The sequence below is a fragment of the Notolepis coatsorum genome, assembly GCF_963971535.1.
Source record: "Notolepis coatsorum genome assembly, chromosome: 18".
NCBI lineage: Eukaryota > Metazoa > Chordata > Actinopteri > Aulopiformes > Paralepididae > Notolepis > Notolepis coatsorum.
Genome location: NC_140182.1, coordinates 54,765,191 through 54,909,369, shown reverse-complemented (window position 1 = coordinate 54,909,369; position 144,179 = coordinate 54,765,191). Strand labels below are relative to the sequence as shown.

The following is a 144,179-nucleotide window of genomic DNA, read 5'->3' as shown; positions in this document are numbered from 1 at the left end:
GCACAGCTGCCAAAAGCTTTGATCAACTGCAACAATCACAGCTGACTTATCAACTTGATAAACTTAACGAATGGGAAGGAAAACTCTCCAATGGCAAGTCCAAAACATTCACCAAAATGTTATGCTTTTATTCTATATCGTTGGTAGAATGACATTGACAATGGCATAAGCTACTAACCCTAATGGCTGATATTCCATACATTTGCATGTATTCCATATACAGCCATAGAGCTGGGGGGATTCATTTGTCGCACTCTGTGTTTATCACCCATCATGATCATACATTGCTGCAACTGGCGGTGAGCTCTTGTCATAATAGTATCAATAGTATTGTGGCCGACCCCTACCACCCTGGTCACAATCTGTTTGAGACACTCCCCCCTGGCTACCTCTCTGCAGTGAGCCTCATCAACAAGGCTCGGGACCCCACTGACACCCCCCACCCCCCGTTACATTAACACACCCCACTGGACTATATAATTGTATAGGCTAGGCCAGAGCCGTTGAAGATAGAGTTCGGACACTCCCATAGGGTTTCATCGTTATCGTGTAATGTGGAAGGGGAGCGCCTCATGTGGCGGTCGTAGTTCCAAGCTCTGCGAGCAGGACAAGTTTCCAGCTTTGAACGCGATTACTTTTCATTGTTTACGAGGCACTCTTGCTGGTAAGTTTACTTTACTTTACTTACTTTGTACATTTTAACGCATTAGCAGACCACTCATGGATTTAGTCAATATTGGTATTTTATGTAGCAAGCTTTAGTTAATGTTTATCGTAAGTTAATAGCTTGTTAGATTCTAAATGCAGTTAGATAACGTTACCATACTGACTGATGTTGGCCTAACGTTATATTTACCAAATTATTTGCAGTTATTGGTGTTGTTAGTTTATCTTTGTTTATTAGATTTATTGTTAAAGTGAGCAACACGAGATAGACTGGTCTTCGTAAGGTTACATAATATAATATATTATATAATATATAGACAATAACACAGTGGATACAGACCTGTCTGGCTCTCCTCTCGTGGTCTTGACTCTAATGAGAGACGTGTCCCAGTCATTTGGAGTTGTGAGGTTGATTATTATTAGTAGTAATGTAGTTTGTATATTATTAGTAGATATGTAGGTTGTATATTATTAGTAGATATGTAGGTTGTATATTATTAGTAGAAAAATTGTACAGTCTCCTCCCCACCGTATGTATATTTCTCTCCCACCCACCCACCCCCTCCTAATGTACAGTCCCCTCCCCATCATATGTATATACTCTGTCAGGATCTATGGGTAACAGTACTGTATATTTGAATACCGTTTATGTCACAAATGTATCAGTACTAAATACCTGTATGTCCCTATGCCATAAATGTCATGCATGTTGTGTATGTCATAAATGTCAATATGAATTGAAAATGGGGGACCCTGATGTAAACAAGACAAACGTCTTTCTCTGGTCTGCATCCCCTTAACAATTGTGTGTATTGAGCCGTACTGTATTGTACCCATTCTGCAATCTGTTAAATAAAGTTTTCATTCATTCATTCCAGGAGCCATGCTGTTGTCTGGTAAGATGCCCACTTTGACAACCTAGGATGGCTTAGAGTAGACGACAGAGTACAGCAACTTGCAATGGGCCTGGTCTACAAGATACACTACACGACTAAGGTACCCATGTACATGTCAAAATACTTCCCAAAAGTCAGTGAATACCACGACCACAACACCAGAGGGAGCTCCACAAATCATGTTAAACCCAGATTCGGCTCAAACAAGGGAATAAACACGTTTTGCAATTATGCCACATCAATGTGGAACACCCTACCCAGTACCCACAGCTGTAAAGGAATGTGAATCACTACCCACTCTCAAAGAGCACCTACGAGAGAATGCAATTCGAAACTGGCCCCTGTAAATGTCCTAACGCAACCCCCTCCAATGTACAATAAATGTCCTATTAAACCCAATAATGCACGAGATACCAAAGTTAATTTGGGCACAATATGTGTGGTCATTGGCCACTGCATGAACATGTGCTGGAGGTTTTGGGCTGGTTCTCACAGTGGGACCCTTTCTCCTCTTGGGCTTAGGGCGATGCACATTATATGGTTGGAACAGCATCAGCCTTCAATTTTAGTTGGCCTTTTTGGTTTGCTGTGAATTGCTCTCCCTCAAAATGTGCCTGCAGAATCATTCCAGACTTTACCCCATAATTGTCAATCACAAATTCATTGTAGTCATGTACATATTACAGTAAAACACATTGAACCTGTTGTGGAATATTTTAAATGAGCCAAACAGTGAAACTGTAGAAATTCAGATGAGTCAAATTGTATCAAAATAGAATATAGTTTATGATCTGTTTTCTATGGCCATAGAAAGATTATGCACAGTTTACAAATTAAGATGACAAATTAATAACAGATAATGACAAGAAAGGTAAACAAAAATGAGGATATGGGTTTTGTCGTATCCGTCACAAGATTGATATGAAGACAACGAGAAAAAGAACAAGATGTGATTTACTTGGACATGTCATATCTAAGTCAAGCTGGCCTGACCTTTAAGTTGTTGTCTGAGCTGTATACTAGTTAAACTATATGAACTAGTCAACCTTTTTCTTCTCCTGTCTGTGTCTTTTGGGAAGCCAATAAGCCATACATCCGAATCCCTTTCTCGGACCGATTGGTGCATCCAAATGCTGCACAGCCAACCATGGTAAGATGTCGATCTATAAAAGTTAGATGCAAGCAAAATATACTAAAATACCAAGTTTCCCACAGCAGAAACTGGTGGGTGAACTCTAAACCCTCTAAAATATTGAAATCAAAGTTTTATTGTCACATACACAATTAGGGATGTCCCGATCACGTTTTTTTGCTCCCGATCCGATCCCAATCATGTGATTTTGAGTATCTACCGATACCGATCTTTACCGATCCGATCAAATTTTTTTTTTTTTTTTTTGTATTCAACAAACATGACCATGTTCACGTCTTAAACTCATACTGAAGCCTTAGTTTTGTTTTAAATTGCATATCATCATTCATTTATTTATTGTCACACAGAGCAGAAGAATTTTGCCAAAACAAACCAATAGTAACCAGCTGCAGAACGGCAGACCAGCCACACTCTCAGACCCAAACGCATTTCCTTTGATTTAATTATACATCAAATGATTTATGTCAAAAATTGCAATGCCTCGCTTGAATGAAGTTAACTTTTCACCTGAATAACGTCAACATTCAGGGTGAATGTAATGTGAGAAATTGGGATAAAAAAAATTTAATAAACTAATTTAATTTGGGTCTGAGAGTTTGGCTGGTATGCCGTTCTGCAGCTGGATACTATTGGTTTGTTTTGGCTAAATTCTTCTGCTCTGTGTGACAATAAATAAATGAATGATGATATGCAATTTAAAACCAAAACTAAGGCCTCAGTATGAGTTTAAGACGTGAACATGGTCATGTTTGTTGAATAAAAAAGAAAAAAAGAAAAAATTGCCGTTTTATAATTTTTTTTTGCCGATCCCGATCTTCGGAAAATCACGTGATCGGCCCCGATCCCGATCACGTGATCGGATCGGGACATCCCTATACACAATCATACACCTCTTGAAGCAGGATGCTTGCATGCTGTGGAATGGAAATGTTAGAGATGAGAAGAGATACAAGATGTGTGTTGTTGTAGAGTGCATGAGCAACTCCATAACTCTCTATCTCCCTGTTTTGTTTTCTAGGATAAATTACCACTATAATGACGTGTGTGCGTGTGTCCAGTCTGAGGTTTGTGAGCAGCAGTCATGACAGCAAGGCCCGAATCTAGCACTACCAACAACAGGAGTGGAAGACTGGACCTCTACCTGGACATATTATAGGCCTATAATAACAATAAAAAAAATTGTGGAATGCAATTTTTTCTACTGTTGACCAAACTTCTTTCTTGGCTTAATTGAGTAGTTTCTGTAAATTGATATTTAGATTCAACTGTATTGTCATTTGCACAGACTACAAGTACTAAAACAAGTACGAAAGACATTTAATCCAGTTTAGCATTGAACCAGAAGTGCAAAAGAAGCGGTGCAGTGCAGTGTAATTTTACTTGCACATTATGTATGATATATAAATAGAATAAACGGTAAAGGTAGGTATATGAGGGGGAGCTCCAGTAGCTCACCGCGTACCTCGAACGCTATTTCGGCATCAGGGACAACCGTGCGCGTCACGGATCTGGGGTAGCGAGTTCGACTCCCGGACAAGCCGTACTTTCTCAGAGTGTCTTTCCCCCCATCTATACCCCCATTCAACCTGTTTCTGTCGGTCATACTTGACCAGGAAAAAAAGCGATAAATGCGAAAAAGAACCAGCTGACTGGTCAAAGTTTAAAAAAAAAAAAAAAGTAGGTATATGAATGTGCTAATATATTAGGGGTGGGAATCACCAGTTTCATCACGATACGATACGATATCGATTCTTTGGACAACGATACGATATTATCCGATATCACACAGTCTGCCACGATACGATTCGATTCAGGTGCCTGCGATCGATATGAGACGATATTATATGCCCATTTAACACAATCAGTAACATTTAAATAAAAAAAAGGCAATGGAAATATCATTTGACATTTTTATTTTTGAGCTCTTCCAGACATTTAAATGAAAAACAATATTGTTTTTAATACAAATAGACCTCCTGTTCACTGTTTTTGGTTCGTTTTTCTTTTTTTTTCGATATTAATATCCTATTCACTGTCAGAGCTGTATTAAGGTGCAGTACCGGCCAGATCCTGTTAGTGGGGCTATCCCGAGAATGCACCCTCCTTCCCAATCCCCACTTCTCTCTGCCTATGGCTCTGGGTTAGCTTGTTAGCTTACGCTAACGTAACGTTATCTTCGATCTTTAACGCGACGTGGGCATAATGGAGTGGCGAGGATTGCAAAGCAGGTTAGATGCATTGGACCCGTTGCAGAATAAAACAGCAGGGACATGTTTTGGGTCACAGAATAGGCACACTAGTCTTGCTCTAGTGACGCTCTAGACGCTACTGCTGTGTGCTGTTGATGTTAAACGGAGTTTCACAACACTGGGCGCGGGGCGATGACGTCGCCGTCGCTTCAAAATAAGAGTATCGCAATATGAATCGATCTTTTTATGTTGCATCGATCCTATTTGATTATTGATAATAGATCGATATATCGATCTGGATCGATGTATTGTCCCACCCCTATAATATATACAGTATGAACATTATTAACAGAATGAACATTATGAAAAAAGTAGTATGAATACGCTAAGATATAGTGTGAACAGCGTTTAAGTTAGTCATGGATGTATTATAAGAGCTTTTATAATACATCAATGGTTACAGTATGAAATGTAAATGCTAAGAAATGCAGAGTAAACAGCTTGAGGTATGATATTCACTGCATTTCCATATTCACTTTGTGCATGTATGAATGTCTTATAGATAGCATTAAGATGTGTGTATTTATGACCATAGAAGCACAAGAAAAATATGAATGCATACATACTGTAAATGTTACAGTATGTAACGTTAGCCTATGCATTAATATTTTTTGTAACTTATCCTAGGTTATGGGACAGTCCATAGAAAAACTGACTAATGCTGTCTCTCTGCCACTTCCCTGAAATGCTATTATATATATTGAATATAAAGTGTCAACATATAACTGTAATGTGGGCTGATTATTTAATACAATTATGCTTGAGTGTTTAACAACTGCCGTGATATGTCTAATGTAAAAGAATAGTAATCAGTAGCTTTTCAGTTGTTTTTAAACGGTAAGGCTAACATATTGTGTTTCACAGAAACAAAATTAGACTCATCTGTACAGGATCCAGAGATTGAAATTGAAAACTACTCAATAGTCAGGAGGGATAGGAACCAGTATGGAGGTGGTGTCTGTGTGTATATACACAAGGATACCAAATACATCAACCGTACTGACCTTAACCATGATGAAATTGAAACTGTTTGGATTGAAATCTTATTAGACAGGGCGAAACCAGTACTAGTAGGCACAATCTATAGACCACCAGAACAGAGTGGCTTTTATGACACACTTGATGGGTGTTTAGCTGGGGTGAAGGGGGTAGAAAAAATTCTTATTGGGGACTGGAACACGGATATGCTGCGTAAAGCAGCACCCGTCTTCAAGGCCTTCAGTAGATTTTCTGATCTGCACGGTTTCAGCCAGCTAATCACCCAACCCACAAGGGTATGCGATTCGACACAAACCACCATTGACCTCATTTTGACCTCTGACAAGTCAATGATCTCCAATAAAGGGGTGATAGCATGCGGGTTAAGTGATCATTATATGATTTTCTGTACCCGCAAAAAGCTAAAACAGAAGGCCGGCTGTCACAAAACAGTCACATCTAGAGACCTCAAAACTTACTCTAGAGAGGCCTTTAACCTAGAACTGGGGAGCTTGGACTGGTCAGATGAACTCAGTGGTACACAGGTTGAAGAAACATGGCTTGGATTCAAAACCAAATTCACAGAAATACTCAACAACATAGCACCCATAAGAACCACCAGGGTTAAAAATCGCGCTGAGGCATGGATGCACACTGAAATACTGGCCGCTATGAAAACCAGAGACAAAAAATGCTCTGAACTTCATAAAAGTCAGACAAAGCTTTCCAAAAGCTCAAATAGTGAACTCCAAGCCCACGTGGTTGAACTAAAAATTCAAAGAAACAGACTAAGAAATGATGTAAACACCATGATCAGAACCGCAAAAAGAAATTTCATCAACGACAAAACTGAGGAAAACAAAAACAAACCCTGCAAACTTTGGAAATTACTCAATAATCAACTAGGCTGCAGTAAAAAACTTAAAACCAGATTCTCAAACATAAACATAAAGACGGACAACACGCTCATCACAGACAAGCTGGATGTAGCCAATTACTTAAACATCTTTTTCACAAACATAGCCACAACACTGGTAAACAAACTACCCTCCCACTCAGGGCATTATGGGGTAGAACACATAGTAGCATACTACAAAAACCTAGGGGTCCACAAAGACGACTTCAAACTTGAAATGGTAACAACCGATGAGGTACTCAAAAAATTGAGCGCCCTCCAACCTAACAAGGCCACTGGCCATGACAACATCCCCTCCAAATTCCTCAGAGACGCAGCAGCCGCCATCACCCCAGTCATCACACACATAATAAACCTCTCTATAAAACAGGGGCACGTCCCCAAGGACTTCAAAATTGCGAGAGTGACCCCTCTGCACAAAAAGGGCAGCAAATTAGACCCAGGCAACTACCGCCCTGTTTCTATTCTTACCTCCATCTCGAAAGTCATGGAGAAAATAGTCTACGAACAGGTCGAAAAGTACCTGGCGGAAAAAGATCTAATCTACGAATTCCAATCTGGCTTCAGAACGTCCCACTCCACTGACACATGCCTCCTCTATTTGAACGACCACATCAAACAAGAGGTGGACGCGGGCAAATACTGCGGCATGGTCATGCTGGACCTACAAAAGGCCTTTGACACTGTCAATCACTCCATTCTAATGGACAAGCTAAAAGCAATTGGTTTTGATAGCTTATCAGTGAGCTGGATGCAATCCTACCTGGAGGGGAGAGAACAGATGGTAGAGGTAAACGGTACTCTATCCCCCCCCTCACAGTGAGCTGTGGTGTTCCACAAGGAAGCATACTAGGACCGCTACTAGGGCTGCAACTAATGACTAATTTGGTAGTCGACTAATCTGCCGATTATTTTTTCGATTAGTCGACTAATCGAAAACCAATGTAAACAACAACAACAACAACAAACAAAAAAAAGGGATTTTTTTTATTTTTTTTTAATGACCTATCTTTGTGAAAGTGGCTTCTCAGCTCTGGTCCAGCTGAAGACAGAGCAGAGGAACAGATTGGACATTGAGCATGACCTCAGAGTTGCTTGTCTACCATCACCCCAGACTTTGAGACTCTTGTCAGGACCAAACAACAACATCATAACATGATGATCCCATAGCAAATTAAAATAATGACTCATGAAACATTTGAATTTGGATCTTTAAGCCACTTTAAATGAAAATGTATTTGAAGAACAATACAGCAATCACTCATAACAAGATAAATAAATTAAATAATACAAATTAAAGTGGAAGTGTACTTTAAATAACTTTTGTTTGCTGTGTGTGAGAGGAGTCTGTGTATGTGTGTGTGTCTTACTCTGATCGCTGTGTGAGTGAGAGGTGTGTACTGTGTAATTTGTGTGTGTGTCTTACTCTGATCGCTGTGTGAGTGAGAGGTGTGTACTGTGTAATTTGTGTATGTGTGTGTGTCTTACTCTGATCGCTGTGTGTGAGTGAGAGGAGTGTGAATGTGTGTGTGTCTTACTCTGATCGCTGTGTGTGAGAGAGAGGAGTGTGAATGTGTGTGTGTCTTACTCTGATCGCTGTGTGTGAGTGAGAGGAGTGTGTATGTGTGTGTGTCTTACTCTGATCGCTGTGTGTGAGTGAGGAGTGTGTATGTGTGTGTCTTACTCTGATCGCTGTGTGTGAGTGAGAGGAGTGCGTGTGTAATGTATTGTGTGTCTAGTCTGATCATCATCTCCTGCAGGGGAACAATGTTTTCAATGTCCAAAATTTGCTATGGGATCATCATGTTATGATGTTGTCTGGAACCCTGAGAAGCCACTCTCACAAAGATAGGTAGTGCACAAAAAAAAAAAAAAAAAAAAAAAAAATAATGTTTTTTTTTTTTTTTGACTAATCGACGCAACAATTTCTCGTCGACGATTTTTTATAATCGACATCGTCGATTATGTTGACTAATCGTTGCAGCCCTAACCGCTACTCTTCCTAATTTATGCAAATGACATGTCGTCAGCCTGTGACTGCAACTTTTTTTTTTTGATCAAATTTTTATTATTATTCACATGAAACAAGACAACACATTAACCACAATCACAATACATAGAACTTCACAAGAAAATAACAAAAACAATAATAATAATAATAATACAGACTAACAATTATACAGACAAGAGAAAAGAAAACAGAGTTCAACCTTCTAAATTTTAATTCCAAGGGGTACTATCTAATAAATGGTCTTTCCCAGTGTTCAGCCCTGATTCCCGGCCGTGTGACCCTATATTAATAAAACGTACATCTCCAATCCACCACAAGGACCATTTTTTGCGAACACGACCCGAAAACAGAGCAATGAACCTTCATGAAAAAACAAAAACCTGTAGAGGTGTTCCATAGACTCACAGAGACCGTGTAAAAGTGGCCAAACAGTGAAGAAATAGTTAAATAGTTAAATAGCTGCCCCCCCATAATATCCCCAGCTAAACTCAAGATGACAAGACAAAAGACAAGACAGACAAAAACATTTCCTCCTCCCCCTCCCAAGAGACCGCCGGACTCACCCGAACACGCACCCCAACCCCGCTCAGCCGCACACTGCGGTCTTTACCTTCTCAGCTGCTGCGAACCACAGGTCAATTCCAGCCTGCCCCACCCCAATCACCCGGGCTGTGGATATCTCAAGATAAATCACATCCAATAGAGTTAGGGACCAGTTAATCATTGTAAGTTTCTCAGGCTCCTTCCATCTCATTGCTATTAGCTTCTTCGCTGCTGTGACGCCCGCTAGTACAACCCTTTTCAGTTGTACGGACGCGGGTAGTGTCGTTATATCGTTCAGGAGTAGCGTAACAGCTGTGAATGGGATAGTTAAGCCACACAGATCTGAAAGTTTGTCCGTTATTGACCTCCAGAAGCGGGCCACTGGTGGGCAATCCCAATACATATGCATATAAGTGCCAGTGGCCTTTTGAGAGCACAAAGTACACCGAGAGTCGGTTATCAGTCCCATAGCATACAGCTTCCTAGGTGTAAGATAGGTCCTATGAATATAATTAAAATTAATTTGCTGGTGATTGGGGTTGCGGGAAGATAATGCCACATTTGCCCAAACATCATCCCAGTCAAACTCGGGGTCCAACTCCGGGATATCCACACGCCAGATTGTATCCAATGATAAATTTTTATACGTGGATTGAATTAAGAGCGTATAAAAGTCGGAGACAAACCCTCTGGATGTCGTCCTGTCCACTATGAGCCTGAGGAAGGGGTGTGGGTGCAAGGCTTGAGCCCACGGTACGCCATGCGCCCTCAGTGCTGACCTTAGTTGAAGGTAAAGAAAGAAGGACTCGCCGGGAAGATCATAAAATTCTCTTAAGTCCTGAAACGCACGGAGGCCGTTCTTATCATAAATATCCTCCAGAGTATGCACTCCCCTCCTTTGCCATTGAGGAATATTAACCGGCTTGTGTCCAACAAGTAATTGCTGGTTATTAAAAATTGGAGAGTCCAGGTGCCAAGGGCATTTAACCCCACACGACCTCTGTACATTACGCCACGTTTGGATCACGTGAGTTATGATCGGTCCATACCTCAGCCGGCATTTCGAAATAGAGACAGTGGAGTACACTACATCCTGCAATCTTAGCGGAGATACCGCCGCCGCTTCTAAGGAGCGCCACGATACAGCCTCTACAGGGTCTAGCCAGCACATCAGAGGTCTCAGTGAAAAGGACCAGAAATAAAGTTTAAAATCAGGGATTGCGAGGCCCCCATCTTGTTTTCTACGTTGAGTAGTAGCCCTTTTGATTCTCAGGCGTTTGTTATTCCAGATAAACTTAGATACCATCGATTGTACCTTGCGCCAGTGGTCTATTGGAGGGGGCAGGGGGAGCATTGAGCTAATAAAATTTATCCTAGGCAGGATGTTCATTTTGATTATGGAAGCCCGGGCTTGTAAGGAGTTAGGAAGGGACGACCACCTGTCTAGATCCTGGCGTATTTTATCATAAGTACCCGTGAAGTTGTACTTAGTAGTTTGGTTCAGCGTGGGGAATATCTCTATGCCCAAGTATTTAAAATGTTCTACTATGGGGATATCAGCTGGTAGTCGTACCGCCTTGGCCAGTTCATTAAGAGGTAGGCAGGCTGATTTGTTCCAGTTAATCTTAAAACCTGACAATTTACCAAAGTCGTCGATTATCCTCAATAATTTTGTGGCCGACCGGGAGGGGTCGTCCATGAAAATCAGCAGGTCATCCGCATAGAGAGCAATTTTGTGTGGAGTATTGTTGACCATTATGGGGACGATGTCCTCCGATTGCCTAATAAATTGGGCCAAAGGTTCGAGGGAAAGCGCGAACAGTCCCGGGCTCAGAGGGCAACCCTGTCTAGAAGATCTGGAGACTGGAAAGAGTGTGGAACAGTTTTTGCCTGTCAGTATCATCGCAGACGGCGAGGCATACAGGACTTTAATCATATGAATAAAACTCTTTCCAAGACCCATGACCTCAAGTACCTTCCACAGGTATGACCACTCAAGTCTGTCAAACGCCTTCATGGCATCCAAAGACAGAACTGTGGACGGAGTTGTATTGTCTTTACTGTTATCGATTACATGCAACAGCCTCCTAAGATTATCTGCAGCCAGACGCCCCGGGATAAAACCAGTTTGATCGCAGTGTACCAATACAGACATAAATCTCTGCAGGCGACGGGCCAGCACCTTGGCAAACACCTTTAAATCGGCCCCGAGAAGACTCAAGGGTCTATAGCTACCACAATCATTGGGATCTTTGTCCTTCTTGAGAAGTAAAGAAATCAACGCCATATTGACATCTCTTGAGAACTCCCCTTGTTCGATAGCGTAATTGATCATATCGAGCATCAATGGACCCAGTTGGTCCCAGAAAGCTAAATACACTTCGGGTGGAATACCATCCCAGCCTGGTGCCTTACCCCTCTGCATTTCAACAATCGCCTCCCTCAATTCTACGAGAGTAATCGGTCTCCCCAGTTCCTTGGCCTCTTCCTCAGAAATGTGGGGTATCTCAAGCCCGCCAATGAACGATTCAAATTTAGAGTCATCAAGATTACCCTCTGAGCTATATAACTGTGAGTAAAACTCTTTAAAAGTGTCATTGATCTTTTTCGAATCAGTAGTGACTGCACCCTGGCTCGTTCTAATCGAGGGGATATCCGAGAAATGATCATTTGAGCGTATTTTCATTGCCAATAGATGGCTAGGTCTGGAGCCGTGAAAATAGTAATTTTGTCTTGTCCTATGTATCAAGAACTCAGACTGTTGTTTAAGTATGGAGTTTATTTCTTTTTTGACTATCTTACGTTGTGTGTTTAGTCGTTCATTATAGTTAGTTTGCAAGGATGCGTATAGGTCCGCATATAATGATTCCAGTCCTTCTAGCTTTTTTGACCGGGATTTTCGCAAATTGGAGGCAAATAGTGTGACATGACCCCTGATAAATCCTTTCAATGCGTTCCACAGGACCCTGGGGTCTTCTACTGTGCCAACGTTGATCTGCAAAAATTCAGCTAGTTTACTCCTGAACTCAGAACAGAAGTCATCGTTCTTTAGCAAGGTCGAATTAAAACGCCATCTGGGAGCTCTTGCGGAGAGCCTGCCAAAGGTTGCCGTAAGGAAAATCCCCTTGTGGTCTGAGAGAGCCAAGGGAACCAATGAGACATCGAAACTATCAAACATATTAGGGGACGCGAATGCATAGTCAATTCGAGAGAAGCTTTTGTGTCTGGCTGACAGGTGAGAGTAATCTTTGAGGGTGGGGTTGCATAAGCGCCAAAGGTCTGTGAGCCCCGTGTCTTTGGCCCACATCCTAAGGGCCCTAGAAGCCCGTTTTTGGTCGCTCGTTTCAGAGGGCCCGGACCTATCCATCTCCGCATCCCAGCACGCATTAAAATCGCCACCCACAATGAGAGCGTATCCATTAAGTTCCAACATATTCTTCGTGATTGTATTATAGAACGCTGAATCAAATGTGTTAGGAGCATACAATGCTATTATAGCCATCTTCCTATGCAAGAATTCAACTTTTGCTATAGTAATCCTTCCCTCCGTGTCCGACCATACATCCAAGATTTTGATATCAAGGTTACGTCTTGTAACTATGACTACTCCTTTCGTCTTATCATCGGCTGAGGATGAGGAGATAACGTGATATTGCCGATTTGCCAGTCTTGACACGTCACCTACCAATAAATGCGTCTCGCTAAGGAGAGCAAGGTCAATATTTCTCCTCTTCAATAGCCAAAGGACACTGGCACGCTTGTGTGGGGCGTTAAGCCCTCCTGCGTTCCAAATTAAAATATTCAATTTAGCCATGGTCGAGCTTATATAAATGCGTTGAGAACATACCAGTGCAGCCAGGCTGAGTACAGAGGTGCTGATCCCGGCGGGCCCGGACGGTCAATCCCAGGAGTTCAGAGGAGGAACAATTACACACATTTAAGACAACAGTACATAAAACACATAAAAATACCACCCCAGCTACAGCCCCACCTCCTTCTACTCTAAACCCTACCCCACCCGTCCTATTATAAGGCCCCCTATACCCACTCTCCAATCCCCACCCTATGCCCCATCCACTGAGGATGGTCATCTTCCTATCACTTCCCACTAGAGACATGGATCAATAAGACGCTCCCCACTCCAACCCCCCTCTAAATAAACCCCTGAGTAAACCCCCACTAGTCCAATAAACACAAATAATAATAAAAATAAAATTCAATAAAGATATCGGTCGAAACCCACCTGAGCCCTGGCCCCAACATGAGACAACCATAATGGTAAAAATAGCCATTATTAAATAATAACTCCACATCAACCTGCAACCATCTATTTCGAATCTGCGCTTCAACGTCGCATTGTAATAGCCCAAAAGGGTATAGGAAAATTCAAAACAAAATTAAATTAAAGCATCCCAGCCGATAGTCTAAGGCCGGATCGGGTCACAGGTTAATTGTGCAAATTTGTGTGAACAATGTCAATTAAACAATGACAAAAAAAAAAAAAGGGAAGGAAGGGAAAAAAAATGTGTTATGGTCAAAGTGCACCCCTTTAGCTGTCCCTCTGATCAGGCACAACGGCTGAAATGACATAACCTATGTAAGAATAGAATTAAACACATTCATTAATTAATTAATTAATCCGGGGATGGTAATAGGCAACACCTGACACCACCTGTTATCATACATTGTTTCTAGGGATGTCCCGATCCGATCACGTGATCGGAATCGGCGTCGATCACGTGCTTTTCAGAGGATCGGGGATCGGGAAAAAATAATAATAAAAATCGGCAGTCAAAAAAAGAAAAATTTTATTCAACAAACATGACCATGTCCACGTCTTAAACTCATACGGAGGCCTTAGTTTTGGTTTTAAATTACATATAATATATCATCATTAATGTATTTATTGTCACACAGAGCAGAATAATTATCCACAACAAACACATTCCCCTTTAATTTTCACCGTTGCAACAAACATTCCCTTTAATTTAGACGCTACACGCTACACGCGACCACATTGAATTGATCACAACAACAACACGTCGCTCCCGAAACACGGTTAATATCCACTGACTTGAGCAGCTAGACTTAATGTCAGAGGTTTGGAACTAAGCATTTTAAAATATAAAGTCAAGCCAGTTGCAATGTTTGCAAGGAGGAGATTCCGCGTGGAGGAAAAACTCATGAAGCAGCAGGCTGGAGGCGAAGTTTTCAGACTAAGGATAACGTTACGTGACTGAGGATGATCGTCGCCGTTTCAGACCAGAATGGACCATTACGTAAGTCGAACACTGAATGTATACTAATGTGCAAACATATATTGAAACTTTTAATATTTCTCATATGAAGCAGAAGCACATTTCTCAGGGTGAATGTAATAACAAAAGCCTCCGCTCTCGCGCCCCGGACTATTATACTAGGCAACTATTATACTGGGCTTGTCTCGCTCTGCCAGTTTCTGACAAAAATGCGTCAAAATTGATTACTAATGTGAAAGATCGGATCGGAAACGATCGGATCGATAGATATTTAAAATCACATGCTCGGGATCGGATCGGAAGCAAAAAAAGGCGATCGGGACATCCCTAATTGTTTCAATAAAGATATCGGTCGGAGCAGTTAGTCCAAGGTAGGATCGAATCACAGTTAAATTGCTCATTCAAATGCCATTAAAACAGCGACAATAATTATTATATAATTACTCAGCATCAACCCTGTAACCATCTACCTTGGAGTCTGCATATTAATGTCGCAACGTTATAGCATAAATGGATCACGGAAAATTCAAAACAAAATTAAGGCAAACCAGCAGTTAGTCCAAGGTAGAATCGGATCACATTTAAATCGCGCATACAGATGACATAAAAACAGCGACAATAAGAAAGAAAAAAGAAAGGAAAAGAGGGGCATGGCTAAAGTGCAAGCCATATAACCATATAGCCATGAAGTGCAAGCCATACCCGACCCAACCTGTTATCTTATATTGTATATGCATATTCAACCGACCTTGGCTTCTACTATGGATCCCAAAGTCCAAAACAACCTGGATATAAAAATAAAAGCATACCAGAAGTTAGTTAGGGATTCGATCACTCTTGAATTGTGCAAACCAATGTCCCTTTGAACAGCAACAGCAACTAAAATACGTAACCATTAACGGGTTTCGAATGTCTCAGCGCAGACGATAGACGAAGCCCGCTTAGCTAGCCCGAGGCTAGCGCGTAAGCTAGTGATGAATCCGGATAGCACGTTAGCCTATTATGTACATTGTTCAGCTAGCTCGTTAGCTTCCAAAGAGGCGATACACAAGTACGACCATGAGGTCAGCTTTAGCAAGTAACAGAAGTCATTGGGAAGCACCGCCAGTTGGATGGGCATTGGGCAGTTAGCATGTCTGGGCATGACAGCAAGTATTTGTGAACAGTCGGCCTAATCAATGTATATAGGCCCAAACCGCCAAGTCACTCACCCGCCATAGATATCAAGCAACAGTCTCGGGTGTCTCCGCGAGATATTCCTTCGCTTTAGCCAACGACCAAAACAAACGCTGACCACCGACCTTCTCCAACACAGATAATTTCGCGGGAGCGAATAACGTGGGCCTCAGGCCTAGTTTCCATAGCTTAGTCAGGACCACCTTGTATTCGCCTCTCTGTGCTTGAACCTCCGGTGTAAAGTCCTCGAAAATGGCCACTCTGTGATCGCCAAGCCTCAGACTACCCCTTCTGGCACGAGCCGACCGCATGATGAGTTCCCTCTGCTGGAGTCTGTTCAGCTTGACTATGATGGGCCTCGGCTCTTTGTTCACGCCGGGAGAAAACCTGCCCGCTCTGTAGGCCGATTCGCAGATAGGAGGCAAAGGGAGGACGTCCGTCCCTAGTATCTTCTGCAGCAGTTCGGGCACGGTCTCAGAGAGACGGCCCTCACCGCTGGTCTCCGGTACTCCAACAATCCTGACGTTGTGGCGTCTATCCCGGGACTGCATCTCCTCCATTGCCGACTGTAGTTTGTTAACTTCAGCCTGCCTAGCCAGCAGGGCGGATTCGAGACCCGCCATCTTCTCACACTGTAATGATACCTCCGTCGTTAGCATGGCTATTTCGTTAGCATTAGCCGATGAGGCAGCGTGAATCGTCTCCATCTTGTCTGTCAGCGGGACTACCGCCAGCCGTATTTCCTCTGATATCTCACGACGGAGGCTGACACAGAAATCCGCCAACACTTTCTTCTGTGCTTCAGCGATGCGTGTCTCAGAGTACTGTATATTTGAATACCGCTTATGTCACAAATGTATCAGTACTAAATACCTATATGTCCCTATGCCATAAATGTCATGTATGTTGTGTATGTCATAAATGTCTATATGAATTGAAAATGGGGGACCCTGATGGAAACAAGACAAACGTCTTTCTCAGGTCTGCATCCCCTTAACAATTGTATGTATTGAGCCGTACTGTATTGTACCCATTCTGCAATCTGTTAAATAAAGTTTTCATTCATTCATTCATTCATTCAGCTATAGTAACGTTTCGAAATTATAGGTATTTAGTACTGATACATTTGTGACATAACGGTATTCAAATATACAGTACTGTTACCCCTAGATCCTGACAGAGTATATACATATGATGGGGAGGGGACTGTACATTAGGAGGGGGTGGGTGGGTGGGAGGGAAATATACATACGGCGGGGAGGGAATATATACATGCGGTGGTGAGGAGACTGTCTATTAGGAGGTGGTGGGGGTTTTGGGCATTTACGGTGGCCAGTTTCGAATTGCAGCCTCCCGTAGGTGCTCTTTAAGAGCGGTTTTGAATGTGGGCAGGGATTCACATTCCTTTACAGCTTTGGGTAGGGCGTTCCACATTGTTGTGGCATAATTGCGAAACGTGTTTAGTCCCTTGTTTGAGCCGAATCTGGGTTTAACATGATTTGTTGAGCTTCCTCTGGTGTAGTGGTTGTGGTATTCACTGACCTTTGGGAAGTATTTTGACATGTACATGGGCACCCCGGTCGTATAGTGTATCTTGTAGACCAGGCCCATTGCAAGTTGCTGTACTCTGTCGTCTACTCTAAGCCATCCTAGGTTGGCAAAGTGGGCAGGGGTGAGGTGGGTTCTGGGGTTCAGGTCAAGTAGTAGTCTGACCAGTTTGTTTTGTGATGTTTGTAATTTTGTTTTAAGCGCCTTTGAGGTGCTTTGGTACCATGAGGTGCACGCATAGTCATAGTACCCTTGAATGAGTGCTCCTGCCAGAGTCTTCAGGGTATTCTTGTTTACCAGAGAGGAGATCCGGTACAAGAATCTAGTTCGTTGGTTGACTTTTTTTTATTACATTGGATGCCATTTTGTCACAGGAAAGATTTGCCTCTAGGATGGAACCCAGGTAGGTAATTTCGTCTTTCCTTGTGACAATATTGTCACCCACTGTAACTGAGAATCCGTCGGTCTTGCTGAGTTTGTTATTTGAACCGAAGAGAATGGACTCTGTTTTGCCCATGTGTAATGATAGTTTGTTATCAGCGAGCCATATGCAGATTTTGCCTAGTTCCGTGCTGAGGGTTTTTTCAACCTGCAATTTGTTCTTGTCAGAGACCAGCAGGGCTGAGTCGTCCGCAGACAGGAACAAGTTGCAGTCACAGGCTGACGACATGTCATTTGCATAAATTAGGAAGAGTAGCGGTCCTAGTATGCTTCCGTGTCGCAACTCTATCTTCAACGGCTCTGGGCTAGGCTACAATCAAAACTCTTCATACTTGTACATACTTCACTGTTCATATTTGCACATTACTGCTCAATTGCACAGCCCTGCTAAATATTTCCATCCCACTGTATTGTTATTTGTAAATAATTGGTGTATATACTCTGCCACATCATGGCCATGCACAGTTGTACAGCCCTGGCCTAATCCTATTTTTCTATTCTATTGTGCTTCTATGTTAATTTAGTTTATATTCGATTTTATACCACCTTTTTATTTTTTATTCTACCGTAACTGTCTGTCCGTCAATGTCGCACCAAAACGACCAAATCAAATTCCTTGTATGTGAAAACTAGTTGGCAATAAAGACCTTTCTGATTCTGATCAAGTAACAGCAAGCAAACAGTATCAAACAGGAGGAAAGACTACACCACTAAGGTACCCATGTACATGTCAAAATACTTCCCAAAGGTCAGTGAATACCACGACCACAACACCAGAGGGAGCTCCACAAATCATGTTAAACCCAGATTTGGCTCAAACAAAGGACTAAACACGTTTCGCAATTATGCCACATCAATGTGGAACACCGTACTTACCCACAGCTGTAAAGGAATGTGAATCACTACACACCTTCAAAACTGTTCTCAAAGAACACCTACGGGAGGCTGCAATTAGAAACTGGACCCTGTAAATGTCCAAACCCAACCCCCTCCAATGTACAGCCCCCCCCCTACACACCCCACATACCCAACCTCCTCCAATGTACTGTTTCTTCCCCTCTCAAATGTATATAATGTACTCTCTTTTTAGAAACGATGTCTATTAATCAGAGTTTCCAACGCCAGGATCTATATGACAGGCGTTGAACTCTTAAACAGTACTGTAACTGTGGCCATTATATGGTTTCATCATTTATGTTATTTCAGTTTAAGTGTAATATTTGAGAATGTATTTATGTTTCATTTCTTATTTTCTTTATTATTTAATTTGCTACAATTTATAATATATTCATTTTGACGTCTGGTCATATGTGGTGTCCCGTTAGGCTGCTGTTGTGTTGTTACATTTGGGTCTGATTAAGACACCTGCGAGCAAGCGGCAGGGATGTTGGGAGACTGGGACTCATTAAAACACCTGCGAGCAAGCAGCAGGACAGAGACGAGTTGTACAGGCTCTCTAGATTCGAAGAGTGTACGACTATGTGTAGTGTACCACTAAGACTGTTACCAAGAACAGAAGAACAAGACCCCTTTGTTATGTAGCATGCAGCCAACGAGGTAATTAATGTTTGTTTGTATTTTGCTTTTCTGATGTATTGTTTTCATATCGTGTATATTATTGTTTGTGTTGACCTGACGCAACGTATATGTTTCTGTTTAAGTTTTCACGGTGGATTGGAGGACCAAGCCTTGAATAAACCCGTTGAAAGGAAACCACTTGTGTCTGCAGTGCTTGAAGGAGTTACAGTGAAAACTCGACTGTTCATCGATGCAAGTGGGCGATGAAGCAAGTCCAAGTTTAAGGCCGGCGTCCAGCGGACCTTCCCCGACAATTGTTTGCTGCGCTGCCGGCGCGCCGACATTAAAGGACAGATGAGTCACAAACAATACGCACTACACGCATAAACACAAGAAGTAAGAAGATGCACACAGTATAATGAGCAGCGTTTCAAGATAAAGCCATAAAGGACTTGGACATTATAAGTTAAGAGTGGTCAGGTCAAGAAGAGTGCTTTGTAAACGTTTCTATAATATATTTGACTGCGAATTCTAATTACTGTGGTGTGCGTGCAAAAACGTTTTGACTTATTTGCCTATATAATTTAACTGAAGCTAACCATTTGTACACACATTAAGGTGTCAACGTTAAAGTATAAATATGTTTTCTGATTGAACACCCATTTCTAATTTAAAGTGTGTTTTGGAAATTGTAACCTATAAAAAGCACGTATAATTTATAGGTGAAGGCTATTATTGGCATCTAATATTTATGTTCCTAAGCGTTCTGAAGCGCTTAATATATATGTGGAGGTTATTTTGAAAGCCAATTGAATTAAGCAATTTGATTTGCTCGGAGAGTACTGCATTTAATTCAAATTTGAGTACAAAACAGGCTAAAGGTTTAAAGGTGTATTTACTATTTTTTCTTTACAAATTTTGGTCAATTTAAAGTAGTGATTTACAATGACAGAGCCAATTAGGCCTGCAATTGAAGTAGGGGACAGTGTTAGGGATAGTGCAAATTCCCAAGACCGACCTGAAGAAGGTCAGGAAGAAGGTGCTGAAGCCCAGCAAGAGGTACCAAAACGATCTCAAAGAACCAGAACTCTAACAGAGAAGGGTAAAGCAGTGCAGGAGGATAAGATCAAAGCGCTTCAACAAAGATTGAATTACATTTACAATAAATGGAGGACACAAGTTAAATCTTCTAAAGGTCCGTTATCACAATCAACAGAACATTTGTCTAATGAGCTGCTTACTGATATCATTACAGATGTCACAGGTCTTTCTAATGATGTGCAGCATATTTATGATGAACTACGTGACATCTCAACTCCAGACCAGGACACGCGTCTAAGAGTGGATCTGTGTGCAGGGATTTCTGAGATAATTGTGTCCAGAGCCACATTTAGACTGGGGGGAAGTGTGTTAGAAGAAGGAGAGAAAGAGTGGCCAGAAGCAGGCTCTCTCTTTGACTCAAGCACCTATAAATCTGGTTCTGCCACTTCTTCCAGGAAAAGTGCTTATAAATCTGGTTCTGCCACTTCTTCCAGAAAAGGCACCTCAGTGCATTCAAGCAGTTCTTCTGTAAAGCGACGAGATGCTGTCGCTGATGCTGCTGCAAGCCAAGCTGTTCTGGAAGTGTTAAAAGAACAAGAAAAAGAACAATTGGAAATGCAGTGCCTAGAAGCAGAAGCTAAAAAGAAGATAGCTGAGCAAGAGGCAGCAGGCAGCAGGCATAAAGCGTCGTTTAGAGCGTCGTTTAGAACAAGAGGAAGAGGAAGCTAAAATTAAAGCTCAACTGGAAGAAGAACATGGAGCTATACAAAGGACTCTGGAGGAAAAGCGGAGAAAGATACAGCATTTGGAGGCAGTGAAAGGTCTTAATGCAGCACGAGCAAGAATCCTTGTGTACGATCAAGTGGAGGCCACAGAAGAAGAGCGGAAAGACGTACTAGAACATGAGAGGGTAGCAGACAACAAAGTGCCTGCTCCCACAAGTCCTCTGTCCCTGTATACGTCTCCCGTACCACAAGTTGTGACCACCTCCTCAAATGACAGTACAGCAGAGCTTGTTAAGATGCTGGCAGGTGCTTTAAGTGCCAACAGAATTCCAATTCCTGAACCTTCATCATTCAGTGGGGACCCATTGAAATACAATGACTGGAAACTTTCCTTTGAAATACTGATTGATCAGAAGAGCATTGAAGATAAGGAGAAGATATACTACCTCCGTAGGTATGTAAGTGGACAAGCTAAGAAAGCACTTGATGGCTATTTCTTACTCGGAACCAAATCTGCCTATGTTGCAGCATGGAAGACTTTGGAGGAGAGATATGGTAATCCATTTACAATAGCAAAAGCATACAGAGACAAGCTCCAAGCATGGCCCAAGATGGGATCTAAGGACAGCTTTGAGCTCAGAGAGTTTGCAGACTTTCTCAGGAGTTGTGAGGCTGCCATGGTCAACATCAAGGCATTGGACATTTTAAATGACTGTAATGAAAACAGGAAAATTCTTTTAAAGTTGCCTGATTGGCTAACAGCGAGATGGAACAGGATGGTTATCCAAGAAGAAGAAGAGCGTAACCAATTCCCCTCCTTCAGCCAATTTGTAAAGTTTCTGACAAGAGAAGCGAAAATTGCCTGCAACCCTGTTACATCACTACAGTCACTAAAACAAGGTGAGACTGAAAAACCAAAAAGCTCAAGATATCAAAGCTTTGAAGCAAAGGCACTGACCACATGTTCCAATGAAAAGACTGTCATCATAACATGCATTTTCTGTGAGAAGTACGGGCATACTTTGCATAAATGCAGGAAGTTCATGGAGATACCTGTTACAGACAGAATCAAATTTGTTCAAGCTGGAAAGCTATGCTTTGGTTGTCTCAAGTCTGGTCACTACTCAAAGAGCTGCAACAGTAGGAATGTGTGCGACGTGTGCCACAAGCAACATCCTACATGTCTGCATGAGGAGCGAGCCAAAGAAGGACAAAGACCACCACAAGCCAAGCTAAAGCTAAATGAAGAAAAGCCAAGTACAAGTCAACAATGGGACAAAGAAAGACCTCAATCAACACAATGCAAAGAAACAACCACAAACTCTACTTCACATAGAGTAATACTTCATGAAGCTAACACACAAACAACTGCAATAATTCCTGTGTGGCTTTCATCCACGACTCAACCAACACAAGAAGTCCTTGTTTACGCTCTGTTGGATTCTCAAAGCGACACAACCTTTGTTATAAGGGAAGTAGCAGAAGCGTTGGAAGCAACCAAAGTCAAGGTCAAAGTCAAGCTCTCTACTATGACCTCAAGAACCACAGCAGTAAGCTCTGAAAGAATAGACAACTTACAAATCCGTGGCTTTTACTCTGGTAAGAAGATATTGTTACCACCAGTCTATACTCGGGATTTCATTCCAGCCAACAGAACACACATACCAACAGATGGAACTGCAAAAGCGTGGTCCCATCTAGAGCACCTCCAAGGAAAGATTGCACCTATGCAGGACTGTAAAGTAGGTCTGCTCATTGGGTACGACTGCTCACAAGCCCTGCTTCCAAGGGAAGTTGTGTCTGGCGAAGAAAGTCAGCCTTATGCACAGCGTACAGACCTTGGATGGAGTATTGTTGGCCATGGGAATCCCTGCGTAGACTACGGCGACGACATCGGAATCAGCCATCGCATAGTATTGAGACGAGTAACAGCAGGTGTGAAACGTTCTGTTAATCTCAAAACTGAAGTACACTGTGTGAGCCGAACCCAAGTAAAAGAAATGACTCCCTCAGACATAAGAGTTCTTGAACCAGACTTCTCAGAAAGAACTGGAGAACATGACCCTGTGTCTCAAGAACATATCAAGTGCCTGTCGAAGGTGAGAGAGACCATCACGCAAAAGAACAATGGTCACTACGACATGCTGTTACCATTCAAAGAAAAGGAAAAGAAGAGAAAAGGAAAAAGAAAAAAGAAGGAAAAACGACCTGTCAGAGAACTCAAGGTGGGAGAAATTAAGGAAGATGATCCTGAACTCCACAAGGCTTTTGTGTGCAACACTAAAGCAAAGGAAAACAGATCATCATTGGATCGCCTACAGAGATTCTCGGAATGTGTCAAGTGTAGAAAGTACAGAAGATGTACTGAAGGACAAAGAGGGGGTGACTTACCACAAGATCGGAAGCAACTCCACCCTTCACTTACGCTGGCATAGACTGCGTTGGTCCGATCCATGTTAAAGAAGGAAGGAAGGATCTCAAAATATATGATCTCTTACTTACCTGTCTATGTTTAAGGGCCATACACAGGGTCAGATGGTAGGGTGAGAAATGAAATTGCTGGTGAGTGACACCACCGTTGACAAAAAGGGGAAACCTACAACTAAAAGAGTGTTCCTTGATAGACCTGTACAGAAGGTTGTAACGCTACTCGAAGCAGACTAATTTAATGTTTTGCCTAAAATTTATGTTAATAATGATATTTTTACATTTAGTCATTTAGCTGACTCTTTTATACAGGGCGACTTACAAGTTCTGTACAAGTCCCCAGGAGGGGCACAACTAGCAGCTGAATGACCACAAGAAATATTTAATTTAGAAGATAACCAAATTATGTTCAGAGAAATCCCACGTGTGTGCGATTTGGTGGGAGTGTAACTGTGGCCATTATATGGTTTCATCATTTATGTTATTTCAGTTTAAGTGTAATATTTGAGAATGTATTTATGTTTCATTTCTTATTTTCTTTATTATTTAATTTGCTACAATTTATAATATATTCATTTTGACGTCTGGTCATATGTGGTGTCCCGTTAGGCTGCTGTTGTGTTGTTACATTTGGGTCTGATTAAGACACCTGCGAGCAAGCGGCAGGGATGTTGGGAGACTGGGACTCATTAAAACACCTGCGAGCAAGCAGCAGGACAGAGACGAGTTGTACAGGCTCTCTAGATTCGAAGAGTGTACGACTATGTGTAGTGTACCACTAAGACTGTTACCAAGAACAGAAGAACAAGACCCCTTTGTTATGTAGCATGCAGCCAACGAGGTAATTAATGTTTGTTTGTATTTTGCTTTTCTGATGTATTGTTTTCATATCGTGTATATTATTGTTTGTGTTGACCTGACGCAACGTATATGTTTCTGTTTAAGTTTTCACGGTGGATTGGAGGACCAAGCCTTGAATAAACCCGTTGAAAGGAAACCACTTGTGTCTGCAGTGCTTGAAGGAGTTACAAGTACTGTATATTTGTAGATCTGGTATGTCATAATGCATAAATGTCTAGATGTAGCAGTACTGTCTATCTGTATGTCATGTATGTCATATTATGTCCTCCTGATGAATTGAAAATGGGGGACCCTGATGTAAACAAGACGAAAGTCTTTCTCTGGTCTGCATCCCCTTAACAATTGTGTGTATTGAGCCGTACTGTATTGTACCCATTCTGCAATCTGTAATACAATTTTCAATCAATCAATCAGACTCAATAATGTCTGACGTCGCTGCAGATGCTAGCAGTTACTGTAGCATCACAACGGAGACGTACCGTCAATCCAAATGGTCTGGTAATGTATTGCAGAATTGACAGATTTGCATTTGATTTAGGTATTAGCTAGATTATAGGGTCAAACCTGCTGTGTGTATCTTTAGGTCGGGTTTCAGGAAGATATCCAGCAATCTTTTTTGACGTTCGATCTCCCTCTTCGAATGGGATTCTTTCTCGTCGTGATCTTGAATCACTTTTTCAAAGACTCCGAATATCTCCCCAGCAGTTGCTGTCAGTCGCTCGAAAACAAAAGCCTTCAACTGTCCTATATTGGACATTTTCGAACGGTGAAAGCGAAGGCCAAAATGTTTGAAATGTACACACCGCGAAGCTCCAGCCGAACAAGCTACGGTAGTAAACAACGTGTTATTTTTTTTCCGTAGCCGCATTTTGCGGAGACGCTCTCTGATTGGCCGCTTCATGTGACATGTGCGCCCAATCGTGTGACGCCTGTTTCTTTCACCGGTTAAGCTTAGGTCCTCTTTCGAAGTTGGTTAAGGTTAGAGTTTGTCTTAGAGCAGGGCGATAGAACACTAGCCCTGATTCCAAACTCTAACCTTAACTTCGAAAGAGTCGCCTAAGCTTAACCAGTGATAAACTAGGATAGGTAGTTTGCAGGCTGTTAGACCCGGAAATGGGCAAAGACACAGCTCGCCATGCGATTGGGCGCACATGTCAGTGGCCAATCAGAGAGCGTCAGTCAGTGGCCAATCAGAGAGCGTCTCCGGAAAATGCGGCTACGGAAAAAAATAACGCGTCAACTAGTGTTCTTCCGGTTTTGCCAGATCTCGCGAGAGAAACAAGCAACAGGTCTTCTTCTTTTTTTACACTCCGGCAGACTAGATGCCCGTTGGCATATTGCTGCCTCTCACTGTTTGGGCTTAAGTACTGCACAGTGTTGTGCTTAGTAAGTTTTTCATAGAAACAATATTATGCTAGCTTCTATCACTTCAGAGAATAGTGCATGTCTCTTCTCTTCATACTCCAAACACCCTACAAGTTACTAATTACTAATCGTACTCCAAACACTCCACTAATTACTTGTTCTCTTCTATCATTCCCCCTCGACAGCTAACGGTAGAGGTAGAGGGGTATGGTGGGTGTGGATGGTAGGGTGTATTTTAGCTGATGTTAACCAGATGGGTAGGGTATAGCTGATGCTAACCAGATGGGTAGGCCTTTACCCACTTGAGCGGGTGTAGGCATCTCTCTGAGTTCCTTCTACTTGGTTACTGTAACTACAAAACTTGACTACAAAGAGGAACACCACATACAGGAACACCAAGTCCAGGTTATTGAACTATTCCTGACAAGGATTCAAGCAGGTTGGAGAGTAACAGTGTTTTTTTTTTTTTTTTTTACGTTTTATATTATTACAAAGCATATTTCAAGTCAATACAAATACAGGACATGGTACCAATGACAACAACACTCCCAAGGGGAAAATCACACAGCTTCACTCAGCTACAGTATAAAAGGTAAATTATATGGCAGAGACAGGTCTAATGGAGAGAACAATGTTGGGTCGCTTCTTTCACTTGGAACACACACCAACATTATGGGAAATGCGCTTACCGTCTTCTTCACAGTCAGAAGAGAAGATAGATATCAATGGCAATTTCCTCTCTGCACGTTCAGTAGAAAGCAAGCTAGCCTTGTGCTTTGAGCTGTTGAATGCCATTCAGCTCCATTGTATTGGAGTGACAGCAGATATATCCAAAACTAGGCCAATCACACAGATGTAGTTTATCCAGATGATGGCACCCCGGGTAATGGGGGAAATATGTTTTTATTTTTATTTTGGATGAACTGCCCCTTTAAAGCAGATGCTATATGTTTTCTTAATAGCTTGTTAATTGAGTACCTCTGACAAAGAACAAGGTTCGATTCCCGCTTAGGGACCAGGTTTCCGCTTTGCCAGGTACCCAGGTGGGGTATCTCCCGGGCCTTTCTGTGTGGAGTTTGCATGTTCTCCCTGTGCTCACAAGGGTTTCCCCTCCCGATAAGATAAACCCAATGGAAAAACATGCACAACAGATAACAAACGCTGTCACGTCCCTGATGAAGACAGACAGGAGCACTTGGATTGTTCCCCGGGGCGCAGCCCCACGCCGCAGCCCTTATCTGCTCCCGGCTGCCCTTGGGGGGAAGGACGACGGGATGGGTCAAGCGCAGAGACTCAATTTTATCGACAACCCAAAAAATTGCATGTGTGTGTTCCTGTGTGTGCCGCCCATCGAATGTGTGTGTCACTGCATGATAAATAAAGACTTCTTCAAAAGTCCAGTTTATATATTAGTCCATTTTAAGTTTTCAGAGGAACAATGTTTTCAAACTTTATTATCTAAAGATGGTACGTTAGAGTGTTGTGTTCATTCATAGTTAAAGACAATAGAGGTTGAGTAATTTCTTGTAATATGTCACATTCACACCAAGTCATTTAGATTAACTTCACAACTGTTCTTCTGCGCCAGGGTTCAATTGAGCATTACAAGTAATTTAATGTCTCACTGCATTTAACAATGCTTATGACCCTTGCCTATTTGTAATTGTATTTGGACATAAATAAATTATCCATGTGTGAAATCTGTACAGTCTTACTTACTTACTTAGGCCCATCGCTCCCAATGGAGCATAGGCCATCTACGACTTTTCTCCATCCAACACAGTTTTGGGCTGTCCTTTCTGCCTCCCCCCAGCTAGTTCCTCGTCTCTTGAGCTCCGCCACAGTGTCCCGCCTCCAGGTGTTCCTAGGTCGCCCTCTCTTCCGCTTCCCCTGGGGATTCCAAGTCAGGGCCTGGCGTGTAGTACTGGTTGTCGGTTTCCTCAAAGTGTGGCCTATCCATCCCCACTTTCGTCTCAGGATCTGCTTCTCTACTGGTTCCTGTCTTCCTTTCAGCCATAGTTCCTCATTCTTGATTTTGTTTGGCCACCGGATCCCAAAGATGCGTTTCAGACAGCTGTTTATAAAGGTCTGTATCTTCTGCTATGTTCCTTTCGTCATTCTCCAAGTCTCTGAACCGTAGAGAAGGGCGGATTTTACATTTGAATTGAAGAGCCGCACTTTGGTTGTCATGGCGATGTCCTTGGAGGACCAGATGTTCTTCAGAATGATGAAGGCTGCTCTGGCTTTGCCTACTCTTTGCCTAGTACAGTCTGCTTTGAATTTAAAGCTTCTGCAAGGATAAGATGACGTGTTTGGCCTTTTTGGCAATGGTAATTAACTGTAGCCTACTGCAGGTGTGGAGAGGAGAAATCTAAGAGAATTGATGTGGTATAACTTATAGTTGCAGCAAAGATATTTCTGGATGTTCTGAGAGTTACTGGAGATGACGTGCAAGGGTTGTTGAGAGAGGTTGTTGGTGCCTCTGAGTCACGATTAGTATGTTTAGAGAAAGGGTTGAGGGATAGGAAAGAACAAATTATGATCTTTTTGAGTGTTGTGGATCTATCATGTTTCCAGTAGAGGGCGCCGGTGGTAATTCAACATAATATGGATGCCAACCACCGTTAAACTCAACAGAAGAAGAAGGAAATTAAAAGCACATAATGACGTCAAATGCCCGCGCCAAGTACGCGAGTGTACCATTGTACAGGCTAGCTAGTCTCTTCTCTGGTTCAGCTTAGAACTCTCGTTCTTTGAAAATGTCGACATTACAGATGCTGAGAGCTTTAGTCAATAAGCGACTTATTGCAGCTGCTGATGAGATATTTGGAGTATTTGAAAACAGCATAACAGTTTATGAAGAAGAGATCGCTCGCCAGCGCCAGATGTTGGATGTTCTGAAGCTTGAGACGAAGAAACATGAAACAGGTTTGTCAATCTTAATGTTAGGTCAAGTGCTAGAGTGTGGACTCTAGGAAGAATTATACAAAATAACACAGAGGTACAAATATAAAACCCACTCTCTGTTCCAAATATATGACAATACATTTTACATTTCAACATTAAAATATACGTGTATGTGTTTTGTTTTAAAGTTCTGTATTATTTGATCAATGTCCGTTTTAATAATAAGTTATGAGATCATTAAAACAGTGACCGACCAGCAGAGCGTGCATTCCGGCTGGATTTCACTTTTTAGAGCGGTTTGCAAAACCTGGTGTGGTCAAATGTCTTCCAAGAGCAAACTGCACCAATGGATAAACTACTGGATTGGAGTGCATCGTTCTTGCCAAGACCCATCTCGACATCCACAAGTGTGTTGAGAAAGCAGACAATGAATATTGACTGAAATACAAGGTAAGAATCACTTTATTTCAATGTTATGACAGGATTTTTTTCAGATGTATTCACAACATAGATAGCTAAAAACGTCAAGTTCTGCTACATTTTGATATATAAATTGTTGTTGGTTGATCCAATCCCGTGATGCGCTCCGGGATTTTGTGGTGACACCAGGAAGCAAACGAGTGACTGCAGCCTCGCTGGAGTCGCTGCAGTAAACAGAAGCCGCAGCAGCTTGCGGTGGAGTGTGTAACGTTAGCTTGCTTCAGTCGGACTTTTACCTAAAGTTCTAAACTAATCACTGTCAAACAAAGCTGATAGTGCTAATAATAAGTAATGAGCACTTCTGCTTCTGCTCCGTGTGTGTGTGTGTGTGTGTGTGTGTGTGTGGAAGAGAGGAGAGATTGAAAACTTTATTAACAGATTGCAGAATGGGTAGAGAAGGAGGGGGATGATGTGAGATATCTGACAGATCATCCAATAACCTGATGTCATAATAAAGCTGTTTAATGCATTTTTAGACTGTTCTAATTTGGGCCAAACCACTGCACTGGTAAAAAAAAAAAAAAACATTGACATGCCTGATCGGTATTAATTTCAATTTCTTGCTAAGTACTGTTGTTCATGATGCTTTCTGTCTTCCATACATCAACTACAACATTGCTCCCAGCCAGGTTTATTTTGAAGGTGTTATAATAAGGAAAGGCTGATAACCATTTTTGCTTTCTATCGTGGTATACCTCAAAACCGGTGTACAGTTACATCCCTAGTGTGTGTGTGTGGGTGGTGTGTGTGTGTCATGTTTTGTTAACATCATGATCTGCTACTATTTATCCCTGACTATGCAATGCATACCAATGATGTTTGATTATAATATTGACCTTAAAAAAATATTATTACTAAAAAACAACAACAAAAAACAGCATGAGATCATGAAAGTTAATGGAATTTTCATATGTCCTTTTTCCACATTTGGAATTCAGGTTCTGGATTTCACCAGATTTGGCACATGCCTCAAATCAATGTCCCAACCACCAACATGCTGTCTGAGAGGAACTTCGCTGTTCTTGACCTTCTGGTGAGACAAAAGCCATCTGCCAGGACCATCTCACATGAGGCGATGGTTATGTGGCTGCATAACGGGACTATGCAATGGCTAGACAACCTGACTCCAAAGGAGAAGGAAGAGAAGATGGACATGGCCCGAAAATCCTCTGCCGAAGTGTTGAAGAGATACAATGCAAGAAAGGAAGGTATAAAAAGACAACATCAAGAAAATCTCCTAAAAAAACAGGAACAAAAAAGAGAGAGGGAGAGGCGGGACAAGACAAAGAAGGTTGAGATCACCAATAAGATAGCCAAATTGGGGGGTGTCTGGCGATCCGCCACAGACATGGATGTCAATCTTGCAGGTCTTGGAGGTGATAAGGAGAAAACACAAGCCTTAGTCACTCAGTTACAGTTTCACAAGACGGTCCTTAAAGCAGATGGGAGAAGGGAACTCTTCCAACAGACAGTGACCAGGCATGGGAAAGTTCACGTCTTCTCTGTGGAGGAGTTGACATCAAATCTGGCTGAAGTTTTGCATATCAACCAGTTGGAAACTGAGGAAGCAGAGGAAGAAAATGATCTGCAGCCGGCTCTAACTTATAGAACACACGAAGAAGCCATGGCAAGACTTGTTGAAGAGAAAAGGAAGTTGGCAGAGAAACTGAGTGCAGCAAGGAAGAAAAGACAGAAGGAAACACAGAAAGATAATATCACTGACTACCTAAAGCAACCTGAGAAGTTGGTGGGACAGAGGGTGCAACACAACTGCTGCGAAGAAAAGGATTCAGCCCCAGTGTGGTACGCTGGCACTGTGCTCCAGATTACCAAAAAAAGAGCAAACCCCCTGAACACACTATACAAAATAAAATACGATGTTGGTGATGAATGGGAATTCCCACTGCTACAAGACTTGCAAATTGGAGACCTTACAATTGAAAAATGAGAGATGAGATGATGAATTAAGTTTGGAGCTCATTCATTATTTTTAAGTAACTTGGTTTTATTATTAATATGAAATGCATTCTATGTGTTATGAATTTGTAATCATATTATTATTTACTCAACAGTAAACTGCTTTGACTATTTTATTTTGACTGTCTGGAATCAAATTTGTCATTTGACTGGTTTAGTCATAACATTTCAAACAAAGGGCTGTTCAAAACCATGGTAATTATTAATTAAATATTCTTTGTTGATTACTTTGGCTACCGTCTCCTTATTATGTTACATTGACCTGACATCGAGCCTGCTAATTGTCAATGGTAATGTAATATGTATATTATTTATATATATATTAGGGATGTTCGATATTGGCTTTTTTACCGATATACCGATATTGTCCAACTCTTAATTTCCGATACCAATATCAACCGATACATGCAGGGTCCCCCCCCCCCCCAAAAACACAACATTATGCATACTTTTCACAATAAATAAAATAAGAATTTGTTCTTACTTGCTTACTTGGGTAAATAAAGGTTAAATAAATGTAAAGATTTATTTATTTTTTATTTTTATTTTTTATAATTTTTTATTTTTATCGGCCGATAATATCGGACATCCCCAATATATATGTATATTATATATAGATTTATATAAATGGGCTTATCATAACTCAGTTCACATAGTTCACAATACTATGTTTCGCCTATTATATAAATCATTTTCATAATATGTATGGATTAAAATCACAATTATTTATGAATTCATCACATATTACTACAAATCATGTTCAGCACAAAGGGAGCAATGTTACTTATAACAATTTTAAGTGATTCGGGTAAATGGAGCGGTTAAAAGAGTTTTTAATATGATATTTGCATAAATTACACATACATTTGCATATTATTCATTGGATTAGCATAATCTTTTCAGATAAAAAAAAAATTCTTATGTCAAGCATTATAGTGTCTATCATCCCTGAAAATGTCATTACAATGTGACCAACCTATATTAAGCTATTAAGGAAAGTATGTCAAAAGTAGTGGTAAAACAGGTGCATTTGGTGCCATTACTGAACACAGGTGTCTCATTAACATATGCAGTGAGGTGCGTGACCTTTTTGACCCTGTCTTGGTTCACAAAGTGTTGTATCTCTGCAATGGTAGGGCCTATCTTCACGAAACAAAGTGTGTTGTGCTTCTTAGAGTCTGTTCTATAACATTGTATATCAATTGTACCAGCAGAAGCAATGTTTAAAATTGGTCCCTAACACCCTAGCCGCTAAGCATCCTCATTACACTTTACACCTGAAAGGGTTATGCATCCAGTTTACATCCAGTTTACATTATTTTACAATGTCTTGTAAATTGTCGCGTACTTAGAAAGTGAACTTTAGCAGTTGGTTTTGATAGCTTATCAGTGAGCTGGATGCAATCCTACCTGGAGGGGAGAGAACAGATGGTAGAGGTAAACGGTACTATAATATCCTACCCCCCCCCCCCCCCCTCACAGTGAGCTGTGGTGTTCCACAAGGAAGCATACTAGGACCGCTACTCTTCCTAATTTATGCAAATGACATGTCGTCAGCCTGTGAGTGCAACTTGTTCCCGTTTGCGGACGACTCAGCCCTGCTGGTCTCTGACGAGAACAAGTTACAGGTTGAAAAAACCCTCAGCTCGGAACTAGGCAAAATCTGCATATGGCTCGCTGATAACAAACTATCATTACACATGGGCAAAACAGAGTCCATTCTCTTCGGTTCAAATAACAAACTCAGCAAGACCGACGGCTTCTCAGTTACAGTGGGTGACAATATTGTCACAAGGAAAGAAGAAATTACCTACCTGGGTTCCATTCTAGAGGCAAATCTTTACTGTGACAAAATGGCATCCAATGTAATAAAAAAAAGTCAACCAACGAACTCTATTATTGTACCGGATCTCCTCACTGGTAAACAAGAATACCCTGAAGACTCTGGCAGGAGCACTCATTCAAGGGTACTACGACTATGCTTGCACCTCATGGTACCAAAGCACCTCAAAGGCGCTAAAAACAAAATTACAAACATCTCAAAACAAACTGGTCAGACTACTGCTTGACCTGACTCCTAGAACCCACCTCACCCCTGCCCACTTTGACAACCTAGGATGGCTTAGAGTAGACGACAGAGTACAGCAACTTGCAATGGGCCTGGTCTACAAGATACACTACACGACCAAGATACCCATGTACATGTCAAAATACTTCCCAAAGGTCAGTGAATACCACGATCACAACACCAGAGGGAGCTCCACAAATCATGTTAAACCCAGATTCGGCTCAAACAAGGGACTAAACACGTTTCGCAATTATGCCACATCAATGTGGAACGCCCTACCCAAAGCTGTAAAGGAATGTGAATCACTAGTCACTACCCACTTTCAAAACCACTCTCAAAGAACACCTACGGGAGACTGCAATTCGAAACTGGCCCCTGTAAATGTCCTAACCAACCCCCTCCAATGTACAGTAAATGACCAAGTATGGTTTTGTCAATATTCCAATGTACAGTTTTGCTTGTACAGTTGTACAGTGTCCCCCACCCACCCACCCACCCCTCCTACCCAACCCCCCACCCCACCCACCCAACCACCTCCAATGTACAGTCCCCCCCCCAACCCCACCTCACCTACCCAACCTCCTCCAATGTACAGTTTCTACGTCAAATGTATATACTCTCTTTTCTGGACTCTTTTTGTATCACAAATGGTACTGTATTTGCAAATCTGGTATGTCATAAATGTATAGATGTAGCAGTACTGTCTATCTGTATGTCGTGTATGTCATATATGTTATGATGAATTGAAAATGGGGGACCCTGATGTAAACAAGACGAAAGTCTTTCTCTGGTCTGCATCCCCTTAACAATTGTATGTATTGAGCTGTACTGTACTGTACCCATTCTGCAATCTGTTAATACAGTTTTCAATCAACAGATTGCAGAATGGGTACAATACAGTACAGCTCAAAACAAACCACTGATAAGTCGAGGATGAAGGCCAGAAAAAGACGTTTGTCTTGTTTACACACGGGTCCTCCATTTTCAATTTGTCAACTGAAACTGTAGTCCAGTTTCATAATGACTTGTTGATGTCGTTACTTCGTGATGAAGTGATGGGATAGGTAGGTCGCTTTAGTAAAAGAAAAAAAATTGTTTATTTGTAAGGCACAATGTATATGAATGAACATTGAGCATTTAGCAATAAAACATTGATGTATACACCCGAGGCTAATTTTCATCGGTAGTCCCCACATAAAACCACATAAGACAAAGTGCATACAGTACATCAAGTTCAAGTTTCAAGTTCAAGTTTCTTTAATAGTTGTCATACAGAAGTACAGAATACTTTTATACAAAATGCTTCTTACTGTTACGCTCCAGAGACTGTGCAAGACAAGATAAGTATGAAATAAAATAACATAGTATAGCATGTAAATTAGAAGTAAAAAAAAATGAGGTCACAGTGTTCAGTATAGACATATGCAGGGAGCGAAATTAACTTTTTGACTCACAGGCCAGTGGCGGGTAGATGGGAAGAGTCTACCCGCCAAGCATATTTATTACCTGCCAAAATTTGTTTGATTAAAAAAATATATATATATATTTTATATACAAATTTTTTTTTAAATAAAATATATATTATATAATCATACTTGTAGTTGTATTATCTGCGAGACATCGCCACCACGCAATAAGTCAAAATGCTTGCTATCTGCAAACAGCTCCACTGTCTGTGTGTATACTTGAGTAGCCTCCAGCTCCAGCAAGGATTCTCCGGCCCTGCAGCTAGACCCTATATTCAGCTAGACCCTACATTCAGCATGCAAGGATTCTCCGGCGATGCAGCTGGACCTATTTATAACGTTACCGTTCTTTTGTCAAATCCCATTCAACATGCCCTCAGCTAGAATACGCATTCAATCAATGTTATAAGACATTGATATCAGGAGCTATCTGTAGCTACTGCTAGCCCGGTAGATAACGTTAAGACAATTTAGTTTACTGGGACATATGGATCAACGTGAGCTAGCTAAGCTAGCTAACGAGGGACCGGAGGTATTATGCACTCGAGTAGACTATTGCTGGAGCATTTGTTGATATCAGCAGCTATCAGTAGCTAGCCAGCTAGATACCGTTAGACAATGCCTCGTCATGTATTAAACTAAAAGTGAATAGTTGACTGGGTCATTGTTTAAACAGTAACGTTAGACTCTTGGAGGTCCGATATAGACTAGAGCAGATGGAAGTAAACAAGCCAAATGATAGCTTCCGATTGGTCATTTGCTTTTTTTCTCATGAAACCAGTCACGTCACTCTACTGTGATTGGACCTAGTGCGATGTGGGACTTGTAGTTTTTTAACGATCTCGCGGCGGAGAAAAAAAAGACGAGCGGCTATAATCTGTACTCGCACGAGTATCGTTATGAAGTTATGAACTACACGTCTACACGCCACACGGCAGGCAGCCCTCTAAGTGTCATGCGCCAAAGGTAAAAACAGCCCGCCCCTGGCGGGCGGCGGGCTTTAGTTTCGGTCCCTGGACATATGTACAATGTTCGATGCAGAATAGACGTAACTGAGTTACCATATAATATACAATACTGTGCAGTGTACTAATACAATACTATATAGTGCAAGGCAGAAATGGGATGAGGTGCAATTTAGGTACAATTTACAGTGGGTGTACGAGTTGTAGTGCAAATCCTTTATCAATAAATATAAAGTGTGTTTGTGTGGTTTAAGTGAGTGTGGGTGTGTGTGCTGTGTGCATTTGATGGTTGTTGCATAGTGTTTATTGTTCGTTTAGCAGCCTGATGGCCTGGGGATAGAAGCTTCTTCTGAGTCTTTCTGTGCTCGCCTTAAGACTCCGGTATCGCTTGCCTGACCGCAGCAGTTCAAAGAGGCAGTTGTTCGGGTGGCTCGAGTCCTTAATAATTCTCTTAGCCTTCCCCCTGCACCGCTTGTTGTAAATGTTCTGGAGGGTGGGAAGCCCCCCTCCAATTGTGCGTTCGGCTGAACGTGTCACTCTTTGTAGTCTGCTACGGTCTTGTGCAGTGCTATTCCCAAACCAGGAGGTGATGTTGCCAGTCAGGATGCTCTCTATTGTACATGAGTAGAAGTTCCTAAGGATCTTCTGACTGACTTGGAACTTCCTTAGGCGCCTGAGGAAGTAGAGGCGTTGTCGTGCCTTCTTCACAACACTGTCAATGTGTGTGGTCCATGTCAAGTCCTCGGATATGTGGGCTCCGAGGTACTTGAAACTGTTCACTCTCTCAACCGGTGCCCCGTCGATGCTGAGGGGGCTGTAGTCCTTGACCCCCGACCTCCAGAAGTCCACAATCATCTCTTTTGTTTTGCTGATGTTCAGGGAGAGGCAGTTCTCCTGACACCACTGTGACAGATTATCTACCTCTTCCAGGTAGGCCCTCTCGTCGTTGGCAGAGATCAGGCCCACCACTACTGTGTCATCAGCAAATTTGATGATTGTGTTGTTGTTCCGCTGTGCCACGCAGTCATGTGTGTACAGGGAGTAGAGGAGGGGGCTCAGAACACAGCCCTGGGGGGCCCCTATGTTGAGCGTGATGGATGAGGACAGGAGGTGCAGTTGCCTGCTCTTACCACCTGGGGTCTGCCCGTCAGGAAGTCCAGGACCCACTGGCAGAGGTCATAGTTCAAGCCCAGGTCCCTGAGCTTGGCTATGAGTTTGGAGGAGACTATGGTATTGAATGCTGAGCTGTAGTCGATGAACAGCATTCTCACATAGTTCCCCTGCCTCTTGTCCAGGTGTGATGCTGCTGTGTGCAGCACATGGGCTATGGCGTCCTCCGTGGACCTGTTGGGGCGATATGCAAATTGCAGGGGGTCCAGGTTGATGGGGAGGGAGGAACAGATGTAGCCCTTCACTAGCTTCTCAAAGCACTTCATGGCTATGGAGGTGAGGGCTACAGGGCGGTAGTCGTTGAGGCAAGCGGGCGTAGATTTTTTGGGTACAGGGATGATGGTGGACTTCTTCAGACAGGTGGGGATGACAGCCTGTTCCAAGGACAGGTTGAAGATGTCAGTGAATACCGGGGCCAGTTGGTCGGCACAGACTTTTAGGACGCGGCCGGGGATGCCGTCCGGTCCTGCTGCCTTCCTGATATTGACTTTTTTAAAGATCCGTCTCACCTCATGCTCTGTTACCCTGAACACTGAGTCTCCATCAGCAGACCCCCCTCCCCCCCCATTGCCGTGGTTTGTAGGCTGGTGTTGTTATTCACAGCCTCAAACCTCGCATAGAAGGAATTGAGATCATTTGCTAAGGAGATGTCACTGTTCAGTTTGAGGGGGCCAAATAAAACCAAAATACATAAAACCAGAACAATACATAAAACCAGGAATCCATACGGTACAATTACAAAGTTAAAACACAAAGTAGAAATGACATGAGTAATACTTATCCTAAAATACGACTAGAGTGCTATCTAGGTGGGGCATATCCTAAAGTGCAAATGCTAAAGTGCGAGCTAAGCTAGGCCTATCCTAAAGTGCTCTATTTTTGTTTTGTTTTAAAGTGCATATTAGGCAGTGCCTGCCTATCAAAGTGCTCATTGCTATCATAAAGTGCTTATCGCCCCCCCCAAATGCCTGTTCGCAGGTCTGTAAAATAGGCCAATCCTAAATATGATTTTATATTGCATCACTGATTTAGTCATTTTGCCTAATCATATTAATGTCCTGTTGTGGAAATAAAAGTCGTCATAAACCCTTGGTAATGCATGAAATGAATATAGCTTTGGATACAGAGTCTTTCACAGTTAAAAGTGATTTATTATTATATTCTGCAGAATACAAATGGTGACAAGTCAAGGCAGAGCACATCAAATGCTCTACCCCGAGTTGCACACTTGAATGAACATTTTAATACAGTTTATATAGGGTAAAAGTGGGCATGGTAACATGATAGTGTTTGATCCAATCACATAGATGACAGCGGTGTCATCCAATCCAATACATGCACGTTAAGGAAGTCCCATCCAAGGGAAACAGTGGTGTAATGTTTACACAGGGCCAATACAAGGGGGGTACAAGTGTGCCATGTCATCTTGAGGTCATGATGACAAAGGCAGTGATAATAGTGGTATGATTCTGAGGGGCAGACAGGGTTTATAGAAATTACTTCGGGGCACATGATAATACAAAGGTGGGGGGTAGTCAGCAGTGTACGAGTTGGGGCCAGTCAGCTTGTGCAAACAATGGCTTGTTTGCACAAGCGAACCTTTGCACTAGGTTTTGGGACAGACGCAGAGTGTTTATGGTCTGAAATCAAATATATCTAATTGTGAATTTTGTACATTATAAATGAGATATCATACATAAATAATTTTCCCTCACAGTCCCTAGCATCTTTTGCTTGTATTTGGAGAATTTATATTGAAGGCTGAATACAATGAGAAAGATAGCGTATTGCTAACATTATCACAACACATAGCCTAATGATGCACAAACCACATGGTTAAAACAATCGTACATAACTACAGTTTTGCAGAATACTTCTATTCAGTGGGGACTCAGGCTGTTTGAAGGGCAGGGGCGGAAGGAAAAAAAGGGCACCACCACCTACTGCACAACATGGGACCCCATCAGCGAGCAAAAAGCTATGATGCATCTCATGTATGGTGAAATAGTCTTCATCCTTGATTAAGATTAACACATTGGGCGCCAGAGGTCGCTGTGGGCGTATGGCCGTGTGTGCCAGCACTGTAATGAATGGGGGTACATGCCTGTGTTTGCAGTGCTAAAACTATATTAAATATTATAGCTATGGATCTAATAATATAGTCGATTGTCATTGAGTTTCTTCCGGTCAAGATGCAAAAAACATATAATCTTTTCATCCATACATCCCTGTTTTATACCGTGGTGAATATGAGTATAGTTTTAGAGTAATTCTGTGTAATCCCAGGAAACGCGGCTAAACAGCGTTTCAGTGCATTTCACTAGAAATCGTGCCATTCCTCGCTTGGATCAACAATCAATCTGAAATCAACGCTAGATTATCGGTATTATGTTTCATCATGCATGCATGAAAGGGTGGGGGGGGGGGGGTGGGGTTCTATGCTTCGATCGTCACCAACGGAATATGTTACACAGTACATTACACACGCTCCGATCATGGGGAAGGAATTATAGGATCAACGCAAGATTGATAGCATATAGCCCTTACCTTGTCTATGATGTACTGCAGGGCTATTCAACTGGCGGCCCGCGGGCCAGATCCGGCCCGCGGGATGATTCTGACCGACCCGCCAAAGATTACATGATAATAAAAAAAAAAAAAAAAAAAAAAAAAAAAATTAAATATTTTTTATTATTATTTTTTTGTTTACTTTTTTTTTTCATGTCAACGTTAACACGCACAATTGAGCCAAAAGTCACTCAATTAATGACAGATTTCATTGATAAATTGAGGGAAAACTTTGCAAGTTGATTTGATGAATTTGACATGTCCAGATAATTGATGCATTTTGTGAGCAACCCATTTGCCAATGTAGCTGCTATTTCCACAAAAGGACAAGAGTTCCTTGCATCACTTCACATTGATGAAGGTCTCCTGCAACTTGAAATAATTGACATGCAAGCATCATCTGCTCTGAAGCAGGCACTTGAGAATGAATCCACCACAACATTTTGGATAAAGTGTATTCATGTCAAGACATTCCCCAAAATAAAAACGCTGGCAATATCTGTGCTAACAATGTTTGGCTCAACATACACCTGTGAATCCAGTTTCTCTCACATGAATGCCATTAAAACAAGCAACCGTGCCTCCTTGACAAATGAGCATTTGCATCACTGTTTGCGGGTAGCCCTCACTTCCTATGAACCCTCTTTCTCTGCCATTGCTCAGTCAAAGAAGTGCAATCGCTCTCATTAGATGTGTGTATGTAGGCTAGGCCTGTCTGCCCCCCACCCCCCTGATGTTTGAGAGTTAAGAGTCGACAATAAGTGCTAATAAGATGCTGTGATTTGCTGTTGTTGCACAGACATGAAGCACTTTTTCATAAGCTCAGCTGCACTATAAATGTGTTTTTTTGTTCAAGTGTTGATGTTAGAATGTTCATATGCACATCATGCACTTGTTTGTTTTTTATTTAATTTTTATATTGAAATGTTGAAGAGGAGATGTTGCAGTTGTTGCACATAAATGAAGCACTTTTTTTGAAAAGTATACTACTTTTGCAATGTAGTTAAAGGGGATCTTATAAATGGCCTTTTTCAGTGTTTAGCATTGTTTCCTAGCTATGTGGACTTATATTAATATGATCTATGTCTCTAATTCTCATATTGGCGCATTCTTCCAATTCTCCTCTCACAATATTCACCCTCACTGAACTGAGTCATCTGAAAATGTGCTGATTTGTGATGTCAGAGAGAAACTGCTGCATGATAATCAGCTGAGTTTCCACACAGTTCCCACAGTGGTTGGAGCCCAGGCTCAAAACGTGTTTTTGAGTACTTGATTAGAAATACAAAACAATGAATAAAAAAAAAAAATATTACAGAGGTGATACCATAAACCCACAGGAATTGTGTAAAAGTGCCCAAATAGTGAAAGAAATAGTAAAATAGTTCCCCTTTAAATAAAAGTTGTGAAAATGTGGTTGCGTGTTGTGTCAAGTGTACATATATTCATAGCACGGGGAGGCGCCGTGGCAGTCCGGCCCGTGGCCCCTTGGGTTTCTGACAATGTGGCCCCCTGAACAATTTAGTTGAATAGCCCTGATGTACTGCAAAAAGAATATTCCAATTATCTGATCGCCATTCCAAGTAATGATGTCGGCCGTGTTGCCAAGATAATCCACAAACGCATGAACCGGCGGTGCTCGAGTGTCCCCAATCCATGTGTTATAAACGCTTGTCCTGCCCGAGAAGGAAAACCCGGACCGGACATCTTAGACCGACGTACAGCCCAGCGTTTCCGTTAGCCGGTAATTACCGGTATTTGTCCGGCAAAATCTCCTGAAGTCCGACATATTTAATTTCTCCGGTCTTAATGTCCGGTGAAAATAATTCCCTGAGTCTAAGCACAATTTGATTATTTGAATTGTATTAAAATAGGCTAAAATTAAATAGCCTATGCGATGAACGAAACGATCATTACATTTGTTTCCTCGTTGCTTCTAATAATGACAACGACGTTGTCAGCGAGAGCTTTAAAAACGTAGGTCTCGGTTCGCTTCATCGGACCAAACGCGAACCAAATATAGGAAGTGATTATTATTACCACTGCTCGCAGCACTCACTGCAAAACAAGCACACTGCATCTAATCTCTCTATCTATCTATCTATCTATCTATCTATCTATCTCTCTCTCTCTCTCTATGTCTGTGCATCTTGGGAAGAAGGAAGAAAAAACGCGGCTTATTATTATTACCGAGGCGCGCGGCTTATTATATTATTAAAACGGCTACTTGTGGGCACTCATAAAAACACCGTGGTCTACAAGTTGTTTAGCGAGAGGATGGTGGTAGGTAATGTGCTTCAATAGAACAATGGATCAATGCCATGTCAAAACTCGGCTCCGCTGATCTGGGCTCCGCAGTACACACACAGACACACACACACGCGCGCGCGCACACACAGGATCGCAGCCACACACACATTTCCACTGTCCAATAGACAAGCGCCCTTTTCGACCGCGTGACATTGAGGTGGAGAGAGTAGTCACGCAAACCACGATAATGTTGCAGTCTCTCTGCTTTCTCAGTTCTTCGCTTGATATAATTAATACAAATGTCCAATATAACGGAATTCGTTAGCTCATAAAAATGTGATTATAACAGACTGCTGTTCAGTGTCGGACCGACTGCCACATACGCGGTCTATTTTATTTCAAGTCAGCAGCAGCACGGAGACGGAGTATCGAGGGACTTATTTTATTTGGAATATATTAATGACTGTATACGCAAAAGTAGCCTAGTTTTAAGTAATAATATTATAAATCTACATGCCTTGAGGATGACATGAGCCTGCCTATCAATTGTTTTAAAGCTCAATAAACTATGACCGGAATTAATCTCATTTGTCCGGTAGTTGAAATCTTGCAGGTCACGGAGACCGGCAACAATTTTTTCTAACGGAAACCCTGGTACAGCCCAAGCCAGAGGGTTTCCAATGATGTGCAATACCGGCCGCAAGGCATGAGGCTGCGGTATTCGACGTTTGCGATCTCAGACCCATTCCCAATGATAACATCAGGCTGGATGGATGGCTTATAAATGGAAATATCGAATAAAAGAAATAACGATGAAAACCCGACTTTTCTCGGGTTTGGCGCCCAACGTTCGGCGAGTTAACACGACTTATCTCGGGTCTAGCGTCCAATGTGTTAACATTAGATTAACATGTAGTCTAGGCAATCCAGATTAAAGTATAACCACACCTCTATGATAAAAACACACAGGGAACAATACACCTTTAAAATGTTTTCATATTTTCATGTTAACCTCTTAACTCATTCACTGCCAACAACGATTAAACTCATTATTGGCTGCGAATCGTTGACGAGTATACTTGTTATTTGCTTGTTATTTCTTTTCGATATTTCCATTCATTATCCATCCAGGAAGCCTGGTGTTATCATGGGGCTGAGTCTGAGATCGCTAAAGGGCAATACCGGCCGGATCCTACCAGGCGGCGGTATCGAGTACCATTTGAAACCTTGTGTATTGGGCTGTGTCACACGCTAAACGCTCCGGGCGCTCTTTTCTACTAACATGAACCTAGGGCTTCACCTGATCGCATTGAATCGTTTTTGGGACCCCCGATTCATTATGCTGTGGTGGGTTATGTCGTGGGCCAAATGGACATACGATCTACCAGATGGCAATCAAATAATTGGAATATACTTTTTGGAATCCCACCGGCCACAGGTAAGAGCAATTTAACGTCAATTTCAGCTTGAAAACATAGCCATCGCCCTGATCAGCGTATGTTGTTGTAATAACGAATGCCATTATTGACAATCAATTAATCAGAAACGACCCCCCCCCCCTTTTTATGCATTCATGATGGAACATAATACCAATCATATGCATTTGATTTTTTTTATTGTAGCGTGTGTAGGACGAAATGCCAATGGATAATACACATCGCAGGCTATTACTAGCCTCCCAGGAATTACCCTAGCTACCCTAGCTATAATATAGAATATAGTTATAGCCCTGCAAACAAGGTGACGGACTCCATTGGTTTAATGCGTGGCAGTGCATAGCCATATCCCGGAAACAGCGTGGCAGCCAATGAGTTAAGCATCGGGCAAAAATGGGACTATTTTTTTTCATTTTCTTTTGACGATTGCATACCCAAAGTAATTTGCGATTTATTATACTTTATACTTATAGCACATGTATGAGTCTGGTCTCTTTTGAAAGGTAACATTCTGAGGTTTCTTACACAATAAAGAAAAATCACATTGAGTGCTAATGAAATAGAATAGAGTAACAGAGGTTTGAACACACTCAAGTAAAAGTTTTGTAATGTGTATCAGTAAAGATTCAGCATGATTATCCAAAATGGCCGTCCACTGCCATTCATTTCGATGCTCTAATCAAAACAATGGATTTCTTTGTCTTCTTGTGTCACCTTCCCCCACTCTCAACAGTTTATGAAGAAGAGATTGCTCGTCAGCGCAAGATGTTGGATGTTCTGAAGCTTGAGACGAAGAAACACAAAACTGGTTTGTAAATCTTAATGCTAAGCATCCTCACTACATTTACACCAAAGGGTTATGCACTCATTTACACCCAGTTTATATAATTTTACAATGTCTTACCTAGGGCTGCAACTAATGACTATTTTGGTAGTAGACTAATCTGTCTTTATTTTTTCGATTAGTCGACTAATTGGAAAACAATTATATTATAATTTTTTTTTCACTACCTATCTTTGTGAAAGTGGCTTCTCAGCTCTGGTCCAGCTGAAGACAGAGCAGAGGAACAGATTGGACATTGAGCATGACCTCAGAGTTGCTTTGAGACTCTTGTCAGGACCAAACAACATCCCCAGTTATCCCATTAGTTCCCCCAAACTTACTGTCGGTCTGTTATGTTAAGCTAAGAAGTCTTCAGCTGGCTGGACCAGAGCTGAGAAGCCACTTTCACAAAGATAGGCAGTAAAATAAAAAAATAAAAAAATTATAATAATTTAAATTTTAAATTTTTTAATGACTAATCGACGCAACAATTCCTCGTTGACGATTTTTTTATAATCGACGGCGTCGATTATGTCGACTAATCGTTGCAGCCCTAGTCTTACCTGTAATGTCGCGTACTTAGAAAGTTCACTTTAGCAGGAGGAATCCACCATGAGCCCTTTCCAGTCTACTGTAGCCCTTTGTTTATGTTAATCCTCCCATTTTAGGACCAAAAGTAACTTACTGTGATAAATTAATATACAGTTAGAGGACCATGTAAACCTTGTTATACATTAGTCTATGAGGAAGTCATAGAGGAGCTCCTGTATATCAATAGTCCAGTTTCATAATGACTTCATGTCATTACTTTGTGATGCAGAGATGACTGAGGAGGAGAAAGACAATAATAATGCTTTTATAGGTAGGTTGCTTTAGTAAAGTAAAATAGGCCAATCCTAAAGATTATTTTATATGGCATCATTGATTTAGTCCTATAGGCTAATCATTCTGCCTAATCATATTAATGTCCCTAGCATCTTTTGCTTGTATTTGGAGCATTTATATTGAAGGCTGAATACAATGAGAAAGATAGTGTATGGCTAACATTATCACAACACATAGATAGCCTAATGATGCACAAACCACATGGTTAAAACAATCGTACATAACTATTACAGATTTGCAGAATACTTCTATTCAGTGGGGGCTGTTAGAAGGGCAGGGGCGAAAGGAAAAAAGGGTACCTACCTACTGCACAACATGGGACCCCATCAGCGAGCAAAAAACTATGATGCGTCATGTATGGTGAAATAGTCTTCATCCTTGTTTAAGATTAACATTAGATTAACATGTAGTCTAGGCAATCCAGATTAAAAGTATAACAACACCTCTATGATAAAAACACACGGGGAACAATACACCAAGGCACATATTGGTTTAAGCCGGTGTGTTTAGTTCAGCGCTGATTTCGGACCTGGGGAGGCTGACTGGGCACTTGGTGCAGGAGAAGCAGGGACAGATTTGTATGCGCTGGCTCTCAATTGCTGCAACGGAAGGGAGATGGTGGGTGGTGGAGTCATAGCAGAATTCTTCTTTTGGCCATCTGTTTATATATGTCAATGACCTCATTGTGATCAATTGGGATATCCCTCTCAATTGAAAGCAGCATAAGATAAGAGCCTTTTTTCCCCATATCGGTTTCTGAGCTGGGTTTTGATCAGCTTCAGTTTATCATTCTTCACCGATCGCCACAGTATGTTTTCAACAATGTGATTGGGAATGTGTATTTTAAACGTTATTGTTTCATCATTGGCAACGTTATATTTTGTCTTTTACTTTCAAATACAGTTAAACTAACTTACTCTAACCTAACCTAAAGGATACACTGGGGGGGGGGATAGGGACAGTGCAGATCGAGAAACATCAAAATGTTAGCTAGATTTAACCCATCGGCCCCTTGCCAAATAAAAAAATTGCTAATGGTCATATAATGTGTTTTGAATATAAGCAGGGTTTAACTAACTATTTGGCAACACCCCTAGACTGTCAGGCTAGGGCACCCACTTTGGGAAAACCTGCCCTAGTAAGCTGCATCACATTTTATCCACTAACAGAGCACTCATTAACTCATTCAGCGCCACGCTTAATTTACGAGATGGCGCTAGTGCGCCACCGCTCTAAGTCAATGGGGGGACTGAGATTTGCGAGTCCTTAAAATATATCTTTAAGTATAGCTATGGGTCTAATACACCCGTCGATTATCAGTTAGTTGCATCCAGTCAACATGTACAAAACGGATTGTTTTTTCATCTGTACATTTCCGTTTTATAGCCTTTTGAATATGAGTATAACTTTGGGTGCCTCCTCCAGGCGGTCAGGTGGCGTAGCGGAGATTGCGCTCGTCACCAATGCAAGAGGCTGCGGTCTCGACTCCTGGAGTCAGCATTGCTTGAGGCTTGGGCTGATCGTCACACTAACTCGTTTGGCTGGGTTAGGGGGAGGGCAAGTCATGGGTGGGAATCTGGCGTTGTGGACAGCGACGCCTACAGGTCAGGTCTGGGCACTTGCTCAGCGGAGGCAGGACTTGATGAAGGCAGCGTGCCCTCCCACGCGTTACACTTCACCAATGAGAGTCCTCGCTGCCAGGTGAAAAAAGAGTCACTGGCTGTCGCCGCGCGTGTCGGAGGAAGCGTGCGGATGACTTCAGGGTTCCCTTGTACCGACCAGTAGGAGAACATGCGCACAACAAACAGGTAGGGGAGGGGGGGAATTGGCACAACGACTAAATTGGGACGGGGAGAAAACAGAGAAAAATCGGAGAAAGAGAGGATAAAACAATTTAAAATAAAAAAAAAAATTAAAAGTAAATAAACTTTGGGTGCCTCTGAGTAATTCCAGAGAAAGACAGCGTTTTAGTGGAATACACTAAACCCGTTGTAATTTTTCGCCTGATTATCGTATCTTCCTGAAATCAACGCTAGATTATCAGTATTATCCTTCCTCGTGCATACATGAAAAGAGCATTGGGACCGCGGGGCTCCGCCACAGCCTCCTCAACACACACACAATAACAATAATAATAATAATAATGGATTGGATTTATATAGCGCTCTTCTCTGACTCAGAGCGCTTCACAGAGTTCATTATTCGTTCATACACAGTCGCTACACTATACACTACGGTGGTGGTAAGCTACAATTGCAGCCAGAGCTGCCCTGAGGCAGACTCACGGAAGCGTGGCGAATAATCATCGTCTACGGCCCCTCCGACCACCACCAACATTCATTCACATGCATACACATTCATACGAGGCAAGTAGGTTAAGTGTCTTGCCCAAGGACACAACGGCAATGGGATGGACATGGGCTTGAGCGGGATTCGAACCACCAACCATTCGATCATTGGACGCCCCGCTCTACCCCTGAGCCATAGCCGCCCACACAGCCACACACACACACACAGCCGCGATCGCGGTAGAAAGACATATCAGATCAACGATCAAATTTATATATAGTTTTCTTACCTTGTATCTGATGTAATGCAAAAGAAATAATCCAATTATCTCATCGCCATTTGAAGTACTGGGCGTGGAGGTCCGTGCCACGTTCAACAGCATTGCATATTGAGGGGGAGGGGGGAGCCTCGCAGATGCATCGGTGTATCTGCCTACCTCGTCTGAGTATTTAAACCACGCCCGCATGGCTTGGATTGTCCCAGAAAAGAAACTAGACCATTCCCAATGGGGTGCAATACCAACTGGAAGGCGTAGGCGGCGGTATTTGCCCTTTTGCGAGCTCAGACCCATTCCCAACGATAACATCAGGCTGGATGGATGAAAATGAATGGATATCTCTAATAAAAGAAATAACGATTAAAACCCGACTATACTCGGGTCTGGCGCTCAAGCGATGGCGAGTTAACCCGACTATCATCGTGACTGGCGCTGAATGAGTTAAGACACGTTATTTAATTTTCTTGCTATGTTGTTTTCCCATGTGAAGGGCACCAATAGGGCACATTTTCCCCACTCAAAAGGACACTTTAGCAAAAAAATTTCAACTGTGGGGGCACACAGTCAAGTTTAGACCATTGGAAGGGCACCAATGGGCATGTCCTCATTTTCATCACTCAAAAGGGCACTTTAGCGTGACGTTTTTCAATTGTGGGGGCACATGGTCAAGTTTAACCATTGGAGGGGCACCAATAGGGCACACAGCACACCCTCTAGTTTTCGCCACTCAAAAGGGCACTTTAGCGCAACATTTTTCAACCGTGGGGGCACCAGGGGGGGGGGGGCAATCACCCCTGAGTCCGCCAGTGCTTCTATAAATTTTTTAGGAGTTTAGCTGTAATAGTTGCTTGCTTGTAGTCTATTTTCAATAGTCTAACTCCCAGTGTATAAACACACCACAGGGTGGCCCTTAACACATTCCTTGCCAGCCATTGTACCCATCAAAGTACCCTCTCTGCCAGCGCTATAAGTCTATGGAGATGTTTACCTTCTTTGCAGGGCTATAACTTTTTAAATTGTATTGCTATATTGACATTACTATGGCCCATTCAACATCGATTGTCTATCGTTCAGGATGTGGGAATGTTATATTTTTTCATTCATACATTCATAGAAAAATACCTTCTAGGATATAAGTGTTTTTATCGTTTTCTACAGTAATTCGTAGAACGTGAGTTATAGGCCTAAACGCATATATAGTAGGGCTGCAACGATTAGTCGACATAATCGACGACGTCGATTATAAAAAATCGTCGACGAGAAATTGTTGCGTCGATTAGTCATAAAAAAAAAAACGTTATTTAATTTTTTTTTTTTTTTTTTTTTGTGCACTACCTATATTTGTGAGAGTGGCTTCTCAGGGTTCCAGACAACATCATAACATGATGATCCCATAGCAAATTTTGGACATTGAAAACATTGTTCCCCTGCAGGAGATGATGATCAGACTAGACACACAATACATTACACACGCACTCCTCTCACTCACACACAGCGATCAGAGTAAGACACACACACATACACACTCCTCTCACTCACACACAGCGATCAGAGTAAGACACACACATACACACTCCTCTCACTCACACACAGCGATCAGAGTAAGACACACACACACATACACACTCCTCTCACTCACACACAGCGATCAGAGTAAGACACACACACATTCACACTCCTCTCTCTCACACACAGCGATCAGAGTAAGACACACACACATTCACACTCCTCTCACTCACACACAGCGATCAGAGTAAGACACACACACATTCACACTCCTCTCACTCACACACAGCGATCAGAGTAAGACACACACACATTCACACTCCTCTCTCACACACAGCGATCAGAGTAAGACACACACACATACACACTCCTCTCACTCACACACAGCGATCAGAGTAAGACACACACACATTCACACTCCTCTCACTCACACACAGCGATCAGAGTAAGACACACACACATTCACACTCCTCTCTCTCACACACAGCGATCAGAGTAAGACACACACACATACACAAATTACACAGTACACACCTCTCACTCACACAGCGATCAGAGTAAGACCCACACACAAATTACACAGTACACACACTCCTCTCACTCACACAGCGATCAGAGTAAGACACACACACATACACACACACACGGACTCCTCTCACACACAGCAAACAAAAGTTATTTAAAGTACACTTCCACTTTAATTTGTATTATTTAATTTATTTATCTTGTTATGAGTGATTGCTGTATTGTTCTTCAAATACATTTTCATTTAAAGTGGCTTAAAGATCCAAATTCAAATGTTTCATGAGTCATTATTTTAATTTGCTATGGGATCATCATGTTATGATGTTGTTGTTTGGTCCTGACAAGAGTCTCAAAGTCTGGGGTGATGGTAGACAAGCAACTCTGAGGTCATGCTCAATGTCCAATCTGTTCCTCTGCTCTGTCTTCAGCTGGACCAGAGCTGAGAAGCCACTTTCACAAAGATAGGTAATAAAAAAAAAAAAAAAAAAATCATTTTTTTTTGTTTACATTGGTTTTCGATTAGTCGACTAATCGAAAAAATAATCGGCAGATTAGTCGACTACCAAATTAGTCATTAGTTGCAGCCCTAATATATAGATTATCGATTGGCGTTTCTTCCCTATACACACTATATTAAAATTTAAATGTATATGATCGGTATACGTTATGCTTCATCATGCGTGAAGGAAAGGGGGGGGGGGGGGTAGTTTATAATTTCCCGACCATCAGTAAATGCTTTATGTAGGTTGGGTGATATATTGATCAGATCGGTTTGCTCACAAGGAAACTCACTATCGGGTTGAAAATAACGTTATATTCCTCTTACCGTGGGTCAATGAGACTGGCGGTGAAAGATCCCAAGTACACGACGCCGATCGCCTAGGTCCATTTCCGGTTTGTACGTCGCAATAAACGCCGAAATCATATAGATTAAGTTTAGAAAGCGATCCATTATGTACATAATGTCTGTCGGGAGTCCTGCAACGAGATGTGACGGCCGGATGAGTTTCATCGACGCACATCGGCCACATCCTGTAGGCGAGTGTAACTCGTCCGACTATCCACCAGGCGGCCGTATTGAGCCGTCGTTGCCGTCACCTATAGGGTCCAGCTGCAGGGTGTATATATGAATTATGAATGCCATGGTGAAAAAATTTAATATTGATCTCAAAAACGCTGGACAGCGATATTGGCAGAATGCGCATGGTGGCCAATAACGCTGGACAGCGTTTTTGGCGGAGAAAGTGTTAACCAGGACGATTGTGTAACTATTGAAGCCTTTTGACGGACATTTACACTCTATGCAGCCTTCTCTGCTGTGAGGAGGAAATGCTAATCAACTCTCATCCTAGGTCTTTCCTGGCTCCTTCCTTCCAGTATAGAATTGTGCTTCCCAAAACTAATTGAAGAGGCAAACTGGCAGGAAGGTGTGACTTCGCCAAGAATCTAACAGTTCCTAGAAGAATCTAACCATCACTTCTAGATGCTTTTCAAGCACCGTTGCTGCTGAAAGACCTATGAGATTCAATTACCATTCCCTCAGGAGACAATTATGTACATGTTCCTCATAATGCTTCAATGGTTTGTACAGCAGAGGGTGTGATCACATTACAACACACTACATCATCACAATACACCACATCATCACACTACACTACATCACAATGTACTATATCATCACACTACACTACATCATCACACTACACTACATCTACTCTAATATTAAGCTGGGCTACAGAGCCAAAGCACTAGCCCATCTAGGTCAGTCAGACCACGTATCCCAGCTTTTAATTCCATCCTACACCCCCATTAGAAAGAGTGCCCCGGCCATACCAAAGATAGTTAAAACCTGGCCGGTAAGCGCCACCCTACAGCTGCAGGACTGTTTTGAGAACACCATCTGGGAGGTCTTTGAACATGAAGACCTGGAACTGTACACCTCATCAGTGCTGGGATATATCAAGCACTGCATAGACTCTGTCACCGTGGACAAACGTATCCGGGTCTATCCCAATACGAAGCCGTGGATGACAGGGGAGGTGCAGCATCTGCTCAGAGAGAGGGACACTGCCTTCAGGTCTGGTGATAAGGAGCTATACAGCACTGCCAGAGCCAACCTGAAGCGAGGTATCAAAAGGTCCAAGACCGACTACAAGGGGAAGATCGAGGACTGCTTCCAGAGCAACAACACCAGACAGGTATGGCAGGGGGTCCAACAGATGACCAACTACAAACCCAGCCACTCCTCAGCCAACGAGGGTGACCCTCAGCTGGCAGAGGAGCTGAACTCCTTCTTCGCACGATCTGAGGCGAGGCCGAAAAAAACATCCACACTGCACATCAACGCCACCCCCGAGGCGGTGCAGACAGAAGCAGCCTCACCTCACTCACCAGCCCTCAGCAGCATCATCCTCACGGAGCACGAGGTCAGACGCACACTGAAGGGAGTGAACCCTAGGAAAGCGGCGGGGCCGGACGGTGTCGTGGGACGGGTGCTTAAAGACTGCGCTGACCAGCTGACGGGGGTCTTCACTAAGATCTTCAACCAGTCCCTGTCCCAGGCCATTGTTCCACCCTGCCTGAAAACCTCTATAATTATACCGGTCCCAAAGAAGAACTCCATCAGTTGCCTGAACGACTACCGTCCAGTCGCACTCAACCTCCCTACCCATGAAGGTCTTTGAAAAGACACTCAAGCCCCACATCATCTCTAGCCTCCCACCCGGACTAGACCCCCACCAGTTTGCCTACAGAGCCAACAGGTCCACGGAGGACGCCATCGCCATGACTCTCCACTCTACCCTGTCCCATCTGGAGAGAGCGGGGGGCTACACACGGCTGCTCTTCGTGGACTTTAGCTCTGCATTTAACACCATCCTGCCCGACAGACTAGTGCCCAAACTCATGGACCTTGGACTAAACCATCCCCTCTGCCGGTGGTCTAAGGACTTCCTCTCTGACCGCCCCCAGAGGGTCAGAATAGGCCCCCACACCTCCACAGCCATCAGCCTCAGTACCGGATCCCCCCAGGGCAGTGCGGCTGCGCTCGGGCAGGCGTTTCAGCGTCATGCCCACCCGGACTAACAGACTGAAGTTTCGTTTTAATCCCAGGGCCATATGTGCACTAAACTCAGCTACATTTTAAAACAACAGTCTCCCTTGCACCCCCCCCCCCCCACACGCACACACATTAGGGATAGGGCAATTATCTTTTTACCCCCGTTTATATTAATGTTATTTATGCCCCACCCTGTTTTTATATTTAATACTGTGTTTAGGACTGTTTTTATATTTTTACTAGCACCTAGGGTTGCATTTTTAAATTTCGTTGTAACAACTGTAACAATGATAATAAAGATCTATTTTTCTATTCTATTCTATCATCACACTACACTACATCATCACAATACACTATCACACTACTACATCATCACAATACACCACATCATCACACTACATCACAATGTACTATACCATCACACTATACTACACTACATCATCACACTACACTACATCATCACACTACACTACACCATCACACGACTACACATCACAATACATTACATCATCACACCACAACATCACATTACACCACATCATCACACTACACTACATCATCACACTGCATGGCAAAATGGAAGATGTAATTATCATAATATTTATCATAGTAATATTGAAAATGTTGTCAAAACACTTCTACTCTGGTGTAACAGTATCTTTTTTGACAGATGGGACCATTGTCTGTTGGCTCCTTTGGATGTTCTTTGATTAACAACACCGCTGGCGCAAACATTAGTAAAGATAGAATAGCAAGGTAGAATCTGGTAGAATCTTGAATGCCGTCAAACAGCGACCTCTAGGCAAAAGAGCCCTGATTGGTACTGCAGTTTGTTACATTTACAATAATCGTGATTATAAAAAATTTGATAAAAAACAAAACAATAATCGTGATTATTTTGATTGATATTGAAATCATGACTATAGGGAGGTGTAGTGGTTACGTCATTGTTGTCCACCTTGCTTGAAATTGCAATGTATTTCCAATGGACACATTTGTAAATAGTCTCGTTTAGCACAAATGAACATTGGCATGGTGTACTTTTCTGTGTGTATTCATCCACAATATATAGCTCAACATGAAACAATTAATCGTTAAATAATTACGTTGAATTTTATTTCAACCAAAAATGCTTAAACAATAATGTTAGTGATAGAAGGGAACTCATTTTGTGCAAAAACGGAAAGCTTGCCAATGTTCATGAGGCAGAATTATTACAATTCCCAATGATAAATCCCTAAACGGGTGGACCGCGCGGGCGGTCCAAAGTGATGTCAGACTACACCTCCATTATTAACTCATTCAGCGCCGCAGGCCTAGAGCATATTTGTTCCTACTACGCCACAGGAATGCGTGGCGCTGTTTGCAGGGCTATATCTATATTCTATATTATAGCTATGGATACAATACTATGGCTCATTTGACATCAATTATCCATCATTCAATATGTGAAAAAGAGAAATTTTGGGTATAAAAAAAAAGGTTTCAAAGGGTGGGCGATACTGCCACCTACCTGGATGCGGCCTGTATTGCACTCTAGCGATCTCAGAGTGGTTCCCTATGGTAACCCCGAGGTCCGTGTGAGAGAAATTAATACAAATATTGAATAAAAGAAATAACGATGAAAACCTGACTATACTCTGGTCTGGCGCTGAACGGTTGGCGTGTTAACCCGACTTTCCTCGGTCTGGCGCTGATTGAGTTAAGCACAATTACTTATTGATTTGGGATTTGTTTTACCTTTCTTCTTGACCAAAGGCTGCCTTTCTGTCATCTTCTACAAGTTACCAAAAGACGTTTAAAAATAACTGGAGAAATACGCTGTGGCTCCCTCCTCCCTCTCAACATGAGCTGAAACTACTGTTTGGGCTTGGGGGGAGGGGCCGAGTGCACTGCTGTGTGAGAAGGGTGTGCTGCATTTACAGTACAAGACAATCGTTTTATCTCAATTATCTTGTTTTCATGATTGTGGGAAGCCAAAATCGTGATTGAAATTGACAGCCCTACCAAAGATCCATATAAATATGTATATTTGATTTAAATGTTCTATTAATTTTCTGCTTCCCTCTCTAGACACACATCAGGTCTTTGTCTGTAAAGAGGAGACTTCCTCTGAGCAGCAGGAGAGGAGCCCCAGTCCCAGTCTGGACCAGGAGGACCCAGAGCCTCCACTGAGGACGGAGGAACAGGAGGAACTCTTGACTGGTCAGGAGGGAGAGCAGCTTCAAGGGCTGGAGGAGGAGGAGGAGGCTGACATAGACTTTACATTCACTCTTGTCCCTGTGAAGAGTGAATGTTATGACGAAGAACAACCTCAGTCTTCACACCTTATTGAAACCCAAAGGGATGGAAATGGACCCCCTCTACCCAGCACCTCTACTGAACACATGAAAACAGAACCTGAAGGAGGGGGCTGTGATGTATCAGAACTGGACTGTAACTTTAAACCAACCAATAGTTTAGAACCAGCTGTTAGTGGCCAGATCCAGCTCTCTTCAGACTGTTCTGAGACGGATGACATTAGTGAGGCAGGGAAGGACAGTGGGGAACCTCAATCAGTTTTAAACACACTAAAATCAAAGAAGACATGGACATCTAAAGGACAAAGTCTGGCCATGGAATTACCCCGTGATCTGAAATCGTCAAACTCTCCCCCTGTTTGGTGTAAAGTGTGTGGGAAGTCATTTTCTACAACCTTTTCATTGTCCTGGCACGTTAAGGTTCATTCGGGTGCTTGTGGTTTGTGTGGAAAACATATGGGGCCCACAGAGAGCATTGAGACTCACTTTGAAACACATAGGACATGTGATTTCTGTGGTAAAAGATGCCTTTCTTTCGGGCATCTTGAAAGGCACATGACTGCTCACACTGGAGAGAAACGCTATAAATGCACAGTTTGTGGCAAAAGGTTTGGTCTCAACGGGACACTGAATAGACACATGAGAGTTCATACAGGAGAAAAACCATATAGTTGCACAATTTGTGGGAAAAGATTTAATCAGAAAGGAGCTATTAAGGTACACATGATAAGTCACACAGGGGAGAGACCGTACAGCTGCCAAGTTTGTAGCAAAAGTTTTAAAAGGAGTTGGACATTGGTACAACACATGAGGAGTCATACAGGGGACAAACCATACACTTCCCCAAGTATGTGGCAAACATTTTACACGGATTGTGACATCGGTGAGTCCTGTGATAAGTCATTGTGAGGGGAAACACGTTAGTTAGTGGGAGAGGATGTACCTGGAGGGTATATCTGCCAAAACATGAGAAGTCACACAGGGCAGTTAAATGTGCAGTTTGTGGAAGATAATTTACGTGACGGAAGTCTAAATGCATAGACAGAGAGAAAGCATATGATGCTAACATTGTCTAACAAACTTGATGTAGTGGTTATAAACTACACCTGTTTCTTTTTTACTTCAGAAAATTGCACTTGCCTTTTTTCCACCCTGAACTAAAAAGTTATCTCGCATGTAACTTGTGTTTGTTAGTTAGTTAGTTAGTTAGTTAGTTAACTAGTTTAAAATACTTGGATTAAATGATAAAGTGAAAGAAAGCAAATGGTAACATAAATGGGACGGTAACAGTATGAAGAGTATGAAGGGCTTGTCATTTACCCTACCGTGGCATAGTTTTTACTATACTTTAAAAGTTTTAAACGCTTCATCCATAATGTTATATTCCTAATTCTGGCCTCAAAATTTTACATAGCAGCATATAGATCATAACATTACATGTGTCCATTTTTTAAACATACTCGTTGTCTCTTAATAAAAATAAAAGTGTAATTTCCAAATGATGTTGTCAAACAAAAGACGATTGTCACGGAAACGGACCAGACAATATAGAAAGTACAGGGACACTTCCAATTATTTAGATGATCCAAATAGGGATGTGCAAAACATTTTCAATCTCCAGTGAGTGTAGTGAGTTTTGAACTGTGTGATATTCAGCTATTTTAACATTTTATATTCTAGAAAGAAACAAAGAACACTTGTCTTCCCTTGCAGTTAAACTTATTTTATTTTTCTGAAACGTTGCTGTCAACTGCAAATGTGGAGGACAGTGTGTGGCTTCTCTCTGAGTCTTTGTTGTTAGCTCATGCTCTTCTCTTACACACCTATCTACCTACACGCATGTGTGCAAAAGCTCCACTGTTTAATAGTCAAGACTATTGAGTATTGGATACAAATTGTCTATTTTGTTCCAAGACTAAATGAATGCAGATGACATCATGATTCAGAAAGACACTCAAACACAAAAACATGAGGAGTCACATTCAGTGATAAAACACAAACATGAGGAGTCACGCATTCAGTGATAAAACACAAACATGAGTCACACATTCAGTGATAAAACACAAACATGAGGAGTCACACATTCAGTTATAAAACACAAACATGAGGAGTCACACATTCAGTTATAAAACACAAACATGAGGAGTCACACATTCGGTTATAAAACACAAACATGAGGAGTCACATTCAGTTATAAAACAAACATTAGGAGTCACACATTCGGTTATAAAACACAAACATGAGTTCAAGTTTCTTTAATAGTTGTCATACAGAAGTACAGAATACTTTCATACAAAATGCTTCTTACTGTTACGCTCCAGAGACTGTGCTAGACAAGATAGTATCAAATAACATAGTATAGCATGTAATTTAGAAGAAGAAAATGAGGTCACAGTGTTCGGTATAGACATATGTACAATGTTCTGAGTTACCATATAATATACAATACTATGCAGTGTACTAATGTACAGTACTATCTAGTGCAAAGCAGAAATGGGATGAGGTACAATTTAGGTACAATTTACAGTAAGGTGTACGAGTTGTAGTGCAATCCTTCATCAATAAATATAAAGTGTGGGGAGTGGGTGCTACAGTGTGTTTGTTTAAAGTGGGTGTGTGCTATAAAGTGTGTGGAGTGGGTGCTACAGTGTGTTTGTTTAAAGTGAGTGTGTGCGTGTGGATGTGTGTGCTATGTGCGTTTGGTGGTTGTTGTGTAGTGTTCATTCATTGTTCGTTTAGCAGCCTGATGGCCTGGGGATAGAAGCTTCTTCTGAGTCTTTCTGTGCTCGCCTTGAGACTCCTCCGGAGTCTCAAGGCGTCACACATTCAGTTAGGAGTCACACATTCAGTTATAAAACACAAACATGAGGTGTCACACATTCAGTTATAAAACACAAACATGAGGCGTCACACATTCAGTTATAAAACACAAACATGAGGAGTCACATTCAGTTATAAAACAAACATTAGGAGTCACACATTCAGTTATAAAACACAATCATGAGGAGTCACACATTCAGTTATAAAACAAACATGAGGAGTCACACATTCAGTTATAAAACACAAACATGAGGAGTCACATTCAGTTATAAAACAAACATTAGGAGTCACACATTCAGTTATAAAACACAAACATGAGGAGTCACACATTCAGTTATCAAACAAACATGAGGAGTCACACATTCAGTTATAAAACACAAACATGAGGAGTCACATTCAGTGATGAAACACAAACATGAGGTACATAGCTCAATAAAAAAAAAAGTGAGCGCCTGATACTGAACAGGATTGCACCATCCCTAGACGAGAAGATCACCCCAGACCAAACAGGGTTCCGTCCAGGCAAATCGACAACCAGCCAACTCGTCAACCTCACTCAACACATTGAGGATGGATTTGAGAGAGGACAGATTACCGGTGCTGTTTTCGTGGACTTGTCTGCTGCCTACGACACAATCAACCACAGACGACTCCCATGTAAGTTCCTGGAGATCACAAAAGACTCAGACCTAACAGAGCTAATGGAAGCCATGCTCCAGAACTGCAGATTCTACGTTGAATTAGGCGGAACACGTAGGAGATGGCGCAACCGGAAGAAGGGCCTCCTATTCAGCGTGCTTGCCCCACTTCAGTACATCTATACAAACGAGCAACAACACCCTGTCTACCTCGGAGTCACACTCGACAGACGCCTTACATTCAAACCCCACATCATGAAGACAGGCAAAATTGAGCACCCGCAATAACATCCTGCGGAAACTCACCAACACCAGATGTGGTGCATGTCCCAAGACACTATGTGCCACAGCCCCTGCCCTAAGCTTCTCTACTGCAGAATATGCCAGCCCAGCGTGGGAAAGATACACCCATGCTAAGAAACTGGACCCCGCTCTTAACGAGACCTGCAGATGTATCACTGGGTGCCTGAAGCCCACTAACACCAACATCCTGGCAGGTATCGCTCCTCCAGACATCAGAAGAGTGGTAGCCAGCAGGACAGCGGTGCAGGCACTGATGAGAGGCACCCCCTACATGGCCATGTACCTGCCCCCAGTCGACTAAAATCACAGAGAAGTTTCATGACCAGCACTGCTCCACTGGAGACAACACCATCTGAAGCCCGCCTTAAATGTGGAAGGAAAAGCTGTCAAACCACCGACACAGCTTGACTATGCTCATCCCTCCTGTTGAAACCCTCCCACCAGGAGATAACAACTGGGCAAAATGGAAGTGCCTGAACCGACTCCGCTCAGGTGTTTGCTGTTCCAGGAAAGACCTAAGCAGATGTGGCCCAACACATGCGACTGTAGCACAGAACCCCAGACCATGGAGCACCTCCTTTGATGTCCTCTGTTAGGTGGACCCCTAATTTCAACTATTACTGTTAACATTCAAAGAGCAATAGCTAATAAACAAATATTAATAACAATTAACCCATTTCCTAATCATTGTGAAAATATGCCTTGTTATTATGAAATGGAAGATATCTTCCATCTGTGGTTTTGCCTCAGAATGTAGTATACAACTATTTCTAACTATATGGAGCAAAAACATCTCAGTGTTTTCTAAAAGGACATTTAACTAAGCTGTACCTGCATTTAACAGGTAACAGGCAATAGAGACTAGCATAGCTACCTCTTGAGTGATGGTCTGCTTGATATTTCATTAATTAATTAATTTGCTGCCTTTTCGATCGTCACCCTACTCAACCTATTCCAGTCTCGAGTTACAAGACGAAACATCCGATAATCGTCATTTGACAAGCCATTCGGACAAGTGACCACGTCCGGTTTGGCCGGGTCCTGAATGGACCAATCATCTCTGATGACGAAAATGATTGACCACCTTTGTAGCCAATGAAATTCGGGACTGTGTTGGATTTTTGACGTCTCCAGGGATGGTTAAATGAAATACAGAGACAAGAGATTGGCCTTAAATCAGCGTGCAAACCACCAGGTTCTCCACGGACATCCAGCAGCCTAAAACAGTGTCACACTGCGAATCAGATATTCTGAAATAATGCACAGGAGATAAAAGACAGCCGGAATACTCACGTTAAATGAATACAATACAGGTTTATTGGAAAAGAAAGAATATATATACAGTACGTCCATACGGACGGACTTTCAGTCTGTCAGAGTGCATATTCACAGGTCTGTCAGAGTGAAAGTGAAGACAAAGCAATATTGTAATGGCTTAACACAGTGAGATAGAGACGCCTCCGTCTCTGATTGGGTTGGCTTTATATGGTCATTTGGGGAGTCGGATGGGGTGGGCCCTTGCGGAGGGCTCGCTGCGGCCTTGGATGCAAGCGTTATCTGGCCTGCTCTGAATATAATGAATGGATATAGTGTTTTAACAGTTTTTGAGAGAAGGATAACATGACTTCATGGATCAACCCTGTTGTGGGGCCCCAGAGGATTAAGAATGTGAAATTACCCTTCACAGGACCCAGAGGTGTCCCACGCGAGGGCTGATTATTTGCAACAAGAAAAGACAAAGAAGAAGCCGGGGAAGTTCTTTGTTTTGACTAGCGCCTCGGAATCAATGGCAATGGACGGCCATTTTGGATAATCATGCCGAAGTACACACGTTACAAAAACCTTTGTAAAACACTCATCTTCTGTGGGATTGTTATCAACTTTGGATCTCTACTAGATAAGACTTCAGGCTATGGAACCATTATGATTTCCAGCTCCTACCTCTCAGCTGGAACTCGAAAACAGGCATCTGGCAACAAGTAAACAGAAATGTGAGTAAACTAAACTTTTACTTCAGTGTGTTCAAATCAAACCTCTGTAACTCTATTTCATTAGCACTCAGAGTGATTCTTCCTGTTGTGGAAGAAAGTTCAGAATGTTTCCTTTCAAAAGAATAAGTATAAAGTAAAGCTATACGTATAAAGTATAATATATTGCAAATTACTGTGGGTATGCAATCATCAGGTGTGTTATGCAAAACTAGCCTGATTTCTTTCTAAATAAAAGATCTCGACATACAATTTTGTCTGGAGGCTGAAAAAATTACATTTCTTTCTTACCACTGCTTCTCCTCTCTTGAGTGAAACCCCTGTGACCAACCCCTCCCCTCTCCCTGTCGACAAGAGATTCTGCTACATTTACATTTAGTAATTTAGCTGACATTTTTATCCAAAGCGACTTACAAATTGTGTACAAGTCAGCAAGAGGGGTACATCTCTGGCAGCTTAGGGTCAGTGACATTGTTCGTCAAATATTATCGAGCTTGAGTGTTACACTCTGAGTGCATAGTAGTATAGACATTTTAGCATGATAAATAGTAGTACAGTGTACATAATAGTAAAAAGACAGTAAGAAGGTTCGTTTTATTATTTTATTTATTTTAATTCCAGATATTGTTTGAAGAGGTGTGTTTTTACTTGACTAAGCTGACATGTGACCATTGTGATGGTGAAATATGCCTGTCTAAAAATATGCCAGTTCTAAGATAAACAAGTTCTGCATACAAATGCAGTTTTACATGCTTATGTCAATGAGAATAGCTTCACTATGCACTCAGTTACCTTCTTAATTGAGTGGTCTTTCTTTCTTCTATCATGTTATGTCATTCTGTGTTGCATCCTGATCCTACAGTATCAAGAAAATTCAGTATTTTCTAACAATGTCACATATTGTACCTACTTTGAAATAAAAATGGATGTGATTAGTATTGCGCAAGACAAGCAAACGCTGAGGCAGGGAGAGAGAGAGAGATGCAAATGAGAGTGAAATGTTCTGTGTGCATCTGTGTGTGCTGTGTGCATGTTGCGTGTGTGCGTCAAAGAGTTATCTTGAACTAACCAAGAACCTTCCAATTACCAGACGACCGCTCTACCTGCCACTGTCGCGGAACTGTGTGTGTGTGTGTGTGTGCGTGCACTAAAAGCAGATTTTCCTAATTCAGTGAAAACTCTGGGGACCTTAAGCGTGAGCCAACCACCAGAGTGAGTGTGATAAGGTCCAGAGTTCCAATCCAGCAATGAGGTGATGTAGGGTGGGAGATTACCAATAAAGGCTTCATACAGAGACAGATGCCAATGCAAGTCATGTCTCTCTGCCAGAGAGGACCTCCCAACCTTATCATATAGGATACAATAATGGGTACCATAACTGTCACCAGTGTTAAAGGAACACTCCAACATTTTGGGAAATTAGCTTATTTGCCATCTACCCTGGAGTTAGACAAGAAGATACATACCTTCTTCTTCTCTGTGCATGCAGTAGGAGTAGGAAGACGTGCACCGTTAGCCTAGCTTAGCATCAGTCACTGGAAGTAGGTTCCTCCATTAGCCTAGTTCCCAATGTCTTCCTACTCCTACTGCATGCACAGAGAAGAAAAAGGTATGCATCTTCTTGTCTAACTCCAGGGTTCCCAAAATGTTGGAGTTAAGATACATACCTTTTTCTTCTCTGTGCATGCAGTAGGAGTAGGAAGATGCACACCGTTAGCCTATAGCTTAGCATCAGTCACTGGAAGTAGGTTCCTCCATTAGCTTAGTTCCCAACATCTTCCTACTCCCACTGCATGCACAGAGAAGAAAAAGGTATGTATCTTCTTGTCTAACTCCAGGGTAGATGGCAAATAAGCTAATTTCCCAAAATGTTGGAGTGTTCCTTTAAATCTAATGGCAGAATGATGTACAGAGTCCAGAGGCTTCAGAGTGGGAAGCAGCAGTATGTCTATAAACTACATCTCCATAATTCAAAACAGGGGTCACCTTTTTCACCCCTTGGTGTGTTTGTTCAGCTTGCATTTCTGATAGTAGGCAGGCATTTGTAACAGCAGGCCTAGGCTACTGCCTCTAGGGCGCCCCACTGAGACTGGCAGTATGAGTAATATATTTACGCTTTGAGTCGGCAAAAGTCCAAAACAAACACTGCGACCGGGAGTCAAACCAACAATGATTGTGGTCATAGTGCTCTCACCACTAGACTAAGCCACCCACTATGATTATGGTTACAGTTAAGGTTAGTTTTAACGTTTGCTTAATGCTTATGGTTAAGATATGAAGTTTGGTTTAAGGTTAGGGTTCAACGGTTATGGTTAGTGTTGTTAGGTTAGGATTAAGGTTAGGGTTAGGGTTCAACGGTTATGGTTAGTTTAAGGTACAGTGTGGTTAGTTAAGGTTAGGGTTATGGTTCAACAGTTATGGCTAGTTTAAGATAACAGTGTGGTTGAGGTTAGGGTTTGGGCAAGGCTATCAGGAAAATGTATTTTGGTAGTCTTGATTCAAGCGCCCCAGCAGGGGAACTCTGAAAACGTTAAAAGTGTATTTATTTTCTTTAAAATAATGTACAATTATTACAGACATACGTACACATTGTAAATTGTTTATACAATACATAAATAATATAACCTTTTGCTAACATTATGTACCCTTTTTCCTGTGGTCGATTAGTACTTTATCTACATAATTTAAGTGAGATTGGGCTGACTGAGCGCACCTTTCTAGTTCTTTCTAGTCTGTATGGCCAGGTCAAATTAGTACCAGGCACAAATAAGTACAGAATGATGAACAAACTACATTTTTGTTGCGGTGAAAGTATTTTAATTTATTACAACTCTGCTACAAAAAGAAAAGTGTGAACAAAAGACACTTATAATGCATCTAAAATACATTGAGGAAACCCTTTAAAAGTCCGGGAGACTAACTGTAAATCTAGCTTGACTCTGGGACCCAGGCTTAAGGGTACACCTCACATGTGATGGAATGTTGAAAACTGAACATTCTAATGTAACGTAACAACGGTTACCGGGCCAATCGGAAAGCCGTGTTCTGAAATTCCAAGACGGAATTCCAAGAGAGCATTAAAAAAAGAGATAGCATGTCTACAACACCAGTTATTAAACATTATTAAAAAAGAAAAAACGCAATGGAATGGATCACTTCCCAGCATTGGCGGCCGCCGCTAAGCGCGCCAGACTCTGAGGCAGGGTGACTGTGGCGAAGTGGACTCTGTCCGCCTTCAGTCGCTGTCTGACGGTCTGACTCAGACCCAGCTGCATGTACTGCTGTTCTGCTGCGTCATACTGGGGCCACTGCACCACCAGCCCAGGACCATTAGGAGAGCTGAAAGGATGAATAGAATAGAATAGAAAATAACAAAACCCACAATACACATTGAAATCCATATAGAAAACAGCATATGTTAAAAGAATAATGAGCATCTGATGAATTGAAGAATTCAGTTTATTAAACAAACAAATTAATTCAAAAGACAGTTTATTGTATTTATTTGTATGTATTTATTTATGAATGCAGTGACCCATGCACAAAGTTTCATCTATGCAGCCTCCACCACCATGGTCGTACACAACAGAGACATGTTTACTGGATAATGATACAGATTTAAGCAGGTGATCAGTGATATGAAGGCTCACCCAGTCCGGGAGAAGTTGGCCCAGTATGACATCATGGTCTTACAAAGCTTCTCCTCCTCCACAGTGATGGTTCCTAATGAACAAGCATTTATTATTATTATATAACCACTGTCCAGTATTTATGGCAAGGCACAATATTAGTAAGAAAGTCAAGATTACTACTATTTTCTACTGTACTCTGCTATATCCTACCTTCTCTACTCGACCATACCCTACTCTACTCAGCCTGACTATGCTACTCTACTTTACTCAGCCTGACTCTATGCTACTCTACTCTACTCTACTATTCTCAGCCTGATTCTACGCTACTCTACTCTGCCTGCCTCTATGCTACTATACTCTACTCTACTCCAGGCACATGCACACATAGAGCCCAAAGGGTGCTCGAGCACCTGGCCTTTTGTGCCGCCAAATTTAAAAAAAATAAACTATAAAAAATCTTGTATTAAACAATACAGAATATACAGCACTTATTGCCTCCCCCCTGAACATTTATGGAGATGTATGGGCTTTTTAAGTCAGTGATAAAAGTGTCTTTCAAGGATAAGTGAGCTCCTGCACTGATTATTATAGTTCAATATTCAATATTTGATCACCAAAACCCCCCAAAAAGCATAAAAAGGGCCCCCAAAAATCTGGCTTGCGCGCTTCACATGCTCGCTTCACACGCGCACAGGACCAGTGCCCTTTTCAGCCTTTGAGCACCTGCCCCTCTAAAGTCTTGTGCACATCTCTACTCTACTCTACTCTACTCTACTCTACTCTACTCTACTCTACTCTACTCAATACTTTAATATGGTGATGGCGCGACCCAGGTCAGTCGCCGTCGGTTTTGCTCCGCGAAGATTGTGCATACTTTTAGTTATTATGTTTATTTTTAATACCTTTTTTATGAAAACGACACTGGCGGGGACGTCCTATGACCGCCAGTCACTTATGGACCTAAACTCCGGACTGAAAGAGGAGTTTAGCGACTCTTTATGCCAAGATTGGCCATCGGAGATCAGGCGGGACAAAGACAAAGGTGGCGGCGGGACAAGGAAGAAACACAGGGGAAGGAGAAGCGGAATCAGAATTAAGCTAAAAAGTTCTGCTTACCGACCGGCGATTCCATCCATTTTACTGGCAAATGTACGTTCGCTGGAAAATAAGATGGACGATCTTCGGGCGAGGGTTCGATTCCAGTGAGAGGTGAGGGACTGTAACATCATGTGCTTCACGGAGACATGGCTGAAACCAGCAACTCCGGATCACAGCGTCTCTCCTTCAGACTCCTTCTCCGTCTTCCGAGCGGACCGTACAGTAGCGTCCGGTAAGAGCACTGGAGGGGGGGGTCTGTCTCCTCACAAACAACGGCTGGGTAAGCCCAAAGGAGACAAAGATACTCTCCAGTTCATGCTCCCCGGACCTGGAACATCTGGCCATTCAATGTCGCCCGTTTCATCTCCCCCGAGAATTCACAGCCATTATCATGACGGCGGTGTACATCCCACCCCAAGCGAATACCGCCAGGGCCCTGGCGGAGCTACAGGGGCATCTAAACATCCACCAGATCAAACACCCGGACGCAGCCATGATCGTAGCCGGCGATTTCAACCAGGCGAATCTGAAGAAGGTGATGCCGAACTTCTTCCAGCACATCGCCTGCTCCACAAGGGGAGGAAATACGCTGGATCATTGCTACACCCTGTTCAGAGCCGGGTACAAGGCAGTACCGGCTCCGCCATTAGCGGGAGCTACAAGCAGATCGGATCACGACACCATTATGCTCATACCTGCTTACAGGCAGAGATCACGTGACACTGTCGTGTCACATGAGGTAAAGAAGTGGTCCGACCAATCAGAGACAGCACCTGATGACGTCGACTGGGGTATGTTTCAGACAAGCTCCAGTGGCGTCAGCGAGTTCGCGGATGTGGTTGTTAGCTTTATAGCAACACTAGCTGATAGCATTGTCCCCACAAAGAAGGTGCAGGTTTTCCCAAACCAGAAACCGTGGGTTGACAGTACTATCCGAGCGGCTCTGAAAACTCGCACCACTGCTTATAACCTGGGAAGAGAGTCAGGAAACATGGAGGAGTATAAGGCTACAGTCTATACTCTGTGCAAGGTTGTAAAGCTTGCTAAGAGGTCATACGCTGACAAGATGGAGGCACAAATGGCACAGAATGACACAAGAGGCTTATGGCGAGGGCTACGGACGATAACTGACTACAAAGTCAGCGCCCCCTCAATGGGGAGTGCAGACGCCTCTCTCGTGGACCAGCTCAACTACTTTTATGCTCGGTTTGGTGCAGACAGTGGCGATGCTAGCTCACCGGCTAACGACATCACTGACGCACCGGCCGTCGTGGAGGGGGGCATCCGCGGGGGGGCGGGGGGCACTCTCTCACTGATGCAACAGCATGTGAGAAGAGCATTTATGCGGGTGAACACCAGAAAGGCAGCTGGCCCAGATGGGATAACAGGACGTATACTTAAGTCCTGTGCTAACCAGCTAGCCCCAGTGTTCACCACCATATTTAATCTATCCCTGGCGGAGTCCGTGGTCCCTGCCTGTTTCAAGGTGTCAACTATAATCCCGGTACCAAAGAAATCCTCCCCAACAGGTCTTAATGACTACAGACCGGTGGCACTCACCTCTGTGGCCATGAAATGTTTTGAGAGGCTGGTTAAGGATTACATTTGTGCCTCCCTCCCCAGTGATATGGACCCTATGCAATTTGCATACAGGCCAAACAGGTCCACTGACGATGCGGTCTCCCAAGTACTGCACAGCACCCTCTCTCACCTAGACTGCCAGAAGGGGGGCTATGTGAGGCTGTTGTTCATTGACTATAGCTCAGCGTTCAACACCATAGTCCCCACCAGACTGGTGGACAAGCTGATCGAGCTGGGTCTGAGCTCCGCTCTGAGTGCCTGGATACTGGACTTTCTGAGTGAAAGGCCCCAGCCGGTCAGGGTGGGGGGTCAGACCGCCAACACCATCACCCTGAGTATCGGGTCCCCCCAGGGCTGTGTCCTGAGCCCCCTGCTGTATTCACTATACACACATGATTGTGTGGCCAAGTTCAGCTCCAACTCCATAGTGAAGTTTGCGGATGACACAGTGGTGGTGGGGCTGATCTCTGACAACGACGAGAAGGCCTACCGGGAGGAGGTTGAGGTACTGGAACGCTGGTGCCAGGACAACAGCCTGCTCCTGAACATTGGTAAAACCATGGAGCTGATCGTGGATTTTAGGAGAACACAGCAGGGGACACACACACCACTGAGGATAAACGGGGCTACCGTGGATAGGGTGAGCAGCTTCAAGTACCTGGGGGTCCACATCTCAGAGGATCTGACATGGACAACACACATAGACTCAGTCGTAAAGAAGGCGAAGCAGCGCCTCTACCACCTGAGACAGGAACGAATCCTCCCGAAGAAAAGCAGGGCTGTCTGGAGAAGATAAGATTGGTAGCGGTCCCCCCCCCCCATCCCAACACCCAATTCCCTCTCCCATGCAAGTGCTGGAGGGGTGCCAAAGTGACTGTCTCATTGCCAAAATCCCACCCCCTATGTAGTCAGAGTCAAGTCCGGAATTTCTCTCCTTTTTTCGTTCCTCTCCTTGACAAAAGCAAATATGTGATGTAATGATCTGTATATGTTTTGTTGTCTAAATAAATACCTACCTACCTAAGGAAGTTCAGAGTATCGGGGAAGATACTCCAGTCCTTCTACTCCGGAGCTGTAGAGAGCATCTTGACTGGAAACATCACTGCCTGGTATGGAAACAGCACGGCACAGGACAAGAAGGCCCTACAGAGAGTGGTGCGCTCAGCTGAGCGTACTACGGGTATTGCACTACCACCCCTGCAGGTCTTATATAACAAGAGGTGCAAATCCAGAGCCTGCAGAATAATGAAAGACCCTCACCACCCCAACAACAGCCTGTTCAAGCTACTGTGGTCAGGAAAACGCCTGCGAACACCAGCAACTATAGGACAGAGAGACTTCGGCTCAGCTTCTTCCCCCAGGCCATCAGAGTCTTGAACACTGAACTCTCCACACACAAGCACACATGAGCACACACACAACACACACACTGTATACGCTCACACACTAGCAGTCACTTTACCATGAACACACACACACATGCTGCACATGCTCACACTCATGGTCACTTTACACAATGAAAGGTCACTTTAAAAACAAGAATGGGAGTGGTTCTTGTATAGTAAATAGATGGATAGCAAGCTAGCATAAGGACACATAGTATAACTGTAGATTGTATAGTATAGCATTGTATAGTAGTGTACATAAGACCCAGTGCCTCATCCATAGCTAACAGTGTATTGCACTATCGCAGGACCTAGCATGTCTTAACATGCTTTTTGTAAACTTCATGTACATATACCGGATATGTCCTTATTCTTACTACTTGTATTATTGCACAAATGTCTTATTCTCATCCTATTGGATTCTTATTATTGTATTATTGCACAATCGTTGCGGGCAAGACCCCCCGCATTTCACTGTATACTTGTATGCCGTGACAAATACAACTCTTGACTTGACTTGACTCTACTCTACTCTACTCTACTCAGCCTGACTCTATGCTCTCAGCCTGACTCTACTCTACTCTACTCTACTCTACTCTACTCTACCCAGCCTGACTCTATGCTACTGTACTGTACTGTACTCCACTCTACTAAACAGTGAGGTTGACAGGATCATACCTGTAATCTTGATGTGTCCGTCCCAGAAGCAGCCTCCAAACACAAATCCAACGTCGTCAGCATGGTCTGCCTTCACAAAGCTGGGTCTGGTCAGCCTGTGTATCTCAGGACGGTGGGTGAACTCATACATGAACACTGGAGCACCAGCATCTAGAAGCGCCAAGGAGAGGATAGAAAAGAACATTACGCCACTAGCTCATTACCCAAAGTGAAGAGGTCAGTGTTTGTATTGAGGTTGTGCAAATTCCCAATTTATATGAGCGTTTCAACCTATATACTGTTAACAACATTATGTGTGCACTGAGAGCAAGTGGCAATTATTGTTAGTAACATAAAACAAGTAACATCAAAATAATGTAACATGTTATATTTATAAGGGAGTAACAAGTAAAATATCGAAAATACTTTTTTAAACATGAGTTTAATATAATGTAAAGAGTACATAACATGTTACTGTTCTAAGTATCAAGCCTGATGCTGCTTGTAAGGGCAAATAACAGACTAATACGGTATGTACAGTAGTTTATACAACGGCATGCAAATTTCTCGATTCTGATTGGCCATTCACACGTCTTTATTGACAACAATCCACGGTCCTGGGCTCAGGACCCGCCCACAACCAAATCACATAACCCTCCCCGGCTCACTCCGGGAGAAAACAGGATCGCGAACAACAAATGGTTATGTTGAAAGCACCATAACGACTAAATATGAAGCGATTCTGTCAAGGGGAATGTGTTAGTATTTTAAACAATGTTGGATGATGTAATTGATGGGTCTTGACTCAATCTAGAACAAAAGAAAAATCGCGGATTGATTGATAGATTAATTGATTGATTTAAATTTCTTCCTTCCTACTTTCCGACTGCAGCGTTCTCTCTCACACTGTCCGACGCTGGCGTACCCACAAACACACACATACACACACACACACACACACACACACATACACACACACACGCACACACACACTGTGACACACACACACACACACACACACACACACACACACACACGCACACACACACACACACACTCCTGTCTGCAACAGCGGGGGAGTCAGACTGAGAGAGAAGCAGCGCTGTTTTAAGTGAGCATGGTCTATTGAATTGATTGATTGGTTGATTGCTAATTTTATTACTGTACCCCTGGTTTCCAACTGGTTAAGTTTAGGCTAAAAGAAATAAATAAAAAAATAGGGCGAAGAAAACGTTTTTTTCCTATAGGGCAAAGAAAACGTTTTAATAAATTTTCAATCAATCATTCCAATAATACACAGTTGGATGTGTTAGTTGGTTGGATGCACTTCAAGCTGCTTCCACATGAGGCAACTTCTCTCAATCATTCCAATAATACACAGTTGGATGTGTTAGTTTGGTTGGATGCACTTCAAGCTGCTTCCACATGGAGTTGTGGGAACTACTTTTTCTGGCGGATGGTTTTTTCAATAAATCTTCGATTAATGTGTGTTTATTGTATAGAAATAAGGTTGGATGAATCTGGCAGTTGTATAAAAGCTTTACACCACGTGCAGTCGTGATTTGTGACCAATAAACCATGCCTAGGGGGGTCTAACGACCCTCGGCTGCGCCTCGGGCCTAACAACCACCCCTAGGCATGGTTTATTGGTCACAAACCACTCCTGCGTGTGATGTAATGCTTAAATAATGTCAGAGTATCTCTGATTTACAAAGGCTTATTCTTCCATGACGTCCCTCTTCCAGGCTATGAGGAACTGACCTCTGTGGTAATCGGCTACTTTGACAACAGGCAGAATCATCATCATGTCTCCCAGGATCTCTGTGAAAGCGTCTCTGATGTCTTCTGGGGTTCTGGCATCTTTCAGGTATTCATCTGCGATCAGTGGGTTAGCAGTATTTATCTGGGGGGGGGGGGGTATTTGAGAGTCATGATAACCCGATTAGCTAACAAACTCATCATCATCATCATCATCATTGTCATCATCATCGTCATAATCATCATCGCCATCATCATCATCATCATCATCATCATCATCATCATCATCATCATCATCATCATCATAACAACCACCACCACCACAATCATTATAATCATCATCATCAATCATCGATCAACAACAACAACAACAACAGTAACCACACTAACAGCTGTAGTGCAACACATGTCAGCTCACCCCAGCAGGGTAGAACAGGTTCATCACGGCCAGGACTGACTCTCTGCTCATCCCATTCTGCCATCCAGGAGGGGCAAAAGTCTAACGAAGAAGGACAAATTAAATCTTTCAGAATAAAGGATCTCTGTATAACTCCTCAAATCACTGCCACCAGTTGTAAAACATTATGATCTATGCTCCAGATGGTTTTACTTTCAGATTCATACAGGATAAAAATGATGAATTCCATTGGTAAATAATTATAAATAATAATAAAGTGTGGGACCTCCTCTCGTAAAACAAATCCAGTTCAAATTGGGCTTTTAAACATATGTTTACATTTTTGGCCATCAGCTATGCTAGCTAGTCCATATCTGCTTCTGTGCTAAGCTACGCTAGCTTACAGCCGGATAGCTTTTTACTGAACGCACAGAGAGGTAATTTAATTGGTATGGATCTTCTTGTCTGACTCTGGAGAAGACGGTAAGCACATAATGTTGCCATGTTGCTTTAAGACATGCCTCGCCTCTGAAACTACATGCACCCTCTGCCAGAACCTGTGTCATTCGGGTATAAAAACAAACAAACATGATATGGGTCCACAAAAGTCTCCTTGTTTATTTTCTATGGAGCAGTTCCAGACTTTCCATCTGACAACATCACAAGTTTGAGTCTTCCTTCTCTGGTTCATGGTTTTGGGAGAGAGAGTAGCTCATGTTCACAAATATTGATTGAACTATGAAAGGAGAAGTTACACACGCTTCAACCAAACCACATCAAAAGGAAATGTAGGCCTGTCTGGTGCTCTCAGAGTAGTAGGGCAATGTTGAATGCAGAAGAGACTTCAGAGCTCTGGAGCACACAGAGGCAATACACTTTATTCATGACTAACGCTTCGACGCACCTTGTCGTAAGTAAAGTGTATTGCCTTTAATCAGTGTGCTCCAGTGTTCTACTGGACTAAAGCTCTGAAGTCTCTCCTGGATGGATTGAACTATCCTAGACCATGGAAATAGCATATTGGAATTCTTAATTCGGGTGGTGTTCCCCTTGAACGTCAGGACTAGAGGTGAGAACTTGCTCACCTGAGGCAGGATCCATCCAAACTCGTGGTTGGTCACTCCGATCATGACTGGAACCTTCAGGACCTCCTTTCTCTTTAGAAGCTCCTCTGCGACATCCGTCAGGAATTCTCCGTCCACCACTCCTCCCAGATACACCCTCATCTGGACACACAGCAACGCTGCTCATTAACCCTTTTAGGTGTACCATCTCAGAGAAATTAACAGTCTAATGAAGATGTAACAACGGGGACACGGACATCGAAGGCTATGGACTTCTAGAATTCCAAGCACGGTCGTCCATGTCCATGTTTTCCATAGGGCCCCCAACCAATCAGATTTTCTTTAAACATAGATTTATTTTTTAAAACAGTGGCGTAGCCAGCCAGCAATCAATGTATCAAATGGGCTCCTCTATAAAAAATCTGCATGTTTCACAGCTACACTAACTGGGCTAGTTAGTGATTATGTTTAGTAGTGGCACGATGCTCAGCGACAGCGGGGAAGCCACAAGGAAAAACACTCAGTTTCAGTGGAATCTTTAGCTCTTTTGTAGACAGTCAAAGTGTTTTACAATGTAGAGTGGAAACTGCCTCCTCCACCACCAATGTGATAGCACTCAACTACGTGGGCTGCCATACACTGGCACCAGGCACACAACACACATACACAATGGCTGCCATACACTGGCACCAGGCACACAACACACATACACAATGGCTGCCATACACTGGCACCAGGCACACAACACACATACACAATGGCTGCCATACACTGGCACCAAGCACACAACACACATACACAATGGCTGCCATACACTAGCACCAGGCACACAACATGCATACACGATTCCCTGGGTTCTTTAGTCGGGACCTCGGTTTAACGACTCATCCGAGGGACTTTGTGGCTGGCCACGTGGCTAAAATCTCAGTGTGACTGCCAATTTTGCAGTGGAATTATGTAATTGGTCATAGGTTAGTCAGCCAATCAGAGGGCCCCCCATGAAGCGCCAATCATCAGCAAAATGTTGAAACGGCTGTACCTCTCTGGTGCGGATATCTGATTTCAGGTAAAACGACCCAAATCGTTTTTTTGCCTAGGGTCCTCAAAAGTCCAGAATTACACCTAAAAGGATTAAAGCTACTCCAAAGCTAGGAACAGTGGTAGCCTACGTATATGTTAGACTAAAAAGCAGGCTTGTGACTGGAAGGTTGCCGGTTCAAATCCTCTACCAATCTGAGAACATCTGTGTGGGATGTGTGGGAAGTGATATTTAAACTGTTTCTCAGCTGCTCCTGTGGAGCTGCTCAGTGACCAATGCTGACTTCCTGACACACCAATCCGTTTCAAGGTCCTTGACCTGGCATCCCTCCTACCTCTGGTCAATGGTCTCTAACTACACACCTTCAAGATCCCTACGCTCTGCATCTTCTGGCTGCCTGAGTCCTATTTCTATTCAGGCTCATTGAAGCCACTAAAAACACTTAAAGGGGAACTCCAACATTTTGGGAAATTAGCTTATTTAACATCTTCCCTGGAGTTAGACAATAAGATACATACCTTTTTTGTCTCTGTGCGTGCATTTTAGCTTTGGGAATAGACTCTCCGTTAGCATAGCTTAGCTTCATCACTGGAAGTGAGGCAGGACAGTAGCCTTACAGTGCCTTACAGTGTATTGCAAGGTCTGACATTGACCAAACTTGATATGCATGACCTTGGTGGGCTCTAGGTCAACTCCTGAAAAGGGGGTCAATGTCAGACTTTGCAATCAAAAGTTAGGGGGCTAATAACCCTTGCCATAATTTCAGTGCGCCCCCTAACTTTTGATTGCAAGGTCTGACATTGACCCCCTTTTCAGGAGTTGACCTAGAGCCCACCAAGGTCATGCATATCAAATTTGGTCAATGTCAGACCTTGCAATACACTGTAAGGCACTGTAAGGCTACTGTCCTGCCTCACTTCCAGTGATGAAGCTAAGCTATGCTAACGGAGCGTCTATTCCCAAAGCTAAAATGCACGCACAGAGACAAAAAAGGTATGTATCTTCTTGTCTAACTCCAGGGAAGATGTTAAATAAGCTAATTTCCCAAAATGTTGGAGTTCCCCTTTAAATCAATATCAGAATAAAAAAAATTAAGAAATAAATAGATATAAAAATAACTAACTAATAACTTACTTTTACTAATATGTATTTTGCTACTATGTCTATATTAATATCTACTATGCTAATATGCCTATACTACTACTTACTACTATGCTAATATGCATTAGCAATAGACAAAGACTTCCAATATGCCTATTACTATTATGCACTCAGAGTGTAGCACTCAAATTGGACACTGCTAGACAAACAATACCACTTACCCGTAGCCACCGGAGGTAGCTGCTGACTTGTACACAATTTGTAAGTCACTTTGGATAAAAGCGTCAGCTAAATGACTAAATGTAAATGTGTTTCAGGCCTTTGCTGAAAAAGAGACAGCATACTCAGTCCATCTTCCCTGTATACATTTTTTATTTATTTGTTTTCAAAGCTCACCATTGTCCATGTATTTTATGTATTGTATTGTATTGTATTGCACCAGATCCCATTAACCTACCTCTGAGCAGGTCCTGCATTACATTATAATGGAAACACCTTGACTGAGAATGGTCATAGTCTGCCATCTAGTGGCTAAAGGTGAAAGAACACCCTAATGAGGCTTCCCTTTCAAGCTTTTATAAAAAGCACATTGGTCTGAATGAGTAAACTCTACACTCTTGAATGAATGAAGTGGCTCTGATTAAATCCTCTCACAGTTGACTGGTTTGGAGTTTGAATGTTTATTCAGTTCCTGTGTCATGTATGCAAAACCTTTTTTCTTCAAAGTAACTGCAGGTGTCAGCTGTTATTTCCTTTAAATGTATTGGACACACACACACACACACACACACACACACACACACACACACACACACACACACACACACACACACACACACACACACACACAAACTTGTACCCATTTGTAACATTTACCTTCTTGGTAGCATTAACTAACTCCCCTTCAGTCCTCCCTCTGATGCACATGACCAGCTCCTCTGTGCTGCTGTGGCCACACTCAGTCAGGTTGGCCACAATCTGGAGGTAGAGAGTAGACACTATTATGTGTTCAAAAAAAGAGAAAGAAAGAAAGAAAGAAAGAAAGAAAGAAAGAAAGAAAGAAAGAAAGAAAGAAAGAAAGAAAGAAAGAAAGAAAGAAAGAAAGAAAGAAAGAAAGAAGCAGGGATTTAGTCATTTGGTTGGTAAGCAGTAAGTACCTTGGCTTGTACTGAAGGCTGGTTTGTTATATAGGTCCCGAGCATCGCCACTCCACTTTGGAAAATGGCTTTATGAAACAGTCCCTTGGCCTGTGGAGACAGGGTCTGTTGGACAGAAAAAGAGTAAGGATTATATTTCCAAGTCCTGCATGTACAGCATGCAGATGCTGTTGCATAACTGTGAATAATGAATAACAAATACAGGATGTTCCTGATGATAGTAATTCATAAATATCTGTTGGTCAGCACTCAGCACAGATGGTATCAACCCTGCTGGAGCCACAACACCGAAGCCTTGCAAGATTATACAAGTAGGGGTTAATAAAGACATAATTTTTTAACATTAAAGTGACAATGTGCTGTCTTTTAGACACTAGATGTCGCATCTACTGGGTGCTTACATAGGGATCAAACTAAGTTCAGATCAAACTGTCAAACAAGGCGTTGCAGATAAAATATGACTCAATATCTAGCAATTGTGTGTTTTATTTCCCGCATCAAATATTTTAGGTTAGATCCTATCCGCGCTTTGCCATTTACTTTTTGAAAACTAGAGCAGAGAACCACAGAATGCCCAACTAGCAGCACGTTTATCCGATCAGGTGCATTCCATGTGGGAAATGGGAAATAGGGGAGGATACATGCACACAACATGCACATAACACTCACATAACGTGCATGCAAGGCCATGTTTCACAAGACCATTTGAGTCTAGAGCCGCAAAGGTGAAGCACGTGTTGAATCACCGGTATTGAAATGGAAATAGAATCTTAATTTGCTTTGTACATGCTCATTGTACATGATTCATTAATAAAAGAGGTCAGAGTTGTGGCCGGGTTCTGGCCAAACCAGGAAGCTTTAGACAGGCAGCAAACAGGGATGAATTGAATCCCTTAATTAATAAAAACTTTAATCCACCACACAACATGCAGCTGCTAAAGGTTTACCCATTTCCAACAAGTTTAGTACACATGCTTTTCTTTTTCAAAAACAAAAGAGTGCTCTGGTTCAATCCCTGGCAGCGGTATGGTTTGGTCAGACGCTCCTGGTCGTTACATTAGCGACTCCTACTGGTTGGAGCCTACAGTTCACGCTGGGGGAGATAGCGTGAACCTCTGCACGCATTACACTCTCCCAGTGAAGCTCCTCGCTGTCAGGTGAAAATAAGTGGCTGGCGACTCCACATGTATTGGAGGCAACAAGTGGTAGTCTACACCCTCTCCAGACCGACAGAGGAGACATGGTAGTCTACACCCTCTCCAGACCGACAGAGGAGACATGGTAGTCTACACCATCCCCAGACCGACAGAGGAGACATATGGTCAAAAATAAATATAATAATAATAATGCCAAGTGATAGTAATCGGAAGTGTCGGAGGATGGTGGTTTTGTGTCAGAAATGGGAAACCCTGGGTGGCTGAGTGGCGCAGTGGGCAAGGCGCTCTTCCCACATTGGGTTAGCTAAGCAGTGTTGTGTTTACATTAGGGGAGTTCGTTAAGTTCTTTCATTTTAAAGTTGTTAATAAAGAACACTTTAGTGTTTCCGTATTTAGTGTCTTAATTGTTTTTTTTCACCAGAATGGATGCACTGATGCCTCCAGCAGACTCCCCAGCTATGGTGACTGACTGTGGGTCTCCTCCAAAGGCCTGGATGTTCTCCTGAACCCATCTCAGAGCTGCCAGCTGGTCCAGGAAGCCCCAGTTCCCCCGAGCCTGCTCATCTCCAGTGCTTTCAGAAAAGCAAACACAGTTTGAGTTGTGAAGTTGGAGTGTTTTAATGTTTTAGACTCATTGTTGTGGAATACATACTGGTTTCTTATTCTACACCGGTATTTTATGACAAGACTTGATCAAATAGTAGGCAGACCTGATCAAAACAAGTCTGTTTAGGACTTCTTTGCAAAGCCCATGTATTTGCAGTTGTGAAGTTAGAGTGTTAATGTGATACATCCCAATGAGTCAACCTCTACTGTCTTTAATTATGAATGAACACAACACTTTAACTCACCATCTTTAGATAACAAAGTACTCAACCTATACTGTCTTTAACTATGAATGAACACAACACTCTAACTTACCATCTTTAGATAACAATGTTTGAAAACTTTGTTCCTCTGAAAACTTAAAACAGACAGTATATGGTTCTTCGTCTGAGGTCCTCAATTATTGGTCAATACTTTTTGACCACTGATCTTTTCTCTTAAAACTATTATAACTATTATGCGCGATTTGACTCAAGACCTTAAAGGATTAGGCTAGTGTACTTTTATTTTCTTATGGTCAACATACATAGCCTACAAAAAGACCAAAACCCTATAAGGTGCTTTGAATCTAAAAACGAAGGTTATCCTATAACCCTAGTTATATGAGTAATAGCGAGCGCTCTGCTCTATATTGGAACATTCCCCATCACCTACTGTGATCTTTGAAAGCTTTCTGCCACTATGCACCTACACCTGTCCGGCCACGCCCACATCCACCCATGTATTTAAGCGAGGGGTGTGACCGTACTTCCGCTCTTCCCTAGTCTTGACCGTTATTCGGAAGACAAAATAGGGGCCCTCAGTGAGTGAGAGCAGAGCGCTCACTATTACTCATATAACTAGGGTTATAGGATAACCTTTGTTATATTTCGCAATAGCTCTGCGCTTTGCTCTATATTGGGACACAAGAGCGGAGCAAAGCGGAGAGCCCGACAAATGCACCCGCTGAGGTCCCCTACAACCATCAGAACACGGGGGGGAGGGTCCGGGCCCCCCCACCCCCTCGTAATGAGGGGTGGGGGGGGGAACAGGACACCGACTGTGCGAAAGGGGGGACAGCACCCAACAAATGCACAGGGTGAGCAGACCGCAGGACAGAAGGGCCCACGACTACCCGACCGCGCGCCCCGCACGCTACCAGGGAACGTACGTAAAAACAAAAGCCTGTGTTACCGCTTCCACACCTCGCGGGGCCCCAGGCCACTCAAGGCAGGCTTACCGCCGAGTCCAGGGGCCAGGACTCCCAAAAAGGGACCTGGTGAGGTCAATGAGGCCGTGGCATCGAGACCTCTCCAGGCGTTTACTGGTGACACCACCCTCTACAGCGCCAGCGTATCGGACAGGGCCTACACCAGGTGAAGGCCCTTCTCTGCCTGGCACGCCGCGAGGACCCCCTGAGGAAGAGGCTCTGAAAACTCCCGGAGGAGGAGGCTCTGTAAGGAGGTTCTCTTTCTGAGGAGGAGGCCCCGCTGAGGGGGGGGGGGGGGGGGGGGGGGGGGGGGCTCCGAAGAACTTCCTGAGGAGGCTCTGAAACTCCCTGAGGAGGAGGCTCCGAAGCTCTCTGAGGAGGCTTCCCCCCATAATCTCGTGGGGTCAGCTGGCATACCGGGGAGACAAACACTCCAAAAAGGAGGTTGATCCCTTAACCCAGGCCGACAGGTAACAAGAGCAGAGCTCGACCCCTCAACCCTCGCCTGGAGGACTGTGAACTACACAGGAGCGCCTAGAGGGGCTGACTGCTTCAAGGCCCTCGACCTGGCATACTGTGCGGCAAAGGGAACCGCTCCCGCCTACCTCCGGTCAATGGTCTCTAACTACACACCCTCAAGACCCCTACGCTCTGCATCTTCTGGCCGCCTCAGACCTACTCCTATCCAAGCTCAGGGAGGGTCATCAAAGAGACGTCGCCTATTCTCAGTCCTTGCCCCACAATGGTGGAATGAACTACCCACCCCAGTTAGGACAGCCGAAACCCGTCCAATCTTTCGCCGTCGACTAAAGACGCACTTCTTCAACCATTATCTGAAATAAAAAATTAATACATTTAAAAAAAATCTAACCCTAACCAACCTTACTGTCATGCACTTGTCCTAATAAACTAACCTACACTGTAGCATGCAACACTTTGATGAACATTGTTACTCAGCTGATAGAGTTGTGCCCTTCCTGATGACTTGTCGTACAGAACTTGTAAGTCGCTTTGGATAAAAGTGTCAGCTAAATGACTAAATGTGAATGTAAAGTAAATTACTGTAAAAACAGTACCCCGACGGCCCACCCGCCAAGCAGGGGGGAGGGGAGGGTGTTTGGCATGCCGTGCACAATGTCACAATCTCGTGGGGTCACGATCCTCGCGGGATCGGGGTCACGGACCCCGACTCCGCCAGTAAACTGACCTCGCCATGAACCCTGACCCGCCAATCTATTAATCCCGCAGGGTTGGGGTTCAGAGAAAGAGTTCGACACAATTGGCAGATGTCATAAAATATGTGGGGGCATACCCTCGAGGAGCCGGAGCCGGACCCGGGCTCTGTTAGAGAGTTGACTCCGCTATCCGCATGCCGGGGAGACAATCATCCCAACAGAAAAGGTTGCTCCCTTAACCTATTAAAAAACGGGAAACACAACTGCGCGTATACAGTATACAGGCTATATAATGCAGTTAAGGCATTTCAGGCTTAAGAAAGGGTTAACCCAGGTCAACAGGTAACAAGGGCAAGGCCCGACCTGTGCCTGGAGGACTAGGAACTACACAGGAGCGCTTAGAGGGGCTGAATGATAATAAGCAGCCCCCCGATGCCGAGCGGGGAGGGAGGGGTGAAATGAATGAGATAAAGAAAACTTCATCTAACAGTTTGCAGAGAAGGTACAATACAGTACGGTTCAACACACACAACTGTTAAGGGGAGGGGATGCAGATCAAATGAAGACGTTTGTCTTGTTTACATCGGGGTCCCCCATTTTCAACTCGTAGTGGCATTTTATGACACACAACATTCATGACATCAGCCCCTGTGGCGTCCGGCCCGCCCTGGCATTTTCACCCCGGAAAAGCTCAGGGCCCTTCGGGTTAACAGAACATATCTGTGACCCGGCTGCACAGGGTTGAACTGATCCGGTCCGGCGTGACCAGGATGAGTCCCGAGCCCTTTCACGCTGCCGCTCCTCTCCGATCGAAAAACACCACAGGGGGCACCACCAAGACGGTCTACATACGTGAACGCACAGCTCCCGGTGGCCCACCTAACGGGCGTGACCCCCCCCCCCCCCCCCCACCGTCGATGTTTGATCTACCCCGTCATTAGATGGTGAGCTGGCGCTCGGTAGAGAAAAAAACTCTTCCCGGCCGACCGCATAAGAAACGCTGTTTATGCCATTGGCCAGACCAGGGCGCGCTGGTCCGAAGGCTGTTTCAAATAAACACCTGAAAGGGCGGCTAGGTGGCGCAGTGGGCAAGGTGCTCGCCACCAACGCAGGAGACGCTGGGTTCGAGCCCAGCTCTCTGCGTTGCTACCAGCTTGGCTGGTCGTTCATACTAATACAATTGGCAGTATTAGGGGGTGGGAAGCTGGTGGGTGGGGATCGGACGTTGTGGACAGCGACTCCTACAGGTCAGTTGGTGCGCCTGCGCAGTAGAATCAGGAAGCGACAAGGGCAGCGTGTCCCTCCCACGCAGACCCTCGCCGCTGAGAGATCGCGCTGTGCAGGTGAAAAGATGCGACGGCTGCCTCCTCGAGTACTGGAGGGAGGGGACACGTGATACAAGGCTTCGTCCACATTGCAGCCGGCTTGTGGGAGGCATGGCCTAACAGCGTTCGAGACAGGGGAGGGTAGAATTGGACTATACGAAATTGGGGAAGGGAGAAAAATAGAAAAGTGGGGAGAAAAAGTAGATAAAAAAATAAAATAAACAACTGAAAAACACACCCGGGCCAGCGCTGATACCGGTCCCGTAAGACCAAGCGCTGATATTGATAGGCTCGTAAAACCCGAGAACCTGGCAAATTCTGACAAGAAACAACCCCCACAACGTTTATCCCCCTTGTCTGGGTAAAACAGGGGGGACCTGGTCCCGAAGCACGCACAGGGTTTATATACGGAGCCTGGGAAAAAAACATCCATCACAAATTCCGCTCACACAAGAGGGGAAGACGCCAGGTTTATCCCGGAGAGACCTCACATTTGACAACGTGAGTCGAGACCTGCCACGCAGACCTCAACTCATGGACATACTGTATCTCTAGGGCCAATAACAAAAAGGGAAAGCCTGTGACGTTAACAATGGCCGGGAACCCCAGCCCCACCTTCTAAGTTTGGTGTGGGCATGGGAATCCCCCCCCCCCCCCTCCTCCCGTGACGAGCAGGATACACAATGTAGAGGGAGCTGACGGGGAGGGACTCCGCCTTTAGTGAGAGAGAGGTACGCTCGTTTTGAGCCACGTCCTCCCCGTCCAGTCAGTATTTTAGAGGACATAACCATATCCAAAGGGGAGGGTTTATCCTCACCCCCCCTCAACCAACCCCACGTAAATACGAAGCATGCAAGAAGTGAAAACAGAGCGGCTACCAGCCGTGCGGCGTGTCATAAATGAAAGGCACATACAAGCGTATTCGCTTTATTGCATTGCACAACCAAAACACAACTGCTAACCATTAACCATGGGGGCAGACCGCGTCTGTTTAAAAGATGCGTCCACCGAAAACCCATGGCTCTGTTTCATAAGCGAAAAAATTCCATGTTTTTCACTTTATCACGTAAAGCGACATACTGGCGGGATGAAGAGACGTACAAAAGCCCTTGGCTACGTGCTAATGTTCATTGCTTTGCAAAGCTAACACAAATAGCAACACCACTCGCGGATTCCACTCGCTGGCTGTAGCCCTACGGCACCGTTGGTGGTTGGTCGCCGTGGAGCCGGGCCGGGGGAAGTGTTGCACGAGGACCGACCGCTGCTCCTCCATCTCTTTACAGACGACTGTCACCTCGTTGATGGTGGAGCCGAAGAGCCCAACGTCTGAGAGGGGAGCCAGGAGGAGGGGTAGTCTCCTTCGCTCGTCCAGCGATACCTGCTCCAGCCACAGGTGTCACTGAGTCAGGGTAGCCAGGGCGCGCATCTTCCCTGCAGCTATGGCCTGTAGCTGGGTTAGGTGCATGGCACCTAACTCTTGCGCGTGGAAGAAGTGATGCCATTTTCATTTTCAAAAAAGGACAGCAACACAAACTAAATCTAAACTAATATGATGACCTTTCGCTGCTTGAAGTGTGCTTGTAGCCACGGACTTCCGTGAGTGAAAGATAGGGAAGAGCGGAAGTACGGTCACACCCCTCGCTTAAATACATGGGCGGATGTGGGCGTAGCCGGACAGGTGTAGGTGCATAGTGGCAGAAAGCTTTCAAAGATCACAGTAGGTGATGGGGAATGTTCCAATATAGAGCAGAGCGCAGAGCTATTGCGAAATATAACATAAAAAGCGAACTTTTGAAGAGAACGACACATCTGCAAAGAATATATATCCAAACTATACCTAAAAAATCCCAGGATTCCAAGGCGGTACTGGATGATAACCACGACAATGTTTTCGTAAGCAGCCAATGGGGAGCCATCAAACTGAGAGGCCGCGCCCATGGTCAAGCCCCCTCCATGGATCCAGACCATCACCTTAGCAACAAGAGAACAGACAGACCTTGTGTTGACCTCTCACCTTTCAGAACACACTACGCTAATTACAAGACATAGACATAGAAATACAAGACAGGGTTAAAAAAATATACATCCAAAATGTAGTGATGGGCGAGATCCTAGATTTTGGATATTTTATGGTAATTTTATGTTGGAATTCATATGGTACTACCAAGCAAGGTCAATGTGTGTCACCAATGTGACCAATATCAATACAGATACTTTTCATTAATACAAGTTGCTATAGTTTCATAGAGGAGATATATTTTTCATAATTTATTAAGTGAATATGAACATTAATATGTTATTGTCTAGGCTACTCCATGAAATATTCATGATATTCTCTGTCCTTTTCTCTCTAGTCTCTAGTCACTATAGTCTCACATAGCCATACCTCTCTCCACACTAAGGGCTAGATCCACAAAGAATGGATTGCATGTAAACAAGACGAAAGTCTTTCTCTGGTCTGCATCCCCTTAACAATTGTGTGTATTGAGCCGTACTGTATTGTACCCATTCTGCAATCTGAATAACATTTTCAATCAATCAATCAATCAATCAATCAATCAATCAATCAATCAATCAATCAATCAATCAATCAATCAATCAATCAATCAATCAGATAAAACGTACGGTTATATCTATAACCATAGTTATATGAGTGTAGTGACGCTCTGCGTCTACTGGAATACATCCCTGTGTCAGTACTAGCACTGAATAAATCTCCACATGCACCTTTACACACCTATCCGCCTGGCCACACCCCCATCCGCTCCTCTACATAAGCAGGGGTGTGGCCATACTAACAGCTCCTTCCCAAGTCTTTCACCACAAAGGCGAAGACCACGGGGTCCTCAGTGAGTCCGACGCAGAGTGTCACTACACTCATATAACTATGGTTATAGATATAACCGTACGTTATAGGTCGTGTAGCTCCGCTCTGTGTCTACTGGAATACAGGAGCTGAGCAGAGCGGAAGCTCGACAAATGTACCCGCTGAGGCCCCCCACAACCATCAGAACCGGGGAGGACCCGAGCCCCCGGACCCCCTAGTGGAGGACGGGAGGGAATCGGATCCGACTGTGCGAAGAGGAGTTTAGCAACTCAAACGCACAGGGTGAGCAGACAGTGGGACTTACCTTCCACAGAAGAACCCACGACTACACAAACGCGCAACCCACATGCCACTAGGGAACGAACGGGAAGAAATAAAACTCCCGTTACAACCCCTAATATCACGGGGTCAAGGGCAAAAACCCAACCCCGTGGCACAGTGGAGGTTTCTCTATGACAACACGTGAAACACAAATTCACTCATAATTCATAATTATTATTAATTTACATATATATATATTTTTTTTTTAAATTATTATTTCTTTTTTATTAGAAATGTTTTCCTCTGTAAAAAAATGCCAGTGCATTTTTTCTTCTTCAAAAATGGCCAAAATTGACAGCTCTGAGCAGGCCTGCACTTCAGTAATGACTGCAGTATATATTCGTGCAGATGGCTGCACAGGTTGACCCAGGATTAAATAAATAATAAATAATAGCCAATCAAAATAGGCTATTAACGTCATCTAAGCACAGTCTGTGCAGTTAAACTCTTGCCATTGAATGGGGGATTGAATGATTGACAGCCCTTGACATCCAATACACGGAGGTTGAATATGATTGGCAGCCTTGAAAATCCAATCAGAGGTTGCTGCATTGCAGAGTCAAAACGGGTCCAGCTGCAGGTCCGTAGGTTAGGTTTAGCTGGGGCCAATCTCAAGTTTCTCAAGTTTCTTTATTAGTTGTCATACAGAAGTACAGAATACTTTTATACAAAATGTAACAGAAAGAAACATTTTGTATAAAAGTATTCTGTACTTCTGTATGACAACTAATAAAGAAACTTGAGAAACTTGAGATTGGCCCGAGCTAAACCTAACCTACGGAGCTGCAGCTGGACTGTTTTGACTGTGTGCAGCATTGAAAGAGCAAGGATAGTTTAGTAAGCTGTACAGCTGTAACACAGTAGGGCAGGCTAAATTAAACTTTGCGCCAACATTAGGACCGAAGTATAAACCAACAACTGAGCAACATGAAGAAGTGGACTTATGCATCTGGATCAGAAAAAAAGTTGTGGATGAAAAAGTAAGTAGGCTGTGGTTAGAAGTGGTGGAGAGAATAAAAGCTAGCCTATAATGGTAGTATCTGGTTAGGAGTGAGGGATAATGGAGGTACTATCCAAGAGGGGGTCCGGGAGGGGGGGGTTTGAGCTGGAGCATATGTGTGTAGGGTTTTAGAAAATAGGTATTAGGGGTATATTATATACTAACATTTATATAATTGTAACTTCGCTGGATATACACTGTATACGGTTAAAATGTTATTATTGACTATTTTTGTTTTATCCTGTTTCTGTACTTGCATATATTTTAACCACCTTTACTGAAAGTTTCATTATACATTGTGTGTTGAGTACTGACTTTTAATAAGTTTTGTTTTGCAATAATAAAAAAAAAAGAAAAAAAAAAAGAAAAAGTAAGTAGGCTACAGTGTTTGTAAAAGCTTGTATGCTAACAGTAGCTAGCCAGCTTAGCCTACATCACAATGATGATCACCAAGCTAACTTACTGTACACACTGTAGGGCTGGGCAATTAATCGAAACAGAATCGCGATATCGATTCATAGACCTATGCAATCTCATTTCTAAGTTATGATGATTTTTCTTTTATTAAATTTTTCTTCTTCTTTTTTTTTACTTTTTAAATGATTTTATCTGGGTTGAACATGATTTGTGGAACTCCTTCTGGTGTTGTGGTCGTGGTATTCACTGACCTTTGGGAAGTATTTCGACATGCACATGGGTATCTTAGTGGTGTAGTGTATCTTGTAGACCAGGCCCATTGCAAGTTGCTGTACTCTGTCGTCTACTCTAAGCCATCCTAGGTTGTCAAAGTGGGCAGGGGTGAGGTGGGTTTTAGGAGTAAGGTCAAGCAGTAGTCTGACCAGTTTGTTTTGTGATGTTTGTAATCTTGTTTTTAGTGCCTTTGAGGTGCTTTGGTACCATGAGGTGCAAGCATAGTCGTAGTACCCTTGAATGAGTGCTCCTGTTAGAGTCTTCAGTAAGAAGCATTTTGTATAAAAGTATTCTGTACTTCTATATGACAACTATTAAAGAAACTTGAAACTTCAAACTTCAAGGTATTCTTGATTACCAGAGAGGAGATCCGGTACAGGAATCTAGTTCGTTGGTTGACTTAGTTTTATTACATTGGATCCCATTTTGTCACAGGAAAGATTTGCCTCTATAGGATGGAACCCAGGTAGGTAATTTCATCTTTCCTCTTAAGATAAGATAAAATATTCCTTTATTGATCCCCTGGGGGAAATTCAGGCATCATAGCAGCATGGGGGAAGGGGGGGGGGTACAGGTAGTGAAAACAACACAAGCAGTGTAAACAAATAGGTCAATATAATTTACTATCTAACTAACTGAAATATATTTTCACAGTGTCACATAAGGTGCTGTATGCATAAGGTAGTGTTATAATTTACTATCTAACTAACTGAAATATACATTATTCATTATTCACAGTATCACAGTATCCACATAAGGTGCATTATGCATAAGGTAGTGTTATTGTCCTACTTGGGTTCCTATTAGTTCTAGGTCGATGTCTGGCAGCAGTCCCTGCCCACTGTTGTGGAGCCTGATGGCCACTGGTATGAAGGACTGTCCGAGGCGGTTAGTTGAGTGTCGGGGGGGTATGAGTCTGTGGCTTCCTTGTCACCTTCACCTAATATGTTTTGATCTGGTCAGGTGCACTGTCACCTAATATGTTTTGATCTGATCAGGTGCGTTGTCACCTAATATGTTTTGATCTGGTCAAGTGCGCTGTCACCTAATATGATTTCATCTGGTCAGGTGCGCTGTCACCTAATATGATTTCATCTGGTCAGGTGCGCTGTCACCTAATATGTTTTCATCTGGTCAGGTCCGCTGTCACCTAATGTTAATATGTTTTCATCTGTGACTGTGTCCACTGACCACTGACACACAGTGGGGGATGTTTTAAAAATATAATTTAATATATAATATAATATAATAATTTGTGCTTCACCTAAAAATTTGGTCAGCAGCCTCCACTGTCGTGGCAAGGCCGTAGCAGCGGAGCGTGAAGGAGGACCCAGACCCAGGAAGGGACTGGACCCCCCCAGAAAAGGGGGCCTGGAGAGGCCAACAAAGCCGCAGCATCGAGACCCCACCAGGCGGTCACTAGTGACACCACCCCCCACATCGCCAGCGTATTCGGACAGGGCCCATCCAAGAGCAGGCCCTTCCCCCCCAACAGCACGCCGCCCTGAAGCACTCAAAAGGCTACACCCACAGCGGGACCAGGCAGCGCACCGGGGAGACAACCCTCAAAGAGGTTGATCCCTCAATCCAGGCAACAGGCCACTCGACCTGAGCCAGGAGCACTGCGGATTAGACAGCACCCCGGCGGAAGGGGCGTACGCTGGTATGCCGTGCACCATGTCGCAGCCTCCACAAACCCCCCCCCCCGACCCTCTAGAGGGGCAGAGGCAGAGAAGGCTGACATGATTGGCAGACGTCATGAAAGGTGCGGGGGCACACTCACAGGCAGACAGGGCCAAGCCCGGTCTACCCAGAGAGTTGACTCCGCTACCAACACACCAGGGAACCAACCACCACCTTGGTTCTAACATGAGGCGGTTGTTCCTATAACCCCCCAAGAAAAAACTCCAAAACACAACTGCGGGTATACACTGGCTATACAGCAGTACAAGTGTTTCAGTTTTCAAGAAGGGGTTAACCCAGGCCAACAGGTTGACGAAAACAAATTCGGACCCGGGCCCGGCGGACCGGGATGTACACAGGGATGCCAGAGGAGTTCTACAAGAACCACCTCGACAGCCCCCTCCCAGCCCCACCAAGCAGGAGAAGAGAGGGGCGAAAAAGAATGGAGAAGGACCAGGCTCCTTCAGCACAGCGCAAGGTACAACACAACATGGACCAAGCAACAGTGAGGGATAACACGTAGTAACATAACCACGAACACCTCCATAACGTCAAACCCTGCAACGCCCGGGCAGACCCGGCATTTTCCCCCCGAAAAAGCACAAGTCCCTCAGGGTACCAGAACAGCAGATCTGCGCCCCGGCGGACAACGGGTTAACTGACCTGGTCCGGCGCGACCACAACCAGTCCCGTGCCCTAATCACGCCGCCATCCCCAGTCCCAGGAGGGGGGTAGGTACGCGTGTCGATCCAAAACATTATAGAGGGCGCCACCCAGACGGTCAGAACAAGGGCGTAAGACCCCTCTACCAATGCTTCGATCTATTCTGTTAACATCCCCCAGAGATGAATGAGAATTCGTCGAGACAAGCCTAGTACACTGGCGCTGGGAAGAGACAAACTCCATCCCAGTTGCCCCATAAAAACGCTGTTTCAATGATGAGCAACCAAGGCGTGCAAGCCCATGTATGGTTCCTATCAGAAGCACCCAGGGCCAGCACTACATACACGTCGAGACCCAAAACATATCAATGGAAATTCTAACAAGAACCCAGATACCGTTCCTCCAAGCCGCCTGGGAGAACGACAAGAAGCTGTTTTTTTTACAGAAAAAAATACGGACATGGGTCCCATATGACGCGGCTGAGGGAAAACAACACCCCGTCAACCTGCTCCATAAAAGAGGGGATGGGGAACCCCCAGAGAGACTTCCCACGTGAGCAATAAATTGAAAAGTTTATGTAACATTGAGCCACGTGACCAAAGGCTCAAGATACATATATACAGAGCACAGCAGAACTCTTGAGTTCCTATGCACCGCAACACAAACTTGACAACAACAGAGGTCCACACATGGAGCCTGTAAAGAACTCACGGAAGTCGGCAACCAATAGAAACGCGCCCAGTGACATACTCTATGGCGGGGGGAATCCCATGACTCAACCAACCATTACAGGCGAGGAGTCAGGGAACTTCCTACACCCCCCCCTCTCCCGTGCCGTGCTGACCAATCAGTGCGGCAGGGAAGCTGAACGATAGAAGGCCCAACCCCCTGACCAATCAGAAAAGAGGGAAGGAGGGGTTTATCAGTTCACCCCCACATGACCCCAGACCCCGGATACGAGAGTAAACAAGCCATTTAGCGATGATACCTATGTAGCCAGCATGCTAATGGGGCAGCGTATATCGTATCAGGATAAGCTAACCTAACGCATGCTAGTCACAGACGACAACTCGTCTCCGAACAGGGTTTGTTTATAAACAAGGCCGAAGGCTTATGTGTGAACACGACACCCGTGTTTCATGTTTCAAGAAAAAAACACAGAAGATTGAGAGAGGGTCTATAAGACCTTGGTACAAGCTACACACACAAGCACTTCTGTAGGCCAACACTCCAAAGCTGTGGACTCAATGCCATTGTTTACCAATGTAACAGAACACACACAACCCCCTCAGACAACGGTAAACATTTACCACTATAAGAAGAAACATATTTCTTCAGGATGAGGAAAGAAAAAGTCTTTAGACCGAGTGTTAGCTACAGGCCTTGCTAAGCACATATATATGTAGCGACCAGCTAATGACTAAAAGTCCTGCTCTCCTATCAACCCCACAACTAGGCGAGGGTTCTACACATCGTATCCCCAACATATACAGTGAATAAACACACAGTTTGTAACAAAAAATAGTCCCTCACCAGGAGGCGTCTATACTTTCCGCAACGGAGCTCGGTTTCCGGTTTCCTCTGATTGGCCGCGACCCCCACGTGACCCACACTAGCACGCCCCCCTTATCCACCGCTGCCGCTGCCACTACAGCTCGCCGCTGTGTTGACGCTCGCCTGTGTGTTGACGCGCGCGCGGCAGATGCTGCACTTAGCGCTGACTGAGAAAGTAAACATTACAGTTCTACTTTATAAAATGCTAATTGTAAATATGTTTAAGTCCACTCCACATTACAGTTGATGCGTGATGCTGCTGAGGCGGTCGTTTCTTGACTGGGGTTGCATAAGATTTACATTTAGTCAGCTAGCTGATAACTGCATAAGCAGCATATTAAGATGACTGCGTTTCTTGACTCAGAGTGGCGGGCGCGACAATAGCGTTTCTTGACTCAGGCGTCTATGCCAAATACAGCTGATAACTGCATAAGCAGCATATTAAGATGACGCAACAATATTATTAAACTGTAGGTGAGCTGTAGGGGCAGCGGCAGCGGTGGATAAGGGGGCGTGCTAGCGCGGGTCACGTGGGGGTCGCGGCCAATCAGAGGAACCCGGAAACCGAGCTCTGTTGCGGAAAGTATAGACTCCACCAGGAGGGACCCTTTATTAATGTAACAAAATCATATGTTTGGGGCGGGGAAGGGAACAGGGGTAAACAGGGGGAGAAAATCACTAGCGGCGCCTGCCGTGAACAGCCCGGTGTTTGCCCCCACGGGGAGCAGGCCCGGAGGGACGGTTCTGGGGTGCCTGGACACGATGATCCCTACCGTCACCTCCGGGCGTGGGTCGGCTGGCTGTGGCGGTCGAGGCACCCTCTCCGCTCCTGGCCTTCTTGGCCGAGGGCCCAGCAGCGACAGCGGTGGTGGCGACGGTCGCGGATCCCCGACGACGTGGCCTCCGTCGAACCTCACCGGCAGCGTCGGGTGGGGGAAAATGGGGCTGGAGCACAGCGCGCTCCTCCTCCATGTCCCTGCATGCAGCCGTCATCTGCTGCATGGCAGACCCGAACAGCCCAGCTTCGGAGAGGGGGGCCGTGAGCAGGGGAAGCCTCTTCCGCTCCGGCACCCGCGCCTGCTCCAGCCAAAGGTGGCGCTGGGTCAGAGTGGCCAGGGCGCGTACTTTCCCGGCGGCGATTGCCTGCAGCTGTACCAGGTGCAGGATGGCTCCAGCCGCCTGGGCGTGTAGGTACAGATGGTGATCGTCCAACACCGACCCGCCTGCCATCATCCCCGACATGAAGCGCGCCAGCTGCGCGATGTTGGATGTCGCAGCTAGGCTCTGTGTTGTGGCGATGAATGACTGGTCACACCACCTCAGGACAAAGAATAGATGCCATCGGGCTATCAAACCGAGGCACCCCTTCCTTCAATCCCTCGATCAAACCCACCACCCGCGTGACTGGCACGTAGGTGGGGGTAAGGCCGGTGATGGGGGAGATGACCTGTCCCTGACGTACGTAGGCCTCCATTGAGGGGAAGAATGGGCAGACAACGCCCGTCTCCCTCACAGGACGACGTTGCCAGAGATGACCTATCAAGTCATCAGGGACAGGTGCAGGCAATGGCTGCGGCAACGGCACGCCATTAGCGGCTGCGGCGGCCGCCATGAGCTCCGGGAACAAGGCACGAAATTCCCCATGTGCACCTTCCTCCATGCAGGTGTGGCGCCACCATCCGATGCGGTTGATAGCAGGGCATCCCGTCTCCGAGTCGGAGGTTCTAACCCAACACCGGAGGACGAGGGACCCCAAGGAGACATACCACCCCCTGCCACACCCTGAGGGGGAGAGTGATACGTCTCCACTGGGGCGTCAAACAAGAGCGCTTCCGCTCCCTCCATAAAATCCTCCGTATCCATCGGACAAGGAGACTGAGCAGAAGCACCCTCGTCTGGCTCCAGCAGCTCTCCAAAGCCAGGCCGTTCGCCCCTGCAGCTCACCATCTTACGACGGGAGCGAGCAGAGGCGAAGAGCTTGCGTCTCAGATCCTCTGCTACCAGAGGAGCCGTCGACCTATCGGCCGATCGCCCACTGGAGGGGGAACCAGAGCTGGAACTAGGCCATCTCACAGGAGACGGCCTTGGTTCAACAGCTCCTCGGAGAGGCAAACTCTCCACCGGACGCCGCTCAGGTGCGTCTGACTGCCACGACCGTGGAGTGAAAAAAAAAAAAAAAAAATGTATTGCTAATTAAAATTAAATAAATGTATTTATTATTTAAATGCCTATATATCATATTCGACGCAGACGGTAGGCTATATTATATAGCTCATTTTGTTATTAATCTTATTAAACTCACCTCCGGTTTTGGGGATATTAGCCTCCGGATTCTATATTGCCCCCTCCCTCTGGACAGTGTTTGATTGATTGATTGAAAAGTTTATTAACAGATTGCAGAATGGGTACAGTACAGTACAGCTCAATACATACAATTGTTAAGGGGATGCAGACCAGAGAAAGACTTTCGTCTTGTTTACATCAGGGTCCCCCATTTTCAATTCATCATAACATATATGACATACATGACATACAGATAGACAGTACTGCTACATCTATACATTTATGACATATCAGATTTGCAAATACAGTACTGTTTGTGATACAAAAGTGTCCAGAAAAGGAGTGTATATACATTTGGCATAGAAACTGTACATTGGTGGAGGTTGGTTGGGTGGGGTGGGGTTGGGTGGGTTGGGTGAGGGCTGTACATTGGAGGTGGGGGGGGGGGGGGGGGGTTGGGAAGGGGACACACACACATTTTACACTGTACATTGGAATATTGACAAAGCCTTACTTGGTCATTTACTGTACAACTAGGTTAGGACATTTGTAGGGGCCAGTTTCGAATTGCAGTCTCACGTAGGTGTTTTTTGAGAGTGTTTTTGAAGGTGGGTAGTGATTCACATTCCTTTACAGCTTTAGGTAGGGCGTTCCACATTGATGTGGCATAATTGCGAAACGTGTTTAGTCCCTTGTTTGAGCCGAATCTGGGTTTTACATGATTTGTGGAGCTCCCTCTGGTGTTGTGATCGTGGTATTCACTGACCTTTGGGAAGTATTTTGACATGTACATGGGTACCTTGGTCGCGTAGTGTATCTTGTAGACCAGGCCCATTGCAAGTTGCTGTACTCTGTCGTCTACTCTAAGCCATCCTAGGTTGTCAAAGTGGGCAGGGGTGAGGTGGGTTCTAGGAGTCAGGTCAAGTAGTAGTCTGACTAGCTTGTGTCCCGGCGATACTCCCCGTGTATTCTGTTATTATAACAAACCGACCCTCTGATTCAGTTCTCAATAATAGTCGGGCCAGACTTGCTGAAGAGACGCTCCTCTGAACAACTATGTGACGTCCCCCTCTCCTCCATGGGTGATGGTGAAGCGGTGGGGATGGGGATCATCTGAAACGGTGTTCTGCGAAATGCGCATGACCCACAATCGTTCACACTACAATAATATCCTGCCACCTTGCTGACGAACGTCTTGTTGAGTCTTGTTGTTGATATATCTTAAACAATATCTTAAACATATGTTTTTCATTGCACCTTTTGAACTGTATATGCATGTAAATATTTGCATGTAATTGGCTTTGCAGCCGAATGTATTTGTAGATGATAAAATGTCGGTACACCTGTTGGAATTCGGAGTGAACTATAGGGTGACGTCACCCAGCTGTCCAAACATATAGGCGATTCGCGCTACGGCAGCAGTTCTCAGCAGAGTAGTAGAATTTCGCAGAACACCGGCTCGGACAGGTGACAGGCAGCGCGACTCGAGTGAGCTGCTCAGCAGCCTCGGCTGGAGATGCATCCTGCTGCAGGACCACAGCATCGACACTCTCAGGACCGTGACACTTTGCGGACCCACACTCTCCAGTCCAGACCCTCGCTCCCATTGGCTGATTTGGGTCACGTGACCCAAATCAGCCAATGGGAGCGAGGGTCTGGAGAGTGTGGGTCCGCAAAGTGTCGCGGTCCTGAATCTGTCAGTGCTGTGGTCCTGCAGATGGATACTATTGCTCGGCTGCGAATGCATTGGTTTGTGACGTCGCCCGATTTTTTTTATTTTAAATATAAGAGGGTATTGGAACGAGGCATTAAATTAACAACATTTAAAACATTTTTTAAATAATAATCTTTGAAAGATACAAAATAAAAAATAAAAAAATATATATATTTTTTTTTTATCTTTGAATTGCAGGACATTGTTTTGTTGTTGCGGGACGCGGGACAAACGGCCCAATATCAGGACTGTCCCGCGAGTCGCGGGACAGGTGGTCACCCTAGTCTCGAGCTGAAAAAATTTGGGAACCCCGGCTACTCGACCACTCGTGCTCTTCGAAATGTGCGCTAGATTCCTAGACTAAAAAAGAAATCCACGGGCCACAGAGCCTTTGCCTACCGTGCTCCCTACCCATATCATTTATATAGTGCTTTTCTAGACACTCAAAGCACTTTACATTGTAGGGTGGAAATTGCCTCCTTCAGCACGACTGTGTAGCACCGAACCTTGGGCTATGCAGGCTCAATGGCTGCCATACACTGGCACCAGGCACACATCACACTACACAATGACTACCATACACTGGCACCAGGCACACATCACACTACACAATGACTACCATACACTGGCACCAGGCACACTTCACACTACACAATGACTACCATACACTGGCACACATCACACTACACAATGACTACCATACACTGGCACCAGGCACACATCACACTACACAATGACTACCATACACTGGCACCAGGCACACATCACACTACACAATGGCTACCATACACTGACACCACACATCACACTACACAATGACTACCATACACTGGCACCAGGCACACATCACACTACACAATGGTTGAAAGGCTCAGGAGACAGGGATTGATATCAGCCAATTAAGGGGAAGGGATGATTATGTGGCCTTGATGTCAGAGATCTGATTGGGAATTTGGCCAGGAATGTCGGGGATTGATTGATTGATTGATTGAACATTTTATTAACAGATTGCAGAATGGGTACAATACAGTACAGCTCAATACACACAATTGTTAAGGGGATGCAGACCAGAGAAAGACTTTCGTCTTGTTTACATCAGGGTCCCCCATTTTCAATTAATCATAACATATATACATGACATACAGATAGACAGTACTGCTTCATCTATACATTTATGACATACCAGATTTACAAATACAGTACTGTTTGTGATACAAAAAGTTAAAACAAAAAGAGAGTTGTTGACAGAAACTGGCTATGGGGCGACAATAATGTGGTCAAGAGGCATGGTTTCTATCTTTAGCCTTTGGCGTGGTTTATTTCATTCACATGGTAGGACAGCAGCACATGAGTCCTCCTCTCCGTGAGAGGTAGGTGGGGAAAAAGAGACAGAGGGGGAGGAGACATCTCTTTAAATACTCGCCACCTGGTGGTATCATGAGTGGCTCCGCCTAGAGCGCCCTCTAGTGGAAACAGTTATATATGCAGTTAGACAGTTACAAGCAATCCTACATAGAACCTCTAACTTTAACACTCCCACTTAGGGTGGCGGCTAGGTGGTGTAGTGGGCAAGGCACTCGCCACCAGTGTGGAGACGCTAGGATTCGCGTGTTCGAATCCAGCTCTCCACATTGTTTTCAGTTTAGCTGGTCGTCCGCAGTAATACACATTGGCCGTATTACGGGGAGGGAAAACTGAAGGGTGGGGATCGAACGTTGTGAACAAGCGACTCCTACAAGTCGGTTGGTGCGCCTGCGCAGTAGAATCAGGAAGTGTCGGGGGCAGCGTGAGCCTCCCACGCGTTACTCCTCGACACTGAGAGATCGAGCTGCGCAGGTGAAAAGATGCGACTGCTGTTACCTCAAGTACCGGAGGGGACTTGTGCTATGTATGACTTAGTCCACATTGCAGCCGGCTTGTGGGAGGCAAGAAACAGCGTTCGTGACAGGGGAGGGTTGAATTGGATGATACGAAATTGGGATGGGAGAAAATATAGAAAATGGGAGAAAAAGTGGATAAAAAAAAAACACTCCCACTTAGGGTTGTTTTAGCACACTGGATAACTTCTCCAAAAACATTTTACAAAGAAAATAATACAATCCAAAACATCAAAAAGAATATGGCAGTCAATATCTACACACCAAACATGACCTCTGCAAATCTCTTCAATTTCAATTCGGAAGCAGGTTTCGTCATAGCGTCTGCTACCATGTCGTCCGTTGGACAATAAATCAGTGTCATTCTTTCTTCTCTGATGACAGATCTGATGAAATGATATTTTATATCGACATGTTTACATCTCTGCCGGCACACAGGGTTTCTAGCAATCGCAATGGTTCCCTGGTTGTCCTCGTAAACAACAGTCTTCTTATATACATAGGTATCCATCCCTTCGAGCAGTTGTTCTAGATAAATACACTCCTGTATTGTCATAGCTAGAGCCATATATTCGGCTTCACAAGTTGATAGTGCCACTGTGGGCTCCTTCTTTGTTTTCCATGAAACCAGTGAACTGTCTGTGTTCAAACTCACACAATATCCTGTGGCACTTCTTCTATCTGTGGTGTCAGCTGCCCAGTCTGCATCACTGTAGGCTTTAAGTCCTAAACCCTCGCTGCTCTTTCTGAAACACAGCTGTTTATCTGCTGTACCTTTGAGATAACGAAAGACATGTTTTGCTGTAATCCAATGCTCCTCTGTGGGGTCAGCAAAATGCTGTGACAGTTTACTCACTACAAAACATAGGTCAGGGCGGGTACATGTTGTTAAATAAATGAGGCTACCCACAGCTTCTCTGTACATTTTTACATCTGTCAGTTTCTGAGCATCCTCCTGGTAGTCTAATATTTGATCACATGGTGTTTCCCTTGATCTACATTCTTGCAAGTCAAAACGTTTCAGGATCTTTTCCACATATCTCTTCTGGGATATTTGTACACAATTGGCAGACTGTTCAAAGTCCATGCCTAGAAAATGCTTTAACTTTCCAAGGTCTTTCATTTTGAATCTGGTGGAGAGCATACCTTTCACCTGTGCTAGGTTTCTAGTGTTGTCTGCTGCGATGATCAAATCATCCACCCAAATGACGATGATCACTTTTCCTGACTCTTTTGACTCCCTTGAGTAAACACAGGGGTCTACTGGGTTCTGTAGGAAGTGATCTTCAATGAGACATGTATGAAGCATCTCGTTCCAATTTCGCCCAGACTGTTTCAGGCCGTAAATGGATTTTTCCAGCTTACACACTACTGTAGCTTCTCTCCTTTCTTTTCGTAACCTTCAGGTTGTTCCATATATATCTCCCTATCTATGGGTGCGTGCAGATAGGCTGTCTTCACATCCATCTGATGTAAAATCAAATTGTCCTCAGCTGCTTTCTGCATCACTACCCTTATACTGGTCAGATTGGCTGTGGGGGAGAATGTTTCACCGTAGTCTATCCCCTCCCTCTGACTGTAACCTTTAGCTACAAACCTCGCTTTGTACTTGTCGTGGCCTTCAATACCCTCCTTGATTGAGTACACCCATTTCCCTCCCACTGTCTGTCTGCCCTCTGGTAACTTGGTTAGAGTAAAGGTGTGGTTGTCCTCTAGGGACTTCATCTCCTCATCCATTGCTCTCTCCCATTTACTTGATTCAGGGGACACTATGGCCTCTTTAAAGGTCTGAGGTACCCCACTGACTACCCTGTAGCAGTAATCAATGGTGGTAAGTGAACTGTCCTCCTCGTCACTTCCTCTCCGGGCATAGTCTGTCAGGTACTTTGGGTTGTGTTCCCTTGAGGGATACCTCCCACTGCTTGGGGCACTTGACGTCACCCTCGGGTGCTCCTCGTCATCGCCCTCCGGGGGTGGCTGTCTGCACGACCGTGCTAAGTACACTGGGCTGGGGTGTCTCTGTTTCTTCACACCTTACTCTGGAGTCCAGCTCTGGCTCCTCTGTCTGTGTCTCGCTCTTACATGTTGTCTTTGTGACAAACTTGACCAGCCTGTGTTTCTGCACTCCCCCTTTACCGGGATAATAAACCAGGAAAGCGGGGCTTCCCTTGTCGTGCCCTACAAAGAGTCCTTTTTCACATCTGGACTCGAGCTTTCCTCTGTTCTGCAGGTATGCATAACACACTGATCCAAATTTGTGCATTCTAGCTAGATTACACTTCTTTCCTGTCAGTGCTGTATACGGGGTGGTGCCAGTGTGCTTATTAAAGCACCTGTTTCTGGTGTAAGAGGCTTCTTGCACCGCATAGTGCCATAGACTCTTAGGTAAGTTACTGTCTACTAGCTTACACCTAACTATTTCGAAAAGAGTGCGCCATTCCCTCTCTGTCACTCCGTTCTGGTGTGGGGAATATGGACATGACGTCTCGTGTCTTATCTTGTTCCTCCTCAACAGTGATTGGAACTCTCTGTTTGTGAACTCGGTTCCGTTGTCGGACCTCAAGCATCTTACGTTACCATAAGGGGCTATGTCTGCCAGGAATTTTTCCGTGGCTTGCAGTGTGTCACTCTTTGCTTTGAGAAAGTAAACAAACACTGCCCTTGTGCACACATCTGTAAAAGACTGTACATATCTAAAGCCTCCTATGGACTAGTTTCTTACTGGACCGGCAAGATCTGTGTTAACTAGCGCAAGTGGTACCTTTACTTTTTCTGTGGGATTTCTGTTTCTCGATTGAGCAAACTTCCCCTTTATGCACACTACACATTCTTTGTCAGGTATACGCTTTTCACCTTCAATGTGTATGCCTTCTGTCACTGCTTGCAGTTTCAGTAAATCCTCGTAATTACAATGACCCATAATCTCATGCCATGTCTGAATATCGTGACTGACAGTCACTTTACACATATCATTGTCATCATTACACTTGTCGTTGTCATTACACTCTGTTTGCAGGTAATACATTCTCTGGTACACCTCTATGTTAAATCGCGTACCGTTGGGCTCTACAAGAACATTTTTACCTTCAATGAAGAACACTCTGGCACCGTTCGCAGTAGCAGCTATTACAGAGAATAGTCCTTGTGGGAACGATGGTACGTAGAGAGCGTTCTTTAACGTCACTGTACGCCGGCGCCCCCCGCTGTCCGTGAGGCATACCTGTGTGTCTCCTCTCTCTTTCGCCAACCCGTAGGTGCGCTTCCCGTCTGCCAGCTCCATGCTGTGTCTCTCCGGGCGGAAAGTGTTGTCAAAGTTCTTGAACCGACTCCTGTCGTTGATGACGTGGGACGACGCACCTGTGTCCACGATCAGTCCCTTCCTTTGGGCCTGCTGCAGCCGCGTTGGCCTAGTGACGTACGCTGTCTGTGCCCTTGGGGTGAAGCCCTCTCGTCCCGCTACTCTCCGGGTGCCGCCTCGATTCGTCTCACACCGACCATTGCCGCCATCTTGTCCATGCGCATATCGCGAGCCCTGGTTGCGTTTCTTCATGCACGCTCTGTGTGCCTCGTGGATCTGCAGAAGCCACACCAGACAGTCCTTGTGCAGTTACCTCTCCGATGGCCTTTGTCTCCGCATCGCCAACACGCCAGCTCCGTCGTGGTCCTGGTCCTCCATTCAGCACCCTCTCTCCCGCCTCTGCGGCGGCTGGGTGGGTATCTTCTGAGGCCTCGAAGTTTCTTAACTTGGCCTTGAACTGTCCCAGCGTCATGTCCGCTGAACCATGTGTTACCAGGAGTGTGAGCGGTTTGTACAGCTCCGGTAGTCCTCTCATCACCATCGCCATCATTAGCCCATCGCTTGGTGCTTCTCCTGCACTCCTCAATGGCGTCGTGATCTGCTCCGCTCTGTTGACGTATTCGGTCACAGTCTTGGTGTGCCCCTTCTTCAGGGCTGTTAGTGCTATGTAGAGGGCCACGACTCGGGGTCTTCCTCGCCCAATGTAATGCTCTCTCAACACCCCCAGGGTTTCTCGGCCTTTGTCTTTAGTGTCGCGGAATATCAGCCCCAAGCTTGTGTCGTCGAGCAGTGGCGCTAACTCACAGAACACGTCTGCGTTACGCTGGTCGTCCAGGGCTTGCTCTTCCGCCGTCAGTGGTCCCGTGGAGGCTGTCAAGATTGTCGCCTTCAGTCCTGCACCGTGCATGCGGCATAACATGCGCTCTTCCCAGAGCTTGTAGTCCTCTGCCTTTCCATTAAATGAGGGCCATTTGCTCCTTCCCATGGTCGCCACGAGTTCTAAGACGGGGTTCTCCCCCTCGCCTCCGTTGGGCTCAGCAGGCTCCGTCTCCCCCGGTGCCACCTCCCCGGGGCTCTACGCCCTGCTCTCCGGGCGGGTCCGCTTGCGCTCCAGCAGCCCGTTGGTGGGGTCGGTGCCCCGCTTCCTCTTGACGCGCAGGATCATCGTGTTGGATTCCATGTTGCTCTTTGATGGTGGCCGTAGCTTTAGCTCCTGTTGGCCTAGCGTCTAGCCACGCGGTACTCCCGGTGCTAACCTAGCCTATACTTTAGCTAAACTTGCTACCCTTATTATTTCGCCCTGGCGTGATCTGGGCCCATAACCTGTTGACAGAATCTGGCTATGGGGCGACAATAATGTGGTCAAGAGGTATGGTTTCTATATTTAGCCTTTGGCGTGGTTTATTTCATTCACATGGTAGGACAGCAGCACATGAGTCCTCCTCTCCGTTAGAGGTAGGTGGGGAAGAAGAGACATAGGGGGAGGAGACATCTCTTTAAATACTTGCCACCTGGTGGTATCATGAGTGGCTCCGCCTAGAGCGCCCTCTAGTGGAAACAGTTATATATGCAGTTAGACAGTTACAAGCAATCCTACATAGAACCTCTAACTTTAACAAGAGTATATACATTTGACGAAGAAACTGTACATTGGAGTAGGTGGGGGGGGGGGGGGGGGGACTGTACATTGGAGGTGGTTGGGTGGGTGGGGTGGGGGTAACTGTACATTGGATTATCGACGAAACCTTACTTGGTTCCAAGAAGAGGGTCTCGTGTATTACTGGGTTAGGACATTTACTGTACATTGGAGGGGGTTGGGTTAGGACATTTACAGGGGCCAGTTTCGAATTGCAGTCTCCCGTAGGTGCTCCTTGAGAGTGGTTTTAAAAGTGGGTAGTGATTCACATTCCTTTACAGCTGTGGGTAGGGCGTTCCACATTGATGTGGCATAATTGCGAAACGTGTTTAGTCCCTTGTTTGAGCCGAATCTGGGTTTAACATGATTTGTGGAGCTCCCTTTGGTGTTGTGGTCGTGGTATTCACTGACCTTTGGGAAGTATTTTGACATGTACATGGGTACCTTAGTCGTGTAGTGTATCTTGTAGACCAGGTCCATTGCAAGTTGCTGTACTCTGTCGTCTACTCTAAGCCATCCTAGGTTGTCAAAGTGGGCACGAGTGAGGTGGGTTCTAGGTGTAAGGTCAAGCAGTAGTCTGACCAGTTTGTTTTGTGATGTTTGTAATTTTGTTTTTAGAGCCTTTGAGGTGCTTTGGTACCATGAGGTGCAAGCATAGTCATAGTACCCTTGAATGAGTGCTCCTGCCAGAGTCTTCAGGGTATTCTTGTTTACCAGAGAGGAGATCCGGTACAAGAATCTAGTTCGTTGGTTGACTTTTTTTTATTACATTGGATGCCATTTTGTCACAAGAAAGATTTGCCTCTAGGATGGAACCTAGGTATGTAATTTCATCTTTCCTTGTGACAATATTGTCACCCACTGTAACTGACAAGCCGTCGGCTTTGCTGAGTTTGTTATTTGAACCAAAGAGAATGGACTCTGTTTTACCCAGGTGTAATGATAGTTTGTTGTCAGCGAGCCAGGTGCAGATTTTGCCTAGTTCCGAGCTGAGGGTTTTTTCAACCTGTAACTTGTTCTTGTCAGAGACCAGCAGGGCTGAGTCGTCCGCGAACAGGAACAAGTTGCAGTCACTCACAAGCTGACGACATGTCATTTGCATAAATTAGGAACAGTAGCGGTCCTAGTATGCTTCCTTGTGGAACACCACAGCTCACTGGGAGGGGGGGGATAGTGTACCGTTTACCTCCACCATCTGTTCTCTCCCCTCCAGGTAGGATTGCATCCAGCTCACTGATAGACTATCAAAACCAATTGCTTTTAGCTTGTCAATCAGAATGGAGTGATTGACAGTGTCGAAGGCCTTTTGTAGGTCCAGCATGACCATGCCGCAGTATTTGCGGCATTTGCGGCATCTTGTTTGATGTGGTCATTTAAATAGAGAATGCATGTGTCAGTGGAGTGGGATGTTCTGAAGCCAGATTGGAATTAGAAGATTAGGGGAATCCCCTACTCTTGTGATAGGTGCCCTAGGTTCTTTAACGACCAAATTCAGTTGGGACCTCATCTCAAGTACGGCACTCGTGACTTTACGGTGTCCCTACCACCATGACAGGGGCATTGTCACTGCCATGTCCAGAGGACAGATTGCTCCCTGCTGGACAACAACACCACTTTCCCACCACGGCCTTGACCGGGGCTCAAACCGGTAATCTTCCGATCATGAGACCGGAGCTCTACCCATGTAGCCACGCTGTCGGACATTGTACACTGTATTTTTCCTTTATATATTTTTTTATTTAATTTTATTGTCATTCTGAAGTAACAATAACTTACAGGCAGTCTGTCTCCTGGCACTGCCTCTGCTGGAGTGTACACATTCAGATACAGACAGTCCTCTGAGACGGCTGGTGGGGTGTACTCCATAGCCATGATCTGAGACACCTGCACCGCTATCGCTGGGTCCTGGATACACCTGGGTGATAGAACATGAAGGAGCGAGGTGGAGAGAGAGAGAGAGAGAGAGAGGGAGAGAGAGGGAGAGAGAGGGAGAGAGAGAGGGAGAGAGAGAGGGAGAGACCAAGACCACGGGGGAACATAATAGATTGCATGAAAAACTTTTTTAGTTTTCAGTCACTTGGAGATTTACATGTGTGATATTAAATGTCCAGGTAGGGAAATGAGGAAATATTCTGCAGCGGCATTGGAAAACACCAGAGAAGGAGCTTGCTTGAAAACGGATCAAAACTAACTTTTCATAATCGCGTGAACTCAATGGTGGCCAGTATTGGAAAGTAATTGCTTGACGCACTAACAAAACAAACAGTTCAAACAATGTAAGCCTTCTTGCTGACATTTGTATACAGGCCAAATACAGGAACAGTGTCTGTGTTTCCCCCAAAAGTAGGTACGTCCGCAAAAAAAGGCAAAGTACCCGGATGTGCCGGTCTGATGTATTGTGTGTATGAAAAACAAAATCAGCAATACTATAGCTTGTATTATTAGCTTTTACTACTGATTACTTGCCAGATTCATTCAGAAGCATGGTTGAAAGGAACGGCTTTCTGATCATAAGATTAATGATACAAACTTATTTAATACACTACTTGAAATAACATAAATCATGATTGTAGATGCTGATAATTACATTATTCAAACACCAGTCTGTAAATTGGAATACATTGTCAGTTTTACCCAAATAATTATATAAATGTAAAAACAAGACAAACGTCTTTCTCTGGTCTGCATCCCCTTAACAATTGTGTGTATTGAGCCGTACTGTATTGTACCCATTCTGTTAAATAAAGTTTTCATTCATTCATTCATTCATTCATTCATTCATTCATTCATTCATTCATTCATTCATTCATTCATTCATTCATTCATTCATTCATTCAGGCAAGGTAATCCCAAAGTAATCAAATGTAATCAGGTTTATGTTATTGTGTTGGAGTAATCCAATAGATTATGTTACTAATTACAATATTAAGCAGATAATCAATGATCTGTAAAGGAATCCATTTTAAAAGTAACTTTCCCTCCCGACCCTGACCCTACTCACATGGGAGGCTGCTGTGTGGCGTCTCTCTCCCCCTGCCAGGGCTCTGCAGGCTGGGGAGCTGCAAGCCGGAGGGGCCCCATGGGGGGCTGGGCGAAGGGAATGGCCAGGTACTGTCTCACCCTCCTCTCTGTGCCTTTCACAGACACCTGTTGCCCCTGGACCCGGCCATTCGTCAGGGAGACCACAAGGTCCGCCGCTCCAGCTGGAAACACAAGAGGTGACACACACACAGACACACACTGCCACTTTACAAACTCACTGCCACTTTACTGCCATTATTTTAGTTTATATTATTAGTTTACTTCCATATCTATCATCTCACTGCCACTTTACTGCCATTATTTATTATTTATACTTACTATGTACCACTGCTGCTAAAAGATTTGCACTCTTTTACTTCCTATATTTATTTCACTTATACATAAAAAAAAATTAGCTACTGTTTATATTGTATATAGTCCTGTATATTGTGTGTACATACATCGTGTCCCATATGTTACTTTATGTTTATAGTGTCCTATATGTTACTTTATGTTTATATTAGATATTTTTTTATATACATTACGAGAAGTGACAATAAAGCTGACTTTGACTTTGACTAATGTCCCAGAACAAGATGGGTTGTGTTCTCCTCATGATGACTCTGCTGGACCAGGGTTTCCGTTAGAAAAAATTGTTGCCGGTCTCCGTGACCTGCAAGATTTTAATCTACCGGACAAATGAGATTAATTCCGGTCATAGTTTATTGAGCTTTAAAACAATTGATAGGCAGGCTATATAAAGAATGTCATCCTCAAGGCATGTAGATTTATAATAGTATTACTTAAAACTAGGCTACTTTTGCGTATACAGTCATTAATATATTCCAAATAAAATAAGTCCCTCGATACTCCGTGCTGCTGCTGACTTGAAATAAAATAGACCGCGTATGTGGGCAGTCGGTCCGACACTAAACAGCAGTCTGTTATAATCACATTTTTATGAGCTAACGAATTCCGTTATATTGGACATTTGTATTAATTATATCAAGCGAAGAACTGAGAAAGCAGAGAGACGGCAACATTATCGTGGTTTGCGTGACGACTCTCCACCTCGCAACGACTTATTTGCAAAGAGTATGGCGCTGCAGAGCAGCTGATTCAGCTGTTATTGGCTCTTTTCTGGGAACCGCACAGCAGCGCCCCCCACCCAACATTGGCTGAAAATGGCTGAATTGGAGTACTGCTGGAATACTGCATTGTGCTGCTGTTGCTATGGCTCTGCAGCTTCACAAAAGTTCGCACACCCAGCACTAAGCTCTCGCTGACAACGTCGTTGTCATTATTAGAAGCAACGAGGAAACAAATGTAATGATCGTTTCGTTCATCGCATAGGCTATTTAATTTTAGCCTATTTTAATACAATTCAAATAATCAAATTGTGCTTAGACTCAGGGAATTATTTTCACCGGACATTAAGACCGGAGAGATGAAATATGTCGGACTTCAACAGATTTTGCCAGTCAAATACCGGTAATTACCGGCTAACGGAAACGCTGTGCTGGACGGCTCTCTGCCTCCACCTCGGCCATTCAAATATGTCAATGTCAGCTCGTCTGTATCGCAGGACTGAGACTGTGGGCCATCGGTCCACTATTTCAGAAGGAATTCTCCTCCCCTTCCGCTATTGGCAACATTATTTTTCAAGGGTATCGTCGCTGCATCCTGGGCTTAGTGCCGATCAGGATTATTGTGGCTTCCTGGTCATGAAAACTACTTTTTTGTGTGTGTGTGTGAGCACAGCGGTGTCTGTGTTTATTATTATTTCATGAAATTGGGAAAATATCTTCATCTTACATATATGTTCATTATGTCAAAAGCTTATGATTTGAAACACTCTAAAATAAAAGTTAGAGTGTTTAGAACCAACGGTGGACCTGGCGTCACTTTTCCTCTGCACCGCTCCCATGTTAAAAGGCATTTTTAATCTGCTCTCATTCGTTAAATTCTAGATAGAATTACCAAATGCAATGTATAATACACAACGTCAAGGCTCAGTGTAATTTTAAAAGGTGCTGTTACCGATGTAAAACACAAGGTGGCGCAATTCCTCTACAGCTCACTTTGCCAGCAACTAGGGAGAAGGGGGGCGGTGCTCATGCCAGCCAAAGTGACTGAAAGTGAACCATTTTGCTCCGGTGAGTGGGGGGGGGGGGTGAGCGAGCTTTCAACACAGAAGCACCATAACATCCACCTCTGCTCCACTCCCTCTGGTCTATCGCGTGTCACACGCTGAAATACGAGCCCCCCCGGCCCGCGTCGCTTCTATGAGGAAGTGTAATTCACGGAAGAGCTCTGGTAGTCGGCCGACCAGCGACCCGTGTTCAGAATTCTACCGGGAGATCGACTAATGCTCGCCCGCAGAATATTCTAATAATAATAAGCGCTTACTAACATTTAGCGTCTCCGCTATTTCTGACCGAATTAGTCAACCTTTCTTTTTTCTAATGGCAGATTCTTATTCAGAGGTATTTCGTCGAGTTTACATACGCTGTAATGTGGTATCAGAAATTTATAGAAATATGATAAATATGACTATTTATCCGTTTTTTTTTCAATAAAAACGGACGTGGTATCAAACTAACACATTTAAGTGGTTACAATTCCGAAATATATGTAATTTGTTACAGATATATTGAGATTAGGCTATTACTGTTAATCATGGGGGAAATAAAAAAAAATAGTAAACAGTTAAAGTTATATGGCTTTGATCCAAGGCCCATTTTTGTCAAAATCCTTCAAAATCCTTAGGAAGAAAAAGAAATAAAAACAAGTCAAGAGTGTTTTCTTCCCCTGTTGCAGGATGCTAATAGGTTCAGCCAGATCTCTCTCCCGTGCTGGCACAGCTCTGACATAGTTTGGAGAGAGGCATGGCTATACGTAAGACTCATGCACTGCTCATCGGGCACCACCCCTTACATATTGGCAACAGAGAATACATTGTGTAACCCAGGTTTCAGATTCATAACTATTTAAGCCATAGGAACATAAATAGTTAATGCCATTGAATAAGAACATAAATAGTTAAGGCTATTATGTAAGAACATAAGTAGTTAATATTATTGGGTACCAAGTCCTTTGAATTACAGCATTGCCCTTTAACGCGAGATAGATGTCACGACAGCCACGCCTTGCTTTACAGCAGGTGAGTCTTGCGCACGCGCAGATGAGATTACAGAAACCACGGAGAAAGACACGCAGTTGAATGCTGCTGGATAACGAGATGAAATAGCATGATAAAACCAGTTATCAAACAGTTATAAAAGATTCCCCCAGTTGCAAAACCGAAGAAGCGCTGCAGTAAAGTAGCTGTCGCCTGCGGTTTTGGTGAGTTTCAATCAATATTGTGCTATTCAATTGTTGAGTGTGCAGAATGGTTAGCTCCATGCTACAAGCTAATAACGTTAACGTAGTTTCATTCTGAGTCATACACGAACTGCCCCAAGCTCAATTTGGTTAAATGAAAACTAGGAAGGAACCATTCCAGAAGTAATTGTATTGATATGCTGTACAATAAGAACAAGGTCTATATACATTTTGAATGTTTTTGAGAGTTTAATATGAACGTGGGGAACGTTCCATATGCTAGCGCACTTTAGCCTAAATTAGCATGTGGCATATGATAATCCCACGTGCTGTGATAAGATAGCCTACTTTAGCTTAGCATAGCTAAAAGTAGCCTGATTGATTATTCATTCTGAAAGCAATGAAAAGAGGATGAAGCGATAAAAGATGGTAAATAGCTTTTATTTTCTGAATGCCTGCTAGACGCAGGCCAGGTTTTTCCAGCACCCCGTTCCACCCTGGCAGCAGTTCCAGACCACCCATCACCACGTGTGCCCACGCGGGGACGAGGCGGTGTGCCGGACGATACAAGATGGCGAGCCAACCCACTGAACCTCTGATATAGCTCAAGGCTAATGCCAGCCTGATTTGAATACCCCTGTTGCTCAACTCCTGTTACCTCAACAGTCCGGTAGGAATGAACTGATTGAACTTGAATTATAAGAACTTCCACGGATTGAACTGATTGAACGAGAATACAAGGACATTCCAAGGGCTTCGACCCGTTCACCTTTTGTTATTTTGATATTGTGTTTTGTATTTGATTTGATTTAATTTGGTATATGGGTACTGATATTTCTCCTATAAGAAGGGAGACTTAAAGGGTAAATACGCCCAGTAAGATACCTGAACTACTGATGTTCTCTTGTAAAGAGGACGAGTTAAAGGGTCAATGTACCCAATAAGATACTTGAATCCCATTGATGACATTGATTATAGTTGAATCACTGATGGTTCTCCTGTAAAGAAAGAAGGTTTGCATACAGAAGTTCTGTATGAACCGTAATTCATTATAGTTCATTGTAAAATAGCAACAGTAGTGTAATTATGGTCAAAACCCTATAAATAGCATTTGGAATAATAGATCTTTCTCTCAGAATGAATGCAGCATGGTTTATATAGCGTTATCGGAATATACGGGGTGTAGGCTACTGACTGACTGCGCTCCGCGTAGCTTGATTGATTGATTGATTGAAAAGTTTATTAACAGATTGCAGAATGGGTACAGTACAGTACAGCTCAGTACATACAATTGTTAAGGGGATGCAGACCAGAGAAAGACTTTCGTCTTGTTTACATCAGGGTCCCCCATTTTCAATTCATCATAAATCATAAAGCTCAACTCGTTATTATTTTGCGCACAGACCACAGAAACACGGGAACGTTTTGATTATATTTAAAAGGCTTTACGTTAAACGAAACAAGTGGAATTTCGAAGCTGTAAGCAGAATACAAGTCATATGAATATAGTGTTCTTCCCCCTTTTTACTGTATAAGAAAGAATAGAAAACGCATTGCAATGACACCAGATAGTGGACAGACTATGTATATGATGGGATTCAAGTTCGCGTTTTTGTTGATCATAGGCATGCTGTCAGAGTATGATATCTTAATCAAACATTCTAGAACATTTGTCGTCACAGATCATGTCCTAATAGAACATAGGCTATATGGATCGCGTGATATTGTGTGGACTGTTATTATTACTGTACCGGTACCACCCATTGTGACAACAGCCTTGTGAGTCCCGCACACAAACATGATGGAATTCAAGTTCATGTATTGAAAGGCAGGCTACATCATACATGCAGTGAGATTCATTGTTCTTGTATATGCTCTCGTATTATTGTTTATATAGGCTACCCAATACTGACATCAAAATAGATTGTAGTATGCCTCTAGAAATCATATGCAGCAGGTAGAAAATTGACGGGAGATCCATCGCGATTTGGAATAGAATTGAGGAGAACTTTAATCCCTGGGTATTAATCAAACAACACGGGAAAAGGCAGTCATATTCCAGCGCGGTATTTATTAGTGTTTGCGCTGCCCAGGCAGCAATGGTTAATAGATATCATATCCGACATCACCGTAAGTGTACACGTCTGTCAGCCTGTCTCATGACACGCTTCCCTCGGCTTAGTCCATTTTTCCACATTTCATGGGTGTATTCCATTACCGTATATGGTTAATCGGGGCGTTTCTGGTATGCAAATACGTGAAAGTGTGCACGAGCCTCGGCGCAGAGCCAAGGTGGGATTCATCATGACAGGTGTGCGTAGAGCCTGCGTACGCACGTGTGATGAATCCCGACTTCCCTGTGCGTACACTGGTTCTACATTCTGTGCTTACGTGTGGAAATAGAACATGTTCTACGCACACATTGATGAATGAGGGCCCTGGAGCTGACGGGTTGGACCAAGAGTTCCTCAATGTAGGCCGGAGCGAGACCATCCTGTAGGTCAGGGGTGGGCAACTTTGTATATGGTGAGAGCCACTAAATTTCCACACTCAATCTGGGGGGCCGCATTGTTTATCGGCAGTCCCACCAGTAGTATCCCATCACTCAAATAGCCCATAATAGTCACAGATGTGATAAATAAGGCATATAAACTATTATAATTTGTTGTAACTTTGTTTTTATTCCATTTCAAACGCATTTAGTAATGCTTATTTTCAACTTTATGAATTTATAAATACAGCTGAAGTATTGCTGTGTAACCCAAATATATACAAAAATGACAAATTATAATTAAGGCTTCTATTAAAATAAATGTATGAACTTACATTGCGTATTACAGCAGTTGAAAACACTGTGGATGAATATACACTGAAAGTTGATGAGAACAAGAATGCTCTTCATGGAGAAATCATGGAGCTAGCGAGGGAGATGCAACAGGGGGACAAAGAGCTTTTGCAGAAGATACATGACAACGAAGAGAAATCAATGGAGAGGCTGCTCGATTCCGAACGTCACTATCGTAGATTTAATATCCGTATTGTGGGATTGGATGAATCAGTCAGATGCACAGACGACACATTTCCAGCAGTGTTAGCTGAAATTCTGGGTAAATAAATCCTCCCCACAGTACCGTTAGTGGATCATTGTAACAGAATCGGTACCCGGGACCCCAGCGGCAACAAGGTGAGAGTTATCATTGCTACTCTGCGTAAAATAGAAATAGGAGACACGATCATCAGAGAGGCACGTAAGCAATGGGGGAAACTGAAATATAAAGAAAACAGTGTCGTTCTACGAAGATTTGTGCATGGAGGCTATAATCCGACGAGCCCCTGACAAGGAAGTGATGCAGAGGCTCTATAAGAAAAAACTCCAGCCCAGCCTACGCTACCCAGCGTTTCTTTCCATTGTGGGGGAAAATGGGAAAAGAATCGGGATAAGCTCGCCTGAAGACGCCGAAGATTACATGAAGGAAACACAACATGATACCGGCCCCTCGGGGCCGGGCGCATCATCGGCCTGTCTCAGATGACAAGCTTATTCATCTCTTTTTCTTATTTTTTTATTTTTATTTGGATGACTTTGCCATGGCTCAGACTTCAAAAGCGGCAGCAAATAAGCCTGTTGACAACATTGAGGTACAAATAGTTTAATACGAAACGATAGGCACTATATTTATAGATTTCTGGTTTTTGTGCAGGCAATATTCTGACGTTGACATTTTGGAACACTATGGAACATTCTGGATTCTTCTTTCGATCGTTCAGTGTCATACTGGAATATACTGGAATACACTGGAATGACATAACTCTTGGGTAGGAAGAATAATCTGGAACATAACATCAGTTTATACAAGTCATGATCGGTGGCTAACTTTCTAGAATACACTGTACTCCTACAATGAAGGCCTGTGAACAATAACATTCGGTATGTATATGCACATGAACCAGATATGGAAGTTCAATAAACCCTCATAACGGTTTAATGCCCACACTTGTCGGGGGACGAACTGCATACAAGGATTTAAAAACCAAATTTTCATCTAAAGGTATAAGCTTGACAAAGTTATTTTAATATTTTAAGCAATTGCTCCATTACTTTAGGGATTTACATAATTTTGTTCTAAAAATCTCTTTTATTTTTTTCTCTTTTCTTTTTCTCTTTTTTTCTGTAAGGTTCCAACATATAAGTGTTAGTAGAAGGTTCAAATAAATATGCCAATTGAGGTATATTTTTCATTTTATTTGTATTACATTAAAGGGAAGGCGCTAGACCACGAGTGACATTCTATTAAATTAGAATGAACGTTTTAGATCCTATGGCAATTAGCATAGGAAAGTTAAGGTTAAAAAGCTCACTTTGGGCTAACTGGTGGTGTAAGGGAGGGAGTTATACGCAAAGGTTGTGTCTAAGGAACACAGCCCTGTACGACTCTCTGAGGGAGGGGGATTTAGGGGTTTATTTGTATATATGTATGTTTTTAAGCTCGGCTCTCAACGGGACCTCAATAGTTGGATGTATATCCATTGTGAATTCGCACTCCAGAAGCATTACCAACAATTACACAACAACATGTATAGATTATGGCTAGTTTGAATATAATGATCTGGAATACTGGGGGAATAAATAATCAACATAAACGCAAAAGCGTGCTCACACTGATGAAAAACAAATTGGTTGACGTGGCTCTTCTAAGCGAAATGCACATTTTAGTGGAAGACAAAGCTACGTTAGCGGACAACATATATCATAACATTAGTCACTCTTCCTTTGGAACGAGATCCCGTGGAGTTGCTATAGTCGTGAAACGGAAGCTGAATATTGAATTGAAGGAAGTATGGTCTGATACAGATGGTCGGATAACCATAGCTAAAATTGTATACAGGAATAGGAAAATAGCATTGGTAGCGGTATATGCCCCAAATTTGTATGAAGCTAACTTCTACGCTACACTTACCAGAACAATGTTAAACCTTCCTGAATACTCATTTATAATTGGCGCGGATTTTAATGCCATTTGGGATCCTGGGATGGATAAATCTTATCCCACTTTTTCCAACGACCAGAAAAATTCATCTAATGTGTTAAAGGATTGGTCTAAGAATACAGGTGTAAATGATCTATGGTGATCACTCAACCCTACGACCCGAAAGTACTCTTGTCGATCTGCAAGACATAACACACTTTCCAGAATAGATTATGTTTTTGCATCCCCGAGACTATTTGATAACTATGACGTGGAAATGGTACCCAATGCAGATCAGATCACTGTTATTTACTCCTAAAAGGATCATTTGGTATACTGTCATCCCGAGCCCCAATATGGCGATTTAACTCGATATTGCTGAAAAACAAGGAATTCATTACACAATTCAAAGAAGCTCTTTCTGTATTCCTACTGGAGAATGCGAAATCGGTACAGGACCCCAGAATATTATGGATGTCGGTAAAGGGATTGATCAAGGATTTTACCGGGTACTTTTCCTCCAAAATACGCAAGAATCGTTGCTCAAAACTGGCAGAGCTTGAAACGCTTTACTCTACGTTATTTTCCTCTTTACAATACAACTACTCGGTTCGACTGGAAACTCAAATTAATGTGTTAAAAAAAGAGATTAATGCCATTTATAAACAACAATCTGAAGTTCAAATACGTAGCACAAGACAACAGCATTACTTTCATGGTTCTAAACCAAGTCACCTACTAGCTATGCAGTTAAGAGTCAACGCAAAATTTGCAGATATAACTACCATTAAGGCACAGCAAGGACTTGTTACAGACCCTAAAAAAATCAACGAGACATTCAAAGAGTTCTACTCCAACTTGTATAAATCAGAAACGGCCTTCGATCAAAACAAAATGGACACATATCTTAATCAAATTAACCTTCCTAAACTATCAGAGGATGACGCTAAACAGTTAGAAACACCCATCACACTAGATGAACTTAGGGAGGCCATATCTGAAATGCAAAGTGGTAGGGCTCCTGGAAGAGACGGTATCCCACCAGAAATGTACCTCTCATGTTGGGATGTAATTAGACCCCTATTACTTAATATGATTTTATATTCAATCAAGGAGGGGAACTTCCATAAGAACGACAATATTGCACTCATAACAGTCCTCCTTAAAAAAGACAAAGACCCCACCGATATAGACCCTTAAGCCTCCTCGGAACCGATATCAAGCTGTACTCCAAGGCATTAGCCATCAGACTTCAAAAGCATATGACGTCTTTAGTTCATCCTGATCAGACTGGCTTCATAAGAGGCCGCTTGATCACGGATAATATAAGACGGTTACTACATGTGCTAGATGCCAGCAAGGATGACACCACACCTAAGGCGATGCTGTCCCTGGATGCGATGAAAGCCTTTGATAGGTTGGAATGGTCTTATCTATGGGCAGTATTAGAAAGGATGGGGTTAGGAAAAGGATTCATTGATATGATTAAAGTATTATACAAAGACCCATCGGCCATGATTACAACAGGTATAATCACCTCCGAAATCTTTCCGGTATCATGCTCTTCTAGACAGGGTTGCCCTCTTAGCCCCGGACTATTCGCTTTATCATTAGAGCCTTTATGGCATGACATTCACCCTCCCCCACAGTGGGTCAATAATGGTTCTGTCTTTAATGAGACAATTGTGGTCTCTCCTGTTGGCGCACAATAGAAGGAATGTCAACTTCAATGTTTGTGCATGGTGCGTGGCATGACCACTGCACCCCTGATTATTAGTGACCCACAATAGATGGAAATTATGTTAGCGAACTTACCTGATGTATAATGGAGTGCAGCATTGGACACTCAACGCCACTCTGCCTTAGAAGCCCGGCGAATCCTGTGTGTTTTCCTTTCATTGCGAGTGCTCCATCGGTAACAACAGCGGACAGTTTATCAATCAGTTTAATATTGCTGCACGGCACTTTCAACAGCGTTGAATATGTCCACACTAGGGCTGACTCCTATTAGTCAAATAGTCGACTAATCGATCGAAAGGAGCCATAGTCGACTGCCAACTCTTCTTAGACGAATACAAAAAAATTCAAAATAAAAATCATAACTTTTTTTTCTTTTTTTTTTTTAAATAAATATTGGCCTGGGGCCTCATGGAGCGTCGGTGAGGGCCGCATGCGGCCCGCGGGCCGCCAGTTGTAGGTGCCCCTCCCCACTGTAGGTGAATAGCATGGTTTTGAATTTGATTCTCTTCCTCACTGGGAGCCAATGGAGAGAAACAAGGACTGGGGAGATGTGGTCCCTCATTCTGGTGCCTGAGACCAGCCTGGCAGCAGCATTATGAACACGCTGGAGGAGAAAGATGGTTTTGTCTGGAAGACCAGAGTAGAGGGAATTGCAGTAGTCGAGTCGTGAGAAAATGAGCATGATGATGACTTTATGAAGGTCGTTGGGGGAGAGGAAGGACTTGATTTTTTAAATGATGCGCAGTTGGAAAGAAACAGAACTGTACCACTGATCTTACTTGCTGGTTGAAATTGAGATCTGAGTCAAATAAGACCCCAAGGTTTCTCACATTGGGTTTCACCAAGGAGGAGAGGCTTCCTATGTTTCTGGAGCTCTGAGTGACTGAGGTGGGGGTGCCAAACAGAATGATCTCCCCCTTGCTCTCATTTAACTGCAGGTGGTTTTGTGACATCCACTCCTTTATGTTGCCTAGGCAGGTCTTCAGGCGGTCTAGGCCGGTGGAGTCAGCTAAGTGGTATATCTGGGTATCATCGGCGTAGCAGTGGAAGGAGATGTTGTGCCGAGTGATGATTTGACTGAGGGGGAGCATGTAAAGATTGAAGAGTATGGGTGCCAGGATTGAACCCTGTGGGAACCCGCAGGTGAGGTTGGCTTGCTGGGAGTGTGAGGAGGTTTTTCTTGCGGAGCCCAATAGCAAACACAGGAGGAGAGAGAATGGAGCGGTTTAGGGTGTTTTAATCGTTCTCCCCAAGCAGACAGAAATTACATCCAGAAATGTACAACAGACAGGAATGAATGTTCTTGGGGTTAGTACAGGTGCACTCCTTGTGCAGTATGGGAGAATGTTCTTTAGGACAGGTGCACTCCTTGTGCAGTACGGGAGAATGTTCTTTTAGGACAGGTGCACTCCTTGTGCAGTACGGGAGAAGGTAGACACCGGCTGTGTCGGGGGTGAGAGCAGGAACTCCTTCGTCAAGCTCCAGGGGTCCAGACGGGCTCGCTGGAACGGAGGTCCTTGGGCACAAGAGAAGGAAGGTTAGAACAGGGAATAATAATACGAGAGTGTCTAGCAGGTCTTCGGACTGAGGCGTCGTACCTAGGTAGGCAGTTTAACACTGCGACGAGGGACGACAGGATCCGTCAGGTGATATAGCGGCTGCTGATGAGGGAATCCCTCACAGCCGCGCTGATTGATGCTCGTCTGGCAGCGTGGGAACGCTGTAGCAGGAAGCTGCCCATATATGGGCGCGGCAGGATGCGGACAGAGGAAGGCCCGAGCCCCGACCATGACAGGGAGGAGAAGTTGGCTAGACTCACCGAGTAGGTTCTATTGTTTAGGTAGGATCTGAACCAGGAGAGGGCGGTGTTGGTGATGCCAACCCCCTGTTGGAGGAGGTCAGTGAGGATGGAGTGGTCCACTGTATCAAATGCTGCACTCAGGTCTAGAAGGACCAGTAGTACTTCCCGAAGGTAAGTAAAATACACATTTAAATGCTGGAAATCGTCTGTGCTCCTTTCATTTTGTGTTCCTTGTGCTATAGTATCTTCAGTAGCAGTCAGTAAAGTAGCTGACAGTATTTACTGTGGCCATTTAACTTGGTGAGTTGGGAGGGAGGGAGGTTAGCATGGGCGGAGTTTATGGGGGTGCAGGGGGTGCATTGCACCCCCTGGTGGCCGGGGGTGAAATTGCTTTAAAAAAAAAGAAAAAAAAATCAAGATTATTTTTATTTTAATAAAATTATAATAATTGTGAGAAACAAATCTGAATTATATTATGTTTTGTTTTACAATACATTCATTTTATAGTAGTAATCATGTCACATTATAAGGCAAACCTTCTGTAGTGTGGCAGTGAAAGGGTTAACGCGCGGCCAAGCACCAAGCAGCAGCAGCAGAATGCCCCGCGCGATAGATTGTAATGCTTGTACAAAGCCACTTATTCTGAGATGATAATTAATGTATCTGGATAACCAATGCACGGATTTTGTCGAGGCAGGTAGCGTTATTTCGGGAAAATTGATATCTATAGTCTGGTATATTTTTCGTCCACGAAAAATGGAGGCTGTAATAATTATTATTGCTCGAGACCGAGAGTCTATATGAATAATAATAATTAGAGCCTCCATTTTTCAAGTCAGTTAAAAATGATCCCCCGTAGTGCTGTGTGTGTGAGTGTGTGTGTGTGCTGCTGTACTACCTAAATAAAATAAAAAATTAGGGGTTAGGGCATTGTAAAAACGCTAAAATAATAAAATAAAGGTCAAAAAAATCGCGTGCGCGCCGCGCGTGCGCGCGGGTATCGATCGCCTAGCAGTCGCACCCCCTGGCGTCAAGTTCAAACTCCGCCTATGGAGGTTAGGTGTACATACACTAGAGAGTTCTAATATTACTATATTGACCTACACACATACACACCCCCTGGACCCCCACCACAGGGGCTTAAACCCTAAACCCATATCTTTAAAGGAACACACCAACATTATGGGAAATAAGGAGGTGTGGTGATTACGTCATTGTTGTTTCCGGCCGGTCCACCTCGCTTGAAATTGCAATGTATTTCCAATGGACACATTTCTAAATCGTCTTGTTTAAAACAAATAAAGCATGAACATTGGCATGGTGTACGTTTCTGTGCAGGGACGGGGGGCCCCCTTTTTATGCTTTTTGGGGGGTTTTGGTGATCAAATATTGAATATTGAACTATAATAATCAGTGCAGGAGCTCACTTATCCTTGAAAGACACTTTTATCACTGACTTAAAAGGCCCATACATCTCCATAAATGTTCAGGGGGGAGGGAATAAGTGCCCCTACAGACCCCAAGAAGTGCTGTATATTCTGTATTGTTTAATATAAATGCATTTTTTATTCCAATCCCGATTTGTATTTGAGATTCCCAAATCCCATCGGACTTGACTTCTTTGTGTCCGTTTTCTGGGTATTTTTTGTCATAAAAAGGGAGTTAGTATCAAACAAACGGGAAGATAAGTGATTAAAATTCGAAAATATTTTTTATTTATTTTTTTACTATCTTTTTTTCCCCTCCTCTTTTTCCGATTTTTCTCCCATCCCACTGTTAGTCGTTATGCCAATTCCCAACTCCCTTCCTGGTTGTTGCGCACCCCCCCTACTGTTGGTCCGGGAGGCCGGAGACTATCACATGCTATCCTCCGACACATGCGCAGCCAGCCGGCAGCCAGCCTGGCAGCTCAGATTCTCACTGGGAGAGTGTAACGTGTGGAAGGTCACACTACCTCCCTCCAGATCCTTCCTTCGCTGAGCAGGCGCCCCGACCGAACTGTAGGAGTATTTTTCTGTTTACAACGCCCAGGACGCGTGTATGCTTTCCGCAACGCAGTTGTGTTTCCGCGTTGCTCTGATTGGCCGAGCGCGCGCATGCGCATGAGCCGCTACAAGCCCCTCAGCCAGGCAGGAGTACTAAGCTCCGTTTAACGCAATTTATACAAATGGAAGTATTGATTTCGCCGTAACGAATCATTAAAAAAATATACCGTTAACTGGAATATGTTGTTTCTTTACACATATGTTGGATTATGTAATTGGTTTGTCATGACAAACCAATAAGAAATCGCGAATTAACCGGTGGCTACAACAACAGTGCACAGTAATGTTAATATAATTACATGCATCATTGTTTACAATGAACAGTGGGGCTAATCGAAAGGACTGGACACGGACAAGTTAACTTGCGAAATCAATACTTCCATTTGTATAAATTGCGTTAAGCGGAGCTTAGTACTCCTGCCTGGCTGAGGGGCTTGTCGTGGCTCATGCGCATGCGCGCGCTCGGCCAATCAGAGCAACGCGGAAACACAACTGCGTTGCGGAAAGCATACACGCGCCCAGGACCCACCCATCAGCTTTCCCACCCTCTAATACTGCCAATTGTATTAGTACGGATGACTAGCCAAACTGAAAACAATGTGGAGAGCTGGGATCGAACACGCGAACCCAGCGTCTCCAGCATTGGTGGTGAGTGCCTTGCCCACTGCACCACCTGGCCGCCCTTTTATAGATATCTTGAGGTTAGGCTCTTAGTTTTAATCCTGAAAAGATTTTATATATTTTTTATATTAAAAAAAAATTTGTTGACCTTGAACTTGACGCAACACTTTCCTGCTTAGTATTATAACTGTGCTAACTTGTTAAGGGGGCATAACAATAATGTTAGTGATAGAAGGGAACTCATTTTGTGCAAAAATGGAAAGTTTGCCAATGTTCATGAGGCAGAATTATTACAATAGCCGATAATACATTTTCCCAATGATAAATCCCTATACGGGTGGACCGCGCGGGAAACTAAAGTGACGTCAGACGTCAGCTGCAAGCTACTGTAGCCTAGCTTAGTACAAATTAATGGAAGTGGATAGGCTACAGACCAGTTAGCTTAGCCGTTGGCCAAAAACACCTCTCCCGGAGTTTTAAGCTAGGCTAGTGGTCCATATCCACTTCCAGTCATTTGTGCGAAGCTAGGCTAGCTTGCATACAGTATATGGTTAATGTTTCCCATTTATCTCTGCTAGATCACATTTATAAATAAAAGTGCTATTCGTTTTCTGTGATAAATGATGCCTGTAAAAAAAGAAAAACATTATAATGAAGACATGAATGGAATAAATCATGCTCATGCTGAAACATTTGAAAAATGAATCAAGGTGGAGGCAGACAGTGAAGGTACATAGTGAAACTTCTACCATAATTGACTTGTTTTCACCTACAATTTCCACACTTCAGGGCCCGTCAGGACCCAAACACCACATATGTAATGTAAATGTGTATGTGTGTGTGTGTGGGGGGGGGTTACATGTTCTTCACAGGAAATTAGCCTGGTTTAGTGAACATTGAAATCGGGTCCCACAGACACGACAAGTGACAAGTCATGTTTTAGTCCTTGGGCCAAGTGCCCAGATATGACATGTCGGTACCGGTGAGGCGGCAAAGTTTAGTTGTGATTTTTTTATTCCTATACATCCCTAGATTAGGTTTTGATATGATAGACCTTGCTGACTGGCAGCTTTTTAGTGGTTATCACCTCAAACCCCCCTTTTTGGTATATGGCTCTGGCGAAATTGTGTAAAGGCATACATTAATTCAATAAAATTACAAAAATCGACTTGGTAGTCTAAAATTTGTCATGTAGTATCTTGACACATAGGGGTAAGTAGCAGAATAGTATTTTGGGGCATGCTACCATTGTATTGTTAAATATGACCTGCATCATCCACAGAAACACAAAGAAATATACTGTCCGCTTAACAAATAACAACAAAGATGGTTATTTTCCAGCACATTACGGTGAATATCACTGCCTCACTTGTATATAGAAAACTTCCCATATCCCTAAGCTTCAATTTAAGCCCAAGATGACCTTTCTATCTTGAAAATGACTCTTTCTGTAGCCAAAATTCTGCACTATACCTCAAATCTGTGAAAATTGTATGTTCAAAAAACTAAAAAGTGCCTTCCCTGGAAATCATCTTCTTTCATTATATCATCTCCTTTGGGTGTGTTGAACTATTAGCCAGCCACAGATACTTGTAATAAACCCTTAAGTACTAAATAATTGCAATGTATATTGTCTAATTAAGGAACCTTTTTGACAAATTATATTGTTCTTCTCAATACCTTATTCAATTGGTTTTAGAGTTAGATAGATAGATAGATAGATAGATAGATAGATAGATAGATAGATAGATAGATAGATAGATAGATAGATAGATAGATAGATAGATAGATAGATAGATAGATAGATAGATAGATAGATAGATAGATAGATAGATAGATAGATAGATACCTTCATTGATCCCACAGGGATACAGATACAGGACATAGAAGTAGTATAGTAATTTCAGACGAATAGCAGCACAAGACAACTTTAATATGATACAAAAATAATGTAAAATAATCTGCTGCAGAGCAAGGAGCCAACACAGTCAACAAAATAAAATAAAGTATACAGATGTATACACTCTATACAATCATCCTGTGTAAAGTAGACCGTAAAAAGGCAATCCTAGTTATGACATCAGCACAAACCAAAACACAGGTGACATACAGTATCAGCTATAACAGAAATATGTTACAATGTCACATAACATCACTGAGTCACAGAGGTTCAATTACCTAGCCCCTTGTTATCATTACTTTAAAGGAAAGGAAACAGTTGTGCATATTTTACTTTTTTCTTTCTTTTTTTGAGTGGTGCAACCACTCCAAGGAACACCAATGTCCGTCCCTCCTTATGTCCATCTTTATGTATATGTCCCTATGTTTAGGGTACCAACAGGGTACTTCAGTTTTTTTTTTAATCATCATCAGTATCTGAGTCTGTCAGCTGTGCAGGGGTCTCCTCCTCACTGCATTGGTTGGCACAGGTTTGTAATTTACACAGGTTTGTGCATTTCAGCCCATTCTTGAGACATGTGCACTCAGGTAGTTTGCATGACCTCACACACTTGCAGGATAGCAACTGCAAGACAGCATCTAGAAGCTCTGTGAGTGATGCCTGACAGATATCACCTTGGAAGCTATCAATGCTCTTCAGTGCTTCTTCCATGTGTGACATCTCTGTTGGATGTTTCTCCTTTATCCACAGAAGGAAGCCTTTCCAGGCAAGCCTCATCAATGCTTCATAGACAAGCTTGTGCAACCTGACAGCTCGATTGTATTTTCTGCCTTCCATCACACCAGTTACTGACCCTTCCGCAACAACTCCAGACTCCACACAGAGGTTCCTCAACCCTGCATCTTGGAATCGTTTGCCCTGAATGGAAAGCAGATTGCAAATAGTGTGGAACACCCCCATCCTGATGATAATGTTTTGAAACTTCTCATGCTTCCACATTACTTCTGCTGTCTTGGCATACAGTGCTTGGTCAAACACACAGACGATCGTCGTTAACTGCAGGGACTCCATGATACCCAACGTTTGGTTTAGCATCTCATACACCGTTGACAGTGCTGTAGCAGGAGCATTTAGAGTTGGCAGGTAGCCTACAGTGTCTTGGACCACTGTGACATTGTTGCGGACCTGAATATTGAAACCAGTCCAGCTGCTCACAGACTGAGCTTCTGGGACAGACATTCGAGCAAGCAGCCAAACAAGGTTCTTTGCCTTTGCATCCTGGACTTGTGCTGTAGTGTCAGCATCTACACTTGGGGTTTTTGGTGGCCCCACTCTCTGTCCAGAATTGTACGTAGGTAGCAGCAATGTTTTGGGGCTGATACTCCTCTTCTTTGACTTGGTGACTGTAGGCATGATCCTTTGAGGTGCATGTCCAATGACTTTTGCCTGGACAGCTATGCCATTGACTCGGTGAGAGGTTCCTGCTCCACTACATGTTTCTTCTAGCTGGTCTATGTTGTCATAAGCCAGGGTGGTGAAAACATTTTGGTAAATGTTTGCCGGTAGTGGTAGGTCATCTCTTGACAGTTCCATCTTCTGCAGACACAGTGCTGTGTCAATCTCTTCAAACTGTGAATAGGACACACTATGTCCAAGCCGGTTCAGAGTGTGCACCAATTCCGTGTTTCCTGTCAAGGACTTCACAGCAAAGGGCAGAAGTACATGTTTTGGTGGCTTGATTCTGCCACATGTGACTGCAAAGACCAAGTCACTACCAAAGGAGGTGACAAGTCGTTTTACTCTTTCAGACGGGCTGTTGCAGTTTCCATTCAGTAGTGTTTGCAAGAACTGAGTGATGGATTCAGGAATTAAGAATTCACCTTGTTCTACATCAGGTGGCCACACTTGTTTGGTGTCTTGTTTTTTAATAGCATTTCTCATCAGCAAAGCTGCCTTTGTTACAGCATCATCAGGGTTCACTGATCTGATATGTTGCAGTTCTATTTTCAAGGACAATACTGTTTTGACAAGCTCAGTCCTTGATAGGCTGTCTGGGTATAGAAGAAGCTTTCCATTTTCATCAGGAAAGATATGGATGGATCCGCCAAGCTCGTCTTCCATCCTACGGCGGATATGTTTCTTAGTTGAGTCCTTGATCTGGCTGACACCAAGAGACTTCATGGATGATTCTAGTCTTGATGAGAAGTTTGTCATGGGTATTACTTCTGGATTGGGAAAGAGTTCATTCCTAATGTATGAAAACACTTCGTCATAGGCTTTTTTTTCTGCTACCTCATACTGTTTTTCTGCATCTCCACTTTCTTTCCTTGACTTAGAGCAGGTAGCAGGCTTCCCAGATGTAATATGAGATGTGTATGCACGGTAGCAAGACCTATGATATTGGCCCTCAGCAGCAACAAGCTCTCTACTAGTGATAGCAAGCATTCTCTGGTCCAGTTTGATGACTGCTGCTTTTCTGATCATGTCATCTGCGCGCAACTCTGAACATTGTATGAGAGGTTCCCTCATGTTTTGGCCCTTCATATACTTGCTTGATTTTTCGCAGAAGATACACTTCACTTCATACACTATTGATTTGCTTGGTGCATCTCTAGATGGTCTTCTAGAAGTTTATTCTGCTGCTACAGAGGCAGATGCTGTTTTTGAGGCAGATGCTGTTTTTGAGGCAGATGCTGTTTTTAGAGTGATAGTGTCTAGTGATTTTTTCAATGTGAAGATGCTACGGCATCGGCGATGATACAGTACTTTTGGAATTTCTCCTTCACACAAGTCTTTGGCTATGTCCAAAATTGGGATATGATGTCTGATTTCTGCTGCCCTCAGCAAGGACTTCCATGAGTCCATGTTTTGGGGTGACACCAGGTTTGAGTCAGAAATTCCGTCAGAGCAGTGGATGATGCACCTTGCTGCTGCCTACGACTGAAGTTGGATTCATTTTTTCACGAGGACGTGACACTCTGAAATAGACAAATTAATATTTAGTTTTTACATTAATTAGCTTGAAATCTGACGCTAATGCACTTCTAAAGTAGCACTAAACAAACAAAAGTCTCTAAACAAACAAATATATATATATATTTGTTTAAACCCAAGAATAAAAAGTTAGATTTGTCTTACCAGTCAGCTGTGTCACATTCAGCTTTGATTCCTGTAAGAACTGCTCTATGATGGCGTGACTCTCTGAAATAGATAAATCAATATTTTGTTTTTACATTAGCTTGTAGATCGGCTATTCAGGGCTAATGTTCAAATTCACTTTTAGGACCCCTGCATGATGCCTTACGTTATTGCCCTTATGCAATGAAACATACAGTTAGTAACAAAATATGTCTCTAAACAATCAAATATGCTTCTTAAATTCTCATGCACATGTGTATACATATATATTGTATATGTGTTTTCATAACCCTTAACATGTAGTCACATTTAAAGTTGGATTTATCTTACCAGTCAGCTGTGACAGCTGTGTCCCATTCAGCTTTGATTCCTGAAAGAACTGCTCCACCACCAAATAATAGGCCACACCCACTTCATCAACTAATTGAAGTCTGTCAACTTCAAAAGGACATAATCAGAGCAGCATAACTGGACCACATACCATACCACTTTAACATAACCTGTCAATGATTCGAAGATTGAATGCTCCCAAGCACTGGAATACACAAACATCATGTATAATGCATACTGTTACTTTGGATGCTTAAGCACATTCAATAGCAAACTATAGCAACTTCTCTACTTTTGGAGGACTTTTACTTTTACCAGAGTACTCATTTATCTGGGTATTTCTGCTTGTACTTAAGTAAAGGAACTGTGTACTTCTTCCACTACTGGCTTCTTGCCATTTCACCTGGATTTCACCACATTTCACCACACCACCGTCTGCAGTAGTTCATACACACACATCTCAATCACTGTGTTCAGGTGTCACCTCCTGCCTGACCTCATTGATGTTTCGCCAGAATAAATTTTTTTCTTCATTTGATTTATATCCACAACATTTACCAAAAAGTGTCTTCCACGCCTACTTAGACAAGATATTTATGCATAACCTTTATGGGAATATATAGGCCTAAAATAAAATGACTAACCACATAACCACATAAAATTGTAAATGGTGCATTTATATAGCGCTTCTATGCAAAGCGCTTTACAACTTGTTCCTCACATTTTACCCATTCACTCACATGTCGACGGCAGAGGTTACCATGTAAGGTGCCAACCTGCTCATCGGGAGCAGTTAGGGGTTAAGTGTCTTGCTCAAGGACACTTCAACAGGCTTCCCGGGAGGAGCGAGAATCGAACCGGGAATTTACGGATTACCAGGCGACTGCTCTACCTCCCAAGCCACTTTCGCCCCACATAGGCGAAAACACACACAACATATACTGACACACTATCATAGTGACAGATTATTATAGTGATTATCTTGTTCCGCAGGATCCGCCACAAATCAAACTCTGGGTGCAACACACAGTTTTTTACATCATGTCGTATCATAATTAACAAACATATATCCCCACTGGCATGTATCCAGGTCCAGCTTAACCAGGCTTAGCTAGTCTTGTTTACAGTCTAGAACTATGTGAAGAACTGCTTGTATGGTGTATTAACTGTTATTCAATTAACTGGGTTCCATAGAATTTGATTTCATCGAACCACATGTTTCTTCAGTGGTTCTGCGGTTTTTCATGGTTCTTCAATGTAATTTCTTCCATTTATAACAATTTGCAACACGGTCTCATCAGAACACGTAAATAAAGTAGTAATCGACCACAAGAAAAAAAGTATTGTTATAGCCATAAGTAATATATTTACGTATTGTATCTGCAAAAGTTCAAAACAAACGTTGCAACCAGGAGTTGAACCAATAATCATTGCAGTCGTGGGTGAGTGCTCTCACCACTATCTAACTATGATTATAGTTAGAGTTGAGGTTAGTTTTTTAACATTCGCTTAACGGTTATGGTTAAGACATAAAGTTAGGGTTGAGCTTAGGGTTTGATCCCCAGCAGGGGAACTCAAATGTTTTCTGAAAACTTAAAAAGTTTATATTTTGTAATATGTACTTATTTGTAATATGTACACATGTTACATTTTCATATTTCTTATTGCTATAACATAACGTACATTATGTAAATTATTTCCTGTGGTCAATGAGTCCTTTATTTACATATTTTAATTCTATATGGACTGTATCCTCTGTGATTCCTCAGGGGTTCTTTTGTAGTTCTTAAGTCCAAATAACCTTTATGTAGACACCTGAATATGTCTAACAATAATTCAATGTGTCTAACCTAATTCCTTGTACTCTACTGTGTTCAGGATAACGTTGTGTAAACTCCCCTACCTAACATTGACATTTAATAGTGGAGCATGCACTGGACTGCCGCCAGGGGGAGCTGGTGTGACGTTGGGCAGGGGAGACAACAGGTGAAGAAGGGCTGGCTGAAGGCAGGACTCTTACAGCGGAACTGCCTCTTCATCGTTTTTCCACAGAAGCGAGCGGACGCGTAGAGCCGGAGCTCTAGACACTAAAGACACGTGGAATATGACCCCCGTCACGGGGCGGGTTAGTAATGTAGTATGCGATAGCTTAGCTTCCAGTTAATGCTAAAGAGACATTGTGAACAAAGAAGCAGATGTGCTACTGCCAAAGAGTGCTGTAGATATTGCACATGTTGTGTTCTAGTTAAAGTATAAGCGACAGGACAGGGGGTCGTCCCGACCCACAGTTTAGCTTCAGTTAGGCCTAGCACCACAGTTTAGCCCGCGTGCGGGAAGTATTAGGAGAAGTGTGGGTGTGTGGGGAATTACTGCGAGTCGCCCTGGAGGGCAAGAAGGACTAGCGCACCACCCCTAGGTTAGTAAATCCTAGGCCCCGCATCCACTCCCTCTGCTAAAGCTCCACTCTAATACTCCTGCACTACAGTCAGGGACTCAGCCGGACTCAGATCTGCTGCGTTCCCACTACCTGGTGACAGTGTACATCTACTCTCATAAAGTAGGGATAATCCACCCTGCTACATTTAGTAAACCTTTAAAAAGCACTTTAATGTTGTGTACGCAACTGCCTTTGGTCCCAAGTCAGCCACTAACAACGTATGTTTGAACTCACATTAAAGGGTAAGAATGTTTGATCCCTAGCCCTATGTCCTAGTCAACAATGAGGTTGTTGATTGCTAGATTAGATACAAATTTATTGTCATTATACAGCACAAGTACAGTACAACAAAAAGAAGTTGGCATCTGAAATGATAAATATATATATACAGTATATACAGTATTATTGTACATGAGTACAATAGACAATAGAGTTCTTTGTTCTTTCTCTGCACAATCATACTGGATACCCACAGCTCTGGCTAGTTAGCCACAAAACTAATGTAAAGTAATGGGGCTATACTCTTCAGCCTGTACAAAAAGCCCTCTAACCTATTTGCTTTCAAGTGCCCTTTCAAGTATGTTTAAGTGCTTTTAACAGTGCCCCCATAACTTTACATTGGTTTTGTGGCTAACTGAGTAGGCCCGGGTGTATCCAATATGAAGCACAGCATGGATTGTGATGAGAAAGGACACTACCCTTCACCGACATCAGTGATGCATAGGAAATACGGCCACATTTCTGAATTTACTCCATAACCATTTTACATTTACATTTAGTAATTTAACTGACTTTCATCCAAAGCAACTTACAAGTTATGTACAACAAGTCAGCAGGAAGGGTACAACTTGACGGCTAAGGGTAAGTGGTATTGTTCGTCAAACAGTGTCGAACTTGAGTGCTACAATCTGAGTGCATAGTAGTATAGACATAGTAACAGTAACATTAGCATAGTAGGTAGGTACTGGTAGTATTAGACATAGTAACAAAGTACAAGTAGTTTTTTTTGTATGGTAGAGATAATACCAAGTATCTACCATAGTGTCTAATTAAATATATATTTAAACAGATAAGAACATAGAACCATTTGGTTCTGAAATAGTGCTATAATGTACCAAGTGGCAATGGAGTTCTTTTTTTGCACTCTCAGAAAGAGGTTCTATATTGTACCAACAGCCATTGAGCAAAAATAACCACGTTTTGGTACTTTCCTTCTTAGGGTGTATGTATATCACAGTGACCGAATTCACTTTTAACTGTGACAACTCTGACAATTTTGAGTTGTGTTTCCTTTCTGTCTGTGTGAATATAATTCTTACCTGGCGCTCCCGGTGCTGCTCCAACCAAGGCGGCTACCAGGTGGATAACAATCAGCGCTGTTCTCATCCTGCACTCTGCTCTGGGAAGGAATACAAGACAAAACAATGTTACATTCATATAAATACTGCACTGTACCTACCCTGTCCCCCAAGCACCTCCCCCTTCACCAGCACACACACACACACACACACACACACACACACACACACACACACACACACACACACACACACACACACACACACACACGCACACGCACACACACACACACATAAAGCGCACTTATGCTCACGAATCAATTCAAGACAATCCGGAGGGTAAAATAACGTAGTCATATGTTTTGGTTGGAATACCCCTTTAAGACAGAGGTCCACAAAACACACGTCCACTACTGTCACCAGCCCAACTCAGCCTAAATCCTATAATCTGTAATCTCCATTGATTTAACCTCCGCGACACCAACCCTGACCACAGAGGCGGAATAACAAAACAGTGCCCTTTGACCCCCGCAGCCCACTCACTCACAAACCAACTAGTCTTACATACCGTACACGCACAACACACAATGTACACTCACTTCTAGGGCATGACATTTTTCTCTCTCTGTTCGGTTTTACTGTACAGGGTTGAGTTTAGGGAATGTTGGGAAAAATATGTAAAAACTAAATAAAATTACATACGCATGCGTGTGTTTATCAAACTAATATGTGGGAAATGATGAAATCGTTAATCTGGAATCTCGGATTAAGTAGTAACAACAACAGAAGTGATTCGGAGTAGATTGCATGGGTGTGTTTGATTTGGTGGCTGGGGCAGGCAGTTCTCAGAATGTGTGAGGTAGCAGTTTCATTATTATTATGGTGGGTGTACTTCAGTAGAAAGTAAATGATGGTGGGTGTACTTCAGTAGAAAGTAAATGAAGGTGGGTGTACTTCAGTAGAAAGTCAATTATGGTGGGTGTACTTCAGTAGAAAGTAAATTATGGTGGGTGTACTTCAATAGAAAGTAAATTATGGTGGGTGTACTTCAGTAGAAAATAAATGAAGGTGGGTGTACTTCAGTAGAAAGTAAATTATGGTGGGTGTACTTCAGTAGAAAGTAAATTATGGTGGGTGTACTTCAATAGAAACTATTACACTGTTCACAGCAAGGTCTGTGAATTATCTCGGGTAATTTCTTGAAAGAAATATTTTCAAATGTATTTTTTGGCATTTTGTATTGGAGTGATGGCAGACATCTCTACAGCAGATGTATCAAAACTCTACAAATGACACACGGAACTATCTGGATGGATAGATAGCACTCTAGTAAGAGATCACATTGGAACTATCTGGATGAAGTGAGCACTCTGGGTAAGAGATCACATTGGAACTATCTGGATGAAGAGAGCACTCTGGGTAAGAGATCATATTGGAACTATCTGGATGAAGAGAGCACTCTGGGTAAGAGATCATATTGGAACTATCTGGGTGGATGGATAGCACTAGTAAGAGATCACATTGAAACTATCTAAATGGATAGATATGCAAGAGGGGACATTTTTATACAGTCCCTGATCTGCCCCGCCCTGCCTGGCCCCTGAATACCTCTCTGACCTCCTCCACACCTACACCCCCCCCCCCCTCTCTTAGGCTAAGCTCCTCCGACACTGGACTCCTCGTCACTCCTCACATCAGGCTATGTACTGACAGAGCCTTCAGTGCTGCGCCTCCTCCCCTCTGGAACTCTCTCCCTGCCTCAGTCTGCAGCGCTGAGTCCATCTCAAGACTCATCAGCCAGGCTTTTCTTTTCATTTAGTTATCTTCATATAGTATTCCAAGAGACCAACATGATGTTGATAGACATGATTAAGTCCTGATTTCCACAATTCTCTCCTGTATTCTCTTACTGTATTGTGGTGATAACATGGGGGAATAATCATTGTTATTATCTCATTATCTCATTCACTCATTGTAGTGAATAAATATTGGTGAAATTAAACTATCCCTCATATTGTAGCGGACCCCCTGGAACCCTTTCAAGGACCACTTTGTCTTCAAGAATGAATTGGGAAAGATGGTAAAGGTGACTATGAGAAGACCCAGGAATATATGTTGTGAATACTGTATGTTCGTGGGTATCATAGTCGCCTTTACCACCTTTCCCAGTTAATATATATTTACAGCATTTATTCTTGCAATATATGCAGGAAGACCCGGGAATATGCTGTGAATAAAGGTACATTTTCATATTACACTACAATAGAGCTCATTTGGGTATAAAAACTCACATAATCCACAGTGGTCCACAGAATCAGTCTACCTTTGATTGTCTGTGGAGCAGTGGATAGCATTGCTGATAAAGCATACAAATTGTTAAATTGATTTGTATTACAGTTTAACTGTTACAACTTAGAGTATACACTTCCTGTGTTCATGTAATGACTTACAGGATGAACCTTTTCACACACACACACACACACACACACACACACACACACACACACACACGCACACGCACACGCACAAAGCGCACTTATGCTCACAAAGTGCCTAAACAACAGTTCAATTACAACAATTAAAATATCAAGTTCAGACTCTCAGCCAATAAGATTCTTAGGATGACCACTAGATGGCACCAATGAATTTTCCTGGTGAGAATAAAGCAAAACCTACATGCTTGACTATGACTGGTCACTGGTAGCCTATCTGTGTTTTGTTAGATTGTTTGTTCATAGTTCAGTGGGTACTGAAATGGCTGGGTTATTCTATATGCCAGCATTTCATAATCATTTAAATGTCAGCAACTAACAGATTGTTGTCTTTTCATTCCAGACTGACAAGTCAAAGATGTGTATATTTATCCATACTGAGAGAATATTTCTAATAATATAAAGTGTATTAAAAGTATATTTCTGCCCATATGTACTTTTCTGAGAGTATACATACTGTACAATGTATTCTTGGTACTTCTCATGTGCTTTCGTGTACTAATTCAAAGCACATATTGAGTATGATAGTCATTAATATGCTATAAGTGGAATCTACAACATAAATTGTAGTTTAGTAAATGTAGTAAACGTGTACTAAGTAACTAGTACACTTAAGTCAGTAAATAAGTAATAAGTAAAAGTAACCAGAAATACATCAAAAGTATGATTTCAATATATTCAAGCACATCTTAGGTACAACTTAACATCCTTGGTTTGCTTCCCTCTTACCTTGTGGGTATATCTCACATAAAACTAGTAGTACGGTTTGTGCTCAAATGACACCCTCTTACCTGAGGTTCTCACTGAACATGGAAAACTTGCCTGGAACCACTTGCAGACAGTAGGGCTGTCCCCGACTAAGGATTTGCATAGTCGACTATGATTGGCCGAAATTAGCTGATAGTCGACTATTAGTCGACTATGAAAAAAAAAAAAAGTATAATTAATTTTTTTTTATCATTCCATTTGGGTTGTGGGGGTGCTTAATGTCTGAAGGAGTCGACGGAAGGCTTCTTGTCCTCTGCAAAAGCATGCAATTGGTCCACTGATGGATACATCTTGATATTTGTCTAGTCTAGTGTGTTCATTAGATGGGTGAAATCCTCTTTCAGTGCCTCTGTGCCTGTTTTCTTAGGCAGTTAGCCTCTGGTATGCGTGCCATTAGCGTTAGCCACGCTTCTAGGCCTATTTTCTTTTGGAAATAATGATAATTTTTTTTATTATTTAAAAATGTTTAAAATCTTTTTATTATATATTTCTTTTGAATAAGAGGTTGGCAGTCGACTACGGCTTCTTTCGATCGATTAGTCGACTATTCGACTAATAGGGGTCAGCCCTAGCAGACAGATTTGCAGCTAGATGAGCTGATTCCAAATAGGACATTCAAACATTTAATGAAAGGGTTTGGAGGCAGATTCAATTGTAATTAGTAATTTGCTTCCTTTAGCTAGATTACATTTCCTCGTGTCTGTCTTTTTAGGCATAATGATTCTGTGAGTTGCTACTGTATGTTTTGCTAAATGTGTTTTTAATGTTAGCTTTTATGTTGTTTGAAAACAAAACGAGATATTGTAATCTCAATGGGACTCACCTGGTTAAATAAAGTAATACAATTATAAAAACTTTTAACACACTAAGTCCAATTTAACTGCTTAACTTCTGCTGAGTTCACCTGCCCAGCAGAAATAGCAAGTTCTGCATCACTTTTCAAGCCCATGCACTTTTCCACAGACTCCCAGAAGCACCGGCAGCTTTAAAGGTGAACACCACTCAAACAAATAAAAATGAATAGTTATTTCCATGGCCTAAGACAGTTCAATCAATGTGTGAACATGAGCTACTATCTCCCAAAGCCAGAAACCAGAGAAGTAAGAATCAAACTTGTGATGTCATCAAGTATAAAGTCTGGAGCTGCTCCATTGACAATGAATGAGGGCAGACCTAGCACATTTGGGGCCCTAGGCGAGGTTCACCACTGCGCCCCCCCCCCCCCCCCAAACAAAAAAAATTATAATTTTTTTTATTATTTTTTATTAAAAAAATACATTAGCTCGCCGCAGTTTTGGCGCCCCCCTCTATATCTGCAACCATTATTTTTACATAAAAAAAATTCTAACATAAGGGAAAATGAGCCAAAAATCTAAAACGGTCGGTCGGTCTGAGCCCCTATCCCCCCCCCCCCCCCCCCCCACCCCAAAACATCGGCGCGCTACCAAGCGGTTAACCCTTTTCCCTGCGACAATACACCGAAGGTTAACCCTTTCACGACCGTCGGTTGTGTGATAGTAAAGGGTTAACCCTCCATCGTGTGGCAGTGAAAGGGTTAACAGTTATACAGTAAAGTACTGCACCTTTATTTTTTACAAAGAACAAGAGCTAAGAATAAATGTAAAGTGCACACTAAATAATTAAAACAAATAAACAACTTAGCTAACACACAATAATAATAATAATAATAATAATAATAATAATAATAATAATAATAATAATAATAATAATAATAATAATAATAATAATAATAATAATAATAATAATAATAATAATAATAACAACAAACAATAAAATAAAATAACGGGCAAATACTGCGGCATGGTCATGCTGGACCTACAAAAGGCCTTCGACACTGTCAATTACACCATTCTGATTAACAAGCTAAAAGCAATTGGTTTTGATAGTCTATCAGTGAGCTGGATGCAATCCTACCTGGAGGGGAGAAAGCAGATGGTGGAGGTAAACGGTACCCTATCCCCCCCCCCCCTCACAGTGAGCTGTGGTGTTCCACAAGGAAGCATACTAGGTCCGCTACTGTTCCTAATTTATGCAAATGACATCTGCATATGGCTCGCTGATAACAAACTATCATTACACATGGGCAAAACAGAGTCCATTCTCTTCGGTTCAAATAACAAACTCAGCAAGACCGACGGCTTCTCAGTTACAGTGGGTGACAATATTGTCACAAGGAAAGAAGATATTACCTACCTGGGTTCCATCCTAGAGGCAAGTCTTTCCTGTGACAAAATGGCATCCAATGTAATAAAAAAAGTCAACCAACAAACTCGATTCTTGTACCGGATCTCCTCACTGGTAAACAAGAATACCCTGAAGACTCTGGCAGGAGCACTCATTCAAGGGTACTACGACTATGCTTGCACCTCATGGTACCAAAGCACCTCAAAGGCGCTAAAAACAAAATTACAAACATCTCAAAACAAACTGGTCAGACTACTGCTTGACCTTACTCCTAGAACCCACCTCACCCCTGCCCACTTTGACAACCTAGGATGGCTTAGAGTAGACGACAGAGTACAGCAACTTGCAATGGGCCTGGTCTACAAGATATACACTACACGACCAAGGTACCCATGTACATGTCAAAATACTTCCCAAAGGTCAGTGAATACCACGATCACAACACCAGAGGGAGCTCCACAAATCATGTTAAACCCAGATTCGGCTCAAACAAGGGACTAAACACGTTTCGCAATTATGCCACATCAATGTGGAACGCCCTACCCAAAGCTGTAAAGGAATGTGAATCACTACCCACTTTCAAAAACACTCTCAAAAAACACCTACGGGAGACTGCAATTCGAAACTGGCCCCTGTAAATGTCCTAACACAACCCCCTCCAATATACAGTAAATGACCAAGTATGGTCTTGTCAATATTCCAATGTACAGTTTTGCTTGTACAGTTGTACAGTGTCCCCCACCCACCCCTCCTACCCAACCTCCCCCCCACCCACCCAACCACCTCCAATGTACAGTCCCCCCCACCCCCCCCCCCCCCCACCTACCCAACCTCCTCCAATGTACAGTTTCTACGTCAAATGTATGCTCTCTTTTCTGGACTATTTTCGTATCACAAACAGTACTGTATTTGCAAATCTGGTATGTCATAAATGTATAGATGTAGCAGTCTATCTGTATGTCATGTATGTCATATATGTTATGATGAATTGAAAATGGGGGACCCTGATGTAAACAAGATGAAAGTCTTTCTCTGGTCTGCATCCCCTTAACAATTGTATGTATTGAGCTGTACTGTACTGTACCCATTCTGCAATCTGTTAATAAAGTTTTCAATCAATCAATCAATCAACGTGCAAATTTGCTTTAAAAGAAAATTATGTATTGTAAAATATGTTATACATATATAATCAAAATATAATATGCTAAATAAACAAAGAAATAAATAAAAATTACAAATTCACTTTGTCTAAAGAACTATTTACATTCCACTCCCTATCATCACACTTCAAGGTTAGCCTGTAGCTCCTACTGGTTTCCATTTACAGTGCAATCCTTCTGGCCTTCCTCGCTGCAAAGTCATCAATCACATCAAATTTTCAAACTCCTGAGCCAGCTCCTTCCCATCCAAATCTGGGTGGCGCTCTAGGCGACCACCTATATCGCCTGTAGGAAGCTCCGCCCCTGAATGAGAGACTGATTTTGTGGACCCACAGAACGTTTGTTTTCTTTTTTTATATGAACATTAGCTTGATTCTTTAGTAGTGGTCTCAGTTCTGAAACAGAAAATGTACCTATTAACTCAGAACATTCATTGTCTGTGGAGCAGCTTCAGACCTTATACTTAAATCACAAGTTTGAGTTTTACCACTCTAGTTTTTGGATTTGCTTTATGTGATTTCAATGTAACACAACTTTAGTTTACTTTCTGAATACATAAAAACTACACTTTACCGGTTGAGAGAGTGAACAATTTTAAGTACCTCGGAGCCCACATATCCGAGGACTTGACATGGACCACACACATTGACAGTGTTGTGAAGAAGGCACGACAACGCCTCTACTTCCTCAGGCCCCTAAGGAAGTTCCAAGTCAGTCAGAAGATCCTTAAGAACTTCTACTCATGTACAATAGAGAGCATCCTGACTGGCAACATCACCTCCTGGTTTGGGAATAGCACTGCACAAGACCGAAGCAGACTACAAAGAGTGACACGTTCAGCGGAACGCACAATTGGAGGGGGGCTTCCCACCCTCCAGAACATTTACAACAAGCGGTGCAGGGGCAAGGCTAAGAGAATCATCAAGGACTCCAGCCACCCGAACAACTGCCTCTTTGAACTGCTGCGGTCAGGCAAGCGATACCGGAGTCTCAAGGCGAGCACAGAAAGACTCAGAAGAAGCTTCTATCCCCAGGCCATCAGGCTGCTCAACGAACAATAAACACTATGCAACAACCATCAAATGCACACAGCACACACATCCACACGCACACACTCACTTTAAACAAACAACACACTGCAGCACCCACTCTCCACACTTTAGATCACCTAAACACACTTTATATTTATTGGTAAAGGATTTGCACTACAACTCGTACACCTTACTGTAAATTGTACCTAAATTGTACCTCATCCCATTTCTGCTTTGCACTATATAGTATTGTATATTAGTATATTGCATAGTATATTGTATATTGTATGGTAACTCAGTTACTTCTAGTCTGCATCGAACATTGTACATATGTCTATACTGAACACTGTGACCTCTATTTTTACTTCTTTTTACATGCTACTTTATTTTATTTCATACTTATCTTGTCTAGCACAGTCTCTGGAGCGTAACAGTAAGAAGCATTTTGTATACAAGTATTCTGTACTTCTGTATGACAACTATTAAAGAAACTTGAAACTTGAAACTACTACTATACATTATTTTAACTTGGGAAGCAATGGTATGGCTATGTTTAGGGACCACTTGTATTAAAACAAATTAACATCGAAATGATCACTAGAAATGTACTTAGGCCTGTGTACAGTACATCAACCAGCCCATTACTGCTCAGCGCCATCATAGGAACCTGTAACAGTCTGACAAACACTGGCATTTGACTGTGGCATCTGATTGGGGACAGTACATTGAAAAGTGTATGAATTGGGAGCAGTTAAGGGTTAAGTGTCTTGTTCAAGGATACTTTGCCACGCTGCCGGGAGGAGCTGGAATCGAACCAGGAACCTTCTGATTACCAGACAACCACTGTTGACCACCTCCTGACCCACTGTCACTCTTCTCAGCCTAAACTCTAATGATTACCCTACACTCTAATGATTAGCTTACACTCTAATGCTTAACCTACACTCTAATGATTAGCCTATATTCTAATGATTAGCCTATACTCTAATGATTAGCCTATACTCGAATGATTAGCCTATACTCTAACGATTAGCCTATACTCTAATGCAGGGGTATTCAATAAAAATTATAAAAGGTCGAGTCAGAGAAAATGTCCTCAAGCAAAGGTCCGGAACTTCATCCTGTCTAACTCACGTTATGATTCAGTGCCATATATATATATATTGAAGTAGCCTAGTAGTTGCATCAACGTCTGTATGTAGTCGACAACTGACTGTGAGGTTCGCCTTTCCCTTGACCGTTAATTCCCTGTCTCCTCACCTCACTAGCCCCCACCCTCGCGTTCGTTTACTCTCGTTTGCTCTTCAGCAGCCACACCCTTGGACTACCTGTCATTATGTGTTTGATTGGTCTGGTGCCGAACACACACTTCTAGTTCGAGTATCAATTACCATCACGCACCTGATGTGTATTCTAATTAGCACCCCTGTGGGCTTTAAGTACCTCGCTCTTCCCCTCAGTCCTGGTCGGGTCGTTCCGTATCATATCTCTATCACCATCTCTGTCTGTAGGCTCCTACGGGAGTTTCTGTTTCTGTCTGTATGCTGTTTTATCTCCGGCGTGAGACGAGGTGCAAGCTTTGGCCACCTGTCGCCGTTTGCCTGGAGGGAGACATTGTACTGCGCTCTCTAAATCCTCTACGGGAGGTATTCCAGTGTTCCACTCCAGACCTCCGAGCCAGATGCGCTCTTCACTCCAGACGCGCATCCAGACGCGCATCCAGACCTCCGAGCCAGACGCGCTCTTCACTCCAGACGCGCATCCAGACGCGCATCCAGACCTCCGAGCCAGACGCGCTCTTCACTCCAGACGCGCATCCAGACGCGCATCCAGACCTCCGAGCCAGACGCGCTCTTCACTCCAGACGCGCTCTTCACTCCAGACGCGCATCCAGACGCGCATCCAGACCTCCGAGCCAGATGCGCTCTCCGTACCGGCGCGTACTCCAAGCAGACGCGCACCACTCAGACCTACGCGCCAGATGCGCTCTCCGTACCGGCGCGTACTTCAAGCAGACGCGCACCACTCAGACCTCCGCGCCAGATGCGCTCTCCTCCAGACGTCTAGCCTGCGCCCTCCTACTCCTCCCTGTAAGCAGCTCCAGCCCTCGCCCCCCCCTGTCCAGTCCTTCTAGTCCTCCTAGTCATCCCTGTCCCCAGCCCGCCTCCGTGGGCCTCTGTCCCTGTTTTCCCCTCTCTAGTCCTCCTAGTCCTCCCTGTCCAGTCCTTCTAGTCCTCCTAGTCCTCCTTGTCCAGTCCTCCTAGTCCTCCCTGTCCAGTCCTTCTAGTCCTCCTAGTCCTCCCTGTCCCCAGCCCGCCTCCGCGGGCCTCTGTCCCTGTTTTCCCCTCTCTAGTCCTCCTAGTCCTCCCTGTCCAGTCCTTCTAGTCCTCCTAGTCCTCCTTGTCCAGTCCTCCTAGTCCTCCCTGTCCAGTCATTCTAGTCCTCCTAGTCCTCCCTGTCCCCAGCCCGCCTCCGCGGGCCTCTGTCCCTGTTTCCCCTCTCTAGTCCTCCTAGTCCTCCCTGTCCAGTCCTCCTAGTCCTCCCTGTCCAGTCCTCCTAGTCCTCCTAGTCATCCCTTCCTGTTCTCCTAGTCCTCCCTGTTCCTGCCCTTGTCCCTTGCCCTGGTCCTGTTCCCTTAGCCTTCCCCTTAGCCAGCTCGCCTCTTAAAGGCACTGTGCCTATTTTTCCCATTTCTTGTTTTCCAGTATTTTGTGTTCTCCCTTAAAGGGACAGTGCCGTTTTCTGTTGTATACAATAAATGCCCAGTTCTTGGCTTACTCTCATACCTGTCTTGTGTTGTGCGATTGGGGTCGGTTACAAACCATAACAGTACGACCCGACCAGTCGACGACCCCAGCCAGCACAGACGGTGTATGTTGAGTTTGCCTTTTTTTTTTGTTCCCTCTAGTTCCCTTGTTAGTCTCCCCTGTTAGCTCCCCTGTTAGCCTGTTGACTCCCCTGTTTGCTTCCCTGTTAGCCTCGTTAGCTCCCCTGCAGCTTGTTAGGCCTCTACTACCAGCATGGCCCCAGTCTGCTAGCTTAGCCCCGGCTGCTAGCACAGCCTCTATGTTAATGCAGCCTTGCTGCTGGCATAGGCCCTGTAGCTAGCCATGCCCAGGCAGCTAACCCAGTCCCTCTGCATGGCCCCAGTCTGCTAGCTTAGCCCCGGCTGTTAGCACAGCCTCTATGTTAATGCAGCCCTTGCAGCTGGCATAGGCCCTGTAGCTAGCCATGCCCAGGCAGCTAACCCGGTCCCTCTGCATGGCCTCCACTTTTTGTGTAGCCTTCCCACTGCTAGGACTGCTCCTTCAGCTAGCAAGGTCAGTTTTCCCACTGCTAGGACTGCCCTTTCAGCTAGCAAGGTCAGTTCCCCACAGCTGGGACTGTCCTTCCAGCTAGCTTGTTCTCTCATGCTGGTTCAGCCCTGTCTGCCAGCCTAGCTCCGGCAGCTAGCGCAGCCTCTATGTTAATGTAGCAGTACAGCTAGCATAGGCCCTGTAGCTATCAGTGCCCTGGCAGCTACCCTTTCCCTCTGCTAGCCCCTTCCCTGTTCCCCTCTCCAGTGCCCCTGTTCCAGCCCTGTCTGCTAGCCTGGCTCCGGCAGCTAGCGCAGCCTCTTTGTTGATGTAGCAGTACAGCTAGCATAGGCCCTGTAGCTATCAGTGCCCTGGCAGCTGCCCTTTCCCTCTGCTAGCCCCTTCCCGGTGCTCCTCTAGTTACCCCTCAGCTACCCTACTTACCCCTCAGCTACCCTAGTTACCCTTCGGCTACCCTAGTTACCCCTCTGCTACCCTGGTTACCCCTCAGCTACCCTGTTCCTTTGCTAGCCCCACTTTTGTTGTAGCTTCCCCTGCTAGCATGGCCCGGTACTTTTTGTTTGTTGCCTTGTTTTGTTCCCCTGCCACTCTGTCTGTATTTTTGGGTCGCCCGGTGGCTCCCGTGGAGGGGGGAGTACTGTGAGGTTCGCCTTTCCCTTGACCGTTAATTCCCTGTCTCCTCACCTCACTAGCCCCCACCCTCGCGTTCGTTTACTCTCGTTTGCTCTTCAGCAGCCACACCCTTGGACTACCTGTCATTATGTGTTTGATTGGTCTGGTGCCGAACACACACTTCTAGTTCGAGTATCAATTACCATCACGCACCTGATGTGTATTCTAATTAGCACCCCTGTGGGCTTTAAGTACCTCGCTCTTCCCCTCAGTCCTGGTCGGGTCGTTCCGTATCATATCTCTATCACCAGACTCCTTCGGGAGGTTCTCTGTCTGTAGGCTCCTACGGGAGTTTCTGTTTCTGTCTGTATGCTGTTTTATCTCCGGCGTGAGACGAGGTGCAAGCTTTGGCCACCTGTCGCCGTTTGCCTGGAGGGAGACATTGTACTGCGCTCTCTAAATCCTCTACGGGAGGTATTCCAGTGTTCCACTCCAGACCTCCGAGCCAGACGCGCTCTTCACTCCAGACGCGCATCCAGACGCGCATCCAGACCTCCGAGCCAGACGCGCTCTTCACTCCAGACGCGCATCCAGACCTCCGAGCCAGACGCGCTCTTCACTCCAGACGCGCATCCAGACGCGCATCCAGACCTCCGAGCCAGACGCGCTCTTCACTCCAGACGCGCTCTTCACTCCAGACGCGCATCCAGACGCGCATCCAGACCTCCGAGCCAGATGCGCTCTCCGTACCGGCGCGTACTCCAAGCAGACGCGCACCACTCAGACCTCCGCGCCAGATGCGCTCTCCGTACCGGCGCGTACTCCAAGCAGACGCGCACCACTCAGACCTCCGCGCCAGATGCGCTCTCCGTACCGGCGCGTACTCCAAGCACACGCGCACCACTCAGACCTCTGCGCCAGATGCGCTCTCCTCCAGACGTCTAGCCTGCGCCCTCCTACTCCTCCCTGTAAGCAGCTCCAGCCCTCGCCCCCCCTGTCCAGTCCTTCTAGTCCTCCTAGTCCTCCCTGTCCCCAGCCCGCCTCCGCGGGCCTCTGTCCCTGTTTTCCCCTCTCTAGTCCTCCTAGTCCTCCCTGTCCAGTCCTTCTAGTCCTCCTAGTCCTCCTTGTCCAGTCCTCCTAGTCCTCCCTGTCCAGTCCTTCTAGTCCTCCTAGTCCTCCCTGTCCCCAGCCCGCCTCCGCGGGCCTCTGTCCCTGTTTTCCCCTCTCTAGTCCTCCTAGTCCTCCCTGTCCAGTCCTTCTAGTCCTCCTAGTCCTCCTTGTCCAGTCCTCCTAGTCCTCCCTGTCCAGTCCTTCTAGTCCTCCTAGTCCTCCCTGTCCCCAGCTCGCCTCCGCGGGCCTCTGTCCCTGTTTCCCCTCTCTAGTCCTCCTAGTCCTCCCTGTCCAGTCCTCCTAGTCCTCCCTGTCCAGTCCTCCTAGTCCTCCTAGTCATCCCTTCCTGTTCTCCTAGTCCTCCCTGTTCCTGCCTTTGTCCCTTGCCCTGGTCCTGTTCCCTTAGCCTTCCCCTTAGCCAGCTCGCCTCTTAAAGGCACTGTGCCTATTTTTCCCATTTCTTGTTTTCCAGTATTTTGTGTTCTCCCTTAAAGGGACAGTGCCGTTTTCTGTTGTATACAATAAATGCCCAGTTCTTGGCTTACTCTCATACCTGTCTTGTGTTGTGCGATTGGGGTCGGTTATAAACCATAACACTGACCGTCAAATCGAATAAAGAAAGTACATTTTAATAATATTTCAACAATATTTATTGTCAGTTTTCACATTGAAGTGGAAGTACTGAAGTACTCTAATAATGAATACATTTGTTTAAATTACAAATAAAAATAATTAAAACATTAAGAAAAGTGCATACTTTTTTTTAAGTTTTATGAAACAGTTTCAACCAATTTTATAATAAACAATCTCAACACATTTTAACAATTAAACAGTTTTAACACCTCATTTTCTCTTTCTTTCCCTCGTATATCCCACTCCCACACTTTCTTTTGTTCAGTGAGAGAAGTGAGCTCTAGTCCTGCCAGGATTATAAATCTGGGCTGGAATGGTGTCAGGGCCGTTCTCATACACAGGTGCTCATTAATGAGCCTGGAACCATATTTGGTTTTAATGTCCATGGAGAAAGCTGCCTCACAGCATTGATTAACAGCTCAGTTTTCACTGTCTACGTTTCTCTTTTTGGAGCACACCATGTGAAATTACTTTCCTATTTCTCAGACAGCTGTCTGACTGTGTGTGTATCTCACTCACAGACCGGCTCGAGTCACAATGCTTATCGGAATGTACAGATTTGATTGGCTGAGTAGCGTTGTGTGAGATGATTTGGTCTGTAAGTTTCCTGGGCCGCTTAACCAGTGCCGTAAGAATAGAAAAGATGCGCCGCTTAAAACAGAAACACTTCATCAAAATGTATTAAATCTCAATAATTTAATGGTTATAGGTCCGGGTCTGAATAGAATGGAGTCTGGGTCCCGCCTATTGGTGACCTATGCTCTAATGATTAACTTACACTCTAATGAAATGATTAGCCTACTCTCTAATGATTAGCCTACACTCTAATGATTAATCTACACTCTAATGATTAACTTACACTGTAATGATTACCTTACACTCAAATGATTAGCCTACACTCTAATGATTAGCCTACACTATAATGATTAACCTACACTAATGATTAGCCTACACTCTAATGATTAGCCTACACTCTAATGATTAACCTACACTCTAATGATTAGCCTACAGTCTAATGATTAGCATACACTCTAATGATTAACATACACTCTAATGATTAGCCTACACTCTAATGATTAGCTTACACTCTAAGGATTAGCTTACACTCTAATGTTTAACTCACACTCTAATGATTAGCTTACACTCTAATAATTATCTTACACTCTAATGATTAGCTTACACTCTAATGATTAGCCTACACTCTAACGATTAACCTACACTCTAACAATTAGCCTACACTCTAATGATTAGCTTACACTCTAAGGATTAACTTACACTCTAATGTTTAACTCACACTCTAATGATTAGCTTACACTCAAAAGATTAGCTTACACTCAAAAGATTAGCTTACACTCTAAGGATTAGTTTACACTCTAATGTTTAACTCACACTCTAATGATTAGCTTACACTAAAATGATTAGCTTACACTCTAAGGATTAGCTTACACTCTAATGATTAACATACACTCTAATGATTAGCCTACACTCTAATGATTATCTTACACTCTAAGGATTAGCTTACACTCTAATGTTTAACTCACACTCAAATGATTATCTTACAGTCTAAGGATTAGCTTACACTCTAATGTTTAACTCACACTCTAATGATTAGCTTACTCTCAAATGATTATCCTACACTCTAATGATTAGCCTACACTCTAATGATTATCTATTAGCTTACACTCTAATGATTAGGCTACACTCTAACGATTAACCTACGCTCTAACGATTAACCTACACTCTAATGATTAGGTTAAATGGGTTTGCGTAGGGCCAACAACCCTACCTGGAAAAAAAGCACGTTACTAAAGCATCTACGATAATTCAAAACCAACTCGACCTGGGAAAAGAAGGGCTCCCACACAGGAGGCGCATGACGCCGTGCAGTGAAAGCCGAAAGGAAGCTGTAAGGCCGACTCCCCTCTTAACCCCCAGGAAAACCACCAGAATTGCCACATGGAACATCAGGACGATGTACGAACCAGGGAAGACAGTCCAGGTAGCACAGGAGATGAGGAACTACAACATCTCTCTCCTTGGCTTGTGTGAGACAAGGTGGCTACAAGCAGGGCAACTGAGATTGGCATCTGGGGAGATGGTGCTCTACTCCGGTCATACAGAAGAAGGCGCCCCACACACGGAAGGGGTGGCCCTGATGCTGGCTCCGGAGGCACAGCGCTCTCTCATTGGTTGAGAACCGGTGAACCCACAAATCATCACCGCCAAGTTCACCACTAAGAAGGACAACATCAGACTATCCATCATTCAGTGCTACGCGCTGACAAACGACACCGAAGATGAGAAGAAAGACAATTTCTATGAACAACTGCAGGCTGTACTGGACAGACGGAGAGAAAAAGATATCACCATCCTCATGGGTGATTTCAACGCCAAGATAGGAGCCAACAACACGGGCTACGAAGACATTATGGGCGTACATGGATTGGGGCAGATGAATGAAAATGGAGAAAGGTTTGCAGACCTGTGCTCCCTCAACCTCACTTAGCAAAAGCGAAAGGCCTCTCCTCTGTCCTGATTCTCCTAGATCTATCTGCAGCCTTCGACACAGTCAACCATCAGATCCTCCTCGCGGCCCTCGCAGGAATGGGAGTGGCTGGATCTGCGCTGACATTGCTGACATCATACCTCAATGACCGCTCCTACCAAGTGTCATGGAGAGGGACTCTGTCGGCCACCCGCCCCCTCCGGACGGGTGTCCCCCAGGGCTCGGTCCTAGGACCCCTTCTCTTCTCCCTCTACACTAAATCACTGGGTAACATTATCACGTCTCATGGCTTCTCATATCATTGTTATGCCGATGATACTCAACTCTTCCTCTCCTTCCCTCCCTCAGATATCCACGTCTCTGAGCGGATCTCGGCCTGTCTGTCCGACATCTCCGCCTGGATGACGACCAACCACCTCAAACTGAACCTAAGCAAAACAGAATTGCTCCACCTGCCGGCCAAATCCTCCCCCCTGATCGACCTCTCCATCACAGTCGAGAATGCAGCTGTGACCGCGTCGCCGACCGCCAAGAACCTTGGTGTTGTCCTCGACGACCAGTTGAACTTCTCTGCTCACATCGCAGCGACAACCAGAACCTGCAGATTCCTCCTGAGCAACGTCAGAAGGATTCGCCCCTTCCTGACAAAAGAAGCCACCCAAATCCTCGTCCAATCAACAGTCATCTCCCGCCTCGACTACTGCAACGCACTGCTAGCTGGCCTCCCGGCCACTGCCACCAAGCCTCTTCAACTCATTCAAAATGCAGCGGCCCGCCTGATCTCAAACCTACCGAAGTCGGCCCATGTCACCCCACTTCTTAGGGACCTGCACTGGCTCCCCATTGCTGCACGTATCCGCTTCAAGGCCCTCGACCTAGCATACCGTGCGGCAAAGGGAACCGCTCCCGCCTACCTCCGGTCAATGGTCTCTAACTACACACCCTCAAGACCCCTACGCTCTGCATCTTCTGGCCGCCTCAGATCTACTCCTATCCAAGCTCCCGGAGGGTCATCAAAGAGAAGCCGCCTATTCTCAGTCCTTGCCCCACAATGGTGGAATGAACTACCCATCCCAGTTAGGACAGCCGAATCCCGTCCAATCTTTCGCCGTCGACTAAAGACTCACTTCTTCAACCATTATCTGAAATGATAAAAAAAAAAAAAAAAAAAAAAATCTAACACTGACTAACCTTAATGTCATGCACTTGTCCTAATAAACTAACCTACACTGAAACACGCAACACTTTGATGAACATTGTTACTCAGCTGATAGAGTTATACCCTTCTTGCTGTCTTGTCGCACAGAACTTGTAAGTCGCTTTGGATAAAAGCGTCAGCTAAATGACTAAATGTAAATGTAAATGTAAATGTCAACCAACTGGTA

The 144,179-nt window shown here is 43.7% G+C and overlaps 2 protein-coding genes across 2 annotated transcripts; one reads left to right on the top strand and one right to left on the bottom strand.

The window, feature by feature from the left end:
- Nucleotides 1-28,482: 28,482 nt before the first annotated feature.
- On the top strand, nt 28,483-57,086 carry LOC311245132 (uncharacterized protein). Its single transcript, XM_084334927.1, has 3 exons — nt 28,483-28,700; nt 43,793-43,867; nt 54,496-57,086. Exons 1-3 carry the CDS (start codon nt 28,532-28,534, stop codon nt 55,629-55,631), a joined length of 1,380 nt encoding a protein of 459 aa, XP_084191053.1. The 5' UTR covers nt 28,483-28,531; the 3' UTR covers nt 55,632-57,086.
- A 6,537-nt stretch (nt 57,087-63,623) lies between these two features.
- On the bottom strand, nt 63,624-103,434 carry LOC311245368 (fatty acyl-CoA hydrolase precursor, medium chain-like; the record flags this gene model as incomplete). The annotated part of the gene is made up of 12 exons (XM_084335211.1): nt 103,340-103,434; nt 102,115-102,253; nt 82,630-82,763; nt 76,916-77,069; nt 75,341-75,445; nt 75,060-75,161; nt 72,065-72,205; nt 71,001-71,081; nt 70,586-70,727; nt 68,846-68,995; nt 64,122-64,194; nt 63,624-63,810 (listed from the first exon to the last, which is right to left on the bottom strand). The coding sequence occupies exons 1-12, from the start codon at nt 103,417-103,419 to the stop codon at nt 63,624-63,626; spliced, it is 1,488 nt and encodes a 495-aa protein (XP_084191337.1). The 5' UTR covers nt 103,420-103,434.
- Between the last annotated feature and the right edge of the window lie 40,745 nt (nt 103,435-144,179).

Excerpts from the sequence above, each read along its gene's own strand:
- LOC311245132 (XM_084334927.1), top strand. The coding sequence starts at position 28,532 with ATGTCGACATTACAGATGCTGAGAGCTTTAGTCAATAAGCGACTTATT. Across the intron at positions 28,701-43,792 it reads GACGAAGAAACATGAAACAG|TTTATGAAGAAGAGATTGCT; the intron begins GTTTGTCAATCT and ends CACTCTCAACAG. Across the intron at positions 43,868-54,495 it reads GACGAAGAAACACAAAACTG|ACACACATCAGGTCTTTGTC; the intron begins GTTTGTAAATCT and ends TTCCCTCTCTAG.